This window comes from Rhyacophila brunnea, unplaced genomic scaffold (genome assembly GCF_057557595.1).
Source record: "Rhyacophila brunnea isolate RB1 unplaced genomic scaffold, BYU_Rbru_1.0 scaffold_21, whole genome shotgun sequence".
NCBI classification, from domain to species: Eukaryota; Metazoa; Arthropoda; class Insecta; order Trichoptera; family Rhyacophilidae; genus Rhyacophila; species Rhyacophila brunnea.
This window is the reverse complement of record NW_028232871.1, coordinates 31,140,144-31,284,322: the sequence shown is the minus strand read 5'-3', so window position 1 is coordinate 31,284,322 and position 144,179 is coordinate 31,140,144. Positions and strand designations below refer to the sequence as shown.

Genomic DNA, 144,179 nt, shown 5'->3' with positions numbered 1-144,179 from the left:
GCTAGCAGAAATCTTTATCTAGCAGTGGATCGACCCCTGCCTGATGACAATGATGATTATAAAATTGCTATTAATTTATACTTCTGAAAAACAAAACTGGGTCGTCATAAATGCACTCATTTTCAAAAACATCAATCGAGTGTTAGGAATATTTCATAACTGTATAATTTTGATTGGAACAAAATATTTATTGGATAATGTTACTGCCAAACTGGTATCGAATTCCCACGAATGTTGCAATTTTTTTGGGGCAACAATGCAAATGGTAGTTTTATTTTAGTACCTATCTCTAACACATATCGAAAATATTAATTTACCAGAGGCGTATGTAGGCATTTTGTCTGATAAACAATTTTTCATTTTTAAATTTATCTTTACATTCATAATAATATATCGGATAATGATGTAGGTATGTGTGTAAACATATATCAATATTTTGATATGTACCTATCTACTTAGGTACCTACTGAAAAATATAGCTTGAAGTGCGATCTCGGAGGCATCACCGTATAAATATTACCAGTATATTACGAGCTATTATTTCTCGCAACCGGCGCACCCCAAGTTATAATTGTAAGTATCTAATCACTAGGCGGTCTGAAAAGCTGAAAGCGGTAGGTATTCAAAAAAAATTCTACATAGGTAAGTAAAAAGAGTAATTTACCATTTTTGTTTCTGTTATATTAACTGTCTTTTTAACGAAGAATGATTATCAGCTATTCGACCTATCTACTAGTTCCTTGCTCTGGATTGCTTGTCCAAGTATGCATGTGAAACTTATACTGTTCATGTAAGGAGAATAAGGAGGCAGGCAAGAAATCACGATGAGATAGAGGCATTGGATGATTACAAGTGGCGCATTGCATCTTTGCGCCTACTTATTCTTTTGAAGTAGGCGTCATAACTGAATCCATCTTCATATTTTCAACACCTGATTGCTGATTAAAAGCAAAACAAGATCGCGAAGAACTGATTCAAATTTGAAGAATTTTCTGCTGCTATCAGTAACAAATTTAACACCAAACATTAAAAGACTAGCGAAATCCAAACGCTCAAAAGCTCTTAGTGCTCCATTCCGCTCAGAGTTCTCTCTCTCTCTTTCATCACATCCAACAACTGTAGTCCAGAGCTATCTTCACCAAACGAGACTCTCCGGCAGCTGTAACACCATCAGCGGGGTCCACGACAGCAATCACCATCTCGTCCAAGAGATCATTTCTGACTATTGTAGATTGGTGCTCCAATAAACGTGTGTTTTTTGAACTGGCATAAATTAATTAATTTAATTGCGTATTGAGTTATTTCGTTTCCTCCCCTAAGCGAAGCAGATCCTACCCCTATCCCTATTTTCCAAACCCAACCGTGAACGTAAGAAGGTAGAAAACGTGCTTAAGTTATATGGCGCATCTGAACTAGTCTGTGAAAAAAATTGGCGCATGGTATGCAAAAGGTTGGCCACCCCTGCAGTATAGATCGATGAACTCATGGGTGGTAGTAGTTAGGAGAGGCCTCTATCCAGCAGCAGATCGACCCCGACAGATGATGGTGATAATACAAATGTTCGTTGCCTATTTTTTTTCATCAAAGGCGGTTTGCTTATAAAAAATAAATTAATATTATGTTCTACTAGTGCGACACTGTAAAATGCATAGTTCGGAAACTATTTCATCTCAAACGGTCGAAGGCACATAGGTATTAAATAGTATTACATGTACACCACTCCAATACATAGTTTAGTTAACTTTATTCAGGTTATGTAACCACCCTGTCTCCTGTCTCCATGTGGTTGATTCACGAACTAAATAATCTAAACAAGCAGGTGTTACGAACCATTAACTTGAAATCATTAATAATTATTACTCACAAAAACACTTAAAATGATGAAAGATTTTTTTACTTCAAACTGAATACAAATTTGAGACCTTGACTTTTCAGTGCAAAAACTACAATACAATTATTATGGATGAATTTAAATCGAATTATTTTATATTTAGTTTTTTAGTCAATCGATTTTTCGGTTGTATCATTATTATTAAGACTAATTATCGAGGTTGCTAACCCGAAAGGGAATTGAAAATGAGTTATTTGTGGGTTACATTATTATTTAAATTGTCATATACAGCGTCCCTAAACTGTGGAATAGTCGTTTCTTGACTATGACTGAAATTTAAGTAATAAACTGGAATAAGTACTATAAAATTGTGTTTTATTTAATTAAACAAATAAATAATCAAATAATACAATGCAGTTCCACCATGAATTGACAATCAACACTATAAAAGAAATTAAGAAGTTAGCATTATTTTTTGACAGTTTAGTTTTCAAGTTGCTCTCCTGTAAAATTAAAAATTATCAAATTATAAAAGACTCTTTTTACTTAGCACAGTCGATATAAATAAACAGTTTGTCTTTGCCTGTGTAATATCTGTACCTGACAGCCAGTGTATCGTATCTCCAAAGAAATAGTTTCGAGAAAGCTCAATTTGGTTTTGAGAATTTTCAATCGAAATATCTATCGGCTAAACGGTTAAAATTACTAAAAATTACTAGTAATTAATATTATTCCATTGCAAAATTATTACGCATAGATTTTCTATATAATTTGGAATACATCAGAAACATTTTACATATTAGAAAAAAACATTTAAACACTTAGTGTTATTGAAATAGTTTCAGTTTTTATCTTCACATAAAATTATATTTTCTCGAAAATGTATCTATCTACAGTTAGTATTTTATTAAATTATATAATATTAAAAGTTAATTATATGTCGCTCACACAATGGTGTCAACTTATTTATTGTGGTAGATATTTCAATACGACAGTTAGTTTTGCCCTTTATAATTTTAGAATTGATTGGAAAAAAATATTACACTTCAATAAATGCCAGTATTTTTTTTTCTGTTATAAAAAAATAAGATCTAGATAAAATCCCTCAAAAACACATTGTTGAAATAATATTTGATAGACACGTCGAATAATTGGAATTAGTATTTTCTTTTATTATGTGTTGATTGTCTTGCAAAATATATACTTACAATTAATATTCCTGATTGACACTATTATACAATTTTGTTCATTATTATCTAAAAAATCACTGTGCGTACCTGATACTTTTGTATTAGTTTAGTTATATTGTGTGGTGGAATTTTGAGTCAATTGTATAGATATTACACCTGCTATTCCGAGTTGAATTTGGAATAAAGAATTGTATAAATTATATACTACATACTTATTATAAAATCGATAGGCTCACCTTTCAAAAAACAGTGTTCATGGTATGGTGGACAAGTTATTTAATTTTACTAAGATTTTCCCTTCATTTTTTCTTTGTTTATTTTCTAATGTACCAATTTACTTCACCGCAAGATGAAGGCCTCAGTTACAGAGCGACACCAAGTCTTCTGCGTCACCACGGTTGATTTCTGGAACTAAAACCCGCCCCACCGCATTTACTTTAACGCTGCTACATTTCCCGTGACCATAATGCAGCGTGTGTTCTATGTCGCGTGGAGTTTTATTAACATTAAAATGCTTAACTCTTTGTGGAAGCAGAATATGTAGATCATCATTTCGAATGTAGAGGTATTGTGAAGAGGAGCAGCAGAAAAGAAAGCTTTTAATTCATTTCAATAGTGCCAGAGATACAGTATCTGCTGTGAAAAGTCAAAACGCAAAGAGCACGTGACTTAATAGTATCAGCGCACAAAAACCAAGTAACGTAACAGTGTGCGCCCTTCAAAGTTGTGTTGATCAATTTGCACCAGAGTGAGTGTGATTACACTGATTACTATATAGATACTATACTTATATTATGGTTAATCCTCGATGAGAAAAGACTTTATCGCTCTCCGGAAAATGCCGCAAATTTTTTGAGAGCTAAGAAATTAGATACAAAGCCGTAATAATTATTGCCGACCGGTCAAACTGAAGGTCTTCCCTTTCAATCAACATATAGGGACACTCCCAGAGGATTTGATTGGCGTCATACATTAAGTTACGTGTGTTTAGTTGAGTGCCAACCTGAAAATGCGGAAGTCACATTTTTATCGTTTTTGAGTTAAGTATATAGATTTAAATGTTTATTCACGTTCTGTTAATGCTGAAAATCACATGGTTTTCAAAATACTTACTTACTTCTAAAACGGCGGTAGTCCAATTATACTTTAGAGCTGAAAGAGTAGTTGTCAAATTTAAGTAATTTTTGCTTTAATCTATAGCAAAAAGATTAATTGCAAAAGTGCGGATTATGAATGATATTGAATATGTGACTTCCAGACTTTTAGCTCTAAGCTACAGTTGGCAGTCTCAATGAGTTTGTACATGCAACCCGGCTACGTGTATAAATATTGATATCATCGCTGATATGTTTGCACGAGCCCTGGCCTGGCTATAACAGAGCCCAAAATTTTGTTTAAACGTTAAATACTTATACTAAAGTCTAAACAAACGAATAGTTAACAATCGGGACAGCATTTATAGTTGTGAACTGCTGCCCCCGTACGTCAGTCCACCTCTGTTTCGGTTTAAATAATAGCTTTGAACTAAAGTACGTAGTGTTTGTAAATAGGTTTAACTCCCATTATTATTTGGAATCGTGATGATTATTGCTTTGTTTGCACCGTGTCCACGGGAGCGTATTCCGTTGAAAAGTGAGAGGCTTCTCAAGAATTTGATAAGAAAATTGTATGTATAATACAATAATATTATATATAAATATATTATATATACATACGCCTGCATTTTGCAAACTAATTGAACTCCCAGATTGTACGAAAATAGTCTTTCGCGAACCTCCAATATTTTTCGATATTTTTTGTCATTGTACAATGTTTCAATTAAATTTATTATTTCACAATGAGTCGTATAATATTTCCAAAAACTACCAGAAATATATATACATATTCCAAATTATATAATTTCACACAATATTTCATGACCATTGATTATTTCCAAATCTGTGTGGATCTTGGCCTTCACTAGGATAGTTTTTCTTTTAAATTCTGATTTACACACACATATTGTTAGTGCGGCAGGCGAAAAATTTATCCAATCCACGAAAGCTAACTCTCATAAGTTGTAGGTATTATTTGCATTCCTTCATTAATTTGCCATCCCAAATCAACGCATGACCTCTTTATTACATGTACTTGGTCTTGATACCCGTTCAACATGTCCATGTGGCGGAGAAATACAGAACGCAAACCACATCCTTTGAGAATGTCTTATATTGTGTACAGAAAGGGAAGAGCTGCCCAAGTTGGTTCAACCAGCTATTGGGCCCATCGGACCATCCAACCTGATCACCACAAAGGCCAATTTTTTGCATTTAGAGAATTTTCGGCCTCATACTGTCAATGTGAAGGTCTCTTCACTTAGGTTTATGTGCAGTTTTATATAAGCGTTTGTTACTTATTGACTGGTCCTGAGACATTCCCAGTTATAAACAAATTATGTTTCATATCAAACGTAGGGTCCCGTGATACGATTGATTATGGCCTTGTCTACATGGCGCGTTTTAACTCGCGCGCATTCAAGGTACATGTGACCTCATTGAGGTGTCCACATTCACTCGCGGCGATCGCGGCGAGACACGCGCCATGTGAACAAGGCCTAAGACGAGGTGTGGTTTGGTTACTCCATTAACTTCAATCACTATTAGTTAATTATGGCACAGGTGGATGAATTGGTAAATCACATTGGCCGACACCATATTTATAAAGATTTTTTCTAATAGGTATGATTCTGATGTAAGTCCAAAAGTTGGTAAGTCTCGAAATCATGTTATGGAGTAATTGCAATTTGAATGTTCGACATGCCCTCTAAAATCAGGCATAATGCTAATTTCTTTGTGCTTTTTGTGCATTTTCTATATATCGGATTACCTTGTTTTTTCCTAGCATACATATTTATTTATATATAGACAAATAATCCGTTGTCAACTCTAAATATCCAAATTATCGACTTACAACCTTTTGGCAGCAACCCCACGGTATGTGGGTTCACAAAATCGACATAGAGTACCATAATCTAAAAATACTATAATACGGTTCGTTAGTTCTTATATAGTTACTGTATGTATCTATCTACTGATACTTTGTCAAAGTCATTGATATGAAGTTTTAAAAGCGGATACGATAATAATTGTCACCGAAGTTGACCTAATCCATAATATTATAATTTACCCACAACATATTGTAGCTGACATGGGTAGGCTATAATATTTATTAGACAGGTTTGCCTTTTGCTCTTATCTCATATCAGTCAACTGCGGATGTCGATCAAGCAGTGGTCAGGATATTGCGAGAATTCAAGAAAACAATGTTATATGCTCATACGATTTATACTATAGGTACTCGTATATTCAGAGATTGAAAACGTAAAGAGATAACCTTTTATTGAATTTTTGTGAACAATCCATATCAAAATGAGTACCTACCTATATTGATAAAACAATGGTTATTAAGGCATTTACTGTATCTACCAAATGTCTACGTTTCAGGACTGATAAAAAAGATATTAAAAACCTCATTCTATAGTGATTGACCCTAAATGAATTAAATTGAAAAAAATGTCGACTGGTCCACTGGTAACGTTCAGCGACATCCCTAGACAAAATGCCGCCCCTAGGCAGCGCCAAAATGCCACCCCATTTTTGTACAGTATTTTTTTATCATCCTTTCATGACTCCAATACCTAAGAAATTTGTTGCATGGATACATTATTACTTACAAAATATATAGCACAAAATCTAATTTAAATGCCATCTCTACTTCAATAGACAATATTGCGAGTCCACGGTGTCAGATACATTTAAAAATACACCTGACAACTTTCAAAATTCGCGAATCACTGGCAAAAATGTTTGGATAAATCTGCACACGTCATTGCTGGTCATCAAGGACGTGACGTCCAAGGACAACGGAAGTAAACTAGACATCGCGAACCCGACAAAAATAATTACAGTACTGTTAAACCTTCTATGTTAATTAATACATTTGGTTTCTAACCAGTGAGCTGATTTTTTTAACGGAACGATATTTCCGTTATTAATAAGTTTAGGTACCTATTCCTATATTTATCTGATTCTCCTCGACTTGCCGCCCTTCGAGTAACTGCCGTCCCCAAGCGACGCTTAATCTGCCTACCCCCATGGGACATCACAGGTTACGTTAGTTGGTTAGCAGCTAGCGACAGGTGACTTCTCATTGTAGGTTCATAATATGACATTTATTATTCGTTGAATACAAAAAAATAGTTAATATAATAATTACAGTGTACCTATAACAATTCCCAACCTTTTAACACCTGCGGTTTAGTGAAAATTGTAGAAATATTTTGCAGACTGCTAACACAAAATAAAAACTATCATTTATATACTTAGTATTTTTTATTAATTTTTAAATTTTGTGTTATAACTGATGAATATAACAGATATATTATAACAGTCTGATTGTGAATATAAAAACATGTAAGTTTACCATGAAAATTATATTGCTTAACAGAAATAATCAGAAACGTATCTGTAAATAAATTGTTAATACCAGACCAAAATCGACTTCTAAATCTTTACTACAATAGTCAGCGCTGGAAATGGAAAACTTTACGAACCGGAGAGCTCGATAATTTTACAAAAATATTAACATACCTAGTTATCTAATTTTACGTGTATTTAAAAAAAGTGTGTTAGATTTTTTGTTATATGGCCTATCGAGCTCAGACGGTCCAATTAATTTTTCCACAAGAGGGAGAGATAATTGTGGGGTTTTATGAACCAGAACGGCAATCCTGTGCGCTCCGGTCCATTTCGAGCTCTGATAATAGTTGATAACGATAGACTCTGTGTTGTTTTGGAGACACGAAGCGCTGCATTGACATCCATGCGGTTATTCTATTTAGTTTTTATTACTGACATAATATGTAGTCGAAAATCTGGACAATAATTTCAGTGATTTTAATGATACTAAAAAGTGACGCAATGTTTGTATTTTATGACTGAATACCATAGTGGCATTAGAAAAATAATAATATTTGTATATTTCATTTTTGGGATGACGATTTGCTTTGAATTTTTGGCATATTATGCATTTTAATGTAGGCGACGATACTTTTTGCGGACCGGCTGTATTTTTCTGCGGACCGGCGGTTCGGAAACACTGGCATATTATTATACACGATCAAGAAGAATATTACAATAATCGGTATGTGTACTTATGTACGCGCGTTAGAAGTTATACTTCCTTGGCATAACAAAATAAAATAATCGCACACCGCGTTGGTCAAAATTCACATCAACCAAAAATATTCAAACAGTTACAAAATAGTTTTCACATAAACTAAACATGTACCTAATACCAAACAAAAGTAACGTACCAATCACACTTAAAAATATTAAGCTTAGTTTTGACAGCTAATCACATATAAAAAGGAGTAGGTACAATTCACAACGCGAAAGAATATTTTTCACCAAGCAAAATAATCCATACTCCTTACTCCTTATTCTATGGTCACTATGGTCGGCTATGATGACATCATTGCGTGAGACGTCATGTTTTAGATCTGTCAAATTATAAAGTATGATATAAGATAGAATTTACGTTTTAATAGCCCCATATCAATAAAAACTAGAATAAAGGAGGGCCGCTTATTGGAGTGCCGCTGGTTCATTTCTAGACACTTTAACTTTAATTACTTATTTTAATTAATAAATTATTTAATTATTTCTCGTTGTTTTTATTTTATTTTGGCCAACAATAATAAATTCGTTTCCTAAGCAACGGAACAATTCTTCGTACATATAATAATAAATTCGCTGCGTAGGCATCGGAATAAACCATATTATTATACTGTATAATCGTCACGATTGCATTATCATACTGTAGCGTAAAGGCAGTGCTTTCGGCTGATAACCGAACAATCGTGGTTCGAATACAATCGAGTACGATGTTTTTCGTGTGAAAAAATAAATTATGTGTTACATGTCACACGCCAAAAATACACTCTGATCTGATTTTCAAAACGCTCATAAAGACCTATAACTTAAAAATATTAGTGTTGGTAACTCACTCTGAAACCAATAGATGTACTTTATAATATTATGTCCCCGGTAAGTAGGTAGGTACTATCACCCACTTTATTTTAGCTTCGTGATTTATGGAAACGTGCAACTGCCTCAGAAAAGACAAGTGTAAGGAAAGATATTTTATATTGAGAGATTGTATATTCCTAATTACAATGCCAGTACCTACCGTACTTCAGAAATTGATTGAATCAGACAACTCGGTTATTATTGTTTCAATTGCTATTGTTCTAACGTTGTTAATAGTATTTATTGAGAAGCCATTGTTATAGAAGTGTATCAATAATTATTGTGAAATATTGGTAACAACGTACCCTCTAGTGTTTACTTACCCTTTTGCGAGACTCATAAAAACAGTGTTAAACATTTTTTCCCCAATATAAACAACACTGGTTCAACATTCTAAGCTTAAATTAATTAAATTAGATGTCGCCAATTTGTGAAAATGGCTGGAGCTATTGCTTGGACATGTACATATTATATAACTGCTGAACAAATACATTGTGTTTAGGGATTACAATACCGAATATATATATATATATATATATATATATATATCAATACTGGTATTCGTCAAAACATATTATATAAAAAAGAAGTAGGTACCTATCAATAGCTATAAGCTTAATTAAGCTATAACTATTAAAATCTATTTAAAACACTATGTTATATAGCAACCTATATTAATTTATTATATTGATCTTTGTAATTATGTATAGATCATAATATTATTTTTGAACTGCTAATTTTTACAAAAGACCGGGTACAGAAAAATCTCTCAAAAATTCAACGTTTGTGGGATGTACCAACTCGTATTATCAACGCTGTATCAATAGTTGTAGAATAATTGAAAATATTTGCTATGAATGTTTTATTTTTCGAAATATGTTAATTCATCGCGATAATTCTGTGTATTAATTGAGGGATTTTGTTTTAATATTATTTAATTTTTGTTGGCTTCAGTCAATATATTTGCGTTTTGGCAGTATTAGATTTATACACTAAATTTAATAAGTACCACCAATATAGTAGTAAGTAATAATATTTTTTTTTTCGACCATGTCCGATCTTGATAGGATCATATGGGCCTCCACAGAGTGGAGGTTTGTATTGACAGATTTTTTTGTTTTTTACGAGAAATGGATGTCAGCCACTTGCTCAACCTATTAGGACACACACAAATTGAAAAACAATATGTGTACTTGCCAGACCCAGGATTCTAACCTGGGACCCACGGCTTTATAGTCCAACGCTTATGCCGCGCGGCCACCGTGGGCGAATAACAATAATTACAAGATAAAAAGAACTTTTTATATGCAACGTTTTGAAATTTTCTGTTGAATCATATAAACTTGACTTGACTAGCTTAAACGTTGAAAAAAAATTTACCTGATACAAATAATACTGAAATGTCATTTTGACATGTCATATTGATTTCCATAGTAACGCACGTATATGTTAATAATTTAGTTGCTAGGACTCCAGACCCCTCTAGCAACCAATAATGGCGTCGAAATAACTTTTCATAGAAAACAGAATTAACTGAAAATGAATCCAATTCTACTTAAAGATGGCTACAAGTATTTAAAACATCCATTGGCATCGTGTTCTGATATATTCTAAAAGTTTCAAATGTCTAGCTAATCGGGAAGATAGTTAAACATCAATTGCAAGAATTGTACCGGACAAAGAACCACCGGAAAAATAAGAATACGAGCTAAGAAAAACGTTGTAAAAAATAACATAAAATTCATGTTTGAAAATATTTACGTGTATGATTTCTTTATACTGAAAATACCGGTATTTTGGATTTTTGAAACCGGTATTTCGGTATCGATAAGTAATTGAATACCGGTATTGCAATCCCTAATTGAGTTCCTATCTTAATAATATAACGATAACAACGCAAATGTATTGCCAAATCAATTCTGTGAAATATATCTATAATCCAAATAAGTTGATACAATGTATTTACATAATATTATGTTATAAATTTAATAATGTGTATGTTGTTAAGTCAATGTTACGACTAGATGACTCAATTTTGACATTGATAGGTAATAACATTGTTACCTACAATGGTAAGTGGAGTATAACTAGATTAAAAAATAATTACCCGTCACTTCACCATGGAGATATTTAGTTATATTATTAAAATCAAAAATGCAACAATATATTAAAATATTTGTATTATTTACCTACAACGTTCTAACTATTCGAATTTCAAAGCCTTTTTGAACGAATAATTCCCAGAAATAATAAAAGTAATAATAAAAAACAGCATTAATAAAGTTACCTAATTTTATTCTTTTGGTGACGATAGTTGTATGTAGGTATGTAATATATAATATAAGAACAGTAACCTAAGAGAAAGGTAACTAAGTACATTTAAACCCAATCGTCTCAATTTACCTTTGAAAGATCAGGTCCCTTATAGAAAAGGTTCTGTAACTTTTTATCTTATTAAATCGATGTAATACAATAAAAATAGTTCTTCAATTTCTGTATTTAATGACATACCGAAAGAATTACCATAAGAAATTTCCGACACGCTTTCTTCTATGTAATGCTGTCAATCCCACCATTGTCAACCCGAAGAGCTATTTTTCTTTTAAAACATTTCTTTCTATACCCACTTCTTCGTGGGTTTATTTACAATCCGTCTATATTGGCAATATTATGACCTATTTTCTTATGTCTTTCCCTTGCATTCCAGTGTTTTTTTTTTGATTTTTCAAAGTTTTTTATTTAGACTTTCGCGTTAAACTTAGAGTAATTATTCATCTCATAAGCACCTACGTTCTACAAATTAGATTGAAGGATTGATGAGGAACCGATAAGACGTGACAGTTGGAAAACTACTTATTTAGACTACAATGATAATAGTGTGTAAACTTTTAAAAATATTTATACGTAGTGCCTAGTTATAGACTTCAAAGTCTTGCGACCACATACCTACAGATAATATGGATATATGTAAATATATGTAAAGGATAATAGCTGTATAAAATATCGTGTAAATAACGAATTTTTGTATCAAATAACGTGAATTATAACATCGTTGATCTTATTTATCAGCTTAAAAATAGATAATTTCTAAAACGTGGGAATAAAATATTCATTTTAAGTTGACACATTATCTTAATGAAGATGAATAATAGATTATTTTCTATTTTGTTGATACTTAAGTGATGGATAGTAAAATAATTTAAAACACATATATTTCACCAACTTTACTGTCAAATAGACATTTTCAATGCTTGAAGTAGGTAAGTAGGTAGCTGCTTTGCACAACTGTTTTATATAATATTAATTTTATTCGTATAGCGGTGGAGTATCAGGTATCACTGATAGAAAAGAAAACAATAAAAATCATAGAAAAAATATAAAATTGTATCAATATATTGATAGCCCATAGATTTTCTGTCCAATACGTCAAGACCTCCAGTCAAACTCAAGAGGTCTTTCTCCAAGTCTATTCCAATAAGTGATATTATATTAAAATAGCCCTACTGGAATCTGTGATACGTAAAAATATTGTGGTAGTGATTTAATTTTATTAATTACTTCGATAATTTTTAATAAACCATTTCTTTTATTCAACGAATAATTCACAAGATTTGAGAATGTAACATTCCATATGTTGAACATACATAACTTGAAAATATTCAGATAAATAAATACCCACTAGAAAAAATCACATTTGAAAAAAATACTATTTTTATTACTACTTTAAACATTGTTAGCAAGTTCAAGTAGACGTTAGAGGTGAATTTAATATTTAAGACGGTCAATAACACCAACATAATATTTGTTATCCGATAGAATTTGCTTTATATGGCTACCCATTGGCCAATATAAATAGTCAGTATTATCAGTTATTTTAATTAAATTTTATTGTATATAATCTTGTAGTTTAAACTATTATTTTTGAGCACAAAAAGCTACACAAAACTGTCTTATGAATCTGTACTGAGTCTACTTAGAGTTAAATATTTGGCGAGAGCCGGGCGTCGTTATTCCTTGATTTAAAACACAAAAATCGATAGTCAATAATAACGCAATTTGATAAGCATTTCTTGTAGGACCCACAAGTTTAAATTATTGTAATTAAGTAGGAGGCTTGTAGCTTAATTTGTTAAATCATGTTGGCGCGATACCAGTGGATATACGGGTTCAAATCCCGTCAGGCGTCGTATTTTTTTTTTGAAATGTGTTTTCAAGTTAATTATGTATCTTCAATAATTATATTAAAATATTACTACGAATAACTTGAGAAGAACTGGCATGGGTATTTATATAAAACTGCTGCAACAGTTGCAATATATTAACAAGTTGTTTGGTCTATATTTAATTTTAGGTTGGTGTAACAATATGTTCCTTGACAGACCAATTACGACCGGTAGATAATACGTATGTTAAAGGTTGATGTTGATAGATAGACGCTTTAATTGAACAGATCAAAAGGGTGATAAAAATACATTTAATTATAATAGATTCATATTATATGGATAGAAACGGATGGTATGAATACCTCTTGGTCGATAATTCATTACGATACATAATATGATTTCGAGAAGATTGTAGAAGAAGAGAGCTGAAGATGAAAGAAGCCTGCGAACAACTTATAGGTATAAAATTGTTTGTGAACATTGCAGATACACAAATACACGTGTACAGTCATATTATGTTTGTAACTAAACGATAGTCCATAGATGAGGACATCGAATTAAACGTTTGGGCAGTCCATCCCACAAGATATATTTAAAAATACATAACAAAATTCATATTCAAGCGTTTGATCTCAGATCTCTGATCTCCGATGTATGACTAATGCATAACAGTTGATTATAAATAATTACAAGATAAAAAGATTTTTTTATGGACAACGCCATTTCTATTGGCATTTCTCAGTGGCTAAGCTACAACATACGGCCGCAGCCATAAATTGACTAACGATAAATGAAGTAGGGAGTAAGATCATGTTAACGCGCGTGTTTGAACATGTACCGTTTAAAAAAAATCGGTTAGGTACATATTCAAACACGCACGTTAACATGATCTTACTCCCTATTTCATTTATCGTTTGTCAATTTATGGCTACGGCCGTATGTTGTAGCTTAGCCACTGAGAAATACCAATAGAAATGGCGTATTTCAAAAAAATACTACCTTATTCTTAGGTCAATAATTATTATAAAGCAAACATTATTCGTAGAATGTGTATCACATTCGAATGGTCAAAGACATAGCTTATAATCAGTATCTTTAAAAGTATCTTTAAATGTGTAAATCTTGCCCATTTTTTGAATAATAAAATGCCTGAAATTGTAAATGCCTGTAAAATTTGGGATCACAGAGATTATCAATATAATTTTTTATTGTAAACATTTCACTATAATAATGTCGACATAAATTTTACTAATGATTTTATAAATGCTTTTAAAAATCAATGAATATAAATTTTTTTAACACCACTTCACATGGACGTACTGAAATATGACTATATTCTAAAACATTAGAGCGAGAGGTTTAAAAGAATACTATTTTATGTAATAAAAATACTTTACGGAGTCATCAAATGTTTAAAATAAATATAAAGGATAATAAGGCTTCAAAATTATGTAAATAGATTATCTACAACATTTAAGGAATGTCCAGGATCATGCGTTGAAAATAGCATCAAAGCTCAATTTTGACTTACGCTGAGCACGTCCGCCCTTAAGTACAATGTTTAAAAAATAAATGAATTCAATTGTTTTAATTTATATTGCCTGTTTGTATTGTATGTTTGTTTGTTCGTATTTAATGCGCAGCCATACCGTTCATCCGATTGCGATAAAACTTTGTAAACTTATTGCTTGCACTTGCGGGAAGAGTATAGGCTATACTAATATATAAAAATGAATGTCTGTCTGTCTGTATGTCTGTCTGTCTGTCCCGTATGCGTTCCTATACCATTCATCCGATTGCAATGAAATTTTGGTAAGTGGTTGTATGCATACCCATAAAGGTTTCTGAATTAGAAAAATCATCATCTTCTTCTTCTTCTTCATTATATTTTTTTTTATTCGTATGGTTCCTATACCATTCATCCGATTGCAATGAAATTTTGGTAAGTGGTTGTATGCACACCCATGAAGGTTTCTGAATTAGAAAAATCATCATCTTCTTCTTCTTCTTCATTCTATCTTCTTTTATTCGTATGGTCCCTATACCATTCATCCGATTGCGATGAAACCTTCATCAGTTGTTGTGGTAACACCCGCAATGGTTTTTGAATTAGTACAACCATCTTCTTTTTCTTCTTCTTCTTCTTCTTCTTCTTCTATTCTTTATTCTTCTATTCGTATGCGTTCCTATTCCATTCATCCGATTGCAATAAAATTTTCGTCAGTAATTGTGCCAATACCCGCAAAGGTTTCTGAATTAGTACAACTATCTTCTTCTTCTTCTTCTTCTTCTTCATTCTATCTTCTTTTATTCGTATGGTCCCTATACCATTCATCCGATTGCAATGAAACCTTCATCAGTTGTTGTGGTAACACCCGCAATGGTTTTTTAATTAGTACAACCATCTTCTTCTTCTTCTTCTTCTTCTTCTATTCTATATTCTTCTATTCGTATGCGTTCCTATTCCATTCATCCGATTGCAATAAAATTTTCGTTAGTAATTGTGCCTACACCCGCGAAGGTTTCTGAATTAGTACAACCATCTTCTTCTTCTTCTTCATTATATCTTCTTTTATTCGTATGGTCCCTATACCATTTATCCGATTGCGATGAAACCTTCGTCAGTTGTTGTGGTAACACCCGCAATGGTTTTTGAATTAGTTCAACTATCTTCTTCTTCTTCTTCTTCTTCTATTCTATATTCTTCTATTCGTATGCGTTTCTATTCCATTCATCCGATTGCAACAAATTTTTCGTCAGTAATTGTGCCAACACCCGCGAAGGTTTCTGAATTGGTACAACCATCTTCTTCTTCTATTCTATCTTCTATTCGTATGCGTTCCTATACCATTCATCCGATTGCAATGAAATTTTGATCAACTGTTGTGCTCACGCCGCAAAGGTCTCTGAATTGTTACAACTATTTTCTTTTTCTTCTATTCTATCTTCTTCTATTTGTATGCGTTCTTATACCATTCATCCGATTGCGATGAAATTTTGACCAGTTGTTGTGAGCACGCCCGCGAAGAGTTCTGAATTAGTACAACTATCTTCTTCTTCTTCTATTCGTATGCGTTCCTATACCATTCATCCGATTGCAATGAAACTTTGGTGAGTTGTTGTGCCCTTGCCCGCAAAGGTTTCTGAATTACTACAATCATCTTTTTCTTCTTCTATTTGTATGCGTTCTTATGCCATTCATCCGATTGTGATGAAATTTTGACCAGTTGTTGTGCGCAAGCCCGCGAAGGTTTTTGAATTAGTACAACCATCTTCTTCTATTCGTATGCGTTCCTATACCATTAATCCGATTGCAATGAAACTTTGGTGAGTTGTCATGCGCATGCCCATGAAGGTTTCTGAATTAGAAAATCATCTTCTTCTACTATTCGTATGCGTTCCTATACCATTCATCCGATTGCGATGAAACTTTTGTCAGTTGTGTGCGGTTTCTAAATTATTATTATATAACATACAAAGTTTGTTGTTTGTTTGTTCCATCCAATTTTGATTTTTTTTTTATTACATATTTATAACATTAATAACGTTTTCATATTTTGGATTCGATTTTAATTTAGTGTTCTTATGTTTGACCTTTACTCCTATTATAATTATTTTCATATTGCCATATTGTATTACACAGATATTTTAATATTAAAGAAATAATTACCTCTTATTATTTTTCAAATATCTAAGATAAATATAACCACGAAGCGACCCCGTGCAAAGCCGGGTGCTTCAGCTAGTCTAATATATAAAAATTAATATTTGTGTGTTTGTTTGTTCGTATTGAATGCGCAGCCATACCGTTCATCCGATTGCGATAAAACTTTGTAAACTTATTGCTTGCACTTGCGCGAAGAGTATAGGCTATATTAATATATAAAAATGAATGTCTGTCTGTCTATATGTCTGTCTGTCCCGTATGCGTTCCTATACCATTCATGCGATTGCGATGAAATTTTGGTAAGTGGTTGTATGCACACCCATAAAGGTTTCTGAATTAGAAAAATCATCATCTTCTTCTTCTTCTATTCTATATTTTTCTATTCGTATGGTTCCTATACCATTCATCCGATTGCAATGAAATTTTGGTAAGTGGTTGTATGCACACCCATGAAGGTTTCTGAATTAGAAAAATCATCATTTTCTTCTTCTTCTTCATTCTATCTTCTTTTATTCGTATGGTTCCTATACCATTCATCCGATTGCGATGAAACCTTCGTCAGTTGTTGTGTTAACACCCGCAAAGGTTTCTTAAATAGTACAACCATCTTCTTCTTCTTATTCTTCTTCTTCTTCATTCTATCTTCTTTTATTCGTATGGTCCCTATACCATTCATTCGATTGCAATGAAACCTTCGTCAGTTTTTGTGGTAACACCCGCAATGGTTTTTGAATTAGTACAACCATCTTCTTTTTCTTCTTCTTCTTCTATTCTATATTTTTCTATTCGTATGCGTTCCTATTCCATTCATCCGATTGCAATAAAATTTTCGTCAGTAATTGTGCCAACACCCGCGAAGATTTCTGAATTAGTACAACCATCTTCTTCTTCTTCTTCTTCTTCTGCTTCATTCTATCTTCTTTTATTCGTATGGTCCCTATACCATTCATCCGATTGCGATGAAACCTTCGTCAGTTGTTGTGGTAACACCCGCAATGGTTTTTGAATTAGTACAACTATCTTCTTCTTCTTCTTCTTCTTCTATTCTATATTCTTCTATTCGTATGCGTTTCTATTCCATTCATCCGATTGCAATAAAAATTTCGTCAGTAATTGTGCCAACACCCGCGAAGGTTTCTGAATTAGTACAACCATCTTCTTCTTCTATTCTATCTTCTTCTATTCGTATGCGTTCCTATACCATTCCTCCGATTACAATGAAACTTTGGTGAGTTGTCGTGCGCACGCCTGCGAAGGTTTCTGAATTAGTACAACCATCATCTTCTTCTTCTATTCGAATGCGTACCTACACCATTCATCCGATTGCAATGAAACTTTGGTGAGTTGTCGTGCGCATGCCCACGAAGATTTCTGAATTAGAAAATCATCTTCTACTTCTATTCGTATGCGTTCCTATACCATTCATCCGATTGCAATGACATTTTGATCAAGTGTTGTGCCCTTGCCCGCAAAGTTTTCCGAATTAGTACAATCATATTTTTCTTCTTCTATTTGTATGCGTTCTTATGCCATTCATCCGATTGTGATGAAATTTTGACCAGTTGTTGTGCGCACGCCCGCAAAGGTTTCTGAATTAGTACAACCATCTTTTTCTTCTTCTATTTGTATGCGTTCTTATGCCATTCATCCGATTGTGATGAAATTTTGACCAGTTGTTGTGCGCACGCCCGCGAAGGTTTTTGAATTAGTACAACCATCTTCTTCTTCTTCTATTCGTATGCGTTCCTATACCAGTTATCCGATTGCAATGAAACTTTGGTGAGTTGTCATGCGCACGCCCACAAAGATTTCTGAATTAGAAAATCTTCTTCTTCTACTATTCGTATGCGTTCCTATACCATTCATCCGATTGCGATGAAACTTTTGGCAGTTGTTGTGCGTACACCTGCGAAGGTTTCTAAATTATTATTATTATATAAAATACAAAGTTTGTTGTTTGTTTGTTCCATCTAATTTTGTTTTTTTTTTACAACATATTAATAACATTAATAACGTTTTCATATTTTGGATTCGATTTTAATTTAGTGTTCTTATGTTTGACCTTTACTCCTATTAGAATTATTTTCATATTGCCATATTGTATTACACAGATATTTTAATATTAAAAAAATAATTACCTTTTATTATTTTTCAAATATCTAAGATACATATAGCCACGAAGCAACCCTGTGCGAAGCCGGGTACTTCAGCTAGTATTATTATAAAATATGAAGAAACTAGTAAAAACGACAAGCAATAATGAGCTCTGTGACCATCGTCTCACATGATTAGATTTGCTTAATTGCTTTTAATTGCCTACCTGACTACCCGCGACTTGCATCAAAACAATCTCAACTATTATAAATAGACCGGAATAACGACTTGAACCAACTCTACGTATATATTATTATTACATCGGTCATACAGTTTGCAGAATGTTTATATTATTTCATAATGATATTCTGCTCTAGTTTGCGATATTAAGATTATCTATCGAGATAATAAATAATTTTGCTATTAAATGCAAATCAATTTTATTATTATATTCAATGACAGAAAGATTACAGTGAACTTGTCGATGGTTTTAAGATTAAGTATCCAATATCATGTTTTGATTGAATAAAACAAACAGTTACAATAATTTAACGGTTTAAAAGTTTCTGTATTTGTATAATTAGGTGATGAACATTTTCACCGGAAAATTAATAAAGCTTTGTTAAGTGTTTCATTTGCTATCGTGTAGTAATATTAGTAATTTAATTTTTGCGTACAAGTACGTATCTCTATATAACACACAATGATGGGTTTGTTTCTAGAATTATTGTATGAAAAATTCTGTAATTTATATATATAGTATATTATTGAATAAACAATTCTACTCAACTTTGACGTCAAAAGTTGTCAAAGGATGACTATAATATTTTTTTTTTTTTTTAATAATAACCATACCCTTGCTTTTTCGTACAAGGTGGTTGGGTGTGTTAGTTGCATTGGTGTGGGGCTAATTAGGTGCCTCCATTTATATCTTTAATTTTCTTTATGGCCAGGATTAAATATTTTGTGTAGTGTTCTTGTGTTGTTCTATTGCTTAGTGCTTCGTGAGGCTTTTGGAGGTCAATTTCGTGATTATGTTGTCTACATCGAGTCCTGAGAGTCCATCGCTCCCTTTCTAGTATAGGGCAGTCGTTGATGACATGCCACACAGTTTGAGATGTGTTGCCGTCACATGGACAACAGTCGTCATCCCTCAATTTAAATCTTTTTAGATAAGCTCGCACCGATCCGTGGCCTGTTAGTATCTGTGTGAGTTCATGTGATATTTTTAAGTTCCTGGCAAGAGTGATGGCACAGTTTATGTTTGGAATAAATTTCTGCGTTATTGATCCTGTGGCGGATGTTGTGTATCTGTGGTTCCATAGCTCTATGGTATCTTCGTTTAGTTTTTGTTTTGCGTAACTCAGAGGGAAGTGTGTATAGGTTAAAGGTCTTTTGTCTGTTGTGGCTTGTTTAGCGTATTTATCAGCTTCCTCGTTTTCGGCTATCCCTGTGTGACTTCTTATCCAGAAGAATCTGGGGTTTGTTCCTATCATTCGAAGCTGTGTTGACAGTGTTAAAATGTCTCTTACAAGTGGGTGTGTCGATGATGGGTTTTGGAGAGCTACCAGACTGGATTGGCTATCTGAGAATATGTTTACATAGTCGTGTCTGTGGAACTTTAATCTTTTGAGTGTCCACTCGAGAGATTCTTTGATAGCAAATATTTCTACTTGGAAAACAGTGCAGTAGCTTTCGAGCTTAAATTTTCGGGGTGTTATTAATGTTCCATTTTCGTAGGCTACAAAAGCTGCCCCTACTTTGTTATCGATTAGACTGCCATCTGTGTAGATCTCCAATCCTGTGATGTGGTATTTTGTTTTAGTGTCTTCGTCAACTGTTCCTATGTGTTCTATATTTTCTAGATGTCTGTTACCAGGATGTGGAAGTTGTGTGTAGTGTATTTTGTTTTCGTATGTTCTGTCTGTAGGTAAGTGTCGGGGAAGTATGTGGCTTGTTTTAACTTGGTATATTCCTGTAAGTTCTTGTATTTTTATATCTATTGGCGCTATTCCTGCCAGGGCTTGTGCTGACGTCTTATTGAATATTGTCTTATTGGCTAGAAATTACTATGTCTCGTAATCAAACCTGCTCATATTACTATGAGTCAACTTGATAATGGTTACGGGGTATTTTAGGGTCTGTGGAATTGGATACTTAGGGGATGGCACCTTTTGGGGGTGTTAGTACATAGACATACACAATTTGTGAAAATGCGCATATTTTAAAGGTTTTGGTAAAATTTAACCATAATTGTATAAATTATTTCTTTTATTTAATGAATAAGACACAAGATTTGAGAATGAAATAATATTCTGTATATTGAATATACTTACATCATTTGAAAACATGGCATGAGTATATCCACTAGAAATATCTTTTTTAGAAACAATTCATGTAAGAACTACTAGTTAAAATCGTCGTAATTAGTAGGATGCCCGTAGCTTAATTGGAAAAGCACACTAGCACGAATCCAGCGGTTACAGATTCAAGCCCCGTGTGTGTATGCATGTGATCACAGAACAGATAATAAATATAATACCGATAGGCTATATCCAATACGCGGCATGTTAAAGCAGGCTTTTGAATGTGTGAGTGTCCCACGAAAATGAAGCACGCATTATGCACGTGCAATAGTGTGTGTAATACATCAACATTAAATGAGCGTAAATGCATAAACCGAGAGCAGTTTTCAGTATTCGACGTAAAACGTATTCTTGACACGAGTGTAAGTTTAACACGGATTCTTCTTTACTCGAGTCGGTTACCTGTTATCGCCTTACCCGTTATGTATTTCAGTTCCCATTATTTCTGAGTTCCCTGCATGTGATGTTTTCAAATTATGTTTGTTTTAAATATGCTGACGAATCGATATCGTTTTCTGCGTCAAAGAAAATCGCCACTGCACGCGGTGTTTATTTCATAATAGAACAATCGTTCAATACAATATTGTAATACCCGTTGAGGCAATCTTTGTATGGCAGATACAGGACCAAATGCAAATTTAATGAATATATTTTATCAAGCTTGCCCGAGGGCATCCTTCCCCGGGTCGTTATTAGAGCATTGTCTGAAAATTATCTAGTTAGACAGTATGCATTTCGAATATGAGAACTAGCTAACTTGTTTGAGATATTATATGAGTTTCGTGATAGACAAACTGCTGAAAGCAAAACCGATCTGTGCATTTTATAAGAAAGAAAAAAACTAAACCGTACATTTCGTCACTACAGTTTCAACTTGTCATAAAGGAAAAACAGTTTAGGGCATGGCCCCAACGGTTACATGTAAATTATTGTACCTACTTATTAGTTACATTTCACCGTACCACAGTTCGCTGGAGCTTTCTTATAGGAAATAGATGATCGTACTATACGGCCATCTCTATTTTCATAGCCGATTTTGGCAACCTAACCTAAAAAATAATCCAGTATATTATCGGCTATTTTCAAAATTAGTTTGCTGCTGGCTTCCTGTAAACCGACAACAACTGTATTTTATTTAGACATAAATTTTATCTCAATACGACCCAAAGAGGTTGTACGGTCTTTAATGTACGATCATAATTTCCGATGTAATATTAAATTCACGGTGAAGTGTGATACGGCGAACTGCATACGTAGACATTTTTCGGACACGGGCCCCAACACCTTGAAGCGGGCCCTCACGCCAGGTTGTTTGACGCCCCCCTACCTACCGCTAAGGTTAAAGGCAGTATGATGTTCTACATTAGTGTTTCCCATATGGTATAATTATGGGTATTCCGTGTATTTTTAACGATTTTTATATTTTTAAATAAATCCACTTGAATTATTGAGTTATCGGCACTTAACATGAAGCACTGACTGCAACACCTTTGTGGTAACCAAGTGACATGCGACCCTTCGACATATTGGATAAATAGCCATTTTTATTATTCAGGAAATAATTATAAAATAAATTTTTACGCATGAATTAGGATTTCAACATTCCAAAAAGGGCGACATTTTTTACTGTTTGAGTAAATTTGTTGTGTGTATTTATCTCAGTTACCTGGTTCATTCACCACGCCGGCCCCCCAGGCCCTGTCAGCCCCCCCCCCTTGTGGGGGCCATGGTTTAGGGTAATAAATTAATGTACGTGCTTTACCAATCAAGTTATCTGTGCTGTTTTTCTAGATTGCATCAGGATCTCTCAAAAGTTTATCTTTAACATAGGTACTTGCTAATCATTCAATTTTAATTAAAGTATTTTTAATTCAACAAATAAGTCACAAGATATTATATTGAATAAAAAATAGTTCAAATAACATATTAATGTTACAAGAGGCTATAAGTTGTATATATTTTTTAACCATGTTCGATCCTAAGAAGATCAATTGGGTCTCCACAGAGTGGAGGATGTATTAACAGATTTTTTTTACGAGAAATGGGTCTTAGCCACTTGCTCAACCTATTAGATCCAAACACACATTGTAGTATAATAAAATAACTATACCTACGTATTTATATATTACTAGCTGACCCGGCAAACGTTGTTCTGCCATATAAATTATTTCTAGTGAATATTTTGGTTGTTAAATAAAAAATAACGAATCTATCGTAAGTGTGTGGGGATGGGATCTATGACAGAAAGATGAATAGAGCGCTGTAGACGATGACCGCCGATAAAAACAAAAAAACATCAACCATTCATTTTCTCAATTCAAAATGAGTAATGATGTTCATAATGAATGAATTACCTGTGACAGGATCTCGTTGTTTAATGTTTATGCAATATCCGTCTTGTCCCTTCCAGAAAAATTGCGGATATTGGAGAGCGTCGTATGAATGGTGTGTGTCAGCGATGAACTCCAGATTATTGTTTTTTCTTCGAATTACGATTTCTCGCGTCGATGTGCGGTCGACAACCATGATTCCAGCAACGTCGTCAACAACAGTCGCATTGAATCGACGTACGTGCTCTCCAGCTGGTTTTTTTTATCAGGATTAATGACAATAGCGTGATTGTGACTTTGCAATTCGTATATGTGTGCTTTGAAGAATTTCAATAATTCATTGTGCTCATTCAACAGGGCGTCCAGTTCGCCGACGATGTGCCTGGCATTAGGCGAATTGAGGCTATTGTAGCCGCAACGTGCATCCACATGATTGATGTCCTCACCGCTGCGTTGATTTTGAACGTAGAATGGAATTGTTGACCATTTGCCGTAGTATTGTGAACTATTTCTGTTGCTCCGGACGAAGTCATTTCGAAGCATGAATTGAATGTGCGAATGGACCTCAGGAACAGGTTTGAATCTGGAACCGTGCCGATGAGCAAGCCGTTCAATGGTTCTGGTGGTGTCTCAATTTCTGGTAGTTGCACTTTTCCTGATGCGCAACACATCCCGGCTGACTCATGTTTGAATTTGAGCGCATGACAATGGGGACATTCTTTGTCCATAGCACCAATCAGCACTTTCGGATGAGCGGAATATTCAATATCTGGCTCGTACTCGAATGCGAGACGAAGGAACGAAGCGGATGTAAATGTTCGATGTACTTGTTGGCGTTGTCGGTCATTTGCTCTGCGTGTGTTAACTACGAACCGGCGCGCTTGGCTCCGTTCCAATTCTCGTTGTTGTTCAGCTCGTGCCTCTTGTGATTGAGATGCACGCAATTGCAACATGCTTACACGCACGTTTTTGTTATCTTGTTAGATTTGTTCGTCTGTTCTTTTTGCTCTACTATTTCGCATGTTTGTTGCTTTATTCGTTCGACGGCCCAAATGGCCCCCCTTGCGTCTTGCTGGCATTGTGCACTGTAATACACGCACATAAAAATTGATAAATGAAAATAAATCGTACAAAATTTTGCACGCACTGCGTTGTGATATGCCGAATGAAATGTCAAAATGACGCGACGCTTCTCTTGAATTCTTCTCGGACGTAGCGCCATCTGTCATTCAACAACATAAATAATTTCGTTCTCTTTGAAATACGAACGACGGTTAAATTTGTTCATACAAAAATAATAAAATCGCGATTAAAAAATAGGAGGGTAGAGGTAGGATGGTGAAAATTTTGGGTTATAGGTATTTTTTTATGCCAATTAATAAAAAAAATACAAAAAAAAAATTGTCAAAAAAATAAAAGAAAAATTTTCTGGATAGAGATACCCTAATCACCTAGCGGTATGAAATATACTTGTTGATCTATTCTCATACCTAACAAATATACATAAAAAAAATCATAAAAATCGGTCGAGCCATTTCGGAGGAGTTCGACCACAAACATCGTTAAAAGCATACATTAAAAGTATCATACTTATCACTTACTAACAAGTAAAGATGACTAAATTGAAAAGCAGTTACATCCCGAGGTGGTAAGCAAGTCATGCGTTGCATAGGGGCAGCACTTTATAAAGAGCGACGAATGAAGGAACGAATACAATATTACAAATATCGAGAGAAGTGGCGGTTTTCCATAAAGTAGACGATGCAATCGTTCCATTAGAAAGTAGTAACATCTTAATTTAAAAATAATCGAAGCATAAAAATGCTGACAACATAACTATTATGGTTTTGTAATACCCATTATAATACATAGTATTGTAATGGCGGTTTATTGCAATTTTTACAAGGGTGCCTCCAAACCGGTCAGTGCCACAGATTTCCACGTACTTAAAACCATCATTAGTAGGTTTCGTGAAAATCCTATAATTCTCAGTAGATGATGTACATGTCAATTTAAAGATTTTTTGTGAATTTGCCTGTTCAAGATGGTCGAAAATAAATAATAAAATAGGTAAATCGGCACCTTGCGAATTTGCAGACAATTTGAAACTAAATATAAAAGGGGGCGGTATTCTAAGTCTGTTTAAGGGCAGCATTTTTCGTAGGGACGTCACCAGGGAACACTTAATTAATGAGAACTGAAATACCTAACGGGTGTAGGGTAACAGACAACCTATCTCGACTGTGGAAAAATATGGGATAAAGTTAAACACGTGTCAAGAATACGCTTGTCATTCGTTCTGACAACTGCTCTAGATTTATGCACTGACGCTCATTCAATATTGGTGTATTTAAAGATTTCAACACACACTATTGCTCGTCTATAATGTGTGGTTCATTTTTGTAGGACACTTACACTCAAAACCTTGCGTCAAAATATACTGTATTGAATATAGCCTATCGGAATTCTATTTATTAATCTGTTCTGTGCCAGTGGTACTCAAGAGAAATAAGACAACCGTAATGGATTCCTGTAATCACAAGGAATGCTGGATTGATAAAATAGTTAGTGAGATTCCGTGAAATTCATGGCAGCGAAGAATAAGGAGCATATGAGAGATACCTTCATCCGGTAATAGATTGAAGCAGGCTGATGGTGATGATATAATATGTGTTGTGTATGATGTTCCACTTGGGGGCTCCTGATGCTGGTTCGGGGTAGAAGGGTGGGATGCGTCCGGCGGCTTGGTTAACTTCGGAAGCCTTTGGAAGCTCATGTTGCCCTGGTGATGATGTCGATGTCGTGATGTCATAACTGCTTGGTCCAGTCTGTTACCATCGCAGTCTCTATATCGCTTCGCCAACATCTGATTGTACCGAGATGCGGACCTCGGATCCGTACCTATCATAAGTTTAGTATTGTAACATAACTGCTGCCGTAACATACTATTGTACCAACCGTTACGCCTAATAAAATTCGCTCCTGCCTACATCTTCGACTTCTTCATCATCATCCTCAACACCATAACCTACGACACATCGACGACTCCCAAAGTGATGACCCACACATCCAGTGACGTCCCTAGACAAAATGCAGCCCCTGGGCAGCGCCAAAATCCCGCTCCTTTTATTATAAGTACAGTATTTCTTATCATCCGTGCGCGTGTCGTTTTTAGTCACCAAGTACGTCGAAGGGCAACAGAAGTAAACTAGACATCGCGAACCCAACAAAAAATAGAATCCTGTTAAACCTTTTATGTTGATTAATACATTTTGTTTCCAAGCAGTGATCTGATTTATTTAATGGAAAGATATTTTCGTTATTACTAACACCTACATATTATGATATATGTATAGGGGAATATCTGTATCATACAAAACAGAACAGTGACAAACAGAACAACGATAAACTATGACCTTTCAGGAAAAATATAAATTTAATATTGAAATTGTCCTATCTCTATTATGTGATAGATTTTCAATACGCCATAATAAATAAAATTATATACTGTATTGCCGTACAGTATATTATATTATAGTGTTGCCGGCAAGCTTAGGATATCTAATCTTAATCAATATAATATGTTCAGAATGATTGGGTGACTAGGTACAACGAAATAATGACCTAACCTAACCTAATCAAATCTAATCTAACCTAACATAACTTAACCTAACCTATATACATTCCATAAAAATTAATGTTTCATTTTCCCCCTGGCTGTTCTGTTTTGTCATGTGCTGTTTTGTCATTTTCTGTTTTGTCATGTTCTGTTTTGTCGTGTTCTGTTTTGTCACTGTTCTGTTTTGTCATGTTCTGTTTTCTCATTTTCTGTTTTGTCATGTTCTGTTTTGTCACAGTTCTGTTGTACCCAATTTTCGTAGTAAAGAATAGGTGCAGTACATGTGCAGTAGATACATGTGTGGGTCCAGTGAAAGATGAATGGCGACACAGGTGTAGCTAGCGATTAGATTTTTGGAATTCCATGCCTATTTTGATTCACGAGTGTTTATTAATGTTTATTTATTAATTTATAAGAAAACAAAACATTGTGGGCATAAGAAATCAATATTCAGGACGTTCCCAACATGAGATTTACATTACAACAAATATTACTCACAAGAGAGAAGAAGAAAATAATAATAATACAAAAACATACTTAAACAATTTCATACATGGCTTGACTCGATGAAACAGCTTGGACCCAGAATAGGCCATGGCTGCCACCATGTAGGTAATTTACTGGTGTATATGAATTAAAATTCTTTAGGACGCTAGAAAGAAACCATCCCTCGTGATAGCAGGCAAAAATGTTTCAAGAGCAGAAGTGACCTACGAGATTCAAGAGAGTGAAAAGTGACCATGCCTTGTAGAAAGGCAGTCATAACGTAATCGTTTGACGAATTATTATTAAAATCTTTGTACAACCGCATTACAAAACGTATTTCTTTCGTTATTTTATTTATATTAATACTTTGGACTCTGAAGACGCACCTGGCGCGTAATGACCAGGCGGCCGATTGATGTAATTAACGTGCATTTTAAAGGTGGTAATTAAAAAATCATTATCTAGTCAGCAGCGAATTTAATTATCCCCAACCACACGGATTACACATACATATGGCAAGGGCACACACTAATGGACATACCTAGCGTGTGAAAAATAAAATGACTTTAATAAACAACAGTGCTCATGTAAATGGCATTATTTCAGAAACATACATAGAGAGATACACATAAATTTGATTTAAAATATAACTATATTTAGGTAGAATTACGTCAGACTTTTCTGCCAGTGTAATGCTTCAAATACACTCTATGACGATCGGTCATATATATGTCGAAAAACCCGTTTCTTATGTTGGTGTCCTGTGTCACAGGGTGTCACAGAGTGTAAATACGATGTCATAGCTGTCATACAATATGTATGTATAAATGTCGGAATGGCATAGATTTGATCATAGACACTAAAACGCTCTTAGCATATATGTGCCCGATCGTCATATAGTCTATTTGCACCTTAAGAGACTTATTTAGGTGTCGGTTCGTTACTTTCAAATGACACTAACACCGTTCCAAAGTGATTTAGGCGTGGCTGCAATGCTAGAAGAATCAGCCCTTCCTATATCTACATTGAAATAGGCATGACATGACAATAATGTTGAAGTATCCACTATTAATATTGAGATGTATGAATCCCGGTATTTTATCAATCACCATGGCGTGGAAGTATGTAAACGGTATTTTTGCCTGAATAGCTTGATTTTGTGCTGCGTTGAAAAACGTGTCCACTGGATGGATGCCTAGCTCCCTAATTCTTCGCTGTCACGTAAATCCACCAAACTTTATGAGTTCGTCTTTGCAACGGGTTTTCAGGCGTCTAGTGCCCCTTGGGTACCACTGTATGACATCATTTGTCCAGCGGTTGTCCAACTCGATATGTCCACTTTGTATGGGGCGATGTATGCTGTATATTAGGCATGTCTAACTTCAACTTGTCTGTGATATACTATCCAGAATCAAAAATGGTAGTGAAAAAAGTCTACAAATCACAAGCTCTATAAGTGAGCACCTAAATAAAACGTCAGTTAGGTTTATTTTTTAAATCATCAACAGATTTAACAGCATGATACCATGTTTTTGGTGATGAAAAAATGCACGCCACTGCTTGTAATGGTCACAGCTACCGGCATACATCCAGCGACAACACCACAGCGAATTATTATTGTTTGATTTCCTAGTTTTTTGTTCAACCAAATCACTCTGTGTTTGTTTGAAAATTTATCAATGAAATATCGAACGTTTCCTACTTTCCAAGTAAAGAAATAATTCAGTTGACCCACTATATCCGGCGGAAATAGCATTTAACATTATTTAAATGTAGCACTGGGAAACTGTGGTCACTTATTACATGCTTTATATTGAATAATAATAATTGTCTTTGTCATATTTTACGGAAAGATACACGAATTTAAGAAAAGACTGATTTGATTAAAATATTTTCACATCAATAAGATAGATAGATGATGGTTGGATCTATTCTCACCTTTCCTCACATAGCGATCTGACTACTTTACCTGATCGTAATGAAATGTAATAACAACAAGTGCCTTATTTTCGGAAGTTTTATCTTGCATTTTCGAAACATTAAATTTGTCACAAAACTGTATTCAACAATAAAGTGTAAAAGCTATTCAAGTTTGATCAATATATTGGTCCAGTAGTTTTTTGGGTAATACCTAACCAGGGAACAAACAGAGAACATTAACAAAAGCAATATTGTGCTTAGTGACCTGAAAACGGTGATCAAAAGGCAAATATTTCGAAATTATACAAAGCGTTTTAATAAAATTTATTATTAGTACACCTAGCTAGAGTTAGATGGAGAACTAATGCAAAAGTTAATTAAAAATATTACCACAATTTTCTCGAAAATGCAGAACCGATTGCATATGTAAAGCATCATCATCAGCCGGGGTCAATCCACTGCTGGATGAAGGCCTCCCCAAGCTTTCTCCAACTCTCTCGGTCCTGTGTCGTTCGCTGCCACGTATTTCCGCCGAACTTTACCAGTTCGTCAATCCAGCGGCTTTTAGGGCGACCCTGTGACCGTTTCGTACCCCTTGGGTACCACTGGATGACGGCATTTGTCCAGCGGCCGTCCTTTCGGCGAGCAATGTGCCCCGCCCATCTTCATTTCAGCTGTTTGGCAACGTCATATTACACAATTAAGAGTAAAGCACTATTTTTATTTACAAAAAATGAATATTTTTTTTTAATTAAAAAAAACACATTAATTATTCATGATTATTAAATATTAATTCATGATTCAAAATTATGAAAAAAATATTCATAATTCTCGACTATACCTATATGTTTTATCAATGATAATTTCTTCGATGGTACCTATAGCTATACTATATAGCTATATAAACTTGTACCTGTATAATAAACACAATCACTCCAACAGACGCTATTTTCAAACAGGGTTTATAAATCTTTCACTTCGATTACATAGGATTTGACCCAAAAAAATGAAACTTTACGGGAGGCACAAAAAAGTTTTTGTTATGTTTTTCGGCCAAAGTCAGATTATAATAATTACAAGATAAAAAGAACTTTTTATATACAACGTTTTTAAATTCTGTTGAACCATATAAACTTGACTTGACTAGCTTAAACGATAAAAAAAATGTACTTGACATGTCATATTGATTTCCATAGTAACGCACGTATATGCTAGCAACCAATAATGGTATCGAAATAACTTTCCATACAAAACAGAATTAACTGAAAACGAATTCAATTCAAAAGTATTAAAAAATGCATTGGCATCGTGTTCTGATATATTCTAAAAGTTTCAAATGTCTAGCTAGTCGGGAAATTAGTTAAAAATCGATTGCAAGATTTGTACCGGACAAAGAACTACCGGACAAATAAGAATACGAGCTAAGAAAAATGTTGCAATAATATACACATAAACTTGAAGGAGGTACATGATTATTAATAATTTGGTGTTTTATTTTCCCAATCTGACATTAATTAATAAGGATATTAAAGAAAAAACTAATAATAATTATCGTTAGGTGTTTTTTCCACGACACTTTATTAGTTATTAAAAATTACATAATAATTTGGCATTTGCAGCTTACACTCTTTGGAATTTGGACCAATAAAACAAATTTTGAAAAAAACTGACGGGATAAATTCTTTTGCCATTCTGCAATCGACTTGTTATCAGTAAAGTCCCATGGGGGTAGGGAGGTCATGTCTTGCATAGGGGCGAATCATAAAAGGCGGCGAATGAAGGAACGAACACAAATATTCCAACTTTTGAGAGCAGAGGCGGTTTTCCATGAAGCAGGCGATGAAGTCACTACATTAGAAAGTATTTACATTTTAAATTCTAATCGATTTAAGTATTGTACTATTCCATTTGAGTCGTTTTTTGCGACCCGGGCTTCGCCTTTCGGCGTCTTCAGGCACTGTGTGCACTCATTATATATTTTCATCGTGTGGACGAACCTGTCAGGACTCCAAATAGTATTTGCTTCGAAAATACTATAATTTGAAAATGATACATGATTGACCACATCTGTAAAATTTAATTCGTCGTAAATACACAGTTCTGTTATTTAGCTCAAACTAAAATTTTACTAATGTCTGCGATTAGCTGTATATCGTAAAATTTACATATTTAGCTAGGTATATATTTTTCCGACTTATACCTACGCAGTAACAAGAGAACTAATATTATTAGTAGTTAATATTATTGAACTAGTTGTTTGTTTTCCCAAGGTGCAGAACTAAACTGCCATTGGTAATGCCAACTGGAAAGACACTGTGTTTAATCAAATAACTTTATATTTTAATACAATATAATATAATGTATTTAAGAGTAAATAGTGCGTTTTCTGAGAGTTTCCGAACCGAGAAGGGAGTTCGTCAGGGATGTGTTTTATCTCCCCAGTTATTCAATATATATGGAGAGCATATAATGCGAAGAGCCCATGATCATTGGCAAGGCGGAATAACAATTGATGGCCAGAAAATAAACAACTTAAGATTCGCAGATGATACCATACTAATCGCTGCTGATGAAAGAGAACTCACAGAGCTGCTACACCGGGTAGAGGAAGAGAGTCGCAAATACGGCCTCCTTATTAATAGGAATAAGACCAAGTTAATGGTTGTTGATCGGGCCAACCTTCTACCAACACCAAGTACACTCCAAAACCTCGAAACAGTCGACGAGTTTGTATATCTGGGATCGACCATCAGTGGAAAGGGTGGATACGAAGCGGAAATAAGAAGGCGCACACAGATTGCAAAAAATGCGATGACACGCCTTACCACTATATGGAAGGATCGGGGAATTTCGATTGCCACAAAAATGATGCTTGTGCAAACATTAGTGTTCTCGATATTTCTATATGGAGTCGAGTCGTGGACCCTGAATACAAGAGAACGGAAGGCAATTGATGCCTTTGAGATGTGGTGTTGGCGCCGAATGCTTCGCATTTCTTGGACGGAGCACAGGACGAACCAGTCAATCATCCAGAGACTGAAGTTAAAGGAACGGCTCTCGACGATATGTCTGAGAAGAATTCTGCAGTTTTTTGGACATATTGTCAGGCGCGGACCGGACAACCTGGAGAGACTGGTAGTTTTGGGTAGCCTCCAGGGAAGGCGAAGCAGACTGGGGGCACCATCCATTCTGCCCTGAGAGAAGCGGAAGATCGAGAAGGATGGAAAGTCTTGGTCGCTCAAAGGATGGCGAAATTTAAATGTGGTCACGATCCTCAGCCATGAGTGCACGACCAATAAGAGAGAAGAGAGAGACAATATTATATTATTCCCGTTACATGTGATGAGGTTAGGTGGACGTTGTTTTATTTATGTATGACGTATGTATTTAAATAGGGTATAAGTACTTCGATCACTCGATGTAAGTAGTTCAATGTAGGTAATTTTTACTATTCATTTAAATAAGTATCCCTGTATTTTGTTTAAAAAGTATTGTTAACATTTCTTTGTTTTTATGTCATGTTGTAAAACGCATTATATTAATTGTAACTAAGTAATTATGTAAAATAAATAAAATTGAAGATTCATTCAAGATCCAAAGACTATGTTGGGTAGACACCAAGGAACACAAAAATAATGGGAAGGGGGTTGCCTTCTGGGCGACGCTGTAATAATGCTCAAATCTCGATTGTGGAGAAATATATAATAAACTTAAACACGTGTTAAATAATTAAAATTTGTCACGTAAACGAAATGCGCACTTAATATTGGTTATTATTTGAGGACACTTGGCGGGCTTTGTACCTACTTCTTGTGTTTTATGGGATGAGCGCAATGACATTAATATGGACGAAGCATCTGGGGAAAAAATGACACTCACTTTTTTGCCGGGTCTGCCGAATGGCATAATCTGTTCTAATGCCATTACAATAAAGGTGATGTTGCTATAAATTCCCGATGCTTTTTGTCGGGTCTGCTAAATGGTTCGGTTCGAACGGGTTCGCTCAAATTAACATTGACACTAGAAACACTGTTCTAACGCCATTACAATAAAGGTGATATTGCTATAAAGTCCCGCTGCGTGATATCGCATAATGGAAATTGCGTGACGTCTACCTATACATGTGCGAATGTCTCTATGCGCGAATTTACTTGCTAGCTACTGTACTGAGTGCGTTGTCCATTGATGAGCGTCATAAAGGAATAATCAGAATTCGGCATCAAAGCCTTTTTCCATGGCGGACGGACTTTCACATTTATATCTTATTAATATGTTGTGTTTGGACACATAGAAAGAGTGAACAACCCATCAGCGTCGAAGCGATTAAAGTCGACAAACCAGAGGGGAGACCACGATTCCTGTGACTGGACGAAGTAGAAAAGTGGCTCCAGACTAGACTCTCTGTATATTCACTTAACGTTCCAGAATGCAAAATAAATATTTACTGAATTGACGCCAGCTTTTGTGTGATAAATAAAAATAACACGAATTTGGACCGCCCCCATATAAACATCTCTGGGTGCGTCCATTTCCATCGGGCAGTTAACTCGATTCATTCGTTAACTTTCTCAAGTCACACGGTCAAAATGTGAATCAAAATAATATTTCGCTGTTAAATTTCGAAAATGGAAATAATTTATTCGTAATGGCAACACGTAACTTTTCCCAGGTTGGCATAGCTATATATTGCATTTCTTTATACCTATCGCGTTTTTTAACACTAATATGCGCGTAAAAAGTGAATGCAATTAACTTAATCGTTAATTACATCTGATCGGCAATAAATTTAATATCACGTGGATTAGCTGCATTTCCAGTGGAAGAATACCGTATTTCAATTCATAATAAATATATTTTATGGTGTTAACTTTACTGTCAACACATATTATATAGTTCTTCGACCATTTCCGTCCCTTAGCTGGAGCATATTATGGAAACCACACGGCGCCACCAAGAATCCCTCTTGTTAGTTAGTCATCTTGCGTCATTCCAGGTCATATCAGCCTCTCGTAGCTCCGCCGTATACACTCCATTGATAATATTTAGCAGCCTCCCAGAACGCTGGAGTCCGGTTGGTTTGAAGAAGAGGCAAGTCAGGTTGAGGTTCTCCTCTGGCATCCGCAGCACGTGACCGAGCCAGGTCCAACGTCGCCTCTCTCGTCTGCTTGGTTCGTTCCCGTATCTCATCGTTACTCCTATCATACCATTGCACAACCAGTATCCGTTGCAAAATCTCTTCTCGAAGCCTTCGCTTACCGCACCTTAGTGCCATGATTCACTACCGTCAGAATGCAAGGCATTTGGTTTAGACCGAGTACAGTCGTGAGTCCCAGTAGTTAGTATTACTTAACTAATATCATGTTATAATTTTCGTTATAAAAATTTACATTACAAAATTTTTTTATCGCTTTTTTTTTTTTTAAATATTCTCAGAAACTTTTCTATGTAATTTCTTTCACCAAATGTTTTTTTCACATTGAGTTCATTATACCGACGCACCAGACTAGAGTTCACATTTTAAAAAAGCTAATTTTTTTGGCCAAAACAGATGATTTACTAGAACTTTTTTAAATTATTATTCATATTTTCAATAAATTGTTTGTCTTTTTTAAATTGGTTAGTATTAACATTTGTATTAATGTATGTTTTGTACTCGTTGACGATGTCCTTTTGAAGCAGACGAAACCAAAAAAGTGGAATTGGTAAGTACTAAATATTGTGTTTTATTTAATTATTGATTACGTATAATAAATCCACTGAATATAGGTAAGTTTATTTATTATTGTGCTTGTACTATGGGTATAAACTATAAAGTGTAAAAAGGATTACAGAACTAACATGACATTGGTAATATCAATTGGAAGAGTAATATTATGTAACTGTGTTTGACTAAAGCGGTTTGGATATTGATATGTTCCACTTGCGTGAGGTAAGTTTAACTGGGCGTTGTTTTATAAATTATAATACTTATAGAGTCTACTTAGCTTATTTTGTATGTATTATTACACTATTTTTCCTTTGAATATTGTCATCAAATAAAGTAAATTACCATGTTCGATCCTAAGTGGGATATATGGGCCTTCACAGAGATTTTTTACGAGGAATAATCGTTAAATAAACGCCCAACCCTTTGTTATTAATTATTCATTTGTTTTTCCATGGCCTGTCGAATATATTGAATTATTAATTTACAATGTTTCACTAAATGTATTTATTTAATTTGAATTTAAAAGAACTGTAGCGCAGTGTCCAAAATTTGATGTCGCTAGCCCGCTAGCGGATTTAATGACCTGGTGGTCCGATGAATTGATTGATTTTGGGACCCATTAAACAACTACCAACGTACCTAATACAATTATCAATAAATCGCACCTTACGTTAAGTTAGAACAGGGGTGTAGATACGTACAAAAAACGACACAAAAGAAAGTGATAATATAATCAATCATCTTATTAATGAATTTTTTTCTCGGAGAGACTAATTTTTTCCAACATTCAAAAAAGAAACTAGATATACATATTGTGTATTTGAAACTTCGATATGTATTCTGCCTCTTTCCGGTACATAAACATGACATAGGCCTACCAATATATCACACATGAATTGCCATGCGATGCGTTTGTTTTTTCTCTTCATTTTATAGGTAGGTGTACCTACATCTTTTCCGATTAGTTCCAAAACGTACCAGGTATATAAACTATTCGTTTGTTTGGTCAACGCATCAGTTCACGTGGATCTGTTTGGTTGACAAGAGTATTATTTGCAATTAAAAAGAATTGTATACTTTCCGACTATGAATCGTTCGGTTAGTATTAATATAAAATAATCTATACATACTATAACACCATCTCGACTTTGATATTCGAAAATTGACAGAAAAATTATTGATAAAGTGTTTTTTGTTTTCACATTTCTGTGTGTGGGTTGGATCCTTTCTGCAAATCGAATGTTCCGCGTTGACAATCATTTCCGGCTTTAAATTATTTACTCATTTTTAAAACACAGTTTTAGAATTTTTTAAATATTTTACATTACGCATATTGGCAATTGTAAATAATAAAAGTACTTTGTTGCATACCTAATCTGTGTACAAAATTATTTTTTTGTTTATTTAGTGTGTTCGGATCTCGAGCATGACCACAATAGGTTGACTAAATTTTACGTAAAAAAAACTGTTACTTATACCGCATTGTAGAGCTAATTTTTAAAATTGAAAAAAATATAAAATATAGGTATTAATTAATAAAATACAAAATTTAATAAAAATGTTTCTATGATACACATTGGATTGGAGAGCCAGTTTAAAAAATAGAACACATTAAAAATAAACAATTTTGAAAAACCTCTATAATTTTGTGTCCTACATAATATTATATTAAATTTATACTAAATTTAAAAAAATAATTATAATTATATATAAGACACATTGTGTACTAATAATAAATTAAGTTATTAATTAACCTACCTAGGTAATAACCGTTTTCGCCTTAAGATAGTGTATTTTTTTTTTTTACCATGTCCGATCCTAATAGGATCATATGGGCCTCCACAGAGTAGAGGTTTGTATTAACAGATTTTGTTTTTTACGAGAAATGGATGTCAGCCACTTGCTCAACCTATTAGGTCCATACCCTGACTCACACACAAACTGAAAAACAATATCTGTACTTGCCAGACCCAGGATTCGAACCTGAGACCCACAGCATGATAGTCCAACGCTTATGCCGCTTATACCTACTACATAATAGTATGAACCGGCTATTCGCCCAATCGATTAGATTCAAATATAGAAATTACAAAAACAAGTGAATTTGGCCTAGAAAATCAGAATCGAGACATGACGTGATTATCAGATCAAAAGCGTAATGCAGTAACCTCTATTCAGTCTATTCCATTATGGGCAGCAAGATAATATTATATTAACATTATAGTGTATAAATATATATAATATTAATGCCATTTTTTTTGCAGATTATCTTCCTCGGGCTCGTTGCGCTGGCATCATTATCATTAGTAACATCAGCAGCAGGGATGCCGAGAGGCTATATTATGATCGCACACCCTCATCCATATGGAGGTCTTCCTCTCGCATCTTCACTATCCTACGCAGTTGCACCATACCCCCAGAGTCCTGCACGAGTCATACACGCCTCGCCTTACGTCCACATGCCACTGGTTTCTTCGGCCAGTACTACCAACTACGTCACTGTGCCGAGATATTATCCTCTCAATAACTATCTGGATCATTATTCGATGGCTGCTCACGGTATTCCGATGACCAGGTTTTACACGCCTGGATTAGTATGAGACAATAGTTTTATTTGTTAAAATATTTATTTAATAATATAAAATATGGGTAACCGATTATGTACATTGCAGTATGTAAACCATTCCAAAGATTTTCATTGTTTTCGGGTTCCTCATTCTTATCAAATGTTCTAGTTATGTCTCTATGGAGATCCCTGCATTAATTTGTCCTCATAGCTGAAAGTATTGAAAGACCCGTAGCATTCTTCACTTGGTTTGACCATCATGCAGGCAACCTAGTCTTCAGAGTCAACACTCAATGTTTGCGATGACGATGAGCCTTTCCAAACTATTTAGTTTTCCTTTCACATGTGGACAAAAGAACTGCAGAATTAAATGATAGGCATCAAAAACTTTTCAGTAGTTTTTGACCAATGCTAACGTAAAAAGGGTTTCACTGACAAAATCTATTGATACTTGAATAATTTGAGGCAAATTCGCTGAAGGTAAAAAAAAGAGACCCTTATTAAACTTAGTAGTCTAACTAAAATATATATTAACGTGAACCTCTAGTGGGTACTATCAGTGTTTCCAATCGTTTTATACCTGCGGACCGGTGAAAAAAAGAAAAATATATCGTAGATTGCTAACAAAACAGTTTGATTGCGAATACAAAAAAATATTGCATGTAAATTCTATTGTTAATTATTGAACTAATCAGAAACAAACTGTTAATAACAGATCTATACAGGAATTTTGAGAAATCAATAATTTTTTTTTTAAATAGTGTGAAAATTAGTGTTGCATCTTTACAAGAATAGTTGATAACCGTGGCTTTAGTATTGTTTCAGACAGGCAAAACGTTGCATTAACATCCATTCAGTTGCTCTGTTTTGCTTTTATTACCGACATAGTCGAAAAAGTCTTCTCACATGAATAGTTAGTTTAAAATGTGCAAAAATAACTTAGATATGGTTATTGTCCTTTTTTTTTTTAAACGGGTGCTAATTATTTTTGGACCGGTGGTTTGGAAACACTGCTAAAAGCAATAAATGCCAATGTACATTGATAAATATCTCCCTACCCCTAGAAGTCATTTGTCCGTCCATGGATGTGCCAAATATAAGACCATGTCGGTGCTAAACTGGCAAGTGGAATTTTTGAGAGTGCTAGATGAGGAGTGTTAAAATTAATCAGAACTTCAGGTTTTTTTATTTAGCACTGTATATACAATTATTAAAAGTATATATAACCCAGAAACACATCCATTACAGCATGCCTCATCACATTAATAAAGCCTATAATTTGTGTATAAATCATAGTTTTTTAAGTTATGATATAACTTACTATAGTGGAACAACTTAACCTTGAAATTGTGCAGATTGTGATTTCTTCTACTGGTAAATTTAATTATTGTTACGGTTATTATTTCCGATTGCTCTTACATGAAGCCTATTGCATCGTTTTATCAGGCTCGGCATCGTTTCGACTACGTCATATTCTCTGTCAAAACTATTGAACTTCACGCTTATGTGTATACATATTTTGCAATTTTTGTAGAATCAAAATTATATTATTGTGATTGGCATCACTGAATTAAACCTCCTAAAGAAAGCACACACGTAACCATTATCGTCTACTCTAACAGTCTAACGTGACAAAATTTAAATTTTACACAAGACAAAAAGAAATATGAAGACAATTTTTTTTTGTAATTCACTTAATAACTTGACTAGGTATCTAAATACATAACATGTAGTAAAGGGATTGCCAGGTCCAATGTGATTACTGCGTAAATTGGACGTACATATAACGGTTAAATTATATTATTTTATGTACAGAATGTTTGTAAGTTAAAGTGATCTTTTCTGCCACTCATTAAATTTGTTAGTATTTTCAAGAAGCATAGTTTTTATGTTTCCTACTGATATATTTAAAGGTGTCTTTCTAGGAGACAATCCTAAACAATGAGTGACTCTTGCCTAATCGTGTGGTATGTATTGCTGATTCCTTTGAGGCAATGAATGACAAAGCTATGACAATATTTAAATTATGTCGCTTGCCATAGCTTTAACCAATTAAGCTAGCGTCTCAAGTGACCTCGCAGATAATCCCCGATATGTACATACATACGTAACTTGAAGATTTATTTCAAATTCTGTCAATATGTAATGTTTCTTAAAGACTTCTGCAGTTAACTTAACAGGGCAGTAATGTCATATTGTTTAATATGTATAATCCATTACCTATGTTAATATGTATAGAACTTTAGAAATAAGTGAATCCTGCCATTATTTTGTAAATACATATAAAAACTTAAAAATTCGTTTCATTTCTTCAATCGAATTGAATGTCTATTACATACAATCACTGATTTACTATATAGAATATGCTTTTAGCTGATTTCGCATACATTTGACATTACATACACAGATATTGACATTTCATAAGGAAATTGTAAAGGCCATAAATTGGTTGATCTATTAGTATGGATGAGTTTGCAGCCAATGAGGTCATATATATATAGGCAATGTGAAGGTAAGTTGAAAGTATTTTTGATTTTATGATACACATTTAGAAATGCAGTTTGTGTATAAAAACAAAAATTCTGTAAAAATTGGACATACAATGTGTTCTTATTCTTTTATATTATAACACAACTGGCCATGAAGTCACGGCTGACTATAGACAGGCTACGGCACTGAATTGCAAATTATGACGGTAGAGCTAGTTATTGATTATCTTTGAATGCAATGTGTAACCTGTTCGTAGTAAATGAATATATTCAATTACATATTTCATTCAAATTATTACGTTTATTCCATTCAATATGCAATAATCATTTTCAACAAATAGTTTACCATATTATTGTATTCAAAGTATGAGCAATAACTTAACTGCAATCAAAGTTTACAGTGTCGTGTCACAGTCTGACTATTAATGGGCATTGCATGAGACCCAATGCTAGTAGTGTAGTTAGTGATATACCTAAGTGAAACAATCACAAACATCCAGACTTTGAGAAAATCACAGAAATATATTGTGACATCATCAGGAATCGAACCCGGAGCCCCCAGATGAAAGGCCAGTCTCTTACGCATTGGATTACAATACGAATCAATGTGAAACATTTTATCTCAACAAATTTTTTTTTAAATTGTCAATAACATAGTAGGTACCTTTCTTTTGATAAACTATTTGTCATTCATTCTTGTTTTACCATAAATAGTTGTAATGGCAATAAAAACAAATGATTCCGATCAAGAATTTTAATCGTTCCATAGAGATATATGTATTTGATCTAAGCGTGTCTAAATTATCGAAAGGATATTATTATATGATTGATATTAACAACAAACCTAGAATTCCAATAATTTTCAGCATCTTAGAGAATAGGTTAAGCCTTTGATCTTAGCGTAATTTAATTAACTTAATTAATTTAGGTAGATTAAAAACAAACACAACTTAAAATGAAAAATATTCAAATTTATTCTTCACCTCTCTTATCAAGACTTCACAACAGTTGAAATATAATACAAATCGAATAATAATTAATAACCTTCTGCCATACGAATCAATAATAATATATTCGATTAACAATGTCTTCTTTTCACTTTCACTCGGAGCAAAACAGTTGGAAAATTTCACTCTGTAACTGTTTATATGATGCTTTCCAATGCTAGTTTACTGAGCGGTCAGCAGGGTAAGTTTCTCATTAAGCTGAAGCTGTATCTTGATGAATTGGGAGAGGGTGATGACCATGAGCAGGTCTTTGACGTTGGTGTTGAACATGTTGGTGAACTGCTCATTGGACATGTTGGGCACAGAGTTGATGAGGTCCAGCAGAGATCTTCCCACAGCGTTGTCGGCTGGCTCTTTGTCCGCCAACACGTCTTCTACGTATTGCAGCACCTGCAGATAAAGAATAGCATTGGTATTAATCGAAGGTGAAAAAAAGATATTTCATAGGTTATATTGTTAAAAATGTCATCTACAACGTTCCCTAGTATTCTGTGACAAATTTATAATTATTTATTGGTAGGGCGAAAAATATATTATTATTCTATATTCTATCTTGTAAATCCAAAACAATTTGTCCTAAGGAATTTCAAAATTTAAAAAATGTAAAATATATAATGAAAATGATTCCCAGTATTATAAGGTTTACAAATTTGTAAACGATATACACCCCCTTGGCTTAGCAGTCTCGATAATGATAACAAGACGTAACGAATACATCAGATTCTTGAACAAGATTAGTTTCACAATAATTATGCTCAGAGACATATTCACTAGGACCACACTGACATAAAAATGTATTGCGTTTATAATGGATTTACTGCTGACAGTACGTATTATCGCGGCTATAACAAAAAACTGCAGATGTAAACATGTATTATCGTGCAAATTGCAAGATTGCATGCATGGATTGCAAAAGTTCAGAAGCTTCAGAATTTTCTGTATATCTGAATTGGATATCTGCGCCTGCACAGTAGAACAATAGTGGCAAACCTGCCGGTAAAAAAAAACAACTACACCGCGCAGACTCATTTTGAGTTTAACCGATTTTCATGACCTGTGAAATAGTACCATAAAATGACAACATTGCGTCTGTCTCGCTTACTCTTGAAAAATGAGATTGGTGAAACAGCAATTTTACATGTAAACAGTTATTATCGCGATAGTTTAAAATACACACTATTGGTGCAAGTAAATCCATGGATGTGTACAGGCACTATAATGTTACAAGCATAAATGAAGTTTTTATAAAACCAATTCATCCAAAACACACTTCACAAAAACAATTTAATTTAAAAACTCAAATAGTATTTTGAATCTCCACAGCCCACCTCTACCCTTCGCCATTGCCATATATATTATATAATGCACATAAGCATTAGCTTTAATACGATGATATGCTTCTGCTAAGATACGATAATAGTAATTTATTTATTATAAAATAGGTATTTGACAACAATAATGTTATCAAACGCAAATACATAAATGAACTAACCTGATCCAGCAATGTTGTCAGCTTGGTGGAGGCTTCCGCGACTTGGGCGAGGTCCATCATTGGCTGAACCTTGCGAGCCCTTCCGGCGGCGTTACCGACTCCCATGGTCTTCTGACACAGCTGCAGACCGACCAACTCTGGCTCGTAGCAGGTTACCTCAACATGGATGGGGGTGAACATGCATCCGGACTTTCCTTTAGGCACTCCAAGCGCCACACACACATACGCCTTGAGACCCATCCGGGCGCCCTGGAGGCCCGTGTCCAGGGTGAGATGGACAGGATTGTTGCATTCACGGGCGTAGTACTCGTGGATGACCGATGAGTGATTGGTCACTTCATTTCCTGTGGCCCACCAACCTGGGGAAAGAAAAAAACATTAATAAACATAAAAAATGAGCGTATGTGGCAAGTACATGTGGCAGAAGTAAAACAATCTATTTGGGGCTCCATTTTCATATTATGGTCGTCGTCGATGTATTGCAACCGAGCACAGAATTCTTGTCATCACATCGTGAAGACTCCTTATTAGGCGATTATTTAAAGTCAACTTTAATAAAAATAAATGTTTCATTACATCGTATTATAGTAATGGAGTCATTGATATGTAATATACTTAATAGTTGTTGCAATATATCTACCTACAGATGCGCTTTGTCATATTATATTTACGAAAAATACTCATGCATTCAAGGGGAGTGTTTGGGTCAATTATGATAGCGCTAATCAGATAGAAATTCCTTACCTACATCCCACAATCATTGTTGTGCATGGCATGTTATAAACAAAGCGTTAAGCGTTAAGACTTGCACTAGTTTGATAGCCCATAATGTCATCAAAGAAGTAACTCAATTACGAGTGGGCCTTAATAGTGCGTTAAATTTAGTAAGTGCGCATAGCTGTCATCGGAAAGGTTGCTGGTTCGACACTGTGGATTCATTGACAAAATTATTGTAATATGCATTTAAGTTTCACTTCAAAATAGGATAATGATTCGGTGCTTTTTACTGGTTCTCCGTCATCGTAATCTGTCAGTCGCCATTTTGAATTTTAGCTATCTTTTTGTCATCGAATTATAGTACGCGGTCCAAGCCATTATAGTATTTAGGCAAAAATTATAGTACGTGTAGAGAAAATGAAAGTTTTTTGTTTGTCACAAACATAACGGAGAATTCGAGAAATTCCGATGTCCTACTTAATTATAACACCTCTTACGACCGAAAAATGCTAACACCGGCCGCCGTCATTAACTGTCACATTAGTTTTTTAGAGTAGGTATACAACGCAAAACCATGTCCATTGACTAAAATCGCACACTGAGATCTTATTTATGCTATTTTTTATAGTACTTATTCCACTTTAATTAATATATTAGGACCGGTTTCGTCCGCCTCAGTGGGACATTTTCAACGTTGAAAATGTCCCACTGAGGCGGACGAAACCGGTCCTAATATATTAATTAAAGTGGAATAAGTACTATAAAAAAATAGCATTTTTTTAATTGTGGTATTTTTGACGTACTATACTTTTTTAATAGTACGCGGACGAAAATGTAACTTTTCGAATAGTACGCGAATCAAAATGTACTATAATTATAGTTCAGTTGGCAACACTGCGCTCACTGACAGATGACAGCGGCCGGTGGCGGAGAACCAGTAAAAAGACCCAATGATTCTCACCAACAATGTTTTCTGTCGAGTTAACACGGCGATTGAGGTCGTACACATCCAAGGCATAGTTGAGTTCGGCTTCTACCTGGTCTGCGTGCTCCTTATGAGGAACACAGAAGCAGTTGGTCACCTCAACGATGCCTTTGTCGAGAGACCCTGAAAAAATAATTCAATGTATTGTATTAGTAAACATAAAAGATAAAATAGGAGTGTCGGCATGAGTTATACAATTTGACATGTATGATTGTTGACATAATTTATTTATAATACCAAAATACTACTTATATACCGATAAAGAAATATAATGAGGCTAAAATATCGGTAACTGTGACAATATGCATATCTAAAATGAGGCACAGTATTCATTTCATCGCGCATATTCGAAGCTTATGGAGACGAATGTCATGATTTTGACAGCCGAAGTTGGCACATGTAAAACTGCAAGATTCGAAGTACACGTTAATATTGTGGGCATTTAAATGAAAATTACCTAATAATGTCCCGATAACTCGATGGGAATCAGCATTTCGGCGTTCGTACGCATCTACAATTTGAAATAAAACTATTGGATGCACTTTTACCACCAGGTTGAGCGCCATTTTGCAACGAAGAGAGAAGTGAAGTGAGGTTATGTTAAAATGATGCCAATTGTAAAAATAGTACTAAATAGTTGCCATACTACCATAAATACCAAGTATCGAACAAAAATAAAAGATTTTATTGTTTTACAATAATTATTTTAGTTTTACGAATGATTCACATGAATCTCTTTGTTCATACGTTATATTGATTAAATAATATATTTTGAAATCCTAATTTTCATAGGTCGTTAATATTTGATGACCCAGTATTAAACAGTAATAACTCAAAATACGTAGTTTTGAGATAATGTTTTATATTTTACAATAGGTACACAAGATTTGATAAGTTTTAAAAGGATACAATATGTCAGAATTTATCTTTTCTAAATTGAAACGTACGGTCAATCACCAGTTTTAAATGGAAACAATTCAAAATGGATTTGTACAAAACTGGTTTTTAAAAACAAATTTTGTAAAATTTCATACCTATGGGTTTTTTGGCTCTCAAGAGTCTCAAGGTACCTATCTAAATTATTTTTTTTGAATTGTTTCTGTACAAAACCGGCAAGAGCTCATTTTTGCGAGTATTTTGATACCTACCAATATCGCGAAATGTCGAATTGTTACCATTCAATACTGGGTCATCAATTATAACTGGCAGCAAATATTGATAATTTTATTATCAACTGTTTATCATGTTCATGCGAGATTTTCAAAAATATACGCGATAATACATACTGTCAAGCAGTAAATCCATACACGTGTAGACTGGGTATCAACTTATCTGAACTATTGGTATTCTGCAATATGTATAGGTACCAGCGGCGGCTCCTCTATTACCATGCAAGTGCTACGCACTGCCTGCATTTTTGAAGACATCGCTCAACTTTTCATTGTTATTCATAAGTGTATCACTCATTTCGCGAAGTAGAACATGTAGCAGTATTATAAACAATACTACGTTCATGGGCGCAAAGCGATTGCGATCCAAATAGATTTTCAGTTTGCACAGGATTACAATGAGGTCATTGTATACTTCTTAAACCGTGGTCCAATGTTCCTGTAGTAGCATTTTTTACACACTTTATGATCGGCGCACAAAATTAGGACTCTAGAAACAAAAATGCCAGTTTCTGTTTTATAACAATGTTGACGAGTTAATTTTTAACATTTTTACATTTGAGATTTAATGAATCGCCAACATTTTACGAAAATACGAACCGCCGCATTTATTTCTAAACCACTCAAATACATTCAATATAATAAAAAAAAACACAAAAGCACTACATGGGTATTACGTCGTAGCTGAATATTAAATAAGAAGAAGAAGAACGATAATATAAGAGAAACATACTTTTAATGCCATATAAATGCATCAGAAATAAAACTGAGTTCGAAAGAACGTTGATTTACAATATAAATATTACCCACGTAATGTCAGTTCATTTTATAATTTCACATAAATTAATAATGTGAGATTTAAAAAATAAACATACTGCCATCCACTTTTAACAAAGTGAATTACCAAGACTTTTGGCTGACGCATTGTGCAGAGCGTAAAGCCATAAACGGTGACATATATAATTTACGAAGTTCGACGTTTCAGTCTTTTAACACTAAGATATTATCTTAGCTTACGGCCTCCGATGATTAAGGTAATCATGAAAAGACGCTTTACGACCTCTACGTGGCTAGGACACGTGTTCCTGATGCCGCCAAAGAGTGTGACACTTCGTACCCTTATAGCACAGCCTCAAGGGTTCCGTTGCCATGGCCGGCCCTCCCTCACCCTGCAGCGGTGCCACAAAAGCGACCTACGTGCTGCAGGTCTGACATGGCGGGAGGCGCAGGAGTTCGCGATGGATCGTGGGAAGTGGCACGAACTTGTGCTTGCCCTATGCTCCAATGCTGGGTCGTGACAGGGTGAAAGAAGATCTTCTCTTTATAGAAGGTAAACCATTGCGCACTACCAGAAAATGCTATTTTGAAGATCACCGGCCGCCACTGATAGGTACCTATACTTGCTACAAGGGTGGGTGAATCAGAACCAACGGAAGGATACAGATTAAAGGAAATTAATAAAAAAATGATTTAAGAAAACTCACACATTTATATAAACATTTAGAAATATATTTATTAGAACATTATTGAATTTTAGTAACTGATCTTGCAATATTATAAATTTTATTAAACACTTGCAAGATAATTTAAAGCAGTAACATTCATTTAGATAAAAATAAAACAAAATAAATAATGACACCAACATCATGTGCTTAACACTCCATTAAATTATGTTCAACGCCAAATAATGAATTCATACCGAATATTATAATAGACATTTTATAAACATTCTTAGGATCATATTATCCGAGTACATAGACAAACTGCAATGGGAAATGACAGAAAACTAACCTATATTAATTATTTAATTTGGTGTTATATTTATAATCTTGATATTAACAAAACTACGGAATATTCAATAAGTACATAATGTACTACAAGAAAATGTCAGATGGTGGATTTAAAAATCAGTAATTAATTATGGCTGTACTTTATAATGACAACCAAAACAAACAGATATTTTTGAGATATCTATATTTTTAAATGTTATAACATATTATGGCTATTCTTTGTTGGTTTTTAAAAATTAGTATATATTGTAAATCCATATGAACATGATGCAATACGGTCAAAACACTGTATAGTAGTTTTATGCATACATATAATTAATCAGTGTGAAATTGTTTTCATGGATATTAAAAAAATGAATTAAAAATAAGATTGTATTTTACAACGCTTTGATCTAGTTGTCAGAGTCTATATACGTTTTTGTTATTTCGTTTGATAGAGCAGTTTCAGAAGTAAAACCTCAAATAAACTGTTAAAAGTATAATCGAAAGATGGAAAAGTATTCCTAGCCAAATTTAATGCAAAGGTGTCGAAGTTTAGTTAGCCTTAATTAAGATATTCTTATAATAATAGACACATTGGTTCTGTTTGTGTGGGATGTTCATACACACGGTGTTTCTGTGTCGAACATATGCAACTCATGCATCATTTAAATAAATATATAAATATATTGTAAAAAGTCAATCCAATAATACAGTATGTCTGTGTACTGATACCTATCAATCTTCCCAGAATATTAAGTAATAATATAAACATTCCACCTACCTAGATCTGTGTAGAAAAATATAAAACTCAATGGTTTATTACACGACTATGGAAGATGTACCCTGATCCCTGTTTTCTCTCAATCAGCATCTTAACCTCATACATACCGCAATACAAAAAATATTCACTTTTAAATATTATTTATCAATGTGTATATTAAAATGTGTTTTAATAAATTTATCTTTACAGTTATAAGGCTTTATTTAATATAGTACATGAGCCCTTGAAAACAACGAAACACGTGTATAATAATTAATGATTTAATAAAAAGTTATTGAAAATAACTAAAAAAAATAAATTCAATAACATTGTTATTACGCTGATATGATCATGACAGTAAAGTTAGTATTATAATAATATATATTTAAATTTTCAAAAATAACTATGTACTATTATTTTAGCATAATTATGACAATGCAGGATTAAAAAAAAACACGAGAATTAACGAAAATATTTGCAAAGACTCATATACAGTTTCTACATAATTTTTTTTGTTTTAATGTAATATGTAATCATAAAATATTTAATAATAATTATTTACAATTCATTTTGACTCATGCAAGCTTTCCGTTGCATCGCCCGTTTCAATATAATATACTTTGAATTCTTAAAGTAAACATATTTTTTGGATCAGACAATTAATAAACTATATAAAATCTATAATATAATGCAATAAATCTAAGGCTGATAGAAAACACTTAAACATTACAAGGTCGACTGCACTTCTTCATGTGTCTTCGTTAATTTTACACGTGTTGGCGGCCACTTCTGCCAGCGTGGCTAATGCGCAAAGGTCGCCTGCACTCTCCGAGTTTTGGTCCTGCATTAAAGAATTTGAGGTAGCTTTCGTATGCTGCGGTCTATCCACATTTGTACATGTCACTATGGTTTTGGCTGATTCTGTTTTATCATTACAGTGGTGTAAATTTGTAGAAGAATTGACGTCTAATCTAGTAATGCTATGCTTCCGCGGTTTTCTCTTCTTACTGCCTATGATGGTGGATTTTCTCTGCTCCGCCATTCTGATTCTGTCGTCGTTTGTGATATTTTGGGGTACGCCCGGCGGTTTGGTATTCTGAATTCGGTCCGCGACCGTCTTGGGTTGAAAGCTCTTTTGTATCGAATCGATCCGCTCGAGGGTCGTCACATGTGTCCCTTTTGTTTTATCGAGGGGATAAGGCGTCAAGACGGTCGTTGGGTAACGAGGTCTGCTGTCACTGTGTTTAGACGAAGTCAGATTCTTTTTCCGTTTCTTGTTTTCTTTTTTCTTCTGTAAAAATTTATCGAGGCTCAGCGACGGCAGCGCTCCGATCTTGGCGTCCAGATCGAAGTCGGAAGCTTTGAACATCTTGTTCCCGAGGTTATCGGCGGGGTCTCCACCGTGTTCAACATGGTCATCATAATAATAACCCATCTGACCGGTATCGTCGGCTTCGGTTTGATATTTATAGGCACTTACGGGTAATTCCCTCTGTTCATAATATAAATTAGAATCTGCGTGTTTATCAATCGTATCGTTCAATTCTGTAGGTCTCGAAACGGCTTCGGTCTCAAAACTTTTCCAATTGCACACGGGGCTCAAGTCGTAGGTTGATCTGTTTCTCGCGGAGGCTTTACTCTCAGCGTGCTCTTTCTTTTGACGTTTGTTAACGATTAGACCGCCGTATGCCATGAACTGTTTGTAGCGTTGCGCTTTGCAGGCCCTTCCGGAAGAACGGGATTGTGCCGAGTCGAACTCGGAAATCCACATGTTTTTATTTTTATCGTAATCGTGCACGTCCTCCGGGAGACTTTCCCTGTCTTGAGATTCATTTGACTGATACTTTTCCAGTGAAAGATTCTCATTGACGACTCTGTCGATTATCTTCTGCTGAGTCAGTTCGGCGACAGAATCCTCAGGTGAACGAGTCACCGGCAGTTCCCTTCGCGAATAATAAGAATCCTTATTTTCTTTACTTTTGTCTCTGTCTATAAAATTAGAAAATTCATTTATGTTCTCATCTCTGCGGTCGCTGTTTCGAGCTAGCGGAGACTGTTTCACATCGTTGGAAGTTTGAAAGGATAATGCAAAACTGCGGGTGGTTTCCGTAAGAGCGTCTTGCAATTTCTGCATTTTGGCTTCGGACGCATCCCCCCCAGGCGGGGACACGTCGTTGTTCCTGTAAAAATTGGTCCTGTTCCCGGGGTCGTCGTCACAGAAGGGGCGTTTTTTAGGCGGATTTGGCATAAGACCGGCGTTCGTTGTCAGCTGACTCTCAGGCGTACCCGGCGGGTTGAACGGCTCGGAATTAAGCATCAGCCGCTGGGACAGTAAAGCATAATCGTTATCGTTGCGACGAGGCGGCGAATCAGAGAGCAGAAGACTGCTGATGCCTCCCATCTGCGCCTCGTCTGCGAGTTTACCAGGGGTGAACATCTGCTTGCACTCCCCTAGGAGTTGTTTGGATGTGGAAGGTTGGACGTTATAGTTGAGTTTGGTCAAGTGATTGTTGTTGGTCTGTTCGGGTTTGGTCGTTCGGCAGGCGGCTTCGTCGGGCGGGAAAGGGTCACGGTCACCGGCGATGCTGGCCGCGTCCGAGTTGGCGGGTCGGGTGGCGAACGTCCGCAGCGGGGGCGCGGGTAGTTTGTACCATTTGAAGTCTGGGTTCGCACTGAAGAAGGCGTCTTTATACTGAAATTAACAAAAGGCAATATATGAGATATTTTCAAAAACCAGTAAGTAGGCGTAATGTCAAAATCTAACGAAACATATGTACGTATTCTATAAGCATTGATCTATAATTTACAAAATCTGTCAAATGCATAGAAAAAAAAATTGACAAATACAGATATTTCCAATTTAATTTTAGCTATATTTATTGCAATTAAGTGTTGATTGCCTAATAAAAATGGGCATATTAAATATATGTTGTGTTTAAATTTGGTACTCGTACTGAGAAGCAACACGATGGTATAACGTTTCAAAGTTAAGTTGATAATAATAAAATTGAGGTTCTACGGTGCGTTATACACAAGAAACACAGTTTCATTTTGCCGAAAAATAGGCGCTCTCTATGATCATTACTCTCGAGTATTATATGGATAATATTACTTTAAATCAATATGTAGGTACACATTGGTATAACAAGGTATCTATAGCGTAGTGTCAATTTAATACCGATATACAATAAGACAAAAAATAGCTCTGTTCATTCACTGAACAGTCTATGTTAATTTTTTTTATAATACACAATATTATCACACACCTGTTTTGCAAGACCTGTATAGCTGGCTTTCTCTTCCTTCTCTAGATTGGCCCACCATTCACCGAGTATTTTTGTGATAGATCTGGAAAAGGGAAAGAAAATAAATTAAAATAACCGCAGTATATACAGGCTGGACCAAAGAGATATATTCCGATAATTTTCATTTTCTCATTTCTCCGTCACCATTTTGAGTGTGCAAGCAATACCATAATAGTTATACAAGAACCAAATAATGCAGATCTAATAACCTGGTTTGACCTTTTTCGTAAGCTTCTTGAGATCGAACAAAGAAAATATCCTGATAGCTTTGATTATGTCAGAAGAAGCTCATTTTGAGGTGTTGGGCTGCGTAGATAAACTAAATAATCACTACTGGTCTGCTGAAAATATACGTGAGCTCTATCAGCGTCCTCTACAGCTACACAGTATAAAAGTAATTTGCTAGTGGACAATGCAGAACTATTCTAATTCACATTTGAAATATTTCCGAAGGGATTTCTTTGAAACAACCTATATCAATTATTTATTATTATATAGTTAAATGTCATCATATTTAAGTAGGACTATTAATAAAAATAATGATGCATAAATATGTATCTATATAAATAATAAATAACTTAAATATGACGATTCAAAGTACACTATTAGTGACTAGGTTTTTTAAAATGATTCAAGCACAGTTCTTAAGATTATATCAAGCCTCTACGTGTATATGCTATGTAATTCCTGGAAATTGACATGTATATCATATTGTTCAAAGTAGGAGTGTCAATGGCTGTTTGTATCAATTTTATTGTTTCCGGGATGTCTTGATTTCATAGACTGGCAATGTCCCTTGGCTTGGGATTATTTATTGGCTATGAGGTTTACCTTTAAGAAAAAAAGTTTCTGTCACAAGACAACTTGTAACAATGAATAAGGGATGAAATTCCAGAACCAATGTTACAGCACGTAATCGAAGTGATCATATAATCATGAGCCGGGGTTTATCTAATACTGGATGAAGGATTCCCCTAGCTCGTTTTACTCTTCTTGGTCTCTAGTTCTTCGCTGCTACATACATTTACCAAACTTTATGAGTTCCTCGATTCAGTAAGTTTTAGAGCATCCCTGTGGTCATATAATGCCATTTGGAGATATGTTTGTCCAGCAGTTGTCTAATTGCCGAGCGACATTCCAGCCCATTGCCATTTCATCTGTTTGGCAACCTCTATCACATTGCATACTCTTGTCTGCTGCATTATCTATAGGTTTCTTTGAATTGAACACTCCACTTTAGGCACAAGGGAAGATATTATTCAAGCACCCAAATGTGTTTAATGTCAGCTTGATTTTGCGAGCCATCTCGCCATATACAGTTTATTGTCTGAGGTAGACGTAATTGTTTATCTGGTGGATTTGAGTGCCATTGATGAGGATCATTTTAAGTCAACGAAGCAGTTTATCATGACTTTTGTCTTAGAGACATTTAAGCCTTATGGATCTTTCGCAAAGACAACACTGCAAAGCGCATATGACAGAGGTATTTGCTATGAACCCGTACACAGCGCTTAGTAGATAAATATACCCCAATGAATTAAGGCTGTATTATGATGGGCAATAATTAACATGGCCAAAATTAATGAAAATCAAATTTTGCCACAGTTGATTGATATATTAAACTGGAAGGTTAATGAAGTAAATACAATTATAAAATGTTCAGGATTAACTGGCTCACTCTGTATAAAAAAAATATAATGGGAGATAATTGGACTGAAAACTATTTTTAAGCCATTGCATACAATGTATGTAGGTATATCATAATAATTATGTTGATAACAAACATGGTTTCCTATCACTATCACAATGCTGGCATATAATATATCTACATTCTACTCTGAACAATATTGTTATCTGTTAACACTGCAACATGTGGACAGTGCAATCAAGTAAAAATAATAATTATGCATGAATGAAAAAAATGAAAGTTTCAAATTCACATCCTGTGACAAATTTATTTATAGTACAAAGTTTTATTTGTTTGAGTTGAAAAATTAAATATGTACATTAAAAAAATACATCCATATTATAAATGAAGGGTATGATAAATCTGAAGGTCTAAATGTGTGTCTTTACAATCTGGGTGAGTACAATTTCTGAGGGTCTTTTTAAAAAAAATATCCCAATTTATAATTTTTTATTATTGATTTTTACAGAGGGGGATTATCATATTATACTATACCTATTAAAATAACAAGAGGTATTTTCAAATATAAGTAACCACTAAATTTTGAAAATAAATTACTACATTAGTCATTATGTACTAGAACTTTAAAATAGATGAACACAGCATTTACTGTCATTCTCCCTGCATATTGAAAAATTTATTCCTACCTAATTTAATCATACAAATTGTAATTATTAGGTTTAGGATTCTAAGGTATTTAAATATTTTTTTTGAGTCGCCCCACAACAAAATATCAAAAATATCTATCTGTTTCAGACAATTTTGAAACATAAAGCCCTGTTTGTTAGCACCTATTTTTAAATATTTTTGGATAATTACATATTTTAGGTTTCAGCACATATTTTGACACAAACACAATAACACTAGTAAACACAATTGAAATGTTAGGATCATCTACAAAGTCACAAAGTAGTGCAGCAAATTAATATTTTAAACAATACTGCTGCTAAAATAAGAAAATGCATCTGATGGAATTTCCAAAGAAGCTTTAATATTCTGCAGCGTTTGAAGTAACAATTTTGTACTTATTTTTATTCCAATTGTAGTAACAATCTCAGTAACATCTGTAGAACTAAGTGGAAAGAAGTTTTTTCCATGTAAAACATTTTGCTAGGATCAAATCGTCAAAAATTCACTTTCGAAAATTTGAAGCATTATTTTATTACTTATTGTAGTAAAGCGTTTTCTATCTGTGAATAAATAATAAATTAAACTGTTGAAATATATATGATTATTGTAATACTTAGGTACTTAAATTTTTAGCATCTATTTTTGTTTTTTAGCACGTAATTATGAAATTTTAATCACATATTTTTCAATTATATCTACATATTTCAGGTTCCTATTATTCATTTTTTAGCACCTAAAAATCCTAAGTCTAGTAATTATACACCACGCCCCCATTTGCAGCCGTGCATAGTTGTTTTCTCATGGCCGACGATACATTGTGACCACCCAGAAATTCTGTTATCTTCTGAACGACCGAGACCTTCCACCCCTCTCAGGTCTTTACTTCTCTCAGGGCCGTGCCGTGCCGAATAAAGCGTCTCAGACATATGTATTGTCGAGAGCCATTCTTTTATTTAAAGTCTCTGAATGAGTACTGGTTCATCTTGTGCTCTGTACAAGAAATATGTTTTTAAATATTATTTGTGCTTAGTGTATGTGTTATAGTTGAGATTCACAATGTGTATAAGTGCATATTTTGTTGTTCTCATGTCATTGATTTTCAAACAATGTCTTGTAGGTATCCTGAGATGGCTATAAATTTATTTATTCTTCTTCTTGGTTTATGCTTGCTCCTCAGTTAGAACATATGACCTAATACGTCAGAATCAGATTAGCCAGAATGTACTATTTCACTCTCAATGTGATGAGAGGCTGCGTGGTACACTCTCTTTCTTATCTGATCGTTACTCATACATTTATAACATTGCACACATAGTATCCACTGTAAGTATCTATTCACGAAGCTCAGAACATAGTTGCTCAGAGACTTCATAGGGTGCAATGCCTCGCTACCTAAGAATACAACTGTCGAATATGCTGCAATTGGTTTTAACCGAGTACAGTAGTGACTAGTAAATGTTGCTCCAGCTATTCCTCTTCGGATAGCGAACTCTCATTGCAAAGTACCATCTCCTGTGATGTGCACCCCCAGGTATTTGAAACTGTTGATACTCTCGAAGTCTTATCCATTGCTAATTAGGGAGAAATCTGGATCAGGACAGGTGCTATCGCAAAAAATTCAGTTTTATTTAATTGCTATTAAATTTTACTATTGAGCCTACTAGCCGAAAGAATCTACTTACAGACACCTGAATAGATGCATGATGTTCATGTACGACTGATTAAAACTATGGTAATTGAGCTGCAGAGGTGGCCATGAGCTTTTATATTTTTTTTTTTACGAAAACAGTTTATTCCATGTAGACAATTATAATAAATATCTTTTTCTGTCTAAATAATTGTTAATTGAAAATTTGAAATTTTCATACATTTTGATGCACCATTATCACAAACTAAGATTATATGAGGTAATATTAGGTTGGGGTAGGTTAGATTAGGTTGGGTTAGGTTTGGTTTGGACTAAAAAGAAAGTTGTAAAATCTCATGGCCACCTCTGCGGCACATTTACCAAAACTATATGAGACAAAGGCTGCCTGGTAATCAGTCGTATACCATTCGGCTAAAAAGCTGTTTTTCCATCCAGTGGACGTCATTTGTGAACGCTTTTCATAAAACGGGAGCGAGTCAAGAGCGTTTTCTGTGAACTCGAGGAGAAACTTAGTTGTTCGTGACTCAAATAACATAATCAATTAGAACAAGATATGAAATGTCACAATAGATAGTCACTCATTTCGCATGTATCTTGTATCTTTACTAGCTGGTTTGAAAATGATAGGCATTGATTTTTCAGTAAATATTGATGAATCTGAAAATCATCCATCAAATCCAGAAATGTCCACAGAAAAACTAAGATTCGGCTCTATAAAACCGTCATACGCACAGTCGCTGCATACGGGTGCGAGTCATGGACGCTAAATATGAAAGCAGCTGTGGGGAGTGGAGAATTAGGTACAACACGGAACTATACCGCTTATACCAAGATTCAAAACTCTCCACCTTCATAAAACTCCAAAGGCTAAACTGGGCAGGCCATGTCCAGCTCGGATGCTTGGAACTCAGGCATGCAGTCACGGATACCGAAGAAGATCCTCGAAGGAAACCCAGGGGGGAAAAGGCCAGTGGGAAAGCCACGCACATGATGGGGTGATAACATTACAAAAGATGCCAACCAGCTGCTAAAAATCAGGAACTGGAAAAGACGTGCGGAGGACCGTTCCGGCTGGAGGACGGCGGTGGAGGAGGCCAGGGCTCGACTTGAGCTGTAGTGCCATCGAAGAAGAAGAAATGTGAAAAATTTGAGATGAATAGAATTAAAATAAGCAGTAGGAATTACCGATTTTCCAGATTTGGGTACTTGTCCCGGACGACACTGCGGTGGCGCTTGCAGAAGATGAGGAAGGCGTTCATGGGCCTGCGTGCGTGGTGAGCAGGCTCCGCGTCACCCTCCCCCTCTACCCCATCTTTGTCATTCTTAGTCTTGTACTGCCCGTTGTTCTCTGCCTTGATGGCAGGCGTCTCTTGACTCTCCGTCATCTTGCAACACTGTGTAAGCTCCTTGCCTGTGAAAATAAGAAAGAACAGCTTTAATCGAATGTTTCTTGCAGAACATCCCCCGGGGTAGGGTAAGGCGTATCTAAAATTATGCCATTAAATCATACTTAGATAAATTTTGATATTTTATAGATTCAAGAATATTTTTTATTGATTATAGTTGCGTTTAGGCAGGGCTTAATGAATTAAAAAAAAAACTAACGAGCACCATCTGTAATATTATCGTCAGCCGAATGCAGAACTATTCTTCACATTTGAAATATTTTACAGAAGTATATTTTGAAACAGCCTACTTAAGTTATACATTTCTTATATAAACAAATTAATAAGTAGGTAGGTGTTTACATCATTTTATTCATCAACAGTTCTACTAAATTTATATAAATAATAAATAATTGAAGTAGGTTGTTTTAAAGAACTCCCTTCTAAAAAAAATCAAATGCGAGTTAGAATAGTTCTGCATTCAGCTGACGCTATGTGTTCTTAATTTAACGAAAACAAATAAGTATATGACTGAAAAGTTTTTCACTATTTTAGCCGGATCTATGTTTCCGGAATTATGTTTTGGTTTAGAAAGGGTTTAGTTGAATCTTAAAACTAACCATCACCATCTGCAAATTGTATTATTAGTTCAAAGTTTAGTGTGTACTATTTATGTCAAATCTTAACAGCCTACCTCCATCTTTCGCCACTGATGTATAAATATCGTTCAAATGGCAACACAGTCTCTGCGCGCCTACTTAATGTTTGATGACATTCATTGAAAGATCAATGTCCGGGAATCGGATCATTAATTTATTAAGATCTAATTCTTTTGTATATTATTAATTATCCCAGTCAGCCTTTTATATAAAATCGTATTGACTCAGTGAGATTATTCCCAGTTTATACTATTATCCTGATCATAAGATTTCACTAACAATTGGACATAGGTGTGCAGAAAGTAGCCAGTCCACAAAAAATAAAAAAATGAGACATGATATAGATCAGATGCGAAGGTTTTCTCTACGTTCTGCTGAAAATAGCCAAGCAGCAAACAAATTATTCTTGAAATAAAATACTATTTTTTACAATTTTACATACATTTTTAATATCATGTTGTTGCTAAAGTGCCATCATCTCAGCTCGACATTATTGTGGACTGGCTACATTCTGTATAACTGCGTTCAATTAATTCTCTCAAATAATACAGCGCTTGAAATGGAAAAAAAAATACGAACCGGAGCACAATTTTTCGAAAATAGTCAAATATTTTCGATTTTCTTGTAATATACCAATCAAATGAATTAATATACTTCTGACATACCTACATTTCTCCGAAGATGAAGGTAACTAACATCTTTGCAGGTGAAAATAAAATCTAATTTCAAAGAAACAAAATAACATAACGGTCAATATTGCTCGTGAAAATATAGGTTTACGACATGTAAAATTTTTTTTTTCACAAACCAGAACCCAACCCATTTATTTATTTTTATTTCAATAATGTAAGTAATATTTTACAATATGGCATACGCCATACATACATGAATGTTTCCAGTGGCATAATATCTCAATGCTAGAAGAAAGTGCAACTTCGGCTATAGGTAAGCCCATTTACGTAATTTTCCGAAAATTCGTTCTAACGAACAATGCAACATTTTGCTATTCTACCTGTAGCCTATTATCGAGTGAAATCTGTCACATGTCACAAGTAGATTACGTTTCTTGCTACTGAACATATCGCACCGATATGTGCGTCATTACATCAAGTTACATGTGTTTTGTGAATGACAACAAAATCACATCGACAAATTCAACGTGTTGCAGTCGAAACGAGTTTTGCGTTCGGACTCTGATCGGATGAAATATTTATAGGAAACAGTTTATCAGCGTGAAATAAAATTAATTATAAGTAGGTACGACGTGTGCAGTCAATGTCTTGCAATACAATAATCATAACTCATAACATTCATTAAGCGTCAATTACATTGAGCTTTTTTACGAGCTGCTTATTGGCTAATTTAAAAGCGGGCGTTTCAGCTACTGCGATTTCATGATTACACACAAAACTTTCCATTCGCTGATAAGCCACAAGCCAGCGAGCGATTTTGGCGGAACGTAGTTCGTTTTTTTACCGGGAGGTCGCTACGCTCCATAAGAATGTTTCCATTAAACGTCAAAAATGTAAATTTCAAAATGAGTAGTTCGTTTTTCCACCACCATCGCTCTACTGCGCAGACGCAGTAAGCCCACACGCCGGCGTGTAATGTGAAAAGTTGACCGGCTTTCAACTTTTCTAGGTGGAGTGTTTACAACCTGCTTATTAGCTTATTCGATGATTACACTGGGCGAATTTACAGGCAGATTATAAATTTGCCAATAATCAGCTCATAAAAAAGCTCAATGTAATTGACGCTTTACATACGCCAGTGGTGTTCCCAACTTTATGTTACTACGCCTCCCTTTAAAAAAAATCTAATCTTGGCGCCTCCCCCCTTTTATTTAATATTATATAAAAAGGTAAACAAGTTTTTACTACTTACATTATATTCATTTTTAAATTAATTTGTTTTTCATGTGACGAATGTGCTTGTTTATTAGCACAATCAATTTTAATAGTAGTCAATCCAAATTCATCATCGTTCATTAACAAATGGATTCTATCATGGGCCCCACATCCTGAAGCAGCCCCCCAGACCAGCATCTTCCAACCACATATTTAAAATATTTAACGGCTCCGAAATAATGCAGCGCCGCGGGCGACTTTTTTTTTACTATTAATAAAATAATGTGAAAAGTGCATTAGCAAACTAACCAAGAACTCAGGAAATAGATTTTTGTTTGCTTCAATATTATAGTAGAAATCATTTAAAAGTGAAGATATGGCGAACTTATTTTTTTTGTAATTTTGATTTTCAAAGCTCCATTTTTTATGAATGCCTTCACTTTGTCTTTTTAAGTCAATGAATGCATTAGTGGTCCTTTTGCATTGATTTATTCACTCAGTTTTTTTTTAAATTTCAACCAAATAGACAAGTTTAACAACAAAATTATCGTTCCTAAACAAATTTGCCTCAAATTTCAACATTATGATTTGACCCTTTTATTTATTTTTTTCACGAGATAGCCAGCGCGTTTCACAATAGTATAGAAGTCAGGTATGTATTATAAAATTAGTCTCCATATTTTCAGACAGGTTTGCAAACAACCTTTTATAGGACTGTTTTTCTGTGTAGTTTATAACTAGCAAACGTTTTATAAACTATGTAAACTTGCGGCTACATTAATTGTGTGAAACTTGTCGCGCCTCCCTTCGTAACACTCCGCGCCTCCCTGGTTGGAAATCGCTGACATACGCACTTAATGCCACTCTAATGGTATCGCAATAAACATTATTGCTGATTGGCCAAGGTAATAAATGCATTAATCTTGAAAAAAACTCCGAATGCGACAATGCTAGGTAAGTAAACCAATTAACACATCGACACGTTGTTTAGGGTTTTCACTAAGTTTTCCGATTCACTAAAAGCAATTCTGAATAAAAATAGTATTCGATTTTATTGAATGCTTCGGAAAATGTGTAAGTATAATTATTAGTTGTTACTGAAGGAGCGCAGGCAATTACTTTCATAGCAAACGTTTATTTTTATTCATTTGGCACAAATCCAGTGATAAGAAAATCTTTATCTAGTTCTAGTAGTGGGATTAATAAAAGTTAAAACATTAATAGTACAATAATGGTAATAACCAGAGAATACACAAATCTGTGGTAATAACTATAGATATGGACTATTGCACTATAGCTACTATGAGAGATACAATATTAAATTATAATTGACTTAAGTTTTGTACTTTTCCATTTGTCATTTTTTGGTTTTGCCTTTCGGCATATTCATGCGGTTCCATGACAAAACAGAACAACGATACATATAACTATGACCTTTCAGGAAAAATATAAATTTAATATTGAAATTGTCCTATCTCTATTATGTTGATAGATTTTTAATAACACAGATTTTCAATACGCCATAATAAATCAATTTATATACTTACCTAATTTCTGCATTCCTAATCGCTAGAAATCCTCAAATAAACGGGACTTGGCCGGCAAGCTTAGGATATCTCATCTTAGTCAATATATGTTCAAAATGATTGGGTGACTAGTACAACGAAATAATGACCTAACCTAAGCTAAATAGATTCCACAAAAATTAATGTTTCATTTTTCCCCTGGCTGTTCTGTTTTGTCCGGTTACCATTCTTGCACTATCCACACTCACCGATGGCAAACAACTTAACTTGAATAGTACACAACTTAAATCAATTAGAATTTAAATTCTAACTCCACCAAGCAACCTCAGTTGATGTTGATAGTATTAATAATTATTTAAATATTATATTGCGACAACTTAATAAAGAAAGAATATAAACAGGTCATAAGACAATCGGTAAATGCCAATTGAGTATTGAATACGTATATTATCTACCTATTAAATCGATGCTATTTTATTACTTAGTGATTCCCATTCAAGGGTTCCGAAATATCGAAAAGCTTGCAAAAAATTTACACTTCCCAGCTTTATTGAATTCTTCTGGTCTGGTACAACATTTAAAAACATCTTAAATACTAACATACACAATGTTTGTTTACAAACAGTACTTAAAGGAAGGTACTTATGTATGTATTTTCATAAAATCATATCGAATCTAATAATACAACGTCAAGTGAGGTAAGAGTTCATAAAGATTTTACAAAATATTATAAGCTCCAACCAAAAAAGGTCGGCGTCCCTGTATTGAATTATACTATTTCACTGTAATTAAAAATGGTTCTTTATTTTTAATAAAATACCCACATACAGCATATTTTTAATGATTTTATTAAAAAAAAATACAAAAATATATTCATTCCATATATGGGAATACTAAAACCAACAATCTGTTTTCAATCCATTTAATAACAAATCGGCGTTGAAGTTTAGTTAATTTTCCTAACGCGGTTGATATTGTAATTTTCAGATTTTGCACACTGCACTCACGCAGTCTCTATTGAAAAGATTGAAAACCTTTTCCCCACGGAGTGAGGAATACAAAATTTAAAAATTGCCAAAATGATATAGGTAATATGAGTAGGTACCTATTATTTTGATTGCTGTCAATAATTACTAAAAATATATTATAACACAACCGGTTAAGGGGAGAGGTATACCAGCAGAGGCACCTAGCGGTAAATATGAAGGTTGCAATTTGAGACATTTTTTTGATAATTTACAAACATTTTAACAGATATTTTTGAAAACATTAAAAAGAAAAATGTTTTTTTTAGAGTCAAAGATAAACTTACAATTGCAAAAAAAAGTTATAAAATGTGAATTTGTCACAGGACCACATTATATTTTATGGTCATATTTATTATTAAGTACAATTTAGTTTATTAAGTTTTCTATTTTTTCTCGTACCTACAGATTTTTGACTAATTCATAGTTTTAATATTTTTTATATTTATTAAAAAGAAATCGATTTTTATAAAAATATAAATGTGTATAACTTGAAATCCTTTTTATTTGTGGTGTACCTAGGTGCCTCTGCTGGTATGCCGCTCCCCCTTAAATAAATTTAGCAATTTACGACTATTTCTTACAAAACAATTGCGCCATTACTACTTGGGTTCATTTGTACTGTACATAATATAATATAGAAAACATTACTTACAAGAAAAGTCAAAGAAAATATGACTTAGGAAACTATAATGAAAGGTCAGCTTTCCTTCACTTTTATGATTTTAGACAATGTTAGACATAAGTACTACATATTTACATGTTTTTCTTAGATATTTTAATAACAGGAAAAATAATTGTAAGACGTATGTTTTTCACTGTGGTAACGCAATCAATAATGGGGTCTTTAAAACTGAAGAACTCAGATCTCAGGATAGGCACTAGGCAGGGTTGGAGAGATATCTCGGAAGCCGCCAAGACCCACACAGGATTGTCGACAACGATGAGCTCGCGAGCACCACGTTGCCGACCTCCGCTCGAGTAATTATGACCTGCGAGTTGTTTGGTTAGTTTTCCAGTTCCGGTGCACGATTATCGGCACGAGTGTGAACAATTTATAGCAATAATAATTACACAGATAACTAAATTCATATAAAAAATAGCACTCATTGGGAAGTGGCAGACTGCCTATTGGACAGAGGTAAATGATTGAACCACCCATTGCCCACTTCACATACGACCAATTCGGTTGACATTTTCTTGATGAAATTATCCAGTCATTTATATTTATTTTAGAAAATCGACATTCTTTAAATTAAATATAAAATATACTAAAGCTATGAATTATTCAACCATCTCTTTGCAATTTTCGAATGAAATTATTAATCTACATTTAAATCACTTAAATGATAAAAAATAAACATGTAATAATACGAGGGTTCAACGAACGCACATTATATAAAGCTTTAAAAAATATATAAATATATTTATGAATTAAAAAAAAAAATATTTGAATAATTGAGAATCGTTTTTGGTTCACTTTATCATTCAAATACATAACTTGAAAACACCTCAGATATATACCTACTAGAAAAAAACATATTTGAAAGAAATATACGACGCCCGTCGGGATTTAATCCGTATATCCACCGGTATCGCGCCAATATCCTTTAACCAATTAGGCTACGGGTCTCCTACTTAATTACGATAATTTAAACTAGTAGGTAGGTACTACATGAAATGCTTATTAAATTGCGTTATTTTTGACTATCGGTTTTAGTATGTTAAAACCAAAGAATCATTAATTAATTACTAACCGACGCCCGGCTCTCGGTAAATATTTAGTAATAACGTCTACTTGACCATGCTAACAACTTATGTCTTCGAGACGTTTATCTTTAAACCTACTTCACGAAGCTCCTGCATCGTGTTCTGTATGTCTTCTGGGTTGTTCGCAAAGAAAACGATGTCGTATGCAAAGTGAAGGTGACTGTATTTTTCATTAATGGCGATTCCACTGTCCTCCCAGTCTAGTCACCTGAATAGATCTTCCAGAGTTGTTTAGATTACTACCTAGTACCGGTACGAAATTGCCAAAACATTACATGCAGACGTACTTACATGTAATTCTATTGTAATAATAATAATAAGTCATCCGAGTCAGCAGGGCCGATAAGTCAGAAGGACGCTTTAACCGACTTCTTTCCTTTCTTTGGACATCGCTGAACATACACAAAGTATTATGATCAGCGTTCTGTAATAGACAACACAAATTGAAAGGAATCCTGAGAACAATAAAATTGGGAATGAAAACCGAGACATCTAGTGAGGCGAGAGAGAAAGTAAACGGGAGTTAGTTAGTGTATGTGGTGTGAAATTTGTTCTGCACTGCCCATGTGAATAATATCCATCAAACAACTAGTGAAGTATTTGGCTTTCCTTATCTCGGAAAGTAGATCGACAACATTTTTTTTTTTTACATTTCTATCTGAAATCGATTCAGATCGATAGTATTATTAACAAAAAAGATAGCCAAGAGGTCTGGGTGGGGTCCGCTTTAACCAACTCTCTAGTGGCGCAAACCGAACGATCCGCGAGCCGCCTTATGTGGGCTGTGTAGTATTAAATCACATTGTATTTTATATAGAGTAGTCGCACCGCTCAAAAAATTGACGCGCGCGCCGTCGCTATGTAGTCACTGGCCACTATATCGACATACTTAATCGGCATTACAGAACTAATCAATTAATTGTCGAATTATGATTTATCACTTTACAAATTAATGTTCCTGGTTCACTGGTAGGTACTAAGCCTTGTAAGGTGGGATGGGCAAATCATTACAGAACACTGCACACCAATCATTATATACACTAGTAGACAGACATATTATATAAAAAGTATATTATGGAAAACAGAACGAAGTATATATGGTTTAGTAAGCCATTGGTTGCACCTAAATATACGTTTTCAAGGCAAATAAAATCAATGGAGCATGAATAAATTATTAATTCTTTGACGAGGCGAAAAGGAAAATTTACTTTGGCTTTGTTTTTAATACAGTAATACCGTATCTTTTATTTTAGTAATACCTAACCATGCAAGGGAGAATTGGGAGCAAGACCCGGTAAGAGACAAATGTAAAGAATATGTATTAGAATTAGACTATAAAAGATCTTTGACACAATATATGTCTTATGAATAATATTTTATAGAATCTTTTACAGTGTAATAAATAGCCTATATTTTATAAAACATGTCTTTCATAAAAGATCTTTTATAAAAAGTAATACCATGACATTACCATGCCACAAATGTCCAAGTCTCATTTGGTTAAAACACTAGTAATATTAAGATAGGTATGTATGTTTCTGAAGTTGTTCCAGATTATGTACGAGGGTGGGTCAATAAGTCCTTAGAAAAGCCGACAGGTGGCGCGACTAGTACTGTAAGCGGTTTGTTTTCATGCAGCGGCACTACCGATTCAGTATGCTGCGAATTTTCAATCAGATTGGTCGGGTTGTTGTGTGTTTCTCGTACATTTAAAAAAAAATTGCTTGTTTACAAAAATGGAGAAAATTGAGTTTAGAGCTGTTATTAAACATTTTAATATAAAAGGGTTAACAGCAAAGGAAATAAAAAATGAGTTGGATTTAGTTCACGGCACATCTGCTCCTTCACTTGCAACTATTTATAACTGGTTAAATGAATTTAAACGTGGTCGTACATCAACAAAGGATGAACCACGCTCAGGACGTCCTGTAGAGGTGACTATACCAGAAATGATCAATAAAATCCACGATATGGTGTTAAGTGACCGAAGATTAAAGTTTAGTGAGATAATTGAGGTTACAGGGATCTCAAAAGGTAGCGTCATTTCTATTTTACATGACAAATTAGGCATGAAAAAAATTTCTGCAAGATGGGTGCCGCGTTTGCTCACAGTCGACAATAAACGCAATAGGGTGGTGGCCTCTAAAGCCCTGTTGTCACTCATGCAACGCAATCCGGATGAATTTTTTCGTCGCTTTGTGACTGTAGATGAAACATGGATACACCACTATACTCCCGAGACGAAAGAACAGTCAAAGCAGTGGATTGCGAAAGGCGAACCATGTCCAAAGAAGGCGAAAACCGTAAAATCGGCTGGTAAGGTTATGGCTACTGTATTTTGGGATGCACGTGGAATTATTTTCGTTGACTATTTGGAAAAAGGAAAAACAATAACAGGGGATTATTATGCATCTTTATTGGACCAGCTAAAAAACAAAATTGAAGAAAAACGGCCTCATTTAAATAGGAAAAAAATCCTCTTTCATCAGGACAGTGCCCGTGTTCACACATGTTTACGATCAATGGCTAAAATTGAAGAATTGAAGTTCGAATTGGTCGACCACCCACCGTATTCGCCAGATTTAGCCCCCAGTGACTTTTTCCTTTTCCCAAACTTAAAAAAATGGCTAAGTGGACAACGTTTTTTTTCAAATGAAGAAGTCATCGATCGGACAAATGCTTATTTTGAGGACCTTCCGAAAACTTATTTTTCTGACGGTTTAAAAAAAATTGAGAAACGTCTAACCAAGTGTATTGAGCTCCAAGGAGATTATGTTGAGAAATAAAAAAAAATTACAAAAATAAAAACTGTTTTAATGCTTTTTTCTAAGGAATTATTGACCCACCCTCGTAATTAATACTATCGAACAGTACCTACTTAATGGAATATAAATTTAAATTCTGATTGATTTAATTTGAGTATATTTTGCGACCCGGGTTTCGCCTTTTGGCATCTTCAGACACTATGCACACTCACCCAGTGTAACTGCACACCGAATATAGTTAATCCTGGTTTATATAGGTACAAAATTAATAATATTATGTATATTTAAAGATCGTGAAAACATTAATATTAAAAAAGTAAGTATCCAATATGACTGAATATGAAGTATAATAGTGTACAAATGCATTACTTTGTTTACCAATGGGAACAAGCCTATTAAAATGACATTACATACTCATAATCAATGGAACTAGGTAAAGTATTGGAAATTTTATAAAATTAGCCAATGAAGAATTAGAGATATCGATAATAAGTGATAATATTGTATTAAGGCAAAAATTCAAAAAAATAATGTTTAAATGGTAATTTCGATACGCCTCTGTCTTCAAAATGATATAAGCGATTCTAATATTCCTAATCTAAAAAAAAATTAGACATCATTACCGAATATTTGGCGACCTACCTTACCGAATACTAAGGCGACAAAAATGTGGGCTAAAATTCTATTGTTAATAATAATTATTATCCCCATCACCACGGTCGTTTTTGGAACTAGAACCACCCCCCACATTTATTTCCCCCCTACATTCACCACAACAAAATTCCAACGACTTAACTTTTGCGAAAAAGCAAATGAATAGCATTATAATAATTTCGAATGTTTAAGTGTTGTTAAGAGGAGAAACAGAAAAAATGCTTTTAAATTACTCTGACTTAACTCTTGACTTGATATAGAAGTTGGTCTATATAGTAGCAATTGCACGGATCAAGCAAACATACTAATTTTAATTTTATTGTTATCGTATTACGCACAAGATAATAATATGATTAAAATGTATTCTATTGTATTAGAGATTAATAAATAAAAACTTGAATTATTGCGATATGACCAAACTAAAGTGATTACGTTAAATTGTCGAAGAATTCATTGATAGATAACCTTTATCTGCAGACATTCGTCATACATTTTAAAATAAATCCAAACATAGGAAGCACTTATGATAGCGGCATAAAATAATTGACGTAAGTATGTATGCAATTTCATATATTATTAATTATTATCTATTATAAATTATAATATACATACATCATTCATGCATGCATGAAATGAATATTATTGATAAGTACAGAAAAATTGAATCGGTACAGATAATATTATGTCATCATCATCAATGTCATCAGCAGGGGAAGATCCATTGCTGGCTGATAGCCTCTCCTAGCTCTCTCCACGCTTCTTGATCCCTATTTAATTGCCGCCACGCACATCCACCGAACTTTATGAGCTCGTCTATCCAGGCCATTTGACTCGCGCGCATTCCATGTACATGTGACCTCATTGAGCCGTCCACATGTAATCGCCGTGTGCCACTTTTCTCGCTCGGTCGAGGTACAGGCGACCTTATTGAGCTGTCCACATGAACTCGCGGCGAGATACGCGTCATCTGGACAAGCTCTCTGTGCGTCCTTAGGCATAAAGCCCATTGATGCAGCGAGTGCGGCGCTCGCGCAAAATTTCTACAAGTGGCGCGTAAATCATCGAAAATACAACGTAATCAAATACGCCAGCGCACACTGGACTTGACGATGCCTTGTGCCCCGCCTGCCGCATGAGTCACCGTTTTTCGCTTCTCGGCGATACGATTTAATGAAAATACAAAGAAGTCCATTCATTGAACACGGCTACCAAAATCACGCTGCTCGAGGCGTCGTCGATCGACGGGCGAGAAGCAATTATTTAATAACAGAGAAGTCTTTGTTTAATTTTATTCCGTGTCCTATATTTCGCTGGTTGAATAATGTCGTCGTAAATATTAATTACAAGCCCCGAAATAATATAATATTTTTATTGCTTTGTTATGAGAGACGCTGTAATAATAATTATTTTGTGCTGCTTGGGCCGCTTATTACATAGGTGAAGGGTAATGCGCGGCAAGAGACGTGTGATTATGGTTATGAATAAACGCTTCATACACCGACTTCGCCCGCTCGACGCGTTCTATGGGCACTATCGCTTAGGTACAACTGTATGACGGCATTTGTCAAGCGATTGTCTGTTCGCCGAGCGACATGTACTCTATCACATCGCGTACCCGTGTCTGCTTTCTTATCCATTGGTTTATTTTGGGATCTTTACGCGTTATGCCCAACATGCACCTTTCCATGCCACGTTGTACTACTCGTAATTTTTGGATTTATCTTACATTAAGAATTCATGTTTCACATATATACGTGAGCGTTGGTAGCACAGATCGGTTGAACACTTTACGCTTAAGGGCGGACGTGCTCAGCGTGGGTCAAAATGAAGCTTTTATTCTATTTTCAAAGCATGATCCTGGACATTCCTTAAACGTTGTAGATCAGGGGGGGCAAACTTTTTGGATGGAGGGCCAAATTCAAGAATTAAAAATGAGCGGCGGGCCGCAAGTAAAATACCATTTTTAGATATACACTATTTATTATCACGAAAAATAAACATTACAAAAAATTAATGAGAAGAATGAAACTGATGTACCTTTTTTAACATTTTTTTAAATTCAGGTGTTAATTTTGTAGTTGATATTCTCAAAGCTGCTTCTAAATGGGCATCGGAGATATTTGATCGTAAAGAATTTTTATTGAGGTTTATGATCGAAAATGTTTGTTCACATATATAGGTTGATCCAAAAATAACGAACATTTTTCTTTCATAATCTTTAAGTTGGTCGAAATTGTCTGAATTAAGGGCATTGTAAAATTTGGAGATTTCTTCACGACGATGCAATTCTCTTAAATCAGTGTCACACTGCAGATCAATAATCTCAAGTTGTAGCTCTGTCGGCACACTATCAATATCTATTGAAATCGATGTTCAACGTAGAAAATAGTGGTTACATAGTGTGAGACGAGACGCAAGGAAGACGTACTGAGATAATACATTTACGAAACAAGAAATTCTTCAACTTTTAATCTATTGTCAATATTTTTTAAAAAAATATATAAAAAAAGTTATTCGTAATCAGAAGTACAATTAATGATGGCGGGCCGCAAAAAAATACCCGGGGGGCCACATGCGGCCCGCGGGCCGCAGTTTTCCCCCCCTGTTGTAGATAATCTGTTTATATAATTTTGAAGCCTTATTATCCTTTATATTTATTTTAAACATTTGATGACTGCATAAAGTATTTTTATTACATAAAATAGAATTCTTTTAAACCTCTCACTTTTTACATTTATTAATTTTTAAACGCATTTATAAAACCATCAGTATAATTTATGTCGACATTATTATAGTGAAATATTTACGATAAAAATATATATATTGATAATCTCTGTGATCCCAAATTTGACAAGAATTAGGCATTTTATTATTCAAAAAATGGGCAAGATTAACACATTTGAAGATAATTCTAAAGATACTAATTATAAGCTATGTCTTTGGCCATTCAAGTGTGATAAACATCCTACGAATAATGATTGCTTTATAATAATTATTGACCTAAGAATAAGGAAGTGTTTTTTTGAAATACGCCATTTCTTTTTGCATTCATAAATTGACAAACTATAATTGAAGTAGGGAGTAAAATGATGTTAACGCGCTTGAACATGTACCTAACCGATTTTTTTTTTTAAACGGTACATGTTCAAAATCCCGAATCTCGAGATTGAGAATTTCTCGGGAAATACCCAACTCTAGGTAGTGCGAGCAATCTCGTCTATCCACGGTCAATTGATATTTGTTATCTAAGTTGTTGACTCGCTCGATTTGAGTGCCATTGATGAGGATTGCTTATGGTTCAGCAAAGCCGTTTATCATTACTTTTTTGCTTTGAGACATTTATATAATTTTAAATATTATTTAGATGAACCTGTGAACCGGTTGCATGTTTTTTGCTGTAAACATTGTTAAGTGAAGATAGGGAATTTTGTTATTTTGTTTATGTTGATAATTCTTTTTAATTTAGAGAATTATTATAACTTATTGTAGTGTTGAAACACTAATAGTTCTGGGCAGTATGCCAGAGAAAAGAGACGCGGTATGTGCGCCGATCAGGTGAAAGATAACACTGCAAAAGTCTTCTAGTATTAGTTTTAAGGCTGTCAGAAGACAATATATTTGAGAATTAATCTGATAAGAATCTAGCATTCCTCTAGAGAGGTCGTTGTCAACATGAAAACGATGGAGAAAAAAGTCTTACCTGGTCGCACATTGAAAATCGTCGCGACTGGAATAAGGTCATAAATCAAAATCAGACACAATGTTGCAACTGTCTTCCGTGGGAGATTGAATTTTGAAAATTTTGCACATGTGCCGATGCGATATTTTGGTAGTAGGTATTACGCCCCATGTCGAGTAATATTTGTTGATTGCGACACCAACTGGTTTTTTCAAACTAAAATGTCGCATTCGGATGTTTTGTCAAACAAAATCAAATCGACATATTTTTACTTATAAGTACTGCAGCATTTTACCGCCGTGCATCCTCACGCATACCTTTCCACACTGTATTACTTCCGCAGCGGAACCCCCGCTTTATCCCGTTTCCTCTCTCTTCATACCCAGACATTGAAGTTAATGGAGCACCAAACCACTCCGCCCCGCACCACACCCGGTCTTAATCGGGCGTATCACGGGACCCTACGTTTGGTGTGAAGCATATTTTTTTAGGACTGGGAATGTCTCAGGAGCAGTTACCCAAGATTGAGGTCGCCATGCATTCCAATGTGCTTTGACTGGATTGACATGACTCAAGCCAAGAGTACCCATGTGAGAGATGAGCACCTAGAGGCAATATTAAACATTATAGTAAGTAACGAAAGCTAATACAAAACTGCCGAACATTCAAAGTAAAGAGATCTTCACGTTGGCAGTATTAAGCTGTGTCCACATTGGCAACAAGTTGCTGGCAACCTTATTAAATTTCGATTAAAATAATTTTTGGTCAAACAAATTTTGATAATTACCTATCGTGAAATTTAATGAGGTTGCCAGCAACTTGTTGCTAGTGTGGACACGGCATTACACTTTACGCGGGTTGTGTTACATACATGTCCATTCATTATCCGTTACGACGGATTGCAGCGTCTAGTTGTCGTAGTGGGCGCGAGCTTTTAATATGTATTATTAGTTTATTGCAGGTTGCTGATCAATATTAATTAAAATTGGGTTTGATCCGAATTATGTAGATTTTTTTACCATTTTCACTCCCACTTATCACAACGTCATGTGGTTGGTGGTTGTGTGGGGCGGCTCTTAGTCATTGAAACTGTTTACATTTATCTGGGGGTGAATATTGTAATAAAACAATAATAATATTTAGGTAGGTACCTAAGTTAACAAGATAAAACATCATCATATTTTGTTTATTATTTTTTTAGTACTAAGTCACATATTGTAAAATATATCCATGGCGACTTTTTTATTAGAGAAGATTTGTGGTGTGTTTATCTCACTTAACTAGTCGACCCGTCATGCCAGCCCTTCAGGATTAGGGCCCTGTCAGCCTCCCCCCGTTGTGGGGGCTATTTATACCCCTCCAAATACTAAAAAACATAAAAAAAAAAAAATAGTATTTGTCGATATAGGAATAATGTATTATTTAAGTACGAAACTTCATTTACCGATTGTTTAAAATATATATTATGTACTTTCATGTTTTTAATATTTTTGATTGTCTGTTCTCTCTTTTATGATATAAAAAATAGGTATATAAAAATCAACGCGTGGGTCATTTAAAAAGCCTGCGTGGGTCAGTGTCTGACCCACGGGTCATAGGTTCGCCATCCCTGACCTAGGACAACTCGAGGAGAAAGAGTAATGTAAGATGTAAGTATATTTTTGTAGGTATCCATCATTAGTTACAAATTACGCATTATTGCGACATTCTGATTCACCCATTCATTCGTCATGATCATGAATTAGGACGAACTGTATGAAAATGATTGCGCAATCAATGTAGGGCGCCGGTGAGACTATGCAGGGTAGATGTCGATATAAAAGGAACTAAGCTACATTAAAGCCATACTGAAAAATAGCACACTCACTTATCTGAGATGCAAATTTATGCATTGACAGGGAGTAAAAGTTTGAGAAGGTTGACATAATTCTCAGGAAAAAAAACATGGCAGGCTCAGTTCAGTTGCTGTGCTGCATTGCATGCAGGCTGACTGCAGAGAGAGCGAATAATAATATGAGGGTACGTTGAGGCGTTTAATTGCAAACACCGATAAGTCACATGGTCAAATTTAAAAAAAAGTACCTAGAATCTGTATTCTGTAAGCTGGCGTACACGTCACACGGAAAGCATTGTGCAATCGCGTTCAACTGTTGCAAGTTTTCAATGGGAGGGAACGAGATGGATGTTCAAGCGGGGGGGGGGGGGGGGTCCGCACGCCAGCTTATAGAAAACAGACTCTAGTTAACTCCATTAAATTCCCAGTACGTTGCCATTGTTTTCACAGTATTGACGATTTACAGTTTACACCTATCGAATGTAGCATTATTGATTATTATCTAATGATCTATCATTAGGGTTTTGACGATGTATACGTCTATTGATTGTATTATTAGTGATACGACTGATAAGGTAGGGGTTTGTTACAAGCACTTCCAACTATTCATATTTTTTTTATGAATACGTATTAATATAGTATAAATATTACGTATATTTTTTATTGTGATCCTTGTCTTTTTACCTACTTTAATGTATTAATTTATTATATAAGTTAGAATTAACTGTATTCGTTGTCAGTGTGTACTTACTTTTTGGTGGTGCACATAGTGCCTGAAGATGCCGAAAGGCGAAACCAGGGTCGCAAAAAACGACTCAAATTGAATAGTACAAATCTTAATTCCATTAGAATTTAAATTCAAATTCCATCAAGTACCATCGGTCGATAGTATTAATATTAATATTAAAAAAAAAGAGTTTGTAAATACGTTATATTTTATCTATGGTAGATACATACATATTGTATGAGAAATTTTATATGTAACAATCTTATGTAATAATCTATAACGGAAGTCTCCCCCTCGATAATGATCTAAGTGCCTATGTTAAATTCTGGCAGTTTTGAACTATATATGCAACAATGATCTACATCACATTGTCTCCGTTTTGGCATACCTATTTATTTTTTTGTTCAGCAACACTAAGTCACTTGTCACGTGATCCGATATGTTGGCCTCCCAACAATAATGATCTATGCATCTGTCAAAACGGAGGATGACACGAGAGTTTTTGTTAACCATACGGATGTAAAAAGACTTCAGATTTAAGAGAGTGATTGAGGAATTCAGAAGAGGCCTTTTAATCATAAATAATTTCTTCTCAACAAAATAGTTTTATTTGATTATCTCAGAATGCCCAAAATCATACGAAAAAGAAGTTAGGTATAAAAATATGTTGATATGTCCAATTATTGTATGTTTCATAATATTATATTTATTGTAAGAAAGGATTTATCAGTTAATATAGATGGGAATATTGTCCTAATTTAGAAATAATTACAAGATAAAAAGAATTTTTTATATACCTACAACATTTTTAAATTTTTTGTTTAATCATACAAACTTGACTTGACTATTAAACGATCAAAAAAATGTACTTGATAGAAATAATACTGAAATGTCATTTTGACATATCATATTGATTTCCATAGTAATGCACGTATATATTAATAATTTAGTTGCTAGGACGCCAGACCCCTAGCAACCAATAATGGTGTCAAAATAACTTTCTATGCAAAACAGAATTAACTGAAAATGAATTCAATTCTACTTAAAGATGGCTAAAAGTATAAAAAAAATCATTGGCATCGTGTTCTGACATACTTTAAAAGTTTCAAATGTCTAGCTAGTCGGGAAGTTAGCTAAAAATAGATTGCAAGATTTGTACCGGACAAAGAACCACCGGACAAATAAAAATACGAGCTAAGAAAAACGTTGTACAAATAAAATACTAGATACCTATATAAAAATAACATAACGTTAAAACCAAACGGTAGTTACTCTTACGCACAAAAGCGTCATGTACCACTTATATTGAATTGTGGACATAGGTACATATCAGTTTTGTAATAATTAGACGACAAACATCTGCTTTGTTTGACGTATTTTTTCAGTAAATGCCAACAGTGAATACGTAAGTATTATCGTAGAAAACATAAACATTCACTTGATTCACATTAATAGAAGTGCCCGGACACTCTAGTATTTCTAGTAGAAAAATAAGTACTTACACATTTACTTACCATTGAAAATATTCCAATGTGTGCTTACAAAATTTACTTACTTATTTAAAAATTAACACTGCTATATAATAGATATGTCTACGGTTGTTGAAGATATCTAACATTAATTGATAGTTATCGGTCAATTATGTAGGTTTTATTAACCGAGGTTATTTAAAAAAGGCGTTGCGGTCAGCTATTTTGTCTAGACTAGTGGTTCCCAACCGGGTACGAGTTGAATTCGCAAACGTTATCGATAAAGTAAATAATGAAGCAAAATGATAATATAAAATATATTAAATTCTATAGACTTTTAAAAAAGTTTACTAGTTATTTCGGTTGTATCATTATTATCAAGACTACAAAGATAAACGACTTGTCTACGCCCCCCACATCCTGAAGTGAGCTCCCAGGCCAGGATGTTCGGCAGACTCCCATACATATCGCTAAGGTTATAGGCAGTGTGATGTTCTACACTAGTGTTCCCTAAATGGTAGTCCCTAATGGAACCACAGGGAACGCAAGGTAAAATTAAGGGCGATCCGTGTATTTTTAGCGATTTTAGTACCTACCCATTTAAAAATAAATCCACTTGAATAATTGACTTGTCGGCACTCGGCATTCTATTATGAAGAACTAACTGACCACGACCCCTTTTTGTGGTAGTCAAGTAACATGCACCTTTCAATATTTGATAAATAGCCATTTTTATTAGTCAGGAAACACATTAATAAAATAAGTTTCTACACGTGAATTATCACTTAATTGTAGCAATCACATTAAATTGCACCACATAGACACAATATACCTAGTTGTAAATGTTAAAAGTAATATTTAATTCGAGAAAATTACGCGATGCATCACTTTCATCGCGGTAATGCTAATTATTATTGGATGTATCGGTGCGTGGGCAAGCTTAAAGCCCGTTTCAGACGGGACACCGGTGTCGCGATCGATATAATATAGGAGGTCTTTGTATTCGAATAAAGGGGCCTTTGTATTATGTTTATGAATGCTCCAGAGCTAATGAGTCAACGCATAATTTAGCGTTATAAATTAGAACATAAAACTAGCTGCGGTAATAAAAACAAGTGTATCGGCGGCTTGAGAATGTAGCGGCCAACGAAAAAGTGTACCGGGCACGCGTTGACTCATTAGCTCTGGGGCGTTCATAAACATAATACAAAGGCTCCTTTATTCGAATACAAAGGCCTCATATATTATATCGAGTGCGACACCGGTGTCCCGTCTGAAACGGGCCTAACACGCTTAAAAAGAATATTGATATTTTCATATAATATAGGTACATACATTTATGTATATTATAATATCATTTTTCTCAATTGCTTGGGGTTGCTGCAGTTCCGCAGTGCATATGGACGAGCCGCCACTGGTTATAAGTAAATCAGAAATACAATCATTTTGTATCTGATTAAGTACCTATATAACATTATAAATAGGTAATTCAAAAGTAGGTTCATAATATCATTAAATATCAAATTAATGTTCTTATTGAATCTAATAAAATTGGAACATTATTGTCTGCAATGGTCCAGGCCACAGTGAATTGTGATACGGCAAAATGTAATACATACGTACATACAAGGAACATAGTATACATACAATTTACATGTTAGTGCAGGATCCCATAGATTTTTCGTATACATAATATGCGGAACGCATTCTGACAATTGGAATAGGTCCTAGGGGTCACAAAGATATATAATGTCGATGTTGCCAGGAGATATTAGTGGTGATTTTTTTTTATTGAGGTTTTAATTTTTTTTCTTATAACCCACCAAAAATTGTTCTGAGTTCTTCAATAAAACCAAGACCGAATCAGGAATTGATTGAAAATGCAATAATTGTACCATGCCATTTAAACTGTTTAAGGCCTTCAGCACAAGTTTATTTATGGAAAAGCTCATCTGATCCACTATTGAGCCTATTGATTTCCGACAACTTGGCTATGAGTTACGAGAAAATAATTTGTATCCAAGACAAATAACGAATGAACCTATACCGAATTATTTAGTTAAACTATGCAAATGTCATTCTAGCTGCCGTACATTATCATGTAGTTATAGGAAATCGGCTTTGACATGTATATTATAATTGTGCAAATGTGTAAGTAGTGTTTCTGTGATCATGATACTTAAAGCAGTTTGAACACGTGACTTATTTCTTTTTTTAAATAAACGTGTATGTACTTAGTGTGGTTAGTGGTTATCGTTGTTTCATTTATTCACCTACCTATATATGCAACCTACACTGTTTCTGGATTAACCATAATACTAAAACTAATGTCATATGCTAGATATAGTAAAGAAACCAATCTGGGTCATTCTATACAAAAATGCTACTAAATAAAATAATTTAAGCCAAGGAGGACCCTACGAATGGATAATTTTGAACACATTACATTATCCGCTATTTTTATTTTTTTAAATGGGACGAACCGTTCTACGACCATGCCGATGGCATGGTACAATTATTGCATTTTTAATCAATCCCTGATTCGGTCTTGGTTTTATTGAAGAACTCAGATCAATTTTTGGTGGGTTATAAGAAAAAAATTAAAACCGCAATAAAAAAAAATTTACCACTAATATCGCCTGGCAACATCGACATTATATATCTTTGTGACCCCTAGGACCTATTCCAATTGTCAGAATGCGTTCCGCATATTATGTATACGAAAAGTCTATGGGATCCCGCACTATGTCATGTCAAAATAATTCAACGGTTACTTTACTCCAATCATAAAAATAATTATATTATTATTGTCAAACCAGGTACCTAACCAATCCATTATAAATCACATAGCCATTGAGTCATTTCATAGCGTTGAAGGCACCTACCTACCTGTTTTGTTACTCATTAAGAAATATTTTTACAAAAATGTGTATAAAAATACATAATCCGCGAACGCTTCGAGTTTATTTATAGATCTTGCATACGAGTACATTTCTCGACATTATTCAAGAGATGTGAGCTGTGATTATTGAAAAACTGAAGATAATAATGAGTATTTAGATTTTAGTTAGTGCACAGATAATTGTAAATCCTGTTTTTTTATACTGAGATTGAGTTAGCATGGACAAGACGTTCATCTGCATCATACATTTTATGCTGCACAAATAGTATACTATTACGTCCTATTTGAGAAGATATTATTTCATTTAAATTGAATTTCCCCAAATCGTACATCTGTGTATTACCTACCTCAGTATATAAACCTTTAATATTTATATTAGTTCACAAGTGCAATTGATTTTGATTAAGGGGGGACATGCTCGTCGAAGGTCAAAATTGAGTTTTTATTGTATTTTCAAACCATGATCCTGGACACTCCTTAAACGTTGTAGATAATCTATTTATATAATTTTGAAGCCTTATTATCCTTTATAGTTATTTTAAACATTTGATGACTGCATAAAGTATTTTTGTTACATAAAATAGTATTCTTTTAAACCTCTCGCTCTAATGTTTTAGAATATAGTCATATTTCGGTACATAACTGTGCAGTGGTATTAATATTTTTTAGATTTATTAATTTTTAAACGCATTTATGAAACCATTAGTATAATTTATTACGAGATAATTTTTGTAAAATATTCACGATAAAAAATTATATTGATAATCTCTGTGATCCCAAATTTGACAAGAATTAGGCATTTTATTATTCAAAAAATCGACAAGATTAACACATTTGAAGATAATTCTATAGATACTTATTATAAGCTATGTCTTTGAGCATTCAAGTGTGATAAACATCTTATGAATAATGATTGCTTTATAATAATTATTGACCTAAGAATAAGGTAGTGTTTTTTGGAAATACGCCATTTCTTTTGTCATTCCCCAGTGGTTAAGCTACAACATACGGCCGTAGCCATAAATTGACAAACTATAATTGAAGTAGGGAGTAAAATGATATTGACGCGCGTGTTTGAACATGTACCGTTTAAAAAAAAATAAAAAAAAAATCGGTTAGGTACATGTTCAAACACGCGCGTTAACATAATTTTACTCCCTACTTTAATTATAGTTTGTCAAATTATGGCTACGGCCGTATGTTGTAGCTTAACCACTAGGGAATGACAAAAGAAATGGCGTATTTCAAAAAAACACTACCTTATTCTTAGGTCAATAATTATTATAAAGCTATCATTATTCATAAGATGTTTATCACACTTGAATGCTCAAAGACATAGCTTATAATAAGTATCTTTAGAATTATCTTCAAATGTGTTAATCTTGCCGATTTTTTGAATAATAAAATGCCTAATTCTTGTCAAATTTGGGATCACAGAGATTATCAATATAATTTTTTATCGTGAATATTTTACAAAAATTATCTCGTAATAAATTATACTAATGGTTTCATAAATGCGTTTAAAAATTAATAAACGTAAAAAATCTTAACACCACTGCACAGTTATGTACCGAAATATGACTATATTCTAAAACATAAGAGCGAGAGGTTTAAATGAATACTATTTTATGTAACAAAAATACCCTATGCAGTCATCAAATGTTTAAAATAACTATAAAGGATAATAAGGCTTCAAAATTATATAAATAGATTATCTACAACGTTTAAGGAGTGTCCAGGATCAGGGTTTGAAAATACAATAAAAACTCAATTTTGACCTTCGACGAGCATGTCCCCCCTTAAGTATTTCACTACATTATAGAAGCGGGCCCCTAAGCTAGACTCTTTGGCAGGGCCCTTACTTATCGCTAAGGTGAAGGGCAGTATTTTCCAAATGGTATTCTACGGAGCCCCAAAAGTCTGCGAGGTAAAACAAAGGGTATTCAGTGTGTTTTTTATTATTGAGTGTCTTGTAGTCCAATAGTTTATGATTATTGATATTAATTCTAGAATATTTGTAGTGTCGTTGAATTGGTAGTCACAGAAAATTTATTTTCTATAAGTTGGCACATGAAATATGTCGCCATCTTTGGCAGCTGCAATTTTACGTTTGTTATTGTTATTATTACACACGCAATTATTGTCATTTACATTCTAAAAATTCTGTAGTTACTTACCCAAATTCTTATTTTGTTCTGTTCTTTCACAGAAGTTATAGCAGTACAATATAGTGTATATTAGTCTTATTGCACCTAAGAGTATGAATGTTTTGGTTCGGTAGAAGTCGACCATAGTTCTCGTTAAAAATAGTCACGTACTAATAATATGTAATAATAATACTAATAATCAATAAATCAATAAATCAATAATATTCATTCTTAATTTCATTCGTAATCAGAGACTCAGAGGGCCTTAACGGGCTTGTTAGTATCAAGTAGTAGTCTTAAGTAGGTACATGGTATGGCATGTTTAAAATTATTATAATTGTCTTCTTATTCTTGTGTTCCTCTACTCACGGGGTCTGGGAAATTTTTAGTTTCGTGCTGAAGTCAAGAATAAATAACTTTTTGACGGTCATCTTTATGAGCTCATCCAACGTGAATATGCTTTTGGCTGAATCACTATGCCAAAAACACCACACTAATTTAACAAAAATAAATACTGACTTGGGCAAGTGTGATAGGAAGAAATCAAAAATAATAATTATTCTAAAGCTTGCAGAGCTTTGGTAGCCTAATACGAGTACGTGTTTGCTTTTACATGAGTTTTATAAGTTACCCAATAGCGTCTGTATCCAGCTTCGTTTGGAGATTATCCTAATTTATTATTAGTGTTAGTGTATACCTATTTACTGTACCATATTATTTTACGAAAAACCAAATAACGAATAGGTAGTTAGGTATTTCTCTTGTCCAGAGTGTCAAGAATTTATAGGTTATTGTGCGTTTGCTTGGTTAGATTTCATTCTTTTCCCCAAAGATAATTTTCCAGCTATTTATATATTATATAGTTAATCTTTTTTGGAAATTATTCTCATCCGCCAGTAGGCTTTTGGATTATCCTCTCATTAGGTACATTGCATTATAAAATTGACCATGCGAGAAGCGCTCGATGTTATGGCGAAAGCAAGGCAAATCATGAATTATTATTGAAGCATAGAAAAATCGATGGGAATCAATATGGGAAAAAACAAACTGTCGATAAATACCTACCATCGGGTAAGTTTCTCTTCTTCGGCCTGCTCTAAATTCATGGTGTCCATCAGTAGCGCACCCAGGGGGGGGGCCAGGGGGCCTTGGCCCCCCCCAAAATATGAAAATCATCAGAATGATTTTACACATTGAAATCGAAAGCCAATAAACTATACCTTGGGCTTAGACAAACAACACGGCAAAAAATGATTTGTAATTCTCCAGCACCCTTTTTAGTAAAATTTCTTAGATTTTAATTTCTAACACAAAAATTTCGAAACACCAATGTCAGGTTTTTTTAGAAACCCGTTCCCTAATGAAATTCTCGGTGTCCACCCGAATTCCGGAGTGGTATAGGTCATGGCTGGAGAGGGTTGACAGGGCTCTAACCTGGGGGCCCGGGCTGTGGGGGGCCTGGCGTGTCGGGTTGACCAGATAAGTGAGATAAACACACATCATAAATTATCCTTAATAGTAAAAAAAAGTCGCCTGCGGCGCTATTATACTTCAGGTCTATGAACATTTTAATTTATATAATGGACCAATATATTTTCTGATTATTATGTGTCGATACTCGACAGCTCCATTATTAAAGTAGATGTATTGAAAATCGCCAATAATTCAATGTATAAGTACCCTCAATTTGAACTAAAACACAATTTGAAAAACGTTAATGTAGTATTTCACACTGCCTTTAATCTAAGCGGTGGATAGGGGGCCCGTCAAATACCCTAACCCAGTGGTCGGCAAACTCATTAGTCAATAGAGCCAAATATCAACAGTACAACGATTGAGATTTCTTTTGAGGCAAAATTCTTAAACTTAAATTATATACGTAGGTAGTAAGTAGGTAAACTGCTAATTTACTTTAGTTAAAGTTTTAAGTCCTAATTAAATTATAGGTAGTGAATAAAACTGAATATCACACGTAATAATGATCTTATTTATTAATAAAAATTAAATTGTAAGTCAGGTATCCATAAAATTGAATCATGACAATGTGACAAACTCAATGTGAATAATGGCCTTGCATCTCCTTGTAAAGTTTGGGTAAGTCAGGTTCGTATGTTGTTGATTTAATTTTAAGCACGATTCCAGGTTCTCATCAATAAATCGATTTCTTAATTTACCCTTGATCTCCTCTCTTGGAAATCTTTTTACTAACCACAAAACTTGCAATATTAACATTGTTGACAGATTTTATTCAGTACCTAATTAAATACAGAACTTTATTTTTCTTGACTCTTCTCCTCAGCTGCTTTCTTCCTTGCATCATCGACAGAATATTTAGCGCAAAATTACGAGTTTTTAGTTTTATCTTTCTAAATTTCAATGCGCCAATTTTTCCCGAGACATAAATACAGGTCGGTAAGCCATTTAAGTTTTGAATAAATGCGAAGTCTCGGTCTATTCAACATTACATTTACGGTTATCCTCTTCCATTTTCTTTGCTTCTTCTTTGTAGCCATGTCAAATATGGCAGAGAGCATCTGTGGCAGAGCCGCACTCAAGGGGCCAAAGAGCCGCAGTTTGCCGACCACTGCCCTAGCCTGAGGGCCCGTTTCAGGATGTGGGGGCCATGGTGTAGGTACACCGAGTGCAATAGACAAAAGACCGATAAGCGAGATATTAGGCTGTGTTGTATTGAGTAGGTTGTGTATAATTTAAATGCAATAATACTTTTTTGTCCATTTTCGATTAATATGTTGAAACCTCAATATTGAAAAACCAAAAATCTACGACAAACATTCGTCGAAAAGAACGACTACACCCACTACGGTGGTGGTGTAAATCAAAAAAACATTTTTTTCGGTGAAATTCGGCATAAATATTGTAGCTATCTAGACCAGTGTTCCCCAAGCTTTCGACATCTGTGTACCCCTTCTATAATTTTCGTAACACTGAGAAAAATGCATATAAGTACTTTAATAACAATCAAAATATATTTATATATTTCTTTTGTAGTACATAAACAAAATAATAATAAGCGACGAATAAAATTCATTCATAATAAAATATAAATCAAAGTTATATTATAAAAAATAACATTCATTGGTAATCAATTTTAATCTGAGGTCCGGTTTCACACCCGAAAGACTGTTCCTTTTTTACGTAATGTCTACAAATGCTGAAAAAGCAACTTCACATAGATATGAAGTTGGAAAAGGCAATATGTATTTCAGGAATGTCTCTGTTAAAACTGGATACACATATTGCATTTGCAACCTAAATGATGTTTAAGTACACTCCTTATATTTATTTTGCAAGAATCCGTCTGAAGTTAATAATTCCAACAATTGCTCTTCTTCCGCATGCGATAAACCTTCTAGCATGGATATTGTATTAATGCTTGTTGCACCAGGCGTAGCCATAACCCGGTGCAGCGCACACCCCCACCAAACTCTTCCCGTACCGCAGGGGGTACGCGTACCACACTTTGGGAAACACTGCTCTAGACCAAGCGGGTAGCACAGCCGATATTATTTAAGTAATCTTTTAGCATACTAGGTACACATGTCCAGCATGGTCGCTGTTCACTTCCAATCCGCCAGTCGCTGATGACACGCTCAACGGTTACCACAACTATGCCTCCAATTTAATAAAAACTAGGAGAAACTGTACAAATATATCGCCGCCGTGTATTGTGAAAATATCTAAAAATATTTAAATGAAGAAGAAAAAGAGCCTATGGGACTAATTTACATTTTCCTCCTTGGGCCCCCCCCAATAATAAATCCTGGGTGCGCCACTGGTGTCCATGCTTTGTAAGTTTTGGAGAAATCAGGCTGTGCATATCATACCAATAACTTTGCTGGTATGTATCACTTTTATGACTCGTAGTAGGTAACCTTTGTTTACTAGAATTGAGATCGCAAGGAGCGCCTTTCTCAAAATGAGACGCCTCCTTAGCAATCGAGACCTTAACCTAGGTCTGAGACTGGGTATGGTACGTTGTTATGTTCTCTCAAATGGTATGGAAGTATGGACGCTAAACCAAGAGATGTCACGGAGACTTGAAGCTTTCGAGATGTGGCTGTATAGACGCATCCTCAAAATTCCTTGGACTGACCGGGTGACAAATGTTGAAGTTCTCAATCGAATGGGGAAGGACCGAGAAGTTCTACGTAGTATCAAAACCAGGAAACTACAGTTAGTACCTCGGTCACATTATGAGAGGACAAAAGTACAGCATTCCCCAACGTGTCATTCAAGGTAAGATCAACGGTAGGTAAGCGTAGGTTTAACCTAATCACTGCCAGCCAATTTTTACTAGGTGGACACTAATTGTAGGCTAGCTATTTTCGAAATAAAATAAATCCTTTAAAAAATATGAAATAGGAACGGAATGATAAATATTTGTGAAAACTTAGCAACACAACATGTTTATCAAGTTTATCGTGAATATTTTCACACTAAAATGATAAATATTGTTTAGAAAATATACGAACACAGAATGTTTATTCAGAAGTTATGACGTTTACAAGAACCCGCGAATATATTCGTTCGTGGCCTGACGCGATATACATGCTTTGGCGAGTTAATTCGTCTGTGGCACGGATCAGGTTAAGAACCTTCGTGATTGGTACGAGTGCAGCTCCACTGAACTGTTCCGGGTAGCAGACGACAAAGATAAGATCGCCTTGTTGGTGGCCGACCTCCGCTAGGGGATGGTACAATAAGAAGAACATTTGTTTAGCGTCTTCGGAAAGATACCCTTCAATACACACCTTAAAAATGTAGGGACATTGTGCGGGCCCTATGAGAAAAATGATATGGACACACAATTGAAAATTACAGCCGATAGTTGACTATATTTGCTACAATAATTAATACATAATAAGAATGTGTAAGTGAGTTAAATCAATACAGATTGTGTATTATATTATAATGAACTATTTTTTTTCAATTCAACGAATAATTTTCACAAGATTTAATTACTTTGCATTCTTTACATACTTTCGTAATTATTGTTAAAACATATTTGCCGTAATCCGATGGATGCGGGTTCGAGTCGCACCAGGCACCATACTTTTTTTTCAAGATTTTTTTCTAATACATACCTAGGTTTAATGATTCTGCTGAGGTGTTTCCGAATTATTTGTATGGTGTATTATGATGGTAGGTATTTATGTATTGAACCCAAAATAAATATGTATTGAGTATTTTTTTTTAAATTGAATAGTATGTATACTGCTGTCAAAAGACTTTAATAGGTGAGTAGGCATAGTCTTTTAATAAAGCAATAAGTGTTAATAGTGTAAAGTAAAAGCATACACCTACCCAATACTAGTTATGTCCTCAATGTTCTAATTATAACATTATCGAAGGATTTGTGCTCGTCGGATTCTGTGACAAGTCTAGTGACTAGACAGCTTTACGCATGTCCAATACATACAATATGACATAGGTACTCAAAGCCTTGATTGAATTGCATGAAATCATCAGTTGTGTACAACCGTCAGTGTGCGTATTTTCACATTCCAGTAATAACGATATATGTAGGTACATAGAAACATAGACAATCTATGAAATGTACCTAAGTATATGTATTTAATTTTAGACAAATAAAGCACTCAATGGAAATTTACATTGTAATTTATTTATATGTTAAGTTATTAGGTACCATAGACTAGTAGGGTAGATAACAAAGAATAAGGATAAGTGCCTGTTATATTTGACATTTCTTCAGTTGAAAGTTAGAATATTATTACGGGACGTATTAATAATAAATCAACCAAAAGTAAACACTGATTTGTATTCACCTGGTTTGTTGGCACGTAATTAAGCGTCGTAATGAAGCAGATTCGAATCCAGGGTCTGGCAAATACACATATGTATTGATTTTCAATTTGTGTTTGGAGTCTAGAGTATGAACCAAATAAGTTGAGCAAGTGGCCAATATCCATTTCTCGTAAAAACAAAAATCTGTTAATACAAACCTCCACACTGTGGAGGCCCATATAATATGATCCTATTAGAATCGGACATGGTTAAAAGAAAAATAAATTATTCTAATCAAATATAATTAAAATTAATAAATATTAGTAAGTCCTATAATAGAAAGTTTTTTTTAATAATATGGTGTTTTAAATGCAATGAAAAGTGTTTTTTTTACTTATTGGATACGCAAAATTTTGGATAATATGTCCGAACTTTCCTAAATATATGCAACTGACATGTTATTTTAAACTATATATCTACATATTATATACAACCAAGATTTAATACTGATTCTTTTTGATTATTTCTTAAATCGATGTGATAGAGAACAGTTAAATCAAGGTCGGGTCAACCTACTCGTGATGAATGGTAGTAAGTGCGATATTGGACAACGTTTGGATGTAGGCACGCGCAGCTCTATTCTCAGCTCAGCTCACTCCTCCACCGCTACTATTTGACCCTAGTAACCTACTAAATTAGTAACAAAAATGAATGAATTCTATAAGATGTGCAAGTTTCATCAATGTTGGTGAAGTAGTTTTTTAGTTATAAGGGAACAAACAGAAAGACAGATACTAAATTTGTGTAGTACTTATAGATATAGATTCAAGTCCCATTCCGTACAATTATGTAAAGGAGTAGGCTGACGGTTCACTGATACAACGATAACCTATTCTAACGAGAGACCTTGGCCCAGTGGGCACATATGTATGCGGCTTAAGAACTGTGTGAATATAATTTTGTTATTTATAATCTAAATTGTTTCAAAAATATGTGCATCTATAAATATAAGTGCATTTGTTTTACATAGTGCAATAGGTACGTAAAAACTTGGCACTTTAACCAATTTCAACATTTGGATAGCATACTGGCTTAAATATTTTATTAAAACAACTGAAATCGGCCTTAACGCAGGGTAAACGAAAGACATTACATATTCTAATAAACTTGTGCGCGTTTTTTTTAAATACTTATCATATTGTGACATGACAGCTGCAATGAACGCGTGCCAACAGTTGGAGATGGCTAGTCTATACAAGATTAATAATAATTGGTGGTGTTTAGCACATACGGGTTTTGAGCGATGATAATGACCGCTCAAATCGATAGTCTCATTGAATTAACAATTTTAGAACTAAATCAATGTTTAGTCTACATTGGCAGTATTCGTTAGCGCATGTATAATAAATACGATTATTATTAGGTAATTGATCATAAGTGACTTGCAATAATTGAGGCTAAAGTTTAGTGGGCAATACTACAATGTGTATCAATCCATCGATATAATAGGTATTACACCAGTGTTTATTAAACGGGTGGTAGGCATTGTTGCCAACAATACTGTCGTTAAATATGCCACACATGGTAGGAAAATAAACTAGTTGGTAGAAAATACTATCATATTTACGAAACAAAAAAAAATAATAATGTAGTTTTTTATTAAATAATTCATATTCATGAAGATTGTTTTCACGAGACCAACGATTTAAGAGTAATTTCTTCTTTCACTACCAACGCATTATTTTATTTATATCAATTTATATCATATATTTATATCAAGTCCTCTACGTTACCACGGTTGTGTCTAGAACTAAAACCTGCCTTATCAATGTATTACTTTCCCTACTACTTACATGGGCGAAACTAACAAGAGTGTCAACGATTTTAATTATGTGGGATGCACATCACGGGGGATGGCACTTTCACGATTTCAAACAAAACATCTGGTAACTACTTATTTCTGAAGACCCTCGTGCGCGTACCACAGGGGATTTGGATTTTCTGCCTTAGTAGGTATGTATAACGATCGTGATAAAACAATACCTCGTATGCCACATGAAAAAAAATCTATATAATCTCTATGATTCCATTAAATTTATCACCTAATCTTAAAATAGTGAAATACAAAAAATGAATAAGTACTTAATTAAGGGTGTCTATAACAGTTTTTTTCATCTCGTATTTTGTGGTATACCTACGAGGTATTGTTTTCTCAAGAGCGATAATGAATTTTGTCGTTTTACGATATTTTATAACATGCAATGAAATGATCATAAACCATCAGTTGACAATATCTGATTTTATCACTTATCTTATCAGTGTTATCAGTCGAATCACTTATCAATGATATTAATATAAACATTATCTTGTCATATTATTATTTATCAACTTAATTAAACGCAATCAATTAAAATACGTCACAATAAAAATACATCACTACACCAGTGTCTGATAATTGGATAAAATAACATGACAGAATATTCAATTAATATACATATATAAATTATGAAGATGCCAATCAAGATTGCAAGATTTTAAACACAATGACAAAATAAATGACTGATTTATTCCATCGTCGCCTCAACACTACAACTAGATATCTTCGATTTTGACAAAGTTTGTAAATTTAATTTTTAACACGTCATGTTGAATTAATTTTCTGCCACTTCACTTCGCCATGCCTATAAATTTAGTAATTAATTATTGTAAATGTTAAAAAGTAAGCAACAATTTGATCCCACAAAATGTTGTTTTATTAAAAAAACATGTCAAATTTAAAGTACTTACCTTAGTTCTATAGGGAAAAAACTCAAAATACCTTGTTCTAAGATAATACCGTTTGAAAATATTGCACAACATACCTATTCTGATTTCAATTTTAAAAAAAGCTTTGGCTTTTGAAGTAATTGTGTTTATTTTTTGTTTAGTTCAAATGGACTACCAATGCACAATGAAATGTTACAGTTTAACAAATAATCAACCCAACAATTACCGCTTATATTGAATTAAGGATTAACACCTGAAAAAATTATTCGATTTTATGACCCGTTGAAGACATTTATGATTTTTTTATTGAATTATAAAGAAAAGACCGTTCTATATCGAATGGCATTATCATTTTAAAACGTTGAAATCTCTAGTGGTTTTCTTATATACCTAACTAAGGTACCTAACAGAAAAGTAAAAATATACATGAAAGGGCCAAGTACCTACATAGACCCTACTTACAAAATACATAAAAAAAACGTCCACCTAAACTCACCTAACGCAGATGGAATGTATTAATATCCGAAGCGATTTGGTTGAACACAGTTATTACCCTCTCGATAGGCAATACCAATGGCAGGTTAGTTATGCACCTTGGGAGAACTCTCACTCTTAATAATCAGTGACTCACTGTTGAGGGTGGTGATCATTGAAATTACAGGTGCTGTCTTCGATCCAGCACTGATTTTGTTGGTTCAGTCATTGTTAATTCAGACTTCTTGACGATGTCGGCTCATACGGAAAGCGCACGCCCTCGCAAGCTGCTCCATTCAACGCTACCAATGATCACCCTTCTCCTCAGACTACTCGGAGTTATTCTAAACATGTGACAGAATAATTTGGAAAAGCGTCTCTTACAGGTGGCCGAGACATTATTTGTTGCCTAGCTCTTCCAGAATAGACACATTTGTGCGACTGCTCATCCATTGAATACGGAGAATCCTCTATCAGCACCAGGATGCGTCGACTCCCTTCTTATCGAATTATCTGGGAGTCCATGTTTCAATACCGTACAGGAAGATTGACGATCGTTTTAAAAAGTCTCCTTTTAGGATTGGATGGTTTTTGTGATGCCGCGATTTTTTCGTATCGTGGTGAGACAACTCATAACTACCATGGAGATTGCTATTCTTTGTCTAATTTTAGTGTAGCTACCGGATTCATTGAGGTTTGAGCCAAAGTACATGAAATCGATCAGTAGTCTACCGATGAAGACAAGCTTGTCGGTTCGACCGACAAACATTAATTTCTTCTTGTATTCATGAATACCAATCAGTGTTGCCAACCGTACTATAATTATAGTACAATACTATAATTTCGAGTCCGCAAAAAATGTAAAATACTATAATTTTACGCAAATATCACAAAAATACTATAATTTTGAAGGATTCGAGACGAAAAATGTTCCTGTACTATAGTTTTTTCTAAAATACTATAATTTTTACCATTTTGTACCATAATCAACATAGAAAAAGATGGAAACACTGATGCCAATGAACATCACATATTATATTGATGGTACTAATGCAGCTTCATTGTGTTCAACTGTTATGGGTAGCAGATAATAGAGCAAAGATTTCCATGACAAGCAAGACACTTATTGTAATTGTTCAACAACATTTATGTGTATTCGTCTGTTTACGAGGACCCTTTGCATCTTCATTTTATACCGCGTCCATTAGAATGTTAAATGACTATTTTATTCAAAACTCGTGGGTAGTCATATGCATGCCCCCCGCAATGATAGGGCTCCTGCATGGGGGCCCAGTATGGCGGGTCGGTCAGTTGTGAGATAAACACACACCAGATTTTTTTAATATTATAATATAACTACTACATGATAATTCACGTGTATAATTTTATATTATAATTATTTTTAGTGTTTCCTGAATAATAAAAATGGCTATTCATCCAATATCGAAGGGTCAAATCGATGGTGCAGATCAAATACCTTCTTAGTCAAAAAATACGATTTTACAGGGGAAGGTTAACTGATTTATTTATAGTATAATACGATGAATATGGCATAGGAGTTTTAATTAAAAGATCAATAAACTGGGCTATATTTCTCTTTGGCATATGAGGTAAAGTTCAACAGATCCGTTAAATTTTTGTTGATTTTTTGATACCATAAAGTCAAAATCATAAAATTTGACATAGAAGGTTTGTGATCTGCACCATCGAAATGCTACTTGGCTACCACAAGAGAGGGTCGCGACAGGTTCTTCATAATATTATGATGCCGAGTGCCGACAACTCAATAATTCAAGGGGATTTATTTAAAAATATAGAAAATACACGGAATACCATTTGCTGATGATTATTGTAGAACATCACACTGCCCTTAACCTTGGCGATAGGTAGGGGTCCCCGCCAAACATCCAGGCCCAGGGGCCCGCTTCAGGATGTGAGGGCCAGGTCATATGTATATATTTCTGTGTAAGAAATTTAAGTTTAAGGCAAAATGAATAATTTATTAGATAAATGCACTCACGTAGGTACCTATACCTACTGTCAATTTATTACTACGATTGCACTGACTATCAGTCTTTGATTCTATCAGATGATTCTTAGAAGTCTATGTAGGTACCTATGTAGGTGCTTATACCTGTGCTTGTTATCTTTGGTTCGTTGATAAGAACATAGAAACAGCAGAATGCAAATACCGGGCTGTTAAACGATTAGGAACAAATAAAAGGCGATTATTTCGTATTGAGGGAATTCTTTCAACATTGACAATGTCATATTATGTATAATATGTAGGTATGCTAGCGTGTCATCGTAAACAATTTTACTGTTTCCGTGGAGCAGTAAACGTGTTTAATGAATAAGATGTAGTAGGTACCTACCTATAGTACTACCAAGTAGGGATGTTTAACTCTAGCAAATATATCGATTCAAATCATTAACAAAAATTCAAAGTAAAATATTGATTCTTTACAACAGGCAAGTCGCATTGATTTTGGCCACCCGTAGGAAGCCGTTTTCAAATTAATCATAAAGAAACCGCATGACGTCGTTGTAATCTTGTATCAGTTGATTCGCATTGCATCACTGCCTGCTGCACGAGTTGATCTGAGGCGTAGTACCCCTTACCGTCGCGCAGTACGCACTTTGTTCAGTAGGAGCATAGTTTTGAAATGAATGCCCTAAAAGAAAATGTGACAACAATGGGGTGGGATAGGTGGATATTACGCAAGTGACAGTATTTACGACCTTCTTTTGTCTTTTTTTAAATCTTGTACCTACCTATATATAAAATGAGTGGGTATCAGAATAGCGCGTTTTGAATTCGGAATGGTGACGTATAAAGATATAAACATAGGTATAAGAGGAAAATACCCCTTACAAATTTAAAATACCTGCATGATGAGTCATAAAAATAGATTTCATTGAAAGTCGATTTTAATAAAACATTCGTAGGTAGTAGGTAATGCTACCTACATTTTCACATTGGTGCTGAATAAAAACCTTCTAATACCTTTTTCACCAGATTACTACCCAATGAACCAATAAAATTATTTTCTCAAAAATTTTAGTATGAAATCGACCAATCACAATAATATCGACATAAGAAAGGAATAAGGGCGTAATTCACACAAATCAATTTTTACAGGAGGGGCAAAAACGTTTTTGTTATGGTTTTCGATCAAAGTTAAAATAGAAAATAGATATAACTTTGAACTGCATGATAATTATTAATTTGGTTTTTATATCTCTGATCTGATATTAATTATTGAGTTAATTTAAAAAAAAAACCGAAAAAAATTATGGTTAGTTGTTTTTACCACGTCACTTCATTTTTTTTAATTTCAGCTAAATTTAGATAATATATCGGCATTTACAGTTTACTTCCTTTGAACACAACAAGTATTTAGTCTATTTTGAAAAAACTGAGGGTTACGCCCTTTATCCTTTCTACAGTCGATATGAATGGCGAGAGTTATATATTTAATCCATGATGGCGAGATTAAAAGACGGAGAGTAAGTGAAGTGCTAAAAGTAAACCTAAATATAGCACATTATTGAGGTGAGTTTTAAGCTACAGTTTAGAAACACTGGCTGTGATGTCTAGATGAGTATAAGGTACAGGTATTTACAGAAACAGATTTGATCCTGAGATTTTGCGAAGGATCTTTGGACCCGTCTGCGAGGATGGTACCTGGCGACGTCACTACAAATATGATCCACATATGCTCTTCGATGAGACCAACGATGTCCGATTAATTAGCAAGTCTGCGACGATTGGCCATGGCTTCAAGGGCTTTTATTTCTACAAACATGATCTTTGGCATATTACGCCAGTTGGTGTAAGAAAAGATGCTAGTTGGCAAGAAAAATGCTAGATATCAGAAACAGAAATGAATAACGTAGAATAATATCTCTATCTCAGAGGAAAAAAGATGACACATTGTTATATGTCTATCTGCGAAAAATCGTCTGTGAAATCGAACAAAAAACTGCTTAAGAAAAACCGAGAAAGTAGCTTCTAATTACTTACATAATTTACTTGAGTATAAACGCATGATTAGTAAGTTTATTTGTCAAAAGATTTTGCATTTTTATGACAACATTAAAGCAAATACGCGATATTAAATAAAGCAACGCTAGATTTAACTCCAGATGCCAGATGAAATTTTTGCAAGGTGGATATCGCGTCGTGGGTCACATGTTCGAATCCTGGGTCTGGCAAGTACATATATTGTTGTGTACGAGTCAGAATATGGACCTTATAGGTTGAGCAAGTGGCTGACATCCATTTCTCGTAAAAACAAAATATGTTAATACAAACGTCCACTCTGTGGAGGCCCATAATATGATCTTATTCGGATCGGACACGCTCGGATATCTAGTGAAAAATGTTAGATGTATGAAAGAAAAACGTTCAGTTGGCAGGTTGGAAGGAGATGATAACAGCCTGTAACGCATTAAAAGAAGAAGAAATCAGTCAAATGAATCTGTCAAAATAATATACTTACATAGATTTATATTTTTGTTGAGGTTTAACCAGTGTTTGATATTTTTTTATATATATTATAATATATTGTTTGATCCGTTAAAAACGCCTACAGGTAAAATTTATATAATACTAATTAAAATGTTAATTGGTTACACAAATTGAATAATAAATTATCATTTAATGCCTACCTGCTGTTATAATTTTTTGTGGTTGTATTGTAATATACGTGAGACATTCATGCACACATAAATTATTAATCATTTGTGTGCGCGAGAGAGAATCGCTGCTTGTCAAAAAATGTCACTTTCTATAGGAAAGTGTAATAAAGTTGTCACCGATGACGTGCGACAATCAAAAGCGGATAGCTCACAGACGACACTTATATTAATTTTACTGTTTTTGATACTGCCAGACTTATATGTAGATACTGATAAATCAAATCACGGCGGTAGAGTAGGTAAATACTTCAAATATTGAAATTACGTGTAATGTAATATAAACGTGAATGCAATATTATATAAATAACTGAAATAGAGGTCATACTAGGTATATTACAGTAATCTATAAATAATTTTCTGAATAGGTAAGTAAGAAAACTATGATCGGTATTAAATTTACAGTGTGTCTTTTACACCAAGTCTCTACGTCACCACGGTCGTTTCTGGAACTAAAACCCGCCCATCCGCATTTACTTTCCCCGCGTCAATAATTCAATGTTTGTTCGATATCGCGTGGAGATTTATTAAGGTGATACATCAGTGAAACGGCAAATAATTTTCAACTATAGGCGCGACGAAATTTTGGACTCGCTGCCATTCGGAGAGAGAACGTCGAGCTGGAAACACGTCAATTTGTTTCGTGATGGCGACGGGCGTAATAATTCTTAAATCGTGTGAAGATGACTAAAAACGTTACCTATTTACTTTAAAAAGAAAACATGTCAATGAATATATTATTATTGTTACTGACAGAACAGTACCCACCACCACCCGTCATATATGCACAACCGTAAACAGAACATTAAATGGACACATGTTGGATTTATATGACAAATTATATTTTGTTTGACATGTGTCATTTGCACCCGCGACCCGCGATCCGCGCATCGCCTAGCCACGATCATTTTAGACCGTGCCTCAACTGAGGTATAACCTTAAGATTCTTTCGACCATGTCCGATCCTAATAGGATCATATGGCCCCCCGCAGAGTGGAGGTTTGTATTAACAGATTTTATTTTTACGAGAAATGGATGTCAGCCACTTGCTCAACCTATTACGTCCATACTCTGACTCATACACAAATTGAAAAACAATATGTGTACTTGCCAGACCCAGGATTCGAACCTGGGACCCTCGACACTATAGACCGGTGCTTAAACCTTTTGCGGAAACAGACGAAGGGCATTATTTAAAGAGTAATATGAGGAGGAGAAATATAAAATTAATAAAGCTTTACTCTCAATCGTACCAGAGATAGAGTATCAGATTCTTATGTGACAAGTCAACACGCAAAGAACACACGACGTAATAGTGTCAGCGCATGCAGCGCTGTGACGTAGAAAACTTGATATAAAAGTCACATTGTACGTTGGGTATGTTCTAGTCTTGTTAGGTACTGATATGGTCACCAAATAGCTATCAACTAAAACAATTCTATTGAAATTAATAAATCTATTAACTATTTTCAAATGTTAATAACAAGTAAACGGTATCTCAATTATCTGTTTCATCTCTGAGAGTAACCTATCTTTTGTTTTATTTTAGGACCCGATTAAAATAAAGGATTAATTTATTTTCGTGTCACTTTATTTTTTAAATTTAGAATTTGCGTTCATGTAACCTATTCTTCACCTTACGCCATTTAATACGTCTTCTCCCTATTTCGCTTTCTCTCTCTTACACATATTATATTTTTGTCAGGCGTTTTAGATAAATCAAGACAGAGGTACCTACATAAGAAACTATTCGATCGACAATAGTTTTTTTTTACAAATTGAATAACGGTATTAAAATTACAGTTTCTAAAATTCAAAAGAAATCTCACGTAGCTAATGCACACGAAACCTACAATTACATGCATCGTAAAAATACAGACGTTTAACGTATAAGCATTAGTAAGTACCTATACAACACTAAAGTTGAGAATGTCAGTACGTGCGTATTTCCACAACACAACTACTGTACATCAAAGTGCACCTGAAACAGAAAATAAGGAAATAATGGACTGCCAGTAAAATTAAGTATTTTACTAGGTATTAAGTAGTTGGAAACTTCAGAGAAAATACTAAAAAGCAAGTATGTAGATGGATAACGAAAGTATTTTAAAAACAAACAATTATTAATAAGTGGTCTTAACCTTTATCTTACTGTGCTAATACATTTGGTTCAGTCCTATAGCGTAACATTACTATGCCGTGCTTTCAACGAGTATACAGTATTCTAAAGCGGTAAAGCGCGTAATATATTATAATAAATATATTTATGTACTAGCTGACCCGGCAAACGTTGTTCTGCCATATAAATTATTTCTAGTGAATATTTTGGTTGTTACATAAAAAATACAGAATTTATCGTAAGTGTGTAGTGATGTGATCGATGACAGAAAGAGGAATGGAGCGCTGTAGAAGATGACCGCCGATAAAAACAAAAAAACACCAACCATTCATTTTCTCAATTCAAAATGACTAATGATGTTCATAATGAATGAATTATCTGTGACAGGATCTCGTTGTTTAATATCTATGCAATATCCGTCTTGTCCCTTTCAGAAAATTAGCGGATATTGGAGAGCGTCGTATAAACGGTGTGCGTCAGCGATGAACTCCAGATTATTGTTTCTTCTTCGAATCACGATTTCTCGCGTCGATGTGCGGTCGCCAAGCATGATTCCAGCAATGTCGTCAACAACAGGCGCATTGAATCGACGCACGTGCTCTCCAGCTGGTGTTTTATCAGGATTGATAACAATAGCGTGATTGTCACTTTGCAATTCGTGCATGTGTGCTTTGAAGAATTTCAATAATTCATTGTGCTCATTCAATATGGCGTCCAGTTCGCCGACGATGCGCCTGGCATTAGGCAAATTGAGGTTATTGTAGCCGCAACGTGCATCCACACGATTGTTGTCCTCACCGCCCACGAAGTAGATTTGTAAAAAAATATGTGGTTTGTTTGGCATTAGCAGCAATGAGACTACTTTGTGGTATACTTGGCCTTTGATTTTGAACGTAGAATGGAATTGTTGACCATTTGCCGCATTATTGTGAACTATTTCTGTTGCTCCGGACGAAGTCATTTGGAAGCATGAATTGAATGTGCGAATGGACTTCAGGAACAGGTTTGAATCTGGAACCGTGCCGATGAGCAAGCCGTTCAATGGTTCTGGTGGTGTCTCAATTTCTGGTAGTTGCACTTTTCCTGAAGCGCAACACATCCCGGCTGACCCATGTTTGAATTTGAGCGCATGACAATGGGGACATTCTTTGTCCATAGCACCAATAAGCACTTTCGGATGAGCGGAATATTCAATATCTGGCTCGTACTCGAATGCGAAACGAAGGAACGAAGCGGATGTAAATGCTCGATGTACTTATTGGCGTTGTCAGTCATTTGCTCTGCGTTTGTTAACTACGAACCGGCACGCTTGGATCCGTTCCAATTGTCGTTGTTGATTTCGTTCAGCTCGTGCCTCTTGTGATTGAGATGCACGAAATTGCGACATGCTCACACGCACGTTTTTGTTATCTAGTTGGATTTGTCCGTCTGTTCTTTCTGCTCTACTATTTCGCATGTTTGTTGCTTTATTCGTTCGACGGCCCAAATGGCCCCCCTTGCGTCTTGCTGGCATTGTGCACTGTAATACACGCACACAAAAATAGATAAATTAAAATAAATCGTACAAAATTTTGCACGCACTGCGTTGTGATATGCCGAATGAAATGTCAAAATGACGCGACGCTTCTCTTGAATTCTTCTCGGACGTAGCGCCATCTGTCATTCAACAACATAAATAATTTCGTTCTGTTTGAAATACGAACGACGGTTAAATTTGTTCATACAAAAATAATAAAATCGCGATTAAAAAATGGGAGGGTGGGGGTAGGAGAGTGAAAATTTGGGGTTATAGGTATTTTTTGATGCCAAATAATAAAAAAAATACAAAAAAAATTGTCAAATAAATAAAAGAAAAAAAAATCTGGATAGAGATACCCTAATCACCTAGCGGTATGAAATATACTTGTTGACCTATTCTCATACCTAAGAAATATACATAAAAAAAATCATAAAAATCGGTGGAACCATTTCGGAGGAGTGCGACCACAAACATCGTGACACGAGATTTTTATATATATAGAGATTTTGCTTTCTCTATGATTCTAGTTATAGCTAATCTGTGAAGTGTATATTGACTACAATATAAGGCATTGGTTCGTCAGCATATTATGACATCACGATTTAAGGAGGGAGGTCTGATATAATGTGATGGGTATTGGTAAAAAAAAGGATTGAATTTTGAATTTATATAAATTATATATATATATATATAAGACTCCTTTTAGTTCACTGCGCATCCCAAAATACTATTTTTAACGGTTAATGTTTAAAATCAGCCGCTGATTTCCAAGATGGCATCACGATTTAAGGAGGGAGGTCTGATATAATGTGATGGGTATTGGAGCTATGTAAAAAAAATGACATCAGAAAACCAACAAAATTTTAATTCATTATTTTCCTGAATATGAAATATTCTGTGATATGAAATCGATAGTTTTAAACTATTTTTTATTTTGACGATTGAGGTGGCGGAGGGTGTCGAAATACTGAAAATCACATAACATCGTTTATGAACGACAGTACTATATAACGTCCACGATAGCCGAGCGACTAACGCGGCGGCTTATAATGTCGCGGGTCCCAGAATCAAATACCGAGTCTTGCAAAATACACATTTTGTTTTCCAATGTGTAGTCAGATTATGGACCTAATAGGTTGAGCAAGTGGTTAATATCCATTTCACATACAAACAAACATCCACTCTGTGGAGGCCAGTATGATCTTATTAGGAACAGGCACGGTGAAATATAAAAAAAACATGTGTAACGTGACTTGACATCACAGAAAAGGAAAGGTTACGTCCAAGTATTTTCGGAACTGTTATTTTAGTGACAATTATTTTAGTAGCGTTAAGTAATATCCTGATGATATGAGGATCGTTTAAGTAGGTACCTACTGCTTGACAATACTAATTGATAAACAGAATATTTTATCACCAAGCTGTACATTACACAGGTAGGTTCCTACAGTGTTATGTAACTTTTGTTTTGAATGTGGTCAGAATAAACACAATATTTAAAAGTATACCAAAAATTTGGGTCAATGTGCGCTATTATGGTAAAAAAATATTTTTATTAAGTATTTATTATACAACGTAAATTATGTATTTTTTAAAGCAGGCATATTAATTATTATAATATTACAATACTATTGAATGTAATAATTAACAGTTTTGTTTGGGTCGATATAATTATATTTAAGATGGTACTTCAGTGAAACGGCAAATAATTTTCAACTATGGTGAGACGAAATTTTGAACTCGCTGGCAATCGGAGAGCGAAAGTCGAGCTGTGAACACGTCAAATTGTTTCGTGATGGCGACGGGGGTATTGATTCTTAAATCGTGTAAAGATGACTAAAAAACGTTACCCATTTACTTGAAAAAGAAAACACGGCAATGAATATATCGTCACCGTTCAGGCAAAAGTCACCAACCCTGAAAATGGCAGTTTTGAGTTGAGTATGTCACCGGAAGCGTAAAATTATGTTCTTTAAGATGCAAAACTCAACTCGGTACATTAGTTAGTAAAATTTTGCTTAAATCCGAATTATTTGTTTTTCACTAAATGACTTTCGATAAAATCTTAACAAGCAAAAGTCATTATAGGTGAATAGACATTATTGACTCTATAAAAAAAAAATCCTTCGTTATAAATATACAAGCAAAAGTCACTATACTATAGATGGTGAGTTTTACTGATACTTCTTTTGGCTAACATTGTTCAGATTATTAACAAGCAAAAGTCACCAAACCATAATTTGAGCTACCTTGCCTCCTTTAAAACCTTCCAGATGTTTTAATTAGCATCAAAAAGTAAAAGTACCTTAAATAAATTATTAAGAAGACATGAGAAAATAATTTTATGTAGATAAAACCTTCAAAACATTAAAATCTGATTTTTCCTGCATTTTCAAACTTTCAAATTGCGATATCTCAAAACTATGTTTTTAGGGTTGGTGACTTTTGCCTGAACGGTGACGATATTATTGTTGTTACTAATAGAACAATAAACAGAACATTAAATGGACGCATGTTGAATTTTTTGACAAATTATGTTTTGTTCTGCAGGCGTCGATTGCACAATCTTCGCGTCGCGTAGTCACGATCGTTTTAGACCGTGTCTCAGCTGAGGTATAGCCTTAAGAGCGTACTTCAGTGAAACGGCAAATAGTTTTCAACAGAAGGTAGGACGAAATTTCTTACTAGTCGCCAATTGGAGACCGACCGTCGAGACGTCCGCACGTCGTTTTGTTTTGTCATGGCGTCGGATGAAAATATTCTTAAATCGTGTAAAGATGACTAAAAAACTTTACGTATGTACGTAAAAAAGAAAACATATCAATGAATATACTATTATTATTATTAATATAACAATAAACATAACATTAAATGGACGCATGTTGGATTTTTATGACAAATTATGTTTCGTTTGGCAGGCGTCATTTGCACAATCCGCGCATCGCCTAGCCACGATTTTTTTTAGACCATGCCTCAACTGAAGTATAGCCTTAAGTAACTATTCACTAACTACACTGCATCTGGATCTATCAAGTACCTAACAACGACGTCACAGCAACATTTTGAAGAAATTCTGACGCTATCTATGAATCAAATTTAGTAAACACGCACCTTGACGTAAAAACAACGATGGTAGGTAGACACATTATGTTGATGGAATTTGAAAATATTCTCGTAATGTAGATATTGGGCATTATGTGCAAGCACACATGGTTCGGTTGCCAACATTATTTTCATTGTAGGTAGGTACTGGTAAGTGAAAAATGTGTTTTAAATCTCACTAGTTCCTATTACATTCGCGTAAGTTGTCGCGTAATTTCAATGAAAAGGACACATTTTATACTTCGTATATTACTATGCAATGTTGCAGAGGAGATCTGGAATGGTGAATGGTTGGACCAACATTCAACTCGATGCGGAGTGTCTGGGGCTCACGATTGTACTCGGTCAAAACCAAATGCCATCTATTCGATGCTTACATTCTGACAGTGATGCTTTACGGTAAGTAGCGAATCATGGCACCTTACGGGGGCGCAGAATAACTGTATATACTAAATAGCTTCGAAAACATGTGTTTGCGACGGAAACTGGGTGTGCGGTGTGTGGTATGACTTTAGGAGTAACGAGGAGATAAGAGAACGCACCAAGCAGCCTCTCATCACACTGAGTGAATACGCGACGTTGGACCTGGCTCGACCTCGGCGTGCTGCGGATGCCAGAAGAGAACCTCATCCTGCCTCTTGCCTGTTCTTCCAGCCAATCGGATTCCGACGCCCTGGAAGGCCGCTAAATACTATATATAGAGTCAATACGGCGGAGCTACGGGATGCTGGTATAACATGGAATGATGCAAGAAGACTGGCGGGCGACAGAGATTTTTGGAGACGCCGCGTGGTGTCCATATGCTTCAACTAAGCTGGATGGCCCACTTGCTTAACCAATTAGGTCCATACTGTGACTCGAAATACAATTTGACCAGACACACGACATTAGGTATACGCCGACACGTAAGCCGCTCGGTCATCGTGGGCATAATCGATATCCTTATAATTATTACTAACTTATTATTACAATGAACCAAGAAAGTACGATGAATCAGAACTAAAATTTGGAGCAATCCTGATGCCACATATAAATCAAATTCAATATTGTACCTTAATGTAATTTACAAAGATGGTAGTAATATGTTTTGGGAACGGGACAACTGGACTCCAGGATAATTGGACGCCGCACTGTCGTGGACACGTATACAGAACGTAGACGAGGAATTTTAATCAGTTTCTATCTACTACTTAGTAGTTGTAATTTATTTTACTCTTAACATAATGTTTTTTTATTGCGGATTGAGAATTACCATGCCTAAGGCTTTGTATAAAATAAAAAAAAACTCCTTTTTCGTTGGAACCTAAACATAAGAACGATAAAATCATTTTTTACGTGTGCATATTTAATTTCTCACCAACTATTAAATCATAATAAATAATAATTTAAATATAAATAATAATATTAAATATTCTTTTTAAAAGTACATATAAGTACCTAACGTCTATTTAATTTCGAATTGCGTGGTGTCCAGTTGTCCCGGTGCCAAATCGTCCTAGACCCTATGGTTTCACGTACATCAGCAAGTTAAGGACAGTTTACAGCACTCCAACGATGTGCGCTCGAATACCACAGGTCCAAGATTGTTTCTAGGATTTTTCCGTAAAGTTGTCGTGTTAAGGGTGATAATTGATAACAGTGATAGCTATCGATCAATAGTAGGATGTGTCAACCAGAATAGTTAACGACTAATATTATACAGGTATGTATGTAGAATTTAATATTACCTACTTATTATTTTGTATGTAAGTACATATATTATTTTCAATAAGGAATACTTATAACATTTTAAAATCTTGTAAGTATAATATTCAGTCTTGAATAAAATAAAATACAATTAAGATTATTACACATATTTTAAAATAATAAAAAAACACGGCAAAAGGGAAACTAAAACTGATTGTACGCAATGTATTATAATGAAGCAAACTAGTTTAACGAAAAGTTGATTATTCTGAGTAAATTTATCATGTGTGTGGGTTCATTCAATAAATTACGGTCATTTATTCGACTCATCAGTAAAAATTTGGCCGACATTGTTTTCTCTTCATGTAAGCATACCAGTGGGGATGACTGCCTGTTGGGTAGAGTAAACCACAAAACCAGTAGGAAGGCAGAGTTGCCTATTTATGACTTTGCACTCTTTTTTATACATATATTATTATCTATTTATTTATTACCTACTGCATTTATATTAATACAAGTGAATATCATTTGATCTAATTTTATGCGAGGTAATCAGGTAAAGTGGAGTGTCAGTGTAGTAAAAAGTGCACAATAATTTATTATAAAGCGTATATTCGACAGGTGGTCGGTCTTGTCTAAGAGGCCATTCATGGACTGAAACCGTATGCGGTTTAGATCCGTGTGCCATACTAAACTTATGATTGTGTTCATGAAAATATATTTTCACTAAATTTGTAAGTGTTAGCGATGGTGCCCACAGAACGCGTCGGGCGCGCGAAGTCCGCGTATGCAGTGTTTATTCATAACCATAATCACACGTCTCTCGCCGCGCATTACCCTTCACCTATGTAGTAAGCGGCCCAAGCAGCACAAAATAAATATTATTACAGCGCCTCTCATAACAAAGCAATAAAAATATTATATTATTTCGGGGCTTGTAATTAAAATTTACGACGACATTATTCAACCAGCGATAAACTGAACACGCAATAAAATAAAACAATGACTTCTCTGTAATTAAATAATTGCTTTCCGCCCGTCGATCGACGATGCCTCGCGCAGCGTGTTTTTGCTCGCTGTGTTCAATGAATGGACTCCATTGTATTTTCTTTCATTCGTATCGCCGAGAAGCGGTGATTCGCGAAAAAACGATGATTCATGCGGCGCGCGCGTATAATGCGTCGCCATATCCAGTGGGCGCTGGCGTATTTGATTACGTTGTATTTTCAATGATTTATGCGCCACTTGTAGAAATTTTGCGCGAGTGAGGCGCCCGACGCGTTCTGTGGGCACCATCGCTTAGTGTATGGTATGCACGGATACGATCAGATGCTTATCAGATCATATACTTTGTGAAAATATATTTCCATGAACAGAAAAGATAAGCTTAGTATTGCACACGGTTCGAAACCGCATACGGTTTAAGTCCATGGATGGCCTATAAAATGCATTTCAAGTGTCAATTCAATGCAGGCGCAGGGGAAGGAGGGGAAAAGAATTATTTGGGTAGGTACTTAAACGGTATATTAGTTGTTCTTCTTATTATTCGTGACCCGAATACTGTGCCTGTTGAACAAGTACGACCTTTGACCACTGGAAGACCCGTGGCACTGATAAATTGGTGCAGCTATCTGGGGCATCTAATGTTTGCTTTAATATTCCCATTCGGCATGTCTAAAAGACAAGACGGCGCGGAAGCACAAACGGACACTAACGATCCTAATAATTATGAGCGTTTGACTGGTTATACCTGTAGTTATACCTTAGTTATACCTGTAGGCTAGATGTTTATAGCTTGACTCAAAGTACGGAGTGTCTGGGTACCTATGGGATATAAGTACCTACATGGAAAAGTGCGATATTCCGCGGCTGAAGCGAAGATAAGCTATACATAGGAGGCGGGGTATAGCGACAGCGCTCGAAATGGAAAATGTTACGAACCGGCGCGCTCAATAATTTTCCGAAAATATTAACATACTTATACAGTTATCAATTTTATGTAAGTATCTACTTATGTATATTTTATAAAAAAATACTTATATGGCCTATCTAGCTCAGATTGTCAAGTTATTTTTTCCACAAGATGGAGCGATAATTTTGGGAATTTACATGAACAGGACGGCGCTACGGTGCGCTCCGATCCATTTCGAGCCCTGGAGATGAGAAAACTATAAAGAAAACGTCATAATTTATTGATTTACAGTATTTACACGAAAACGATTCCATATAATATATAGGTACCTACAATCATGTAGAATGTAAACTTTGAAGCCATCATTTTACGGCATTAGGATCGCTGAGTCATGTACGTACGGTTTGCATGTACGAGGGTGGGTCAATAATTCCTTAGAAAAAAGCATTAAAACAGTTTTTATTTTTGTATTTTTTTTTATTTCTCAACATAATCTCCTTGGAGCTCAATACACTTGGTTAGACGTTTCTCATTTTTTTTAAACCGTCAGAAAAATAAGTTTTCGGAAGGTCCTCAAAATAAGCATTTGTCCGATCGATGACTTCTTCATTTGAAAAAAAACGTTGTCCACTTAGCCATTTTTTTAAGTTTGGGAAAAGGAAAAAGTCACTGGGGGCTAAATCTGGCGAATACGGTGGGTGGTCGACCAATTCGAACTTCAATTCTTCAATTTTAGCCATTGATCGTAAACATGTGTGAACACGGGCATTGTCCTGATGAAAGAGGATTTTTTTCCTGTTTAAATGAGGCCGTTTTTCTTCAATTTCGTTTTTTAGCTGGTCCAATAAAAATGCATAATAATCCCCTGTTATTGTTTTTCCTTTTTCCAAATAGTCAACGAAAATAATTCCACGTGCATCCCAAAATACAGTAGCCATAACCTTACCAGCTGATTTTACGGTTTTCGCCTTCTTTGGACATGGTTCGCCTTTCGCAATCCACTGCTTTGACTGTTCTTTCGTCTCGGGAGTATAGTGGTGTATCCATGTTTCATCTACAGTCACAAAGCGACGAAAAAATTCATCCGGATTGCGTTGCATGAGCGACAACAGGGCTTTAGAGGCCACCACCCTATTGCGTTTATTGTCGACTGTGAGCAAACGCGGCACCCATCTTGCAGAAACTTTTTTCATGCCCAATTTGTCATGTACAATAGAAATGACGCTACCTTTTGAGATCCCTGTAACCTCAATTATCTCACTCAACTTTAATCTTTGGTCACTTAACACCATATCGTGGATTTTATTGATCATTTCTGGTGTAATCACCTCTACAGGACGTCCTGAGCGTGGTTCATCCTTTGTTGATGTACGACCACGTTTAAATTCATTTAACCAGTTATAAATAGTTGCAAGTGAAGGAGCAGATATGCCGTGAACTAAATCTAACTCATTTTTTATTTCCTTTGCTGTTAACCCTTTTATATTAAAATGTTTAATAACAGCTCTAAACTCAATTTTCTCCATTTTTGTAAACAAGCAAAATTTTTTTTTAAATGTACGAAAATAAAAAACAACAACCCGACCAATCTGATTGAAACTTCGCAGCATACTGAATCGGTAATGCCGCTGCATGAAAACAAACCGCTTACAGTACTAGTCGCGCCACCTGTCGACTTTTCTAAGGACTTATTGACCCACCCTCGTATGTAAATGATTCACCTTGTAGGAAAACCACGTATTGAATAGGAATACATTGACTTATTAGGTTGTTACACCAATATGACCGATATCTCGGAGTTGTAGGCATTAGTAAAGTTGTATTACAAGGCACGCATAGCGATACTACATACACAAATAAGTATTTAACGATTTTTACAATGTAATGTTACAGAAAAATCGTAGAATAATGTAACGTGATAAGGTTACAAAGCAAACTGTTGGCACGATATGTCAGCAAGTAACGGGTGTAAACAGACAAAACACACAATAGGAACCATTACTTGATACCACACTAATTCACTTGGTCAGAAAACTATGTAGGTATACTTATTCTTAATAAATCAACACAGATCAAACATATTATAGAAGAAGAAGAGGTTCATATTACACCACGACTGTTTATCATCAGCAGTGTTGCCAACTACTGTCGTTGAAAAAAACGAAAACAAGCTAGGTGGCAGGAAAAAACGCTAGATTTTGAGAAAATAAAATTTGCTGATCAAAAAAAGCGCAAAAATTAAAAAATGGGTATACGTGTTAACATAATGCCGGGTCTACACTGGCAACATGTCGCGCGACAACCTCGTTAAATTTTACGATAAGTATGATACCTAATTAATCTATTTTTTTTAAGCAATTATGATAATTATCGTAAAATTTTACGAGGTTGTCGCGCGACATGTTGTCAGTGTGGATCCGGCATAACGCCACATTTTCCCAGAAACTCTTTTCAAAATTGACAAAAAATAATAAACAATCTACGATAATTAATAATTAGGTAATACCTGTATTAAAATTAGTAATAATTACCCTTGTGGCACAGCATCATGGGTTCCCTCGCCGTGCCCGGCCCTCCCACATCTTGCAGCGATGCTACAAAAGCGATCTAATCGCTGCAGGTATGGCATGGTGGGAGGCGCGAGAGTTGGTGATGGACCGAGGGAATTGGCGCGAGCCTGTGTTTGCCCTATGCACGAACGCTGGGACGTGACATCGTGAAAGAAGAAGATAAAGTTAAGACCAGATAGTCAACATAGTGGAATCCCCGATAATCGTTAATCCGATGCCACATGCCTAAGATAGGTAAATTGATTAAATTATATCTGATACCAATATATTACTATAATGCCAAGAATGCTCCTATTGTTTAAATGTGTTGTTTTATTTGTCAAGTACGGTCGGTACTTGATTCTCTCCACCATAAGGCCGTACTTCAACTGATGCGGGGCCCAAACGATAGACCCACTCTCAAGTCTGCTTCTAACTAAGGAGTTATAGTACCATAACATCCGAAAAGACCCGGGAAGTACGCAAGACAAAGCCCAACATCTTTAGCGCCTTTTTACGAATGATATCTATATGACCACTAAACGTCAGTTTACTGTCAAACGTAATTCCAAGATCTCTTACAGATGATATTCGCGAGAGAACTCTGCCATGCATCGAATACTGGAAAAACAATACTCGTGCGGCTTTAGTAAACGATAAAACATTGCATTTATCAATATTGAACTCCAGTTTGTTACGTCTGCCCCAATCTAATATATTATCTATATATCAAGTTGGAGTTAGCGACAATCGTCCAAGGTGACAACTTCCATGAAGAGTTTCAAGTCATCAGCAAACAACAAAAGCATAGCATTTTTAATTATCAATGCTATGTCATTTATAAAAATCGTGAACAGCAATGGTCCCAAGTTTGAGCCCTGAGGCACACCAGAAATATTAAACGCAGAATTGAAACAAGGCTCTGCATTCCATTTCCAGTCGGGTTGCAATTTATACATTTTCCTAGATTTTCAAATGACTATAATATTATTATGTTTGTTCGTGGTCATGTTGGATTTTTTTCCCTGATCTTTGAAAATAATATTATCAAACACTCCACTAACGTACATATTGAAGCCCAAATAATGCACATTTTTTTTGCTGGACAAAGCATAATTAAATAAATATAATATATTATTATGTCAAGATTATAAAAGTCTATAGGTGCATTGAAAAACTCATTAAGATAAGTTTGTTTATTTCTTTGATAATAAACGTCGCATGCACATTAGAATAATTTATATAGTTTTAGACCTAGGTATATGACAATGGCATATAATATAATCTCATAACAATAATAACATTATAGGAAGAAAGAAAAAAAGGATTTAATGTAGACGTAAGTAGGTACTCTAATGGTAGTTTCTAATGGAGGCAATGAACATGCCGATAGACGAACTAATAGAAAAATAATGAATTCTTTGGTAGGTACCTATTGTAGAAATCATTAAATAATTTTCAACAAATCAGATTGAAATGGGTCATAATTTTTCATATGCTAAATATGGACACCAGACTGAGTGGTGAATGTGATGATGACAGTAAATATTGAATTAACAGTTTTAAATATAACCAAACGGTCAGCTGTTTGGTGCTTTTATTTTTAAAGTGGATCGATCACTTGATCAGTTATCTCCAACAAATTATTGAAGACAATAGAATCAACTGGAATACCAAGATGAAAACGCACAGAAATTTATGTTGACATCTTTCAATGGTGACCGCAATGTGATCATGTCATGATGAAAGATTCACACCGAAATCTTTTTCGTGAATTTCCCCTTTCTTGTCTTTGCCACTGTCTGATGTCTCCTCCACATTTGTGGGTTTTTGTATGTATTATAGTACTTACTCTCTCAGTAATCCGCCACCCCAAAAACTAGACAAGTGTCCAATTCGTGAAAGCGGCGGATTATAGTGCATACATCAGTGGCGAAGGGTGACTTTTGGAGAGAGGTAGGCTGTGGAAATCAAAGAAAAAGAGCACACTTGTCAGATACTCACGGGAAATAAGACGATAATACGATATTACTACTGATGCATAGGTACACACTAATGTCAACGTCACACTAAATCGATGAAATTTCAATAGCTCACTGACGATATAGAAATCAGCAATGACTATACATAAATTATGTATTTTCCTATACTTACACGTAACATACGCCTAAAATATATCATCGGTAAATATTATTAACAGCCCAATATGAAAAACAACTAAACAAAAAAAATAATAATCACGAGATAAAATTATTAATTATTTAAAAAATATATTCTATGTTTATATGACGTGAAAAATAGATTTTTTTAACCCATTTCATTTTTTTAACCCAAACCCATTCAGGCACTATACATACACTATACTATATATACACACGCAGATAACGTCAAATGTGACCGACCAGAGAGAGAGCTCGGGATAGAGATTCCTGGAGGACGGTTGTGCAGTCGGCCACGGACCTAAATGGTCTGTAGCGCCAGCTTGTAAGTAATTATTCGAAGTATGATCAATAACTAGCATTACCTACCATCGAAGTTTACAGTTATGTGTCACGGTCTGACTACAATAACAGTGGGTCTTGCATTTTGCGTAGCTAGCGACTTCCGGAATGGTTGCCAATCCTAGAGTTACACAGATATCCTCATTATAATGTAATATGTATTACTTTAAGCCAATTTACCATTTTTATTATGTTGTCAACTAGTGTGTGTACACGGTAATAAAAAATAGCTGTTTTGCGAAAAATTGAAAGTTTCTAATAATTTATAATAACGATGTCATTGAAATGTTTAATGAAATAAAACAGTGAATAATATAATCTAATAATTACTATCCATGTTGAGCCAGTGAGTGAGTAAATAGCCAGAAAGAAAAAATATAGTAGTTTTATTGTTTAATACACGATTATGAAACACTGGGCAAGGCCACTGTCAATGATCGAGAACGGGATTGGTCGTTGGTACGTCAGTGTTTTTCAAACTGGCGTAGTACTTGTCGATACTCACCTGTTGCAACTTTGAACAGCACGCGTCAATTTTTTGTGCGGTAAATTGAAAGGAAAAGTGTAGGTAGGTGCGTTAGAAGGCAAATATTCTGCAGAGCTATCCTAACATAAATAACTTACTACAAAATCAACAAAAAGGTGATAGATAAATACGCTGTTTCGTATTCAGGCTGTTAACTATCCCGGGATGTCTCATGACCGTGATAACTGTTTTAGAGCGAGATAGAGTACCTACGACAATCACATATTGAGAATTATTGAGATGCAGCGATAGTGTCGTTGAGTACATATATCTAATTGCATATTATAGTAGATACTTATATAATATAACAATTGCTTGGTAGTTTTAGCAAGCAATCAATCGGGTTGTTCTGATTTTTGAATATTATGTTTTATAGTTTGGGGTCCTAATAAAAAAAAAATCAAAATTTTCGACCATGGCGCACATCACCATCATGGAAAAATGACGCACAAAATCGAATAACATAAGCGGATTGATATATAAATTGTTGCGTTCCTCAATTTTAAGTAAAAATACGATTTCTTTGAGCAAAGTTACCTATTATTACGTTTAGTGTGTATGGTTCAAAATGTTCTTATTACACTCAAATGGGGAGATTTTCCTTGTTTCATTTATTTACCAATAGACGCAGCACACATATTATGTAATTTCATAATTACGTAAATATATAGGTACACAATGAAAAATGAACTTTACTTATACACATTACTGGAGCGTTACTGCAAATTCGTATAGGTATCTGTTGAAATATTGCATAGATGGACGAAGCATCTAGAAAAAAAATGACACTCACTTTTTTGTCGGGTCTGCCGAATGGCATAATCTGTTCTAACGCCATTACGATAAAGGTGATATTGCCATAAATTTCCGATGCTTTTTGTCGGGTCTGCCGAATGGTTCGGTTCGAACGGGTTCGCTCAAATGAACATTGACACTAGAAACACTGTTTTAACGCCATTACAATAAAGGTGATATTTTTATAAATCCCCGATGCGTGATATCGCATAATGGAAATATTTAATAAGCGTTGCCGAATAGCATAGATTAAGTACCTACCTACCCACCTTCGTATAGTTGGCCATTGAATTCAAACTTTTCGTTGACAACACGCGTTAATTTATAGTAACTATTGTAAAGTTTTAGGTGCACTGAAAAACCTGTAGGCTATTGTCATAATTTCATTATTTATTTTTATTAAATATAATAAGTACTTACTTAGATCTTTTGTTGCGAAAATGAAATCGGAAGGTCAGCCAAATAATTTTATTTCAAAGCAAATGATTTCATTTAGATATTATTGATGAATGATGAGGGTACAGTTGTCACAGTAATTTACTACTTTACTAAATGATTCGACTTGGTGAGTAGAGAAACTAGGTGCATTTAAGTATCTAATACCAAAAGAACGAATAAAATATGGAAATGAGAACTGTCAATCACAGCGATATACAACATTACGTAATCGAGCTTTTCGGTTTTGTTATATTCTATACAATTCTCGAAAACTAATTTCTTGACATAAAAGCTTTGGATATAAATTAATAATTGCGTTTTATTAGGTTTTATTAGGTAGTCTGCTGTCTGAATTTAACAACATTATAAAATCGGCAACACGGCTTACTCACACTAACTCATGCACAGGAAAGAACACGCACTGAACAAAAGAATAAAATTTGAATTAGAAGTCACGGGATTTGAACTCGCGACCAAAATATTGAAAGGCAGGTTAAAGGCAATAGGATGGAATATCACTAAGTTAACAATTAATTATTACTAATCTTATATTAATCTTGTTTTTGGCGTTATTTTTGTAGCGATTAGTTTGCGGTGGAGTTTTGTTTGTTTTTCAGTTTTAATTTTTGTTAAAATATATTCACTGTGGTTGGTTAGCATTAGAAATCAAGATACCTACCTAGAGAGCACCATGCCGCATTTAATTCCTGCCATCATCTCCATCGTCCGATAAACCTTCATCACGCTCATATTGAGCTATGGACCGGAATGCTGTGCTTAATCAAAATATGAAACCTTATATTAAAAACGAAAATATTGTGAAACCTTTCGGGTCACATGCGAGGAAGGTAGGATTACGAACTATACGGGACGTAGAAAAGTGGAAAAATCCTCCCGCCGTCTCACACGCGAAAGTGTGTCGACTTCGTTGGTGTGAACGTCTCAACGATGGGAGGCCACCAACCAGATAAGAAGTTCCTACTGAATAGACCAGTTAGGAAAAAGAAGTTCGGGAAACTTAGACTGTGGTGGTTGGGTGTTAAAAGAAAGAGACAGAGTCCCTGAGGCTAGGCGGTGAAGGGAGCTTGCGGCAAACTGAGAGAAATTGAGTCGTTTTTTGGAGTCGGTCAAGGTCTAAGGCCGTTTCACACGGGACACTGGTGTCTGCATTTACACATGAATGAATGGGCGCGTTCAGATGGAGACACACGTGTGTCGCATTCATTTATAATATGTATATACAGTGTCCAAATAAACCAGTGTCTCGTGTGAAAGAGTACAATTGTTGGATGATCATCATCAGATGCATCTCCGCCTTATTAAGAATCATATTAGATAATATTATTATCATGTTATTTTTTTAAAAACATCACGGCGATTGACAAAGTTAGTTTTTTTACTAATTGCATAATAAAATTGTGGTTGTTAAAATTATATGGCAATTTCGAAGTTAATTTCAAAGTATTACGTCTTTAGGGGCGGCATTGCATCCCCCACCAGTTGGCACGCCTGGTATTAATTAAAAATACACACGTATTGTGTACAAGTCGCGTGAAATATAAAAAAAAAACTTTTGACGGCTCTCATAGTCAAGCGCGCAATGCACTGGCTTCTTACACGAGGGGTTCCGGGTTAGAATCTCGGTGAGGTCACAATACCTACATAGTATTCTGTGATGTTTTCAGTCCAGTGGCATTTATATTTCTGTGACATTTCACTACTGTATTTAAAAAAAAGGCGCGATAATTTTTGTTCTGATCACTGCATTCCTACATAATATATTATTATTATTATGTAAATAAGTAGGTACCTACCTATTTGTGATATTTTCTACTAATTTACCTACGATAAAAGTTACGAGCTTAGAAAATTCTTACAGCGATAAGCACAGTACGCACGCGTTAGCCTACAAAATTATAGCACAACCACGGCATCTAGGCTTCTGGCGAAAACAGACATAAAAAGTTTCGACTATAATTTGAGAAAAACCAAGAATCATTGTAACAGTATTAACAATATTTATACAAAAACCAGCGTACTTAAGTATTTTGAAGAGTAAACAGAGTATAGATACCGAAAAAATAGAAAACAACGTCCACCGAAACTCATCTTCATGCAAGTTGATAGGTACATATATCAATATCCGAAGCGATTTGGTTGAACACAAATATTGCTTGCACAATTGGTATTACCAATGGCAGGTTAGTCCTGCACCTAGGGAGAATAAACAGCTAACGCTCCCGATTTCTAAGATAGTTATCAGGGCCACACAGGTAAATACTACCAAGAATGGCAGATATCTCATTTACACCGCGAATTAAGTCGTAAAAATTAAATGGCCAAATATAGATATCCTCTAGTAGAGTCTAGGGTACAGTAAGTATGTAAGAATACTTACGAAGAAGTCAGTCAATTAAATCAATCATCTTATGTGATGCTGACTTGTGGAGGTAATATAATTATGTACAACATGTGTTGTATTACAATTGATATGATAATAATCTATAGTTACGTGTTTTTTTGTTGTACTTTTACCATACTATACATCAATTTTTTCATATCAACGCTACGACATCATTGGCTATGCCCTTTGGCCACATGTACATCTATTCCAACTGCTTAACTCCATAACACCCAATAACACCAGTTCGCTATATTTCCAAGACAACACAAATGTGTTACGGATGTATTTTGTGTGCAACACGGTTATTCAACAGGCAGTTGATACTCGTGTTTCGTCCGAGGTTCGAACTCGTAGTGATTTATCAGTGCTATGTCGCGCTATCGTCAAAGTCATACTAAATTGACAGGTCAAGCTGTTATCAAATTAAAACACCCGGCGGAACTGCAATTAAAAGTGTTATTTCATATTAAACGCATGTAATAGCATAGGTAACACTTTTGAGATAACTAAGTGATATATTGGAACGGGGCTCTATGTTAGAACTTGCGAGTGCAAGCTTCCCGGTCGAGATGACGTCATATGACATCATTTTGACGTACTACCGGAGTGATAATAGCATTCGAGAAAATAGCGAGTGGTCAGACAGCGGCGCTATTCATTGTCACCATACACATATAGGTGTATCATAATAAAATTTTCTATGGTTATTCGTGCGCGGTCGGCATGCCTCGAGCGTGACGTCACAATTACGTCATCTCGTCTGGTGCCACACGAGACGAGAGTTAGGAAATCGCGGTGCAGATCTGTTGGACGATAAAACGATGGCGTCTGTCTCTGTTCGACGGCTGCAACCGTGGCGCTATAGTAATAACTAAGACTAATAATAATAAGTAATAACAATACTTATGTTAAGCTCGTGAAATCAGTAAATTGTATCCTAGTCTGTTATCATCTCTAATCAGCTGATTCGTTAACACCCCGATAAGGCAGGAATGGCGGCGTGTCGGCTGGCTTACAGTGAAAGCCAGTCTTCAACAGTTATTGCCTGATGTGGCTGTCGCTGAGTGATGATAAAAAAAACAGGATAACACTATTTATATCCTGTGATATTTGAATACCTACAGCAGGGATGGCGAACCCATGGCACGCGAGACGATTTTGTATGGCACGCGAATGTGTCATTTTGAAGAGAAAAGAAATTACTATTTCTTATATATTTAAAAAAATGTTTTTGTTATAAAAAAGTTTTACAAATAAAAAAAATATATAAGTACCCAGGTACTTATATAAAATGAAAAAATAATGACGACATAGCCATGCGTATTTTATTCGGTTTTTCATATTATGTTTACCAATCGATGCGCTAACGGAAACGTTAAAATTCATGCATAAAAAATGACAAATCGCATTGTATAAAAAATAGTAGACAAATCCTTTTCAAGAATAATCATTATATACAATTGTATATATCGGTCCTTAGGATCGGGCAATTAAAAATAAAAATATAATGAATTATCGGCAGTCATTCAAATATAATAACTGCTTGTTATTTTGCCTCAAACATAATCTCTAAATGGAATACCGTTCTGTGATGGAGAATATAATATACCTATTAGTGGTTTAAATGCTTCCATGATCTATTTGAGAATTTAGAAAACAAGGAACAAAATGTTCAATGAATAAGAGATATGCCTTCGGCTAGAAATACGTTGAAAGACAGAATATCAGGAACTCAATAATTGTAATTTTTAAGCTAGTTTAATATAATTCTTAAAAACTCATTTTTAAAAAACTTAATTTTTTTTTTCACCATGAAAAACTGGCTCGTCAGGCCGTCGAAAAATAATATTTGGGAAATTTTGGCACGCATACGTAAAAAGGTTCGCCAACCCTGACCTACAGGGACGGTAAACCGTTGATATACGTTTAATAATAAGCACCCATTAAGTAGGTAGTAATTTATTTAAAATGTATAGGTATACACATGAATGAGAATAGTAATAAGATAATTAACAGAGACGAGAATTTATTCTATCACTACATAATAAATAAATTAGATATTAATAGAGAAGTAGGTTAATCGTATTGGTGTTGATTTAAGATGCTGTAAGCAGTGTAAGTTGTAAGGGCTACGTAGGTATACAAGAGCAAAATTTGATGTTAATGGTAAAACTTCTTGATTTAATATTTTAAATTAGATACTTTTGAGGAATACGTTAACAGTTTTATTATGTTTTGAGTAGGTACCTACTAGCCAACAGAACATTCAAAGGCATTTGAAAAGCCGAGTAAAATTAAATAATTCAGGGCCTATTAAACAAATATCGTGCCTGGCATCTGCTTCTGACACATTCTAAGGAATAAAAAACTGCTGATGCTTCACGTCAAACGTAGGGCCACGTGATACGCTCGATTAAGACCGAGTGTGGTACGCGGCGGATTGGTTTGGAGAGGTTTGTGTTGTACCTATATGTTTCTTTAATAAAATTCCTTGGACTGACAGAGCGACAGATGTTGACGTTCTCAGACAAACAGAAAAGGACCGAGGTTCTGCGTGACATTATGAGATGTATTGCATTTCTTGGATTATTATTCAAGGAATCGATGGCTGTAAGTAGTATTTTGTTTTAGAATTATTAATAACCATTGTTCTTGCTTTTTCGTACACGGTGGTTTTGTTAGTAATTTTGAACAATCACAAACACTCAGATTTTGAGAAAATCACATAAATATTGTGTCCTCACCGGGGGAATCGAAACCCAGAACTTTCGGGTGGAAGGCCAGCGCCTTGCGCACTGCACCGCGAGAGCCGCCCTAATAGACGTCGTATTACGAGGATTAATAGAGTAGTAAAAAAAATATATGAAAGATCGCCTTGATGGTTACAGATCTTCGATAAGGGATGACACAAGAAGAACGGAAGTTATTGTTGGTTCCGTACAACTGGCAATAACAATAATTAGAATGCGAAGTTTTTTTTTTAATTACAATCTCATCGGTTAATTAATGCACAATTGATTCTGATTTATGTAATGGATTCATTCGCAAATCTGTACACAAACTGTCGGTTACATCGGTGTTGCTCAGTGTTGCCATCTTTTCAAAGTGGAATTATAGTACAGAGCCTCCAAAATTATAGTATTTGGGGAAAAATATAGTACGCGTTGTCATCTGTTGAAAATGAAAAAAATAACGGAGAATTTGAGAACCTCCGAGACCCCTTTTCATTTTGGTACCTCTTCCAACGAAAACTGCTTACCGAAGAATTCGAGAAATTTCATTTTTAACCAAAGTCAAGGGATTTTTTTACGTTTTTCGAACAACTTTTTGAACAAGTTCTCTAAATCTTCATATATTGCGAAATTATAGTATTTTGCACCAATTTATCAAACGGAAATATCGAAATTTTAGTACTTTTTACACATTTTTTCCAATATTCAAAATTATAGTATTTTGGGCGTACTATAGGTACTTATTTTATATCGTAAGTACATGGTACGCGGACCAAAATTATAGTACAAATACTATAATTATAGTACGGTTGGCAACACTACTGTTGCTAAAAATGTATTGTAATGCCACTGATGATGTAATTATTTATTAAGAACAACGACGAATAAATTATTAGGTAGGTAAGTCATCTAAAAACGTGATGAATATGATCCCACATTCTGACATTGTTCACTAAGGTATGCAGGCAGGCACATAATTATTTAAAATAATGACATTCAGAATGATGTTCGTAAATATAACATAATTGGGTCGTTGCATTTTCATCGATTTTCGCGTAGGAATGAGGCCATATAAAATATTTCATTTTTACGGACAGAGGCCTATGGCCTTATGCGAAAATCAATAAATACGGGATTATAAAATGAAATAGCCACCGACATACCCAACCATAACTCCAAAATACCCGAATTCGGTTTATAGTTTTAGCTGTGATCGAATTCGTAGATTAAATTTCAATAATCGACGGCTTTCTCATATTTATTTTTATTAACCCCCGTGCTAATAAAAATAATTGCGGGAAAATAAAGATTTTTCAAAATTACCTTCTTATGTAAGTATTTAATTCATAAAAATTCTGCAGTGGCAATAAAACGAATTCTATTATAAAATACATCAGTTAAAGGTCTTCCCTAAATGACGTCACAAAAACGTTTACACCATGTCTAAATTACGTAAATTTGAGTCCCCCATTCATTAAAATTTAAAATGGTTGATTTTCTGTATAATTTTCTCAGAAAAATGGATTTATTTTATTTTGTCGGTTTTGTGATGTCACATTGTCTACACTCTACAGCCCACCTATTCCTTCGTGTGAAATCGTCGTACCATTATATAAGACTACCTTCCCACCTAGAGCGTGATGTCATATATGGACGACCCCAAGTACTGTTTATTACACATATTAAATAAACGTGTTATAGAAATACTCATATATTTACATAGGTATTTATGTAATGAATATTGTATGTATTATATAGAAATATGTATAGGTACCTGCCAAGTATAGACGGTCAAATGGAATAATTGTCTTTAATCTTGTGGCATTCCAGATAACGGGATTATGTTGTCGACGACGCAAATGAAAATCGTGGTTTATGTCACGTCACAAATATTATTTTTTTTACTATGATTCCGAGAAGTTTCATATAAACTTTAAAATATAATAAAGTACTGAAATTAATTTTATTTAGAGCTGTGCTCCGGTGCGATCCGGTACATTTCCAGCGCTGCAAATAATCAATTATAGGTAACACCCGCTATATTTTATGCACCGTTGGGAAATCTATTTAAAGCTCAAACACTCAGGTAGGTACGTATGTATGCTAAATTCTATAATGTTTCTATAACATATTAATATAGTACTAACAATTTTATATAGTATATAAAATTCTATAACAGGTTATTTTAAATGTAAAACACGTTAGGATTAACAGGAATTTCAGTACCTATGGTTCGCATACCAAATGTTTCAAATCAAAGCTCGAATTCAAAAATAGAATGTCAACTTTATGTTGATAAGCCAATAGCTTCATTAAAATAATTATAAATTAAAATGAACGGCAACTAGCGCCATCGTTTGCCAATAAAATGGAAAACGAATGCAAGAGTACTAGATAGGAAAAGTAGGTAGGTAGGTACCTACTCTACTTAACTACATAAAACATGAAGCTGTTGAAAACTTTTTGGTATAATGTTATTTTATATAGCTTATCTCGTATGTATTGAAATGTTTATGTTATAATTATGTATACAAAACGCACGACGATACGCGAAATATGATCGCGGAAACTTCTCAGATGGCGCACAACGTCGCCTGCACATTATTGAATGGTGACAGTTCATAAATTATATTGGCAGACACAAAAAAACAAAGGGGTTCCATGCATTGACATTTTTATTATGTTGGCAATATTTCTGAGTAAAAATAATTATTTCGTTTCCTTTTACTCGAGAATGTATGAATTCCACGGACAGCCAAGCCGTGTTGATAGGTAGGTACTGTAAAATCAACTTGTTTGTGACAAGTTCATGGTTGATGATATTATTATTATGACGCGTCATAATTATTGGCATGCTATTCACAGCATTCTATTTTATAGAGTGGGTAGAATATCGTTTAATATTAAATGATAATTTCGTATTATTTAAAGACTATTGTAGTCAAAAGGTGTTGATTTAATTCGTGTTGAAAAAGTCTTATTCAAATAAGTACAATGAAGATTATAAGAAGGTACCTATGTAGGAAGATATTATCTATCTCTGATTATTACTTGTGTATTAAATACACTTACAACGTTTAGTATGCGTGATATACCTATCATACTAATGTGCTAATTGGTAAAAAATTAATATGTCGGCCAATAAACGCTTTTTGCAAAGTAATAGAAAAAGACACCATCGAGATTCTGTTATAATGAATTACAACACCTCTGATAATTACGCTTACAGGACATTTTAAATGATTAATTCCGCTTTTTATTTCTTATTTATTGCAAAACGATGACGGCCTACTTATAAAAAAAACTTTCTATGAGTCGAGACTATTCCATTTTTGCTTCAAGTCGCGATGTAATAAACGAGTCGTTGCGAATTATACCTGAATGGTCGTATCAGAAGTGTCATTTTATTTGAATATGGCTACTTAATTCCGAAAATGGACATTGTTACTAGTCATAATTGACTTCGTAACAAAGATATTTCGCTGCATTGTTTTCAAGGGCATTACAGAAATGGAATACCTACATATACATATTATATTAGCAGTATACACTGACGTACAGAATACAGACTTCTAGATGTTTTCGTATAAGCGAATCGCACTAGAAATGTATAATGGGTAGTTTGCCAAAATCATGAATGAAAAGGACACATCATAACTGCTGTAATATACTTTCAAAATATGTTATTTTATACAGAATTAAGTGTTTAAGAATAAAGAAAATTACTCACAGGCTGGTCGGCAGCGTTACGACGTGTATAATCATACACATGACGTCATTTAAAGCAATACATTCCCAAAATATTAAACAAATCAGCAAGATTGACAAGAAAGGGCACTGCAAATATCACAATCACTTGAACACATCGATACGTTAGCACTTTGGGCTATCGCATTAAGTCATTATACTCGCTTTGTACAACTTTAAACTAATTTATTTTCCCATCGAGTTTCGCAGATTTGACAAGATGGTAGCGGACCTTCTGTTTTGCTTTGGTTGTCAGCTGATACGGCCGGCTATACCTACAAAAGTGCCTCACAATCATTTACTGTCTCTCTCTAATACATCGACGCTTATACGAACGACAGGGTCAGCGAATACCAGTACCGCCGTCAAACTAGACTCTAATGTCATTTTCATAGCTGAAAATAATCGTAAATGCATTATAATTTTTAAAACGAAAAATTATAAACTTAATCGGTTTCTGAAAATTATTCTTGAAATACTCTTAGAAGTTTTTAAGTAATTGAAATGTCATATCAATGTTATTTGAATGACATTTAGAAACTTGTTTTTCAAGAGCAATGGGCGTGACACTTGCTTTATCCGCAAAGTGTCGCCACATTACGGTGTAAAATGAAAGCTTTCTGTTGATGTAAAAAAATGGTTTACGTCTTCGCTATTTAGTTCAAAGTATTTTCAATTGATGGCAGTAATCTAGGGAACTCTGTTCTGTGAAATACTCTAATTTATTCTGTACAATAAATCAATGACATATTAAAATAAATACATGCATAATTAAATTAAATTTGTGTAAATTTATATTATGTATTATATTATTTTGTGTGATGTACATGCAAGCGAAAAATCATAAGTTTCGAACTTTTTTTCAATACTACCCTAGGAAACTGGATGTCGTACACAGAAAACGCGAGACCTAGGGCAACCGGTATTTTTGAGCGACCCACTCGGCCCCACTCTAACAGCGGTATCCGGTAGAGGTAAGCAGGTCATACGTTGCTCAGGGGCAGCATATTTTAAAATTAATTCTAATGGATTTAAATTCAAATTCCATAATATTATATTATATACATAACACGATGCGTAGTAGGCGGTGACATTGAATAATGCCAAGTATTAGGTACCTCATTTTTATTCCTTCATTTCTCGTTACCACAAAATTGTCTCTCTCAAGTAAAACTGTCATTACCTACTGTTTTGTATGTCCGTATTGTTTTAGCTTTGTTTTTGTATTATACGAGTATGTAAGTATCTGTAGTATTAAATTCATTCATTAGTGTGTTAGTTCATCGTGGTTTTCTCTCCCAGGCCACCTTTTATTAAATTAAGTGATATCACTAAACTGAAGACCTCAGTCTTGGGTATATGCTCCTGAGACATTACTAAGGCTCAGCGCTCGAAATGGAAAAATTTACGAACCGGAGCGCTCGACAGTTTTCTGAAGATTTTTACATAGTAAAGTTATCAAAGTTTATGTGTTTTTTTTTCATAAAAATAAGTGTGTAAGATTTTTTATTATATGGCCTATCCAGCTCAGACGGTCAAATTATTTATTCCACGAGACGGAGCGATAATTTTACCGATTTCACGAACAGGAACGGCGCTCCGGTGCGTTCCGGTCCATTTCGAGCCCTGCTAAGGCTAAGGAAGCAGATAAAAGTAGGTGCGCAATGTGGTCGATGTAGCTAAACATTTATGAAATGGCAATGGGATAGGTTCGGCGAGTGGACAACCGCTCGAAAAAATGCCGTCGGAAAGTGGGGTTACATGTAAATTTTACGTAAAACATTTCACCGTTGCACAGTTCGCCGTGTGCTTTCATATCGGAAAGAGATGACTGTATATTATACGGTCTCCAATTTTATTGGATACAATATGAACGTTAATTCAATTTTCATTGCTGATTTTGGTAAAATTCATGAATTCAAGAATGAAAACCTAACCTAACCTAACAAACAATCCAGTATATCGGCTATTTTCAAATTTTGTTTGCTGCTGGCTTCCTGTAAAGTGTAAACCGACAAGAACCGTGTTTTATTTAGACATGCATTTTATGTCAGTACTATACGACCCAAAGAGGTTGGACGGTCTTTAATAAGTATACGACCATATATTTCCGATAAAACATTTCATGGTGAAGAATGATACGGCGAACTGGATACGTATAAGTTTCCGGATATGGTAAAGTGGTACTTAAAGAGTACTAAACAAACACAGGGACGCCCTAAATCCCGCTAGATAGACGAACTTAAAAAGTTCGGTGTATTATGTGGCAGAGAAGAACTGAAGGACCGAGAAGAGTGAAGGGAGCTAGGGGAGGCCTTCGTCCAGCAGTGGATCATTCCCGATGATGATGAGGAAGGTATTGTGGTAGTTGGTCAAGTTGAAGGTTAAGAGAAGACTAGGAAACGTTCCCTCTGGATGGGTGGACGAACTCAAGATTGTCACAGGTTTTCCACTGACACAGGCCTCGCGTGCTGCAGAATGCCGATAGGGGTGAAGAAGGCTGCATGTCAGTCATGACGGTGCGAGGAAGTAGAAAAAGAATAAGCGATTTTTTTAAATAATTTTGTACTCCAGAGACCGCCACATTAAACCTATCATTGTTCCCATTGTAATTTTATCATTTCAGTTTGTTTATAACCTTCAAAAATATTATAGGTAGACTTGTCAATATTTTAGCAAGAAGTCTCTTTTTAAGTTTTTTGTCTCTCAGTGGCGGTTGAATGAACACAAGAGGTTTTTTTGTAGCCCGTTGGGGATATATTCGTTTGATTTATAAATTGCACATCAAAGACTGTATTATTTACTTCTAAAAAACCCTTTTTGTAACAAGCCTTTAATATTGTCTCTCAATAATGCGGGGGATGGCCCCCAGGGTGCCCTTCGCGCAGGGGACTCACTCAGATAGCCCTAATTTTCAAAAATATATTTTAGACTTTTATTTATTTAGAAAACATTTTATGCCATTACAGTGATTGCCCAATGCGCCACAATACGCAGTGAAAGTACAACGTATAGGTCAGTGGTTTTCAAACTTTTTCGTTTCACGGCGCCTTTAGTGTATAAAGATCCGCAGGGCGACCTAACCGTGTGGATATATGTTCTTATCAGTTAAATAAGTAAGAAGTTTGAAAATCAGATTCGATGCCTATTTTTTAATTAGGTTTTCCAAGCACCGAATCGAAAGTAACTCTTATGTTTTTTTTAGATATTTCTTTTCCTTTTTTTAATTACAATAAAATAAAGTACAAACTTACTTACAGATTTCGAAATAACTGAAGAAACAACCGTAGTGATAAGGGAAGAGCAGTTTGCATTTTATTATTGCCTAAAGAATAAAAAAGAATTCATTACATACTGTAACCACGGCTTAAGCACACATATTGTTTCTCAATTTGCGTATGAGCCAGAATATGGACCTAATAGGTTGAGCAAGTGGCTGACATCCATTTATCGTAAAAAAATCTGTTAATACAAACCTCCACGTTGTGGAGGCCCATATGATCCTATTAGGTTCGGACATGGTCGGAATGAATCATGCAGCAGCTCATTGAATTAAGATTGTCTATTTTTTTTCGAATAACCTGCAGTGCACAGGTTGAATACCACTTGATAACTGATTATTATTTAATTTTAACTTTGTAAATAAAATTAAAGTGGCAACCTGCTGTTAACGTAAAGGTACTATTAAGATAATTACCTGCCTAGGTATAATTATTTGCGATTTTATGAGATTTATTTATTTAAATTTAAATAATGGTTGACCAAAACATTGAATAGGTAGTTACAACTTTCTTAAAAAGGAAAAAGAGCATAAATATGTGAAAATGAATTATATAATTAACGATTAAATTAGCTGTAAGTCATTTCACAATTCAGATTAATTTGTTGCAAACATTACGTTTTTGTGGTCTCAAATTTAATTTCCAGGGTTGCATTAAAATAAAAAAGGAGTACCTATAGCGCGAATAGTGTTAGGTTGGTAGGTACATGTATGACAAAACTTTAAATATGTTGTCATCTTGTTTTTGCCATTATGTTTCAATGCGGCTAAGACATAACATTATTATTTTTACCATAGCTAACAATTCAACGACACTAAAAACGTTCTGAAATCGCGATCAAATGTTATAAACCAATCAGTCCAATAAAGCATGTTATGGATTAAAATATCAGAATCATCAAAAAGATTTGAGGAAACGTTTACCTCCCATGAAAGCGTACCTATCTACAGTGAAGTCTCGTGAGGGTAGGCAGATTGAGCGTCGCTTGGGGGCGGCACTTACCCGAAGGGCGGCAAATCGAGGAGAATCATTAGATATGTAGGTATATATAGAAATAGCCACCTAAACTTAGTAATAACGGAAATATATTTCCATTAAAAAAATCAACTCACTGGTTGGAAACAAAATGTATTAATTATTACTATAAAAGTTTTAAAAGGACTTTATTTTTTTGTCGGGTTCGTCGGTTTTAGTTTTGGTTACTTCCGTTGTCCTTGGACGTCACGTCCATAGTGAACAACAATGACACGTGTAGATTTACAAATAATATTTGAATTGTAGGTAGGTACATACTTACATTAATTTAAAATTTATCCAAATATGTTTGCTAGTCACTCCTTTTGGAAGTTGTCAGGCGTATTTTTAAATGTACCAATCTGAAATTGTAGATTCGCAATATTTTCTATTAACGCAGAAATGGCATTTAAATTAGATTAAGTAATCGTAGTGGTATTGTTAGTAATGTATCCATACAACACATTTCTTAGATACTTACTGGAGTCATGAAAGGATGATAAAAAGTATTGTAAGTATAAAAAAAATGTGGCGGCATTTTGGCACTGCCTAGGGGTGGCATTTTGTCTAGGGACGTCACTGCCTATCTATAATCCGTAACCGTGCCGTACACAGGTCAATTAGATAATACTGTATGTCAATTACATAATATACATTACTGAGTTGGGGCTGTGTTCCCCGTAGTGATGACCGTCAGTTCCTGCCCTTACCGACATCTAATTAATTTATTAATTCGTTAGTCGATGACTCGCAATTGGGTTGTCAACAACTGGTTTAGTTCCATACAACTAACAACTGAGAAACTACGGGTATTATTTTATATTACGCCATATAAATATATACATCCTATCGAATGGAAAAGATGAACCATATTTACGCATTTCATTTTACATAATATATGAAAACACTAAAAAAATATTTAGATAACCTCTACAGAGTCGACGGAACCGATTGTATTGAAAGCTTACATATTAAAAAAATATACTCAATACGAAGAATAAACGTCATTTTATTACCAAAATAAAAAAATATATCTCTTGTGTATTTCTCATTTTTTTTGATACAATGTAAAGTAGTAAAATGAAAAAACGTATTTTTTTTGTTATACTCCACTCTAGATACCCACTGTACTTACAAAGGATTTATTTTTATAGAAATATTGATAAAATATATGCTAACAATAATTTATTGTAAAAAGTTCTGTTTGATTAATTTTATCAAATATTTTATTATAATATAAGTAAACAGAAAAATATACATAATTAACATTTTTATTGGCCAATTATTTTCTCACTAACTTCGTCGTGCCTGTTAAAGTTTTTTCTGATAATTGATTTAGGTTTTAAACTATCCCATTTGAGACGTTTTTTATGACCCGGGTTTCATGTTTCATATTTTTCAGGCAGTATGCGCATTTAGGGAATGCAATACCGAAATAACGGTTTAAAATATCAAAATACCGGTATTTTCGGTATTAAGAAAGCAGAAATGTTTATGTTTTTCGAAAATGAATTTAAACTTATTTTTTCATTACTTACTATATGATATATTAAACTTAGTGTATAAATTTTATGCTGCCAAAACGTAAATATTGTTTAACTTGTTGATCACGGAGCATTTAATTACTATTTAATTACCACATTTAAATAACATGCTAATTATATCGAATGGCCAATTAATGAGGACACGAGTCCGCGTGGAAATTGGGATTGGATTGGGCGTGGGATTTTAAACAACAAAAGTTAAATATTATTTTAAAAATTAATATACTTCAAATATACCAAAATTGTTCCGATGTATTAATATACCTAAGTACTATTTCAAAAAAGAAAATATTTGTGGCAAATATATCTAATTATTCTATAACTATTGATCCAACGTTGGTAGTAGGCACATCCAATTAAGGGTGATTTTGAGAGAGATTTTTCTGTACCCGGACTTACAGTATTTTTGTAAAAATTAGCAGTTCTGAAATAAATTAAGATCTATACATTCATAAAGGTCGTCATAATAAACGTAGGTAGTTACTTTAGGTTGCCATACAAAAGTGTTTTAAATAGATTTTAATAGTTATATATATTTATAGGTACTTTTTCTTATAATGATATGTTAAAAAATACCGAAATACCGGTATTGAAAATATATATTCATTCCTATTGCAATCCCTATGATGCGCATTCACTAATTAATAGTAAATGTACATTGACAATGAATACAGTTAATTATTCTCACAGACATAATATATTAATACAATAAAAGAAGGAGGAAGGAAAAAAACTTAATCACCTACTAAGTAAAGGGTCAAGTATAAAAACAAATTTTGTATATTTGAAGTATTTGTAAAAACCCGTTGTAAACACATTAGATAAACATTGCATATTTGCATTTGATTGTGATTGCTCGTAAACAATGGAAATAGGTAATTTGTTGGGATTTTAATAAAATTAGCTAATAAGAAATGTCACTAAATATACTAACCTTGAACCTACTAAATAAAAAACAAATATACACTGTTAATGTATAATCCATAATTGGTAAACTGAATTGCGGCACCAAAATGTTAGGTTTTAATACTTAAACATACGTACACACTTACATGCAAAGTTTTTTTTCATCGTTATTTTAACACAAAATTATAGATTAGAATGAACTCTCAGATCCCTGTATCTATTGGAGTACTAACGGCATTATGGTGTTGGGTGTTCAAAATATTTTTTTCAGACGTCTCCTTTACTTAAGGCTGTATGAATATTGAATCCTATCCGTGGTTTTATCCCAATGAATTTCTCTTAGGTATACTTATATACTGTAGTCTAAAGCAGTACTTCTCAAACTGGGAGTCGCGGCCCCCTAGGGCTCCTGACAGGGAGCCGTGAAATATTTCAGTATTTGAAAAAAAATCATCAAAATGTGATCACTGGACGATACCTGATACAAATCAGTCAAAATCTCGAGGTCAAATTTTCACGCGATATATAATCTCATAATATTTAAGTATAAAGTATTTAGATTTTTTAGCTAAACAAAATATTATACACAAGTTATATTTACCTAATTGCAACAATATACCTATGCGAAATAGCATTTTCATGATTACTGGTACTTAATACAAAATAAAAACAGGTTATCTCTTTCAATGGTGACTTTGGAGCAAGCCTTGCGAATTATCATTTTAAACATTGTACCGGATATTGATATATTATGTAAAAATATCCAACCATTCCCTCTCATTAAAGTGTGTTTCTAGGCTACAGCTGTAATACATTTTAAAGTTTTTTTTTATTTTGCTTAACAAGCTAGTAAATGAAATGTTCTATTATTTTTAATAAAAAATGTACATATAATAACAATTAATGGTAAACAAAGTACTGTTGGTTTCTAAATACTAAAATTTTAGGGGTGGGGTTGGATTTTTATTTTCAGATTTCGGGAGCCGTGGGAAGAAAAAGTTTGAGAAGCACTGGTCTAAAGTAAACGCTAGAAAAAATCTTTATTTGTCCACGTATTTTTGTCGAATTATATCGTGATATAAATTAGAACCTTGCCATTGACCGGTTTGTCACTCACCTATAACTATCTTAGAAATCGGTTATTTGTTCTACCAATGTACAGAACTAACGTGCCATTGATTGGTAATGCCAATTGGTTTAACCGTGTTTAACGAAATCGCCGTGATATTTTAAAATTCCAGTATGGATGAAGAACATTAGCAATACAAGGACGTGTGGCTATATTTGGTGAACAAGTATACTATTTCATCGGAAATAGCGACGCATGATTTTGATTGAAATGTACGAAGGGGATTGTCCCTGACCGGCCATGGTGACTTCGCAGCCAAGCTGCACGGTTTTCGTTTAATAGGACATGGGCCGGAATGCACATGCGGGCACGACCATCAAGACGCTGAACGCGTCCTCTGGGACTGCCCGCTGACGAGATCTGACAGAGCGGAACCGTTTGCCAGGGTCCGTCCACATACGGGCCCGATTGGCCACGCCGACTTGATATCAACCAAGACATATCAATTTGAGGCATTTAAAAAAATTGCTGCGTCATATGGAGGACAGAATAATTCCGATCCCTCCTTAGATTCATCACTTTCAACTCTTGACTCTTTTGTTTTGGTACACGGGTACAGAGGACACTTTATGTCATTAAAAATAAATCACGACAAAGCAAGCCAAGATTCTTTTTATTTATTTATTTTCTAAAATTCTTTCTAAGCACTAAGGTGCATGGTTGCTACATCAGTCCCATACAGCATTGTTTCGGGACAAGGGAGTGTGGCACTAAAATCTCTACATTCTTACAGGTTTATAGCGTCATGGAAGGCGGCCGTGCACAATCCGCGGCTGCATATACATGGCTGGTGAAGATGGGGTAACTCAATTCATGTCCTAACTTAATTTAGTTAGGTTGCAAACAGATAATCCAATCTCGAGCCAAAATGTTGATAATGCGATTAAAATTTCACGATCCCGGGATTGGCATTTTTTTCCGATAGTGAGCATTATTTTTTTATATTTATAAATAGCATTGATAAAATCGGTCAAGAATGTCTAGTATAATTTTTTATACTATTTAAGACATTTATTGTAAATATTGTGTACGCTCAGTCTTGGAAATACATAGGTTTAATTGAGTAAATAATATTGTATTAGAAATAATAATGTGAAAGTAAAACAGTTCTATTTATTTATTTAAGAAAAGAAAACAAATACAAAATACAAGTTCAATTAAAATAACATATTTTGTTGACAATACATACTATACATATAATAATATTCACAAACAGTCTGAGATTTTATCAATTATTGCTGTGTTTGTATTAAATTCGTTGAGAAAATTAAAACATACATTCATAAAATTCGGCGTAGAAACAATTGCGTGCCTGCACGTCCATGGCACTGCTGGTTAGACGCCGTTCGCGTGCCAGCATGTTGCTACGATTGCGCATGGTAGCAAAAATGGTTATTTATTATCCGTGAGCATCCGGCGATTCACTCTGTGACATATTGTGCTTACCAATTGATTGTGAGTGACAACAAATCAATCCCGAAAGTTTCGGGATTATATTTACTAATCCCGGGATTCATAGGTACCGAAAATTATCCGGCATCCCGTGATTGGATTATCTAGGCAATGTTTTAGCTATGGACGTGTATCGAGTTTCAAAAAAATGATTGTGCATTTTGTGTAGCGGCAAAAGTACAGGCGTAAAATTCTCGATGTAATAATAATATTATTATGATATTATTCTCTGATCTACGGCTAAGTAATTTAAAGATGTCTAATTATCATGACCGCTTTTATTTCTTGGCTTTTGATTATCAAACATAATTATTATATAAGGTGTCGTTGTGGTCATTCTTTTGTTCATTATCATTAGAAAATAATAAAGGAAAACAAAAACACAAAACATATATTATAATACAAGCATAATTAAACACAAGAAAATTGATCAAAAAATTCATTTCAAATAATGATCCTTGTAAAATGTAGGCCAACATCGATAATATACATTTTATAGTATTATTTATATAGGTAACAGAAAACTACTTACCTACTCTACCGAATAGAACAAATCACCCAGCGGCCATCCATTCCAAAACCGCGTACATTTATACGAGATTTCCATCTCTTTTAGAGCTTTTCAAGAAAATTGATGCTAGTTTCCCATTAGATGCGTTTTCCTACCGGAAGAATCTGAATCAATGTATTAGGTTTTAGTATTCTGTATAAAGATTCGTTTATTTTTTATAAAGGTTTAGTCGTTTAGCTGTAGTAAATTTAATGAACACAGAAAATGTATTCTACCCTCCCAATGAGTATACTCTTTTAATCTACGTTTTTCTACCCGATGAATAAGATTCATTTAGTAAGTTTACTGTAGTTAGAAAATAATATATCTTATTTTTTTTTATTGAAACGGTTTGCTGTTTTAGTTGTAACATCCAAATGCACAACATTTATAGTCTAGTTTCGTAATATGTATACTAATTTAAAACGCGGGGAGGAAGTGGGTATATTTAAATAAATGTTTGGGTAGGTACCTATTTAGTATATTATTGTGTTTATATTACGGTTTAAAATGAAGGTAGTTGCAAACAAAAAAAATTAAAAGTGGAATAAGTACTACAAAACAATTGCGTTTTATTAAATTAAACAACAATAGTTGCAAATTCCATTGCCTTTATAAACTTTATTATAAATATTCACAAAAAACGCTGTCATCACTACTTTATATTATTATTCCTTAAGGCTATACCTAAGTTGAGGCATGGTCTAAAAAGATCGTGGCTAGGCGATGCGGGGATTGCTGGAAGCGGGTGCAAATGACGCATGCATAACGAAATACAATTTGTTATATAAATTCAACATGCGTCTATTTAATGTTCTGTTTATTGTTATATTAGTAACAATAATAATATATTCATTGACATGTTTTCTTTTTAAAGTAAATGGGTAACGTTTTTAGTCATCTTTCAATTAAAGTTCAATAAAAATCATTTGTTTGAATCTCAACGTAGGTACCCAAATTATTGCTATATATACTTATACTAAATCGACTTTTAAAATGAAAATGAATATCAAAAACGTCCGAAGTCAATATGGCCGCCATAACACATCGTTCGTCTGTAAGACCTGAAAGATAATCACTTATTATCAAAAACGGCCAAACTAGTATAGAACTAGTCAGTATCAAAAGTGGCCAAGAGCATATTTTAGATGTCAAATTGAGCTTTGTTAATAAAGTTACACTTAAATTTACTATATAAAAGTATTCCGTAAAGGTTATAGTATATTAAGAAAAATATAATACTTAAAATACATTGTCAAAAGTACCTATAACTACAGTTTTTCGCCCTTCCTGTAAAAAACATCAAGGTCCTTCTGGCCCACTTTGATACTGGGCGCCTCATTTGTAAATAGTTTATTTACTTATAGACATAATTATGAATGTTCGTTTGGAATAGGCTAGGTGATACACGAAGGAAGCTTTTGGACGTTATTGTATTTTTATTGATGTTTGTCAAAAGTATTCTTCGTTTAAGTTTCAAGAAAAATGAAGTTATTTTTAATATTGTATTTGTAATTATATTTATACATAATATGCCAGTGTTTTTCTTTCATGGTCAGTCATTTCAGCAATACGGTTCGGCATTGTGGTTTAAGAGGCCAGGTATACATCTGGCAGGTGAGGATACACCTGAGTGCGGTAGTTGCGCGTGCGCCGGGGGTTTGCCCGCCCTCCGTCGCAGCCTTCAAGCAACAGCCTCCGGGGCGCGGAGGCAGCGACGGGCAGTGGCCGACCGACGTCGCCGCCGACGCCTGCCCGCTCTAACGGCACAACGGCACAACGGCGCCGCCAACGACGCCGCGATCGCACCGACGGCGCCTAACGGATCGCGAATATCTCGACGCTAATGTTCACCGCGTGGTTGCGCTGACGAATATCACTGCGATTCTAATCTAGACATATTACATTTAGAGACACGAAAATACTTAATTCGTCAGTGATTATTATACCATAAATTAAATTATTACACACTTATGAAATAAGTCATAAACAAAACAATTGTTTTAAATGTAATAATATATCATAGATGAAGTTTCAAAATAATCTAGATAAATTTTATATCACTGTGAAGTGAATTAAAATCAAAATAATTTAAGTTTTGAATCCAGTATAAAAAAAACTAATATAATAAATAAATATTAATGTAATTATTGATAAAATAGTCAGATATATAATATTATACTGTCGATTTTTATTTAGTGGTATTTAATAATAAAATAAAAATATCACGTGTTTATAAGAAGAGGATAAAGCTTTTTTTTATTAAATTTAAATATTGTATAAATTGGTGTGGTAATTTAAACATTCGCGTGTGATTTATATCACAATTTAAAATATAAGTGAATTAGCAAAGTATTTTTTTTATATCATTACCGTTAGACAGTGTTTAAGTCAGATAAAACCATCTGTCATATTTTGTAAATTAAAAAAAAAACTCATTAATGTATAATAATATATGATATTTTAAAACACAGTTATTCTGTTATTAAATAGAATGTAAATAATATGTGTTATTAATAATAAATATAGTAATAAAATAACAGTTGCGAATTTCATTAATTATAATACTTAAGATGTTATTTTAAAATTGTTTTATTAGTTACAACGTAATATTAAAACAATATTAACCCCAGTCCAACTATTTTTAAATTGTATTATAATATCAAAATAATCAAGACGTAAAAATATAATTGTGTTTAAAAAATGAATTTTAAAAAGCTCACGTGTAAGTAAAATATATAATACTTAATTATAGCAGTTGTGTTTCAATTAATCATATAAATTAATAATACATATATTTAAAGTATACAGTGAGAGCTTATCAAAGAATTTATTATTAATTGATCTCTTAATAATATAGTTATATTATTATTGTAATAAGTAAATAAGTAATTAGTTGTGTTGTGATCAATATAACGTTAGGCGAATATTAAACAATGGGTACTGTTTAGTGAACTTGCAGGTCAGTGTGTCAAAATAATTTTACTACGATAGGCAATTTTACTATTTAGTTCGATAGAGCTTGATGTCGGTTTAATTATGTAAATGACAAGAGTATCTGATATTTTATAATTCAATTATTATATACTTCGTCATTCCATATCTATATTATCTTAAGGAACGATTTATTGGATTTATTAAAGTGAATAGAAAATGTAATATGTTCATATAAGGCGGCTCTTGTGGTGCAGTGCGTAAGGCGCTGGCCTTCTACCCGAGAGTTCAGGGTTCGATTCCCGGTGAGGATAAAATATTTATGTGTTTTTCTCAAACGCTGGGTGTTTGTGATTGTTCAAATACACTAACAACCACCTTGTACGAAAAAACAAGGACATGGTTATTAATAATTTAAATAAAAAAATATATGTTCATATTATGGACAGCATTAATTTAATTATTCTGTTTAAGTAAAAAACATTATAAAATTCTTAGTTCAGACTAAAATACATTTCTATGTATGAACAAAATGAAAATAAAAAATATTTTGATCCAAGTTTTAATATATATTTTTTGTTCTGCAGCAGATGGGAATGTGTGGTCATGAATGGAAGAAAATTTTTAGTCTTTCATCAGAGATAACAACAAAATGCGATCTTTTTCCCCCAAACTACAGTTATTTTTATAGTAATGACGTCAGGTGTAGAGTACGTTGTATTTTTAAACTTTCAAAAAGTTTAATGTGCATAATATAATATGTATGTACTGATACATATCGACTGTGAGTATTTAGGCAACCCTCACAGAAAAAAATTATCGGAGGCACAAAAAACGCTCTTTGAATGATTTTAGTTCAATATTAAAATATAAAATATGCACAAATATTTAGTGTATGAGGATTAACGAAATGGTGTATTATTTTTTCGATCTGACAATAATTTAAAAAAGTATATATAACGAAAAACTATTAAAATTGAAGGTTGATTTTATTAAATTTTCCTTGCCGAATATTTGTGACCTTAAGAGAATTAATTAATCAATAGTGACCAGTACTAGTAAAAGAATTTTAGTTGTTCTCTTCAATTAAAATTTAATATCTAATTGTATTTGTATAAATTTGTATAATTTAGCACATTAGTCTGTAATAGTCAAAACAGTGTGTATTGTAAAGATATAAAAACACATGATAATATAATGTATTCATGATAATAGATTGATTTTGACAAATTTTTCTTACGAAAAGGTAGATTTGGAGTGACGATTAGTAAAAAAAAATATACGTAATATGTACAGACAGTAATGTAATTTTAATTTAAAATTCCGATATCAGATAATATTTTATACTTTCTTATTTTATTAAAGGATTAAATTCTAAATTAAGTCATTTTAAAAAAAAAATTAAACCGTCATTAAAAATAAACTAATTACAAGAATTAGAAACACTTGGAAAGAAAATATGATTAAATACATTATCATATTATTTGCTTTTGCTAATAGAGTATTTAATTTGAGTATCCACGGAATGGTAGTTGTATTGAAAGATTTTTTTATAAGGAATAGTTGTTAGCCATTTGTCCAAAAAATTGAATCGTTTCTATGTATCAAATGGGTATAGGACGATTTGGCGCCGGGACAACTGGACGCCACGCAATTCGAAAATAAATAGACGTTAGGTAGTTACATATATTTAATATTATTATTTATATTTAGATTATTATATTATGATTTAATAGTTGGTGAGAATTTAAATATGCACACGTAAATAATGATTTAATCGTGCATTTATGTTTAAGCTCCAACGAAAAAAGAGTTTTTAATTTTTATATAAAGCCTTAGGCATGGTAGTTCTCAATCTACAATAAAAAAAATGAGAAAGAAACTAATTAAAATTCCTCGTCTAGGTTCTGTATACGTGTCTACGACAGTGCGGCGTCCAATTGTCCTGGCGTCCAGTTGTCCCATTCTCTATCAAATACATATCGAAAAAACATCTTGTGATTTTTGCCATACACGAAATTTGAACCCGCACCAACGATTTAAGAAACAGGCACTCTGCTACCACGAGCGCACATAGTGGGACTATAATTATTAAGGTAGGATTTATTAGTTTCGATTGAATTTAAATTCAAGTTCAAAATTAAATATTGCTCTGGTAAAAAGCTTCGTAAATGTATGTCGAAAATGAGTTTTAAAAACTATATTACAGCATGTTTTTGCTCTACCTTTAGGTAAAAGACGTAGATCATGAGTAAATATTTAGTTGTTAAAAATACATGTCAAATACTACATATTATTAAGTAAAATAAAGCTAACTAATTGGAGCGGTAACGTATCGGTTTATAAAGTCATGGGTCTCAGGATCGAATCTCGGGTTTGGCAAAATAACACGTTCATTTTGAAGATGAAGACAAAAATCTGTTACGAAACCTTTTTGTGAGGCTGACAAAATCATCATCGGATTGTAGAACAATTAAAAAAAGAAAGTAAAATACACCCTAACAGTTTCACGCTGAGTCTAAATTAAGTGCAGAAAGTAAACAGTCCTCAATGAGAAAAGAAATAACTTATCGTATTTAGCATAATTTAAGATGTTTTTATTCGTTCTGTATTAAAAAATGTCAGAAGAAATATTCACTGATCGCCGAATATGTCACATTTCGTTTGCAGAAACACACTACACTGAAATAACAGAATAACACACTGAAAAATATACAAAAGTAGCATAAGTATTAATCATTAAAGAAACTATTTCCTGTATAATAAGTATATTATGGTGTGTAGTTTTAATTAATCACACCTAACACAAAGTTTATTACTCTGTTACCTATTTCTCTGTTAATTCTGTGTGGATTGGATACTTCAAAACACCATTCAACTATTGACCTATTCCAAATTACAAAATAAAACATAACTAGTTCGGAGTAGTGTTATATATATATATGGGTATGTGTTTATTACGATTTATTTATAAAAAGAATGCATTGAATACACACATTTTAATATAACATGTTACTCATGATAAAGCAGACAACACATATTATATTATGATTTGATATTTGTATATACGACTTTATGTTATTGCAATATACTATAAACTATTTATTTTACTCAATTAATAATTCACAACTTTTACAATTCACAATCATTTAAATAAGAAAAAAAGCCTTATAATTTTTATGAATCACTGCTCTACAATATATAGGATAAAATAATAAATCAGTTTAAATGATGATACATGAGGATAATAATATGTCTAATAAAATATAGTTGGGTGGATAAAACAAAAGTTAATATTTTATAAAGTCGCTTTTGTCTTCAGGCCCCCAGTCTAGAGCCCCGTCAACCTCCCCCCCGTTGTGGCCATCTTCCTACAAATAATATCATCGTCTTCTTTCTGTGTCATATTTTAGCAGTCTTTCGCTTATAAGTCACTACTCTAAATTTGAATGGAGCGATGCGATCAGAGTTTCTAAGATTCTTGAGTCAGGATGTTATTCTAGATATTGTCATGACTCATGACTCATGACATTGCTTGCTGGAATGTTTTATTTAATCCAGCCCATTGTGACTATAACTGCATAAACAACCCGGCTATAGTGGTGTAACCGTAAAAATAATTATTTTATTTAAATACACTAATAATTAATGATTTATTTGGTTCCTCGATCTGTACCCGAGGATCCCTTTTCCCTTGAAGGTATTATGTTTAGAAATGTATGCATTTAAATCTCAGAGTAATGATATATAAAGAGAGCACCTATTTTTCGGCAAATAAAGCCGTGTTCCTTACGTATAACGTACAGTAGAACCACGATTTTATTATTATCAACTTAACTATAAAACGTTATGCCATCGTGTTGTTTCTCAGTACGGTTACCAAATTTAAACACAAAATAGTTAACCATAAAATAATTACCACTAACTTTATATTTAATACAAAAACATCAAACACGTGCTCACAGTTTTTAAATGAATGTTATCAGTCAAATCCATATTTACCGGCGACGTTTTCAAAAAATATTTAATTCAGCCGTAGAAATTCTATCTTACTCTAACGCAGTGATCTTTAAACTGCACCATTCTGGAGGTTCCGCGAGTCAAAAAAAAAAAAACGACAAATAGACCTAGACTTCCACAAATTGTGAAAAAAAGTAATTATTTTAAGATATATTTTTCTAAGGAAGGGATGGGGTTCCCCGAAAAATAGTTATAATTCTAAGGGTTCCGTGAGTCGACAAAGTTTGAAGACCACTGCTCTAATGCATAGAGCGGAGATAATATAAGCCAGCCGAATGCTTACTCACTTGCACTTATGGTTTGTTTTTGTTCAGGCCTTGATTTAAATGCTTTTTACTATTTAAATCAAACGTTAACACATTAAATAATAGTATCGAATTTTTGACTTGCTGTAGTGTGTGGATGTTATGACGTCACCCCGCATCTTTATTGAATTATTGAAGGTTTTCCTCGAGCATTATAATATCAACATAATCTAGATTTATTGACAAAAGACGCATTTGCTTTCAGAAAGGTTTTAGCAAGATACACCGTGTAAATGTATACCCAGAAGTGTATACAGGAGTATAAATCGCCAAGGGTTGCCAAGGCGGGCTGACAGTGTGTCCTGGTTTATGGCCTAATATCAGAAACGGATGGTAAAATTTCGGGTCCCTGGGTATGGATATATTCCGAGTTTTCGCAGGTTTATAGGAATATGAAAAAAATACTACATAAAAACACACTCCGACGTAAGCAATGCCCTGGCGAAGAGAGATCGAGGAGGAAATATTCAAATCCATATACGCCAGGGTATCCGAGCCATACTAAAAATATAAATAGTAAAGATAAAAAAATAAGTACGCAGAGTGTATCTATTACACGCATAAAAAATGTGTTTCTCCTTTATGATTAAAATAAAATAACTTTTACCCCATTTTTTTCTGATAGTTAAATGAATAGTATCAAATTTATTAGGAGTGATATTTCTTATTGAAAAATAACATAATATTGACGATTGACCTTTCACTTTAGGGAGAAGTATATTTGGTCACTAAAAACCAGAGCTGGTTGAACGCATTTTATAAAGGTTTGCTTACAGTGTGAAAATCGAATGGCGGTCGAATCAAAATAAAAATTGTAACCTTGGTTCTGAGATTTGGTTTCGATTCTTAAAAATTAAATAAACCTATTTACTTACAGACAGTTACTAAGTTTAATGTATATAATGGATATTTTATTTTAATTTTAAGATTCAAAAAGTAGGTGTCTTATTATAGGTCTTGTATGGAGGTTTAGCATATATTTTGTCAAGCAAAGATATGTCAAAAATAAATTTAGAGGCCATTCTCTTGAGAATGGCCTCTGTAACAAGCCCAAAATACCAGAGAAATAAGGAGGAAGAACACGCAATGACAACCCAAAAAATATTGTAATAACAAAAAATCGTGAAAGCCTGAAACTTTTTATAGTTATTAGTATTTTATACACTTTGGTTATTTATATTAGACAACATACTGTATGTACATTTTTTTCAACAATCGTGTTTCTAAAATATGCGAACATTTATCTAGAAAATTAATAAATAATTACGAATGAAATACAAGGGTTATCCAAGAATTAAGGAACTTTATTCATTTTTGGCAACAAGGATGTTATTTTTCAAAATATAACAGCAAAGTGCAGACTTTCCTCTCCAGAACGAGTGGTGAGCCGGCTCGGTAGCTGCTTCAATATGACCTTTTGCGTCCGTTTGAGATGGACGCTCCATTGTCGAATCCCGCCGCCTGCGAAGAGGGAGGGAGTCCACCCTGTTGAAATCCATCGTCATCTCACATCCAATTATGGTAATGTAATGAACTAGCAAAATGTGAGGAAGTGGTGTACTGAGTTTTTGAGTGGTAGATCGATTGTTCATGATGAGGAGGGGAGAGGAAGGAGGTCCTAAATTGGTGACGTTTTGTTGAAGAAAATTAATGATAAAGTTCGTTAAGATCACCGTCTGACAGTCCGTCAGCTCGCAATTTTGATCTCAGACATCAGGATATCTACTATACAAACAATTTTGATGGAAAAATTGGGATATGCAAAGGTGTGCTCGTTGGGTGCCCAAAATGCAGACGGAAGTTCACACACAAAATCGTGTGAAAAGCACTTAGGTCTTTTTGAACCTTTTAGACTCATTCAAATGGGATGTCCACCGTCATCCTGCTCATAGACCTGGCGCCAATTTATTTCAGTTTCAGTCTTCACCTGGAGCATCATTTGGCCGGAAAACGCTTCGAGATCGACGAGGACGTGGAGGAAGAGGTGAAAACATTTTTGAGAACGGCTATGACAAGGAATCAATGACCTAGTGCAACGGCTCACCAAGTGCATCGATCGCAACGGGGACGACGTCGAAAAATAATGGGGATATGTATCTAAAATTTCGTATACCTTTTTATAAAAATAAAATTTCCTGATTTTTAAAATAAATAGTTCTTTAATTCTTGGACAACCCTCGTAGATTGTTTCAAATAACTTTTCTGTAAAATATTTTAAATGTGATTTAGAATAGTGTTAGTTAAGATTTTTTTTTAAATCGAAATAATTAATTACGTATGATAATCGATTACACAAAACTTGCCGAGATTTTCCTATTAACCAGTTATTCGATAATGGACTGCGTAAACACAGTAAGAAAAGATGAATGAAGATAGGTGGTTCACGGTAAATTAAATTCTGTCTAAAAATATTTTAGGCTGGCATGGGATTTTTGTCTCCTATAAATTTTATATGTCAAGTTCAGTGATTCTCAATCTATTTTCTAATGGCGTCACACCAGACGCATGAAATCAATTAAGAGACACGCTTGCATGATCATCTTAAAATGGCTGTTTCGAAAACATTGTAAATAGTTTATATTTTAACGATTAAAACTAAGAATAGGTACATAAATGATTACATTTTTTATTGGTAAAAAAATATAATATTCTATAGAAACGGTATAAAACTCGAATTAAATTGAACTGTCCTCAGGTGACAGTATTAATTTTATAATTATACGGCTAGTTTATGGTACAAACGCATTTTAGCATTTTACGACAATTACCGTTTTTTTGATTTTCATGTGGTTATTTCAAAACTATATAAAATGGGAAATGTTTTTTCGTCAATTTAATCATATAATATTAATAAATAGAATATCTGAGTTGATTTTGAATTTAAAATTGTATTGTAATATTTTTTTACCGTCGCCTCACTACACGACGTCTCGTTAAGTGAAATGACATTGGTTCCACAGTAGAAAATTATATGCGTCAGAAAATATTTTAAAATACAAAATGATCATATTATTAGTTAAAAATCTTAATTCTAGCCCTGATTGTAGGAAGACCACATTGAAGTTAATATCAGCATCAAACCATACCCGGTCTTAATTGGCCATTTCATGGAACCATGGCCTCACATCCTGACGCGGGCCCCCAGGTCAGGATGTTTATCGAGCTCCCTTACCCATAGCTAGACTTAAAGACAGTGGGATGCTCTGAACAAGCGTTTTCTTAATGGTGTTTCATGTTCAGTGTATTTTCAGGCCGCGATGGTCGAGTTGTAATGTATCCGCTTTGTAAGTTGAGGGTCTCGGGTGCAAATCCCGGATCTGGCAAAATCGGATCCAGAGCATGGACCTAATAGGTTGAGCAAATGGTTAAAATCCATTTATTGTTAAAATATAATGTTGCAAACCTCTTTGTGACGCGGCCAAGATCTATACTGGATTGTGGAGCCAATTAATAATAACAATAATTATGAATTAAATAAATTCACTTGAATTACGGAGTTGTCAATAATAATTATCAACATACAATAATCAAAAACTGTATCACTGAACTAGATATTTTAAAATGTTAATACTCAAGTAAAATAGCGACACAGGTGACTTTTCTCCCATTAGAGAAAATTTGTGATGAATGTTTATCTTACTAATCGGGACAACCCATCACGCCGGGCCCCCAGACTAGAGCCCTGTCAGCTCCTGCCTTGTGGGGGCCATGCATGGAACCCTACATTTCCATGTGAAGCATCAGTATTTTTATTACTGGAAATATCTCAGAAGCAGTTACCCAAGACCTAAATCGCCGTGCACTCAAGTGTGCTTTGACTGAATTTACATGACTAAGTTAAAAGTGACCATGGAAAAGAGGAGCACATATGAGCATAATTTGACAAAATGGTAAATAACAAAGCTGTGTATTACAAACTGTCCAACAATCTAAGTAAAGAGATTTTTACGTTGACAGTATGACGCCGCAAATTTTCTAAATCAAAAAAAATGTCCTTTGCGGCGACCAGGTCAGACTGTCCGATGGGCCCAACAGCTTGATAAAACAAATGCTCACCGAACAGATTGATAAGTAAGAAATGTGAAAACTGCTAACGACCAAGTTTTGAAGCCGGATTCGATTTACTACTTTATGACGGTCAGGCTATAAATCGTAAAAAATGTAGTTAAATAATAAAAGCTTATTCAAAACTTCCGAACAATCTAAGTAGAGAGATCTTCACGTTGACAGTATGACGCCTATATGACGAATATATTTAGTCAACGGAAAATCACGTCATGATAATATCATGTATTTTTACATCCGGTACATTTGCATTGCCGGATCACGTCTTTGTGACTACCTTAACGTTACCGTTTTTAAAAAAATATTTTATTTTTCGGTTGGGTACATGTTCAAACACGCGTGTTAACATGTTCTTACTCCCTACTTCATTTATCGTTTGTAAATTTATGGCTACGGCCGTATGTTGTAGCTTAGCCACTGGGAAATGCCAATAGAAATGGCGTATTTCAAAAAAATACTTCCTTATTCTTAGGTCAATAATTATTATAAAGCAAACATTATTCGTAGAATGTTTATCACTTTTAAAGACATAGCTTATAATCAGTATCTTTAGAATTATTTTCAAATGTGTCAATCTTCCCTATTTTTTAAAATAATAAAATGCTTCTTCTTGTCAAATTTGGGATCACAGAGATTATCAATATAATTTTTTATCATAAATATTTCACTATAATAATGTCAACATAAATTTTACTAATGATTTTATAAATGCCTTTAAAAATTTATAAACCTAAAAAATCTTAACACCACTGCGCATGGATGTACTGAAATATGACTATATTCTAAAACATTAGATCGAAAGGTTTAAAAGAATACTATTATATGTAATAAAAATACTTTATGCAGTCATCAAATGTTTAAAATAAATATAAAAAAAATATAATAAAGCTTCAAAATTATATAAATAGATTATATACAACGTTTAAGGAATGTCCAGGATCATGCTTTGAAAATAGCATAAAAGCTCCATTGTGACGTACGCTGAGTATGTCCCCACTTCGTTTTCAAAATTCGAATAGTAAAATTGGGCAAACTAATTTTCTCATGTTTTACGTCTGGCAAATTTTACTTCGTTCGTCATAAATCTACATTGAAAAAAATGGTTCACCATCTCTGATTTAGATATAATATTGGCCTTGGCACGTACCTATATCTATTATATAAGTTGATACTATTCGTCGGAATAAATATCTCAATATTGGGAATTGTGGTCTCCATGCTCCGATGAGTTTCTTCCATTTAATTAATTATTGGATTACTTATTTTCCAACCAGCCTCTCTGCCGTACCTTATTTTGTGATCATCAATAGGAAATATCTTACAAAGCATGCCCTACGATTCAAGGAACATTGAGTGAATAAATAATGTATTACGTTTGCAAAATTACCCAGTAATATAACATAAAATTCATTTCTCACGTGTATTTTACGGAAAAGTATGTTTTGAATGATAATTTTATCGAATAAGAAATGCCCACAATAGCCGAGCGGTTACGCGTCAAGATTATAATGTTGTGTGTAGTTAGTTCGAATCCCAGGTCTGGCGAAAAATCACATATTATTTTTCAATGTGTATTTGGAACCAGAGTATTGATATAATATGTTGAGCTGTGGCTAACATTCATTTTTCGTAAAAAAGAAAATCTGTTAGTACGACTTCCACTCTGTGGAGGCTCATAATATGACCTTTTAACGATCAAATATGGTTAAAAAAGAAATAAATGGAGAAAAGCAGTGGCGATAATCTTTGACGCAAAAAGTGATACAACCGATTAGTCAGAAAATTTAAAAAGGGGGCTCCAAACCAGTCATAGAATCATTCAATTATATCAAAATTTAAAGAGTACATATGCATATTCTTCATAAATTTCGTTTTTTTGTAAGTAATACATAGCGATTTAGATTTCACAAAACACACTCGACGATAATTCAACAATGTTAAATTAGTTATGTCTCGTAGACAAAGGCAGATCATGCGTTGCTAAGAAACAGAAAATCAAGGCAGGAATTGCGAATACTTAAATATTATAAACTTGCATATTAATTACGTGAAAGTAGATTCCGGGTCTTGTAGATTTTTTCTGGGCCAGAATTGCGAGATTGCTCACAGAATCATACTGACAAACAGCGCATTTGGGTACCTGAATAGTATCTTCAATAGAGATATCCCATTGCAAGAGAAAACAAATATGAGTTGCTTAGCGTTGTATGAAAAGGTGCTGGTTGGGAATAACGTAGAAAGAACACAAAATAAACCAATGAATATGGAAGCAGACAAGAGTACCCAATGTGATAGAGGTAGTTGAAAATATTAAATTGCAATGGGATGCCATGTCGCTCGGCGAATGGACAACCACTGGACAAATACCATCAAAAGTGGTACCTAACAGGCACTAAACCACCTCAGAGATTACTTAAACTCATTGGATAGATGATTTCATAAAATTCAGTGGATATAAGTAGCAGTGAATACTTAGGCACTTGATTTTATTTATAAAATAATAATATTGTTATAGTATTTGAGTTATGAAGTTTTGAAATATTTTCGTTGACAAGATTCACTTAGGTTTTCGATGGCGTATCTTCAGGTCTCTTCAGTTAACTGTTATGGAGATAAAAATCTTATTTATGTTGTTCACAGACTTTCATAAAGACGTTTCGTTATATAACATAAACAAAATGATATAATCTTTAACTTGAAGGATTGTTTTCAATCGTGAACTTTGGGTAAATCATCTCGTGAACAATAATGCTCAGTTTGTTAGTTAGTTTAGTAAAGTGAATAAGGGTACGTATATTTTCTCTTGATTTAGAATAAACTTTATTTAAAATTCACTGTTAAATTTAATAAAGAATTCAAGTTTAGTTTTGTCATAATATATAAAGATTCTTGATTGTAGAAGGAAGCATTCTTATAATTATTGTCGAGGAGGTTGGTGTGCAGATGTGATAATTCGATATCTGTTCAGTTTATAATAGTATCGATATTTTTTAAAAGCTCTTAATAAAATCTCGCAGTATGTGAAATTCAGTACTCGAAATTGAAAATTCGACGAACCGGAGAGTTCGATAATTTTTGGAATATATTGAAGTGTGCTTGATTATTTTATTATATACTTACATTGAATGTAGTAATGAAAGTTAAGTTAAATTTACGTCAATTTACGTCAAAGATAAGACAAGTGG

General features: G+C 34.2%; 2 protein-coding genes across 2 annotated transcripts; both read right to left on the bottom strand.

The window, feature by feature from the left end:
• Nucleotides 1-41,446: 41,446 nt before the first annotated feature.
• Nucleotides 41,447-45,278, bottom strand: eIF3f1 (eukaryotic translation initiation factor 3 subunit f1). Its single transcript, XM_085949103.1, has 4 exons — nt 45,155-45,278; nt 44,674-44,820; nt 42,996-43,354; nt 41,447-41,893 (listed from the first exon to the last, which is right to left on the bottom strand). Exons 1-4 carry the CDS (start codon nt 45,261-45,263, stop codon nt 41,666-41,668), a joined length of 843 nt encoding a protein of 280 aa, XP_085805229.1. The 5' UTR covers nt 45,264-45,278; the 3' UTR covers nt 41,447-41,665.
• Nucleotides 45,279-48,970: 3,692 nt separating this feature from the next.
• On the bottom strand, nt 48,971-120,048 carry bbx (bobby sox). The gene is made up of 4 exons (XM_085949102.1): nt 119,778-120,048; nt 56,854-57,079; nt 51,665-51,746; nt 48,971-51,090 (listed from the first exon to the last, which is right to left on the bottom strand). The coding sequence occupies exons 2-4, from the start codon at nt 57,051-57,053 to the stop codon at nt 49,147-49,149; spliced, it is 2,226 nt and encodes a 741-aa protein (XP_085805228.1). The 5' UTR covers nt 57,054-57,079; nt 119,778-120,048; the 3' UTR covers nt 48,971-49,146.
• Nucleotides 120,049-144,179: the final 24,131 nt, after the last annotated feature.

What these genes read in the sequence shown, in the direction of transcription:
- bbx (XM_085949102.1), bottom strand. Translation starts at nt 57,053, where the DNA reads ATGACGGAGAGTCAAGAGACGCCTGCCATCAAGGCAGAGAACAACGGG. An exon ending in TACCCAAATCTGGAAAATCG is followed by an intron (nt 51,747 to 56,853) that starts GTAATTCCTACT and finishes TCCCTTTTCCAG; the next exon opens with ATCTATCACAAAAATACTCG. An exon ending in ATACAGGTCTTGCAAAACAG is followed by an intron (nt 51,091 to 51,664) that starts GTGTGTGATAAT and finishes TGTTAATTTCAG; the next exon opens with TATAAAGACGCCTTCTTCAG.
- eIF3f1 (XM_085949103.1), bottom strand. Translation starts at nt 45,263, where the DNA reads ATGGCGCTCAACCTGGTGGTAAAAGTGCATCCAATAGTTTTATTTCAA. An exon ending in CTCGACAGAAAACATTGTTG is followed by an intron (nt 43,355 to 44,673) that starts GTGAGAATCATT and finishes TTCTTTCCCCAG; the next exon opens with GTTGGTGGGCCACAGGAAAT. An exon ending in TGACAACATTGCTGGATCAG is followed by an intron (nt 41,894 to 42,995) that starts GTTAGTTCATTT and finishes CTTTATCTGCAG; the next exon opens with GTGCTGCAATACGTAGAAGA.